A 122,696-nucleotide genomic window follows, 5' to 3' on the forward strand; every position below is an offset into this window, starting at 1 on the left:
ATTGACCAACACCCCCAAGTCTTTCTCCGCAGGGCTGCTCTGATCTCTTCTCTGCCCAACCTGCAGCTGTGCCTGGGATTGCTCTGACCAAGGTGTAGGACCCTGCACTTGTCATGGTTAAACTTCATAAGGCTGGCATCAGCCCACCTCACAAGAGTGTCGAGGTCCCTCTGGATGGCATTCCTTCCCTCCAGCATATCAACCAAACCACATAGCTTGTTGTCATCGTCAAACTAGCTGAGGGCGCGCTCAATCCCACTGTCCATGTCAGCAGCAAAGATGTTGAACAAGACTGGTCCCAAGACTGATCCCTGAGGGACACCACTCATTACTGGCCTCCAGCCAGACATTCAGCCATTGACCACAATTCTCTTTGTGTGTGGCTATCCAGCCAGTTCTTTATCCACCGAGTGGTCCACCTATCAAATCGCTGTCTCTCCAAGACAAGGATGTTGTGCGGGACAGTGTCGAATGCTTTGCACAAGTCCAGGTAGATGACATCAACTGCTCTGCCCCGTCCATCAGTTCTGTAGCCCCATCACAGAACACCACCAAATTGGTCATACATGATTTCCCCTCAGTGAAGCCATGCTGGCTGTCACCAAGCACCTTGCTGTTTTCCATGTACCTTAGCATGCCTTCCAGGAGAATCTGCTGCAAGATTTTGCCAGGCACAGAGGTGAGACTGACTGGTCTGTAGTTCCCTGGGTCATCTATTTTCCCCTTCTTGAAAATGGGGGTTATATTACCTTTTTTCCAGTCATCAGGAACTTAACACGACTGCCATGATTTTTTAAATATGATAGACAGTGGCTTAGGAACTTCATTGTAAAGCTTTAATGAAGAACAGGATCAAACTCTGTCTTTGCAAAAAGAATTCATACTCCGAGTTAAATTTCTACCAATTCAATCTGAAACTCTGAATACATTTGTTTTCGGTCATGTTTCAAGTCCTTAACTTACTGAGAGTGAAAAAAGACCCAACCCAACAAATGAAACAAGCAAAAAAACCCAACAACAACAACAAAAAAAAACCACCCAGCAAACCAAAGCCTTTCTAAATAGCATTCAAAACATTTATGAGTAATTCTGCAGAAATAGCCATTTGACTATTGGGCATTGCAGAAACTTTCCCATGCTATTTGTGAGATTTCAATGGCAAGTTTCATGTTTTGATGTTTCATTACAGAAGTGGCTCTATGAATTTCCTTCAGAGATTTCTGTTTCTGTCCCTGTGAACAACGTATGAACTCTGCACAGCTGGATTCTTCAGAATTTGAAGAACACTATGAATAAACTTATAAACACTTCTTGAGTCAGGGGACAGTCACAATCAACAGCATCCTCTTTCAGTAGTAGATGGTGGATCCCCTCAGTTAGTGATGAAACTGTACTCTGTCACCAAATGGAGACAGATACTAAGCCTGAAAATAGGATGGGTTTAATTTTTTTTTGTTTGGGTTTTTTGTGTTTTTTGTTTTGTTTTGTTTTGTTTTGTTTTGAGGCAGATTTTTGGTACTATTTTTTCTTCAGAGATCCAAGAAAGATTTTTGTAATAATTAATTTCTTGATGCATTTCTATATTTTCTATTTACTTGTAAGAAAAAAGTCAAGCTACAAGCAGCAAATTCATGCCTAACGGCACACTTGACTAACTGTATATTTTTTAGGGTGACAAAACCATCTTGATTCTCCCTTTAGGTATACAAAATTCACTGCAATGGACAAAATACTGTGTTCCATATTAAACTGTCTGGAATAACATCAATTGTTATCCAAATAAATGGCTGTAATATTACTCAGTCTTCTGAAAACACACATCTTTTAGCCACAAAGCAGTAATTTCTGATTGACTCTCAAAGGATGCATGTGTATGTACTTTGCAACAGCATTCTTCAGCAGTGAAATTTCAAGTTAAACAATGGACATGGCTAGGAATTAGTCACTTCTGGATAATTCTAGTTTTCTCTTTCTGAAATGCCTTGTCCTCTGACTGTACACAGAGGCTTAGAAGACTCAACTAAAACTCAAGCCTCCCTTTTTCCAAGACAAAACATTCTGCTATTGCACTGCAGCTCAATAAAGCTAGCTAAGAAATAACTGTTGCAGGTGTCTGTCACATTTTCTCTTAGAAATTGTCACGCCTGTAGCAAAGATGGCAGAGCAAGACGTATGTTTACACTTCAGCAGTTCCCAGGCTTGCACCCCTGCTTAAGGCACTCTTGCAGATGCGTTTGCAGAAGTTTATGGGCACATGTATACATTTCCTTCTTCCATATCAGCTGTGCAATGGAAGCACATTGCAAGGATGTCAGGCAAACCACTGGGGATGGCAGCATCTTAGAACATTGCCACTCGACTGGCCAAGCACATCTGACAGGACTCTTAAAATGGCTGTCTCGTAGGTACCGTTCCACAAGCTACCAGAATAGAACATCCTGTTAGTCAGCCTGGTCTGTATGCAATGGACAAAAAAATTCATATTTAGCTTACTCTTTAAGTAGATAAATGAGAACGACATTTCTCACACTTTCAGTAGGAAGAGTATGAACTTCATTTGTCTTAACAAGGAGGGAACACGATTCTCCACAGCCAGGTTGGTAGGTGTCTGATACTTCAATCTCAGCACTAAATTAGCACAGGCAGTATAATAGCGTTTCTGGAAAAACTCTACATATATCTTTCTGTGCTCTTTTATCTTCTTGTGTACCTGATACAGCTGCTGGGCTCTCTGCTAGACCTGACCTATGCCTCATTCATTGGACAGACCAGCTGTCGGCAGTGGGCATTCCTGCCTTTGGCTCTGATACAAACAGCGCCAAGTTCTGGCTCTGATTAAAGAGGGTCCTGTGATTTTCTCCCCAGCTGCACCCCTGAGGCAGAAATAGGTTGTGGGAAATGGCCATTGCGGTTTGGACCTGCGCCTCACCCAAGCTAAGCCGTGCACCTTAGAGCCACTTAAAGCGCAGCTCATGGTAGCCTTCGGCTTCTTGGCACTCTTCAAATCCAAAGCTGGTTAGTAAAACCCCAAACCTCTGTGTTTTGGCCACATGCAGCCTGTCATGGAGAAAGCTTGAGACTACCCGCACACAGCCCAGAACCTGGATAAGAGAAAAGCTGCAAGAAACTGATAAAGGAGGTTATTTTCTGAGGTATCCAGCAGACCTCGGGCCAGAGACGCTCCAGAGGCACACAGCCCTCAGCTCCTGTGGGGGGAAGCTGAGGAAGGGCAGGGAGAGCAAGAAAGAGAAGGCACGGACGACAAGAAAGGCCGTAAGGAATGCCGCATGGCCGGCTGCCCTAGACCCCTCCACAGCGCCCTCTGGCAGGGACGGCTGCACCTCAGGCCCGACGCGTTATCAGCAATAACCATCCTTCACTGCCCGCCAAGGGGCGGAGCCACCCGGTCATTTAAATAACTCGAAGCTCATTTGCATGCTGCCAAGAAGGCTGGCCCTGCGATTGGCCGGCTCTGAGACGGTCCCCACTACCGGCCCCTGTGCCACAGAGGGGGCGGGGTCAGCGCGGAGAGGGGAGGGGACATGCGGCTTATTTGCATAACGGCCCGGCGCGTGCGACGGGGTTTGGCGGTGTTGGTTCCTGGAGTGGGATCCGATTTGAACCTCCGGCGGCAGCACCGAGGGAGGCGGGAGCGGCGACGGCACCCGCGGAGTGCTGAGGCAGAAGGTGCGGCGGCACACAGGGACGCAGGTACGGCGCGTCCCTTTCGCGGCGTGAGCGGCCGGACAGCAGCAACACTGTGTGGAGCGCTGCCCCGCGCGGCGGCGGCGGCGGCGACATTAGTGCGCATGCTCCGGGGCTGCAGCTTTGCACACGCGCCGCAGCGGGCAGCCACACTGACTCACAAGCGCGGCGCAGCTACGCGGGCGCTGCATGGGAGCACGTGACGCGGCTCCAGTGCAGGCGGCGGCGCGCATGCGCGGTGCGGTTTTCGCGCAGAGGTGGCAGCAGGTGGGACGCTGGGTGTGGGGTGGTGCTTTCCTTAGACTCCCCACGTGTGGAGGGGTCCGGGCGGCGGCGGCAGCCGTTTCAGGTAGGTCTGGCGTGGGGCACGGTATGGCTGGGGCGTGCTGCTGCGTCGTGAAGGTGAAAAGAGCTGGGCAACACTTGGGCAGTTGTTTGATTGCATTCTGTTCTGTGTATAGGTGGCGTGAGTGAGGTGAGGTGGAGGCGCCTCCCATACGTCACTGGGCGGGTGTTGGGGTGGGACAGTGGTGTGGCTGCCTGCCTGGCGCCTCAAGAGTGTTTCGTACTCTCCGAGTTGGGAATGACATGAGCTGAGTGGCACTGCACACAGCCAGTGGGTATCCTCACAAATACAGCACCTGTGGATGCTGAGTGTCACGGTAGGAGCAATGAGGAGAAAATTGGTTTTTTTGTGTTTTTTTTCTTATGGCGATCAATAACACACTGATGAATTTAAAATTAAAGTTTCAGAAGTGTATGGGCATGTTAGTTTACTAGAAATTAGGTTGTTTCAGTGGAAAAAAAAGGGCCTAGTTGTGCCTTATTTACATGGTATCAGTAAACAAGGCCAGAGCGGCAACTCCAGGTTGTCGTGAAGGCCCATGCCAAACAAAATGGCAAAAGTTAACGGATTAAGTAGTATGTTAGTGTAAAGAAGGCCCATTTTCTTTGAATTAATTATTCACAATATGGAGACTGTATTCATGGTTAAGCATTTCACACTTTAATGCTGATGTCACATGGTAACCTGCTAGAAGTGTAGCAGTTTTTCATGTATATGCATATATACGTGGTTTACTGGATTTCCTTATCTCTGGCAGATACCCAGTGGAAATGCCTACATTAGAATATTTTGTTGCATACTAGTAATCTTGAAATACGTCTACATATTGTCATTTTGGTATGACCCTTAACACAGAGGGACTTGCTGGGTGGGAAAACTGGACAGAATTGCTGATGTGGAAAAATATTACCTTAAAATAAAAGGGTGAATAGCTCAACTATTCTAGGCAACGGTCAATGAGCTTAAAACTGCATCCTTCATGCAGTCACAGAAAAGTAACACTTGTGCATCTAGACAGCAAGCAGCAGATACCAGGGTAGGAAATAAGTATGTTTTTCTGATTAGGTACTGGTTTGTGCAGTCTTACAGGAAGGTATGAAGGGGATTATGACCTCAGATATTAAGAATTCTCTGGAAGGGAATAAAACAAACACAAGCCCCTCTGCTATTCGATATGTGATCTTGAGTAGGTAATTTTATCATTTTTCAGATTTCTGAAGTGGGACTAATGGTAGTTGTCAGGTCCATCACAAAATGAATTCACTAATGATTGCATGAGGACTTGTGCAGTTTGTGAATCGTGGCAACTACACCCACTATTTATTCCTCAGATTTGGCAGTTATTTTCTATGCTCCAGAAGTATCAAGTTCTTATCTCTATATAATCCAGAAAGGAACTGTACTAACAATTCTGGAGAGCAATACATTTTTCAATAAATGTCAAATAATTAAAATACAGAAAAACTTGTCACTGTAACTAACTGTTCATTGTGTGTTCTCTTTCAAAGAATCTCAGGAGATCTTTGTGTTCTCACTGTTACATTCTTAGTTTAGTACGCTTATTACACACTGCTTGGAGTAAAAGGCTTTTTATCAGCTGCAACCCTGCTACCAAATGTAGCCGTGCCGAACTGATGCTTCCTGTGATAATGTGGAACAGTGTAGCATTTTTCTGTATGAATTATTTTAACAAGGCCATCTTGAATGTTGTGAAGGCGCTAAACTGATCCTAACAAAATCGATTCATAGAAGGATGCAATAATTATATACATTAATTAAAACAGTCAAATTGATGCTCTTATTGAGGGATCTCTTAGTTTTCATTTCCTATCCATTACAAAGTCAGTTTTCAAGATGCTAATCCTAGTGGATACTCATACATGCTGTCCTCTGCTGTATCTGCTGAAGCTTCCTGCTTTAGCTTGTATTGTTATGCCCATTTTGCGTATTTAGAAGATCAATATTAGCTGTAGTACATTAGTTTCCTGTAAATGCTTCTTTAGTAATGCTTCCATTTGGGACATGAAGACAGGAAATGTGGTATCATATAGTACCATGTAGTATAGTATCATAGACATACACTTTCCCCCCCATCTTGCTTACCAAGAGACTGAACAACCTATGAATAAAAGACAGGTCAGTTTTAGATACTGATTTCACAGAATCTGCAGGAAACAAACAGCTTACAGGCTAAGCAATTTAAAAAAATCGTATTTTAGTAACTCATCCCTAATTAGTTACTAAATCCTCATCTTTGTTGTGTTTGAGATTTTGGGGAGAAGGCACTTTTTCCTATTACATACAGACAGTATTTCCGTAGTGAAGTTGTTGACTAACCAGATACTCCATTTTCCTTCCAAAACAAACAAAAAAAAGGGAATTCCTCCCCATCTAGATGCTTTTAATAGTATAATTGATTAGGCTTATGTGGGCTTACTGTAAGAAATCGTATTTATGCCAAAAATCACAAGGTTATTAATGTAATGCAGATAGTAAGGCTGAAAGATACTTTACCAGTTGCTCTTACTTAAATGGTTTGCAAGTTGAATGTGTATATTTATTTATTTATTTATTTATTTATTCTCTGCATGGTGTTTTTCCTTACTGTGGGCTAATTATATGCTTGTGAGTTTATTTTGGAAATTACTGCAGTGACACAGATGTACATCACAGTTTTCATAAGGGATATTAGCTGAGGAAAGTAAGGTACAAGTTGTAAAACTGTTATGTGAATGTGAGGGGCTGGTTTGGGTTTTTCTTCCTCCCAAATATTTTTATGTAGCATTTCTCTTAAATTCAGTGACATTTATGATAATATTTTTCAGTAAAAGCTAGGGTTGGACTCTTTACTTTTCTTTAGCATGTGACATTACTCTAAGAGGTGTACCTGCACACAAAAAAACATATTGGGAGCTCATGAACTGGCCAACACAAATGATGCTTTCATGATGTATATTTGTGACTCTATTTCAGTTATACTCCTTGTACCACATGCCATACTGTATGAAAAAACACTCTACTGTTTCTACCATATTCTACAAAACTGTTCGTCAAACAGCAGTTACTTACTTAATCAAGTACAGGATGAAGAGTAAGAAGGATTGTTGTGTGGGGCAGTAAAGACCCTGATTTTTGACAAGCAGAGAGAACGTAATTCTTTAAAGTCATCCCTGCGATCAGCTATTCTTGTTAAGTTGGACAGTTGCAGAATGCCTTAATCTTTGAATAAAGTTTAGCTGTGAATTGAGTAATACTTTAATATTCCTCAGTCTTGGTTTAGATATTAAAGCCTGGTGCGTGATCCCAAAGGTGACTGAAGTCTTCTAGATTTGAGATTTTTAGTTGAGAGGATCTGGAGCACAGCCTTTGAGTTCTGGTTATTTTTTCAAAAGCAAAATTTTGCATGATGATGTGGAATCTTCATTTTTATTTACCTGAGAAGACTGTGTATCATTCATAGTGTCTTTAGGGGTCTTGCCTTTTTTGTTTGTCTAGGGTTTTTTAAGTTTTTTTTTTCCCTTCCCTATTTATGTAGCAATGGGGATCAGAAAAATCTTGAGTTCCTATACAGAAAGCTTAAGTCTCTGGAAGCATCTGATCATTAAAGTTCAATATTAGTCTACAGATCAGCCTATAAAAGTGGCTCTGATAAATTATAGAAATACAAAGTACTGATATTATATTAGTTACCCAGAAACGGAATATTTAGAATGCATCAGTGGTTTTGTTGGGGATTTGGGTTGGTTTTTTGTTTTCTTTTTTTTTAGAATGGTAAAGTTTGTATTAAACCAGTGCATAACTCTAGCGTTTTAGGGTGCATACATGAATTGTGATTTAGAAATGGGAGTCTGTTTTGGTTGGGGTTTTTTGTCTTTAGTTTCATATTCTGATTTTGGCTAATGTTGTAGTTCTTATCTCTATCCTGTCTTAACTATTTGTATCCATATATAAAAATCACAAGGTTGAGAACAGAATTTCAACTACACTTGAGTTTTATGTGGCTTAGTGTTTTATCTTTTCATTAGAGGCTATGTTAGTAATAAAAAAATGCTTAGTGAAAAATAAATGCCTGCATGAAACAAAAAATGCATGATCAAAGTTATTAAATGGCACTTAGGAATTCCACTAAGACAAATGTGTTTAACAATTTTTTTTTTCTTAAGCATAAAACTGCAAAACAGTATATGGCAAAAATGTTTAATTGTACCACAACCCCACAAGTTTTAACCAGAATCTGCTCTGTTCTAGAACAGTATTCTATCTGAACATTGTTTGTCAATTGCTCTGTCCATAGTAATTCTTGAAATACTTGTTGGTTTTCAGTAAATGTGACAGTAGGAAGTGTCAAAGATAATTAATTCCTGCAAGTTCTGTGAAAACAAGCATCTGGGGTGACAAGAGGCTACCATTGTCCCCAGTGAGGGAACTTGGCAGTTACACATTGTTTTGGGAGGATAATTTGCTGCAAGTCAGGACATGGGTATTGTCTGTCAAAGCAGTATGGAAGCTGTTTACAGCAACATGTAACATTCAGATTGGACATGTGTGTGCACTCACTTGCCCTGTGTGGTGAAGATTCAATGATAATGTGAGGTGACTGTGATTAAGAAGTAGCAAGACAATAATTCTGCAGGAAATGTGGTTTCATTACTTCCATTGCTCACTCATTACCTTGTTCAGTACCGTTGATGTATACTTTTCTCAATCACCAGTGTATTTAATAGCAGATCTGCCCCCCCTCCCCTCCTTTTTTTGGTTTTTGGTAACAATTCCTTGGTGGTGTAACTGAAAGCATAATGGTAACTATGTGGTATTAAATAAATTCCCGATGCTCAGCTGTATGTCAGCTTCCACCATATCACTGTGAAGGAATTTAGAACACTGTGTGTATGTATATTGTATAAATGCCCTTTATGTTCCTTTGGAATTTATAAGTAACTTTAAAAAAAAAAACAAAACCAAGCAAACTGACAATGTACTGTACACCTTAAGATGTTTTATTTTGAGCTGTGTTATGGGTGACTAAAAATTCTACTCATGAGTTACTAGCTTTTATTTCTTCTAGGAACAAACATCAAATCATAAGAGGTCTTAGTAAATCAAATGTTTGTGTACAAAGTATTTTTTTTAATAATTTCTAAGATATTTAGGTAAGCTAATAAAGCGTGGTTGCTGTGCATAAGTTACATACTTTTAGAACAGGAAGAGTGTTTTTCTCTTTTAGATCCAATCTGTGAAATTGCTCTGAAGTAAATTCAAAGCACATTTTTTTATGAATGGCTGTGGATATGTCAGCTAGCCATTAAAATAACTTGTATATTTGCTCCATCATTTTGTGCTAAGCATTATCCTTCACTTCAGAATAGTGTAAAGAAATTATGGGAGGGGGGGGGAAACACCTCTCCCCCCCCCCCCCGAAAAAAAAACAAAACAAAACCCAAAACAAAACGAAAAATCCCCAACCCCAGACACAGAAACCACATCACAACAAACCCTGACACAAAAGTTCTTTGTCTCCAATTTACTGCAGTTTCCAGAAGTCATTTTAAAAAGATGTTGCATTCTACTTCTTTGTAAGTCTTCTCAAAATGTGTTTAGTAGCCATCTAGCATATGAAAATGTATGCTTGCCGACTTCAGTCCATACACTGAAAACTTTCTTTCATTGGTCCTACCATCAAGTGGCTTTGAATCATGAGAAGTCATCAAATGTTGTGCAGATTTTTACTTTCTGTACTCTAATGTTCCTTATGTCATCATAATGGGCTTTGCTGTTTTCCCCAGTGGTTTAAGTTGTTTTTACCTTTGAAGTCCTTGCAGTCCTAAGTGAAAGTTGAGATGTTTCTTGAAGTCAGCCTTCTGGCCTGTGTAAATATACTAGGAATAAAGAAAGGTTTCAGTATGTGGTCTACTGAGACTTCAGATGCATACAAGGAATAGTAGTCTCTCTCATGAATTTGATCAGTGTAAGAACTGTTTTGTTCACTTACTAACTAACATACACCCCCCCAAAACAAACAAACAAACAAACAAAAAAACCCCACAAACCCAACCCTAAAGCAAAGAAACAAATAAAACAGGGTAAATGAGAAAAGTGGACAAGATGTGGTTTACCAAAAAGTAAATGGGGATGGTATTGTAGCACGCGCGTTTTTGAAGTTCATGATTTGAGTGAAAAATTTATGCTTTGGCTGCTTTTTTTACTGCCGTTATTGTATGAAATGACATAAAAACCTGTCTGAAAGTTCAGAATTTTCTGCCTCCCCATGACTTCCTATATATAGCCCCGGTATGAAGTCTGACTCAAGGTAATATTTAAGAGGGGTGTGGGGGGCGATATTATTTATACAAGACAACAATTAGAGAAATGACAGGGTACCATTCTCTTGATTTTTTTTTTTTTTTTATATTCATGAGAAGGTTGGAAAATGGACTATTTTAAAATTCAACTTACCACTAGAATAACTGAACTTGCTGAGATGCTACTGCAACATGTTGGCATGTCATTAGAAGAGGGTGGAGTTAAGGTTGTTTGGAGTTTTTGTTACATATTTAATAGAAATCTAAACATAGCAGGTTATGCTTAATTTCCATTCTTAGTCTCTCTTTAAAATTACCAATTTTCTTAATTATTTTTGGTGTTCAGAGGACCTGTGCAGGTGCCACTCTGAGTAGAAACAAGAAGTTGTAGCCCCACACTAATATGTATTTCCTAGACCTAAGCGTTCGCAGATGAGTTATTTCAGTCTTAATTTTCTGTTTAATTAAACATCAGGTTTTATTTTAAAATTGGTTTAGTTAGTATTTTTTAACCTATTAAGACTATATATGGAAGTGAACTCTTGAGTGAGTATATATGGTTTCTTACCACTCAGTTACACTTTTTGCAGTTTGGGTTAACATATCAGTACCACTGCATATTCATGAAGCTTTTTGACAAGGTAAGACAACTGACTGCAGCAGCTGGATTGTGACATGGGTTTGTTTTCTTTGGCTTGGTGAAAGTGTTCTCAAAGTATTCTCAATTCAAACCTATTTAAGTCATTGAGTTTCCATATATCAAGCTCAAAGACTGAATGTTAGAGAATGCAGTGTTGTACCTGTGAAGGTCTTGGGTTCCAGATTAGAACCTCCTTAAACTTCTGCAGAACTTCCAGGGCTGCATGTCAGAATTCACTTTTTGATATAAAAATTTTGGAGGTGTGCTAAGCATAGAACTCTCTTCTGTTTAAAACATCACTACAGTGGAAAACAAAGTCTATGTATATTTGTCATACAAATTTAAGTACCAAGTTTGAATTTTTAGATAATGCTAAATTACTGTAAATCCCTGTAAATGGAAGGTGTTCTATGTATGAAAAATTAGAGTAAGCAACATGGAATTATAACTCACAGAAAAAAAACCTGCTTTCAAATTCATTATAAATTTGATTTAGTAATGGGCTTTGGTGAAGAAAAGCTTCAGTGTATTGTGTAATTTTAAACTAATTGTAATAAAGTTGTTTTCCAGTCTTCACAAATTTGTTTTAGAGACTTGTATTTTGGATATCTGAACTTCAAGCATATTTTAATCTTCTGATTCTGTACAGTATTACCAAAGATAGTAATAATCAATGTAGTTGTTTATACATTTGTGGCATGTGCTGCTTGTGTTGCAAATCTTGTCAGTAGAAGGACAAAAGGAAAAAAGCCAGGTGCTGTATAGCAACATTTTTTAAATTTGAAATAGTAACAGTGGTGTTGATGTATGCATCAGACAGCTACTGCTGGCATGATTAATCAGTCCTGAAATAACCAGCTACAGCTGGCAACAGACATGCACAGTTATGTAAGTTTAGCCATCTTTCATAAAAGTATGTGGAGGGCACATTTTCTCCAGTTGTGGGGGGAGGGGAATTTACTGTGTTTTATCTAATTTTGGATCACAAAGACTATTTTTTTGGTAGAGGAGTAGGAATAATTCAACATTTAATTTCCTTCAGGATTGCCCCATATGCTGCTGCAGTTCTTTTGTTTTAAAATTAGCTGGGTTTGGATTTTGTTAAAGATGTGCATGTAATAAAGTGAGGCAGGTTCAGAGGAGCTCCCTCCAGAACTATCTACTGTTTCCTGGACAGGAATGTGTGATTTATGTTAATGAACATACAAGACACTAGAGAGAAACCTGTATCATATTTAGTTCTGAATGCATTAACGTTGTGTATTTGTTTGACAATCCCTCTGTTCCCTTCAGAGATTACCAAACCAGTTCTATGGGAGCAAACTACTATCATTACCAGATTACAGCAAATTACTGACGGGATTCTAGATATGTCTTCGAAAAAAAATTACTCAGCATATTACATCATTCATAAATAATTAGATACTTGATTTTTGCAGACACGTTCTAGAATATTCTTGGGGTTTTTTTGGTAGTTGTCTTAAAAATTGATCTTCCTATTCCCTCCTAAGTAAACTTTTATTGGACAAATATTATTACACAGTGTTTTAAAATAGGTCGTGCTGTAAAAACGGCCAGATCAGTTTCTTACAGGTTTTGGGTTTGGATTTTTTAATTAATTTTTTTTAAGACTGAAATGAGGCTACTCTTGAAAAGTATTCCCTAATGTTTGTCAGTTTTATGCATGATCTGGCTCTGTTTCTGTCGCTGTTAATATATGACATGGATTCTGAACTGCTTGGAGTCGGCAGGGATTTGAAGTATGCAGTACAATTCCTGGATCACAGACCTAGTAGGGCAGCCTCTCAGTGATACGAGATTTTTCTCAGTTCTCTCTTTACCAGTGGTGCTCTGAATAAGTGCAGTGTTGCAGCTGTGTGTTAACCATTTCCTGCCTGTCAAGAAACTATTCCTCTTCCCCCCCACCCCTTCAGCCTGTGCAGTTTGTTGCAGTGTGGCAAAGAGGGAGGTGCTTTGCTATACAAATGTTTTATCCACTGCTGAGTTGTCTGGCTGGTCTTGAGTGCACACTGCAGCCATCTTAATCACATTTTTAGTGCAGCTGAGACAGTGCAGTTTCAAAATGGCTGGCGAAGTGCTCTTCATTGCAGCAGTTTAGCTTGGCTGTATGCAAATGAGTAGAGCTGTTGGTATCACATGCTCCAGACCTTAGAGGTAACAGAGGTAAGCAGCAGCTCTGTTTTGCTGAGGAAGAATTTCAAAATTTGTTATAAGCTGCATAATGTCTTTTTTTTTGTCAATAAGGTTTTTTTTTTTTTTTTGGTGGGGTTTTGTGTTTTGGGGGGGGGTTGGTGGTTTTGGTTTTTTTTGGTTGCTTTGGTTTTTTTTTTGGGGGGGGGGAGTGTTTTTGTTTTCCCTCCCCCCATCACTGAAGTAATTCATAGACCTCTAGCCTTTCTCAGAGAGTACACTGGGTGGCATTGGAGACATCAAAGGTCATGCCACCTGTTTTGCCAATCAAATTATTTCAGTTTGGCTCTTCCCTTACCAGGTCAAAAGAGCTCTCACTTTATGCTGCCCTTTCTCAAAAGCTTGCCACATTCTTTGACTAAAACATAAACAGTTTGTAATCATTGTTACATCTTTGTAATCAAGTGGTTAAATTTACATTTGATCATCATTATTTTCAACATGTAACTTTTTCCAGCCTTAGGTAAGAACTACAAAACCTGCATAAATACACTGGAATAGCGATGGTAATGCAAATGTTAGCTATTCTGCAGGTAACAGTTATTTGCTACTCAGATGTAATACTCATGTATATTCTGCAGAACTACTATATAGAACGAGAAGTTTCAAGGTTGGTTTTTTTTTTTAATAGCTTAATTGACATCTTGAGTTTCAAAACGTGCTAGTGGTTTAAATGTGGCCTGGTCTTTTCTTGCGTATATTCCTGGTTGGCGGCCTAGCCATCTGTCATGTTCAACACTCATTAAAAAGCAGTTAATAGGTGTCGGTCTAGGGACATGAAGGTGGGAGAAAAGTAGTGCTCGGCATTTTTTTCATTGGGGAAGGGGAGAAAGAAGACATTTTTCCTCATGACTCATTTTCTTGGTTTGAGTTTGTCTGAAATGCTAGTTGAAGTCTTTATGGGATCTTAAGATAGATAGGAGTTAATTTGAGAGTAGTTAAATAAGGAGTTATTTCAAGTTCTCCAGAAATGTATAAGGAACAGCAGAACTGGTTAACTCATCAGGATGTAGCTCATAGTATTTTCCTGTCTGAAGCTGAACTTAGTGCTAAGGATGTGAAAATTGGTACTAAACACCTAGAAGTTTTGTCCCTTCTGCAGTATCTTTTCACAATTATTTTGGTGCTTTTAGCATACACTTTAGCCAAGCACTTCACGGTTAAGGTAGTTTTTAAATACCTGTTCCCATAAATGATCTTCTATCGTTAATGATAATACACTACTTTTAAAGAAACAAAGTATTCTAGGCAGATCAGGTTCTCAGGAGATGTGGTTTGCCCGTGTTTATTATGTGCATTTAATATGAAGAACTATAAAGTCAGTAAAATACAGGGTGTTATTAACCCAGGCTGACTTCTGACTTAAGTGAGCTGTGAACTGCAATTAGTCATGGGGTCTTCCCTGCATTAGGATAAAAGATCAGTGACAGGAATAATGAGAATGTGTTGTCCCAGGTTATGATGAAATGCAGGTAGACAAGTAGCACGTTACTTGCTTTCTTGCTAATGAATTTTGGTTCGTGTTGATTTTAATTTATGGTGGGCTTTATTGGGTAGGATAGTTAAGGCCCTGAGAACATTTGGGCACTTTAAAATGTCTGAAAACTTTGACAACAAATTTTACTTGAATGCATTTGTCTTGAAAAAACTGTGAAGTTCTGCCATACGCTCACTTCCATCTAATGAATGCAGATTAAATGTCATATTTCCTTCCCATCCCCCAAACAGTAATCTTTCTGGTCTTCTGCAGGATACTTACTCTTAGGTCATCCTGACACCAGTCTTACAGTGATTACTGAAGGTTTGTGTTGGTGTGGTTTTTTTTTTTGGTCAGTTATTGTTATTAATTATAGGTGTTACTAACTTGTATCGTTCAAAGCAAACAGAAACGATTTTTTACAATGAGATCACTGAATTCCTACTTTGTGATCACTGAAGGGGATGAAATTTTATGTCTAAACCATACTGTACCCAACACGTTCTGTGGTGATTTGTTATTGTTGGTTTAGGGGTTTGTGTTCGTTGAGTTTCGTTTTGGTTTTTTTTGTGTTTTTGGTTGTGGCTTTTGGGGGAGTGGTGGTTTGATTTTTTTTTTTTTTTTGTTTTGTTTGTTTTGCCTTTGCCTTTTTTTTGTTTGTTTCTAAGGATCACATGAGTAGGCTTAAAAATTGTCAAGTTCTGTTGGGTTTTTTAACTCTCTCTTTAATAGGAAGATGAAAACCAAATTGCTTGTTTTTTTGGCATTTACTGTAAAGAGTAGTTCTTCACATATATCATGTTTGAGTAAAATACTGTATATTCACACCATGGCTTTCATACAGCCCTTTTTGGCACCATTTGTTGCCCATGTTTTTTTCTGTGAGCTGGGTAACCTTACTCCCCTATTACAGAAAAGTCACAGGGAGATTGCCAGAGTTCAGAGGAAAGCTCTTGTAGCAGTGTCTTCCCTTCCCTTTGGTTTTGGTTTACTTTCCTCTTTAACAGGCCATTTTGAAAAGATGCTGAACAGAATGGCTGGCCCAGAAGGGAGCTGCAGCATTTTGCTGTATGAGGTGGGTGGTGTGGTTTGTGTTTGTGTTTTTTTGGGGTTGGTTTTCTTTTTTTTTCTTTAAGTGGGTGTTGGAATGCATGAAGTCTAGTAGGTTTTGAAACCTGTGCTGTGTATGGAACACATCTCTGTTTCCAGAAATCCAAGTACGCTCTACAGTAGTACTGGTAGCTGACAGCATGATCTCTTCTGTCTTCCCTCCCATGGGGTTAATAACTTGCTCTTCAGTCAAAATGAAAATTAAAAAGAACAGATTTACCTGCATGGAGACAAGGTGCTTCAGTAGAGGGGATGAAAGGGGGAGTTTTTATTAAATACATTAATTAGATGCTCATGATTTGAATTAGAAATAGTTGTGTATAATGAATTAATGACTTCAACTGAACTGATTGCTATACATTTTTAATGTTGAGATGCATTGTCAGACTCTGCTCAGTGTTCCTGTGTCTGCATTTTCTCCACTTCTGAGAGCTGCTGCATTCTAGAACAATTAGCTTTATACTGCTGGTAAGTGAACTGGAAGGATAAGTTTTCAGAAGTAAATGCATTGCAAATGGGTTAGCAGTCTCACACAGACTTTCAAAGTGAGATACCCAACATTAGTTCGTTTACTCTGAAGGACTGTACAGATTCACAAGATTTACATTTTTTTTTTTTTCCCAAATGGTGTATCCGATCAGAAGAAGATTTTTCTACTTTGATTGCTCCAAGTATTTGGCCAGTTTTTCATTACTAAATCGTATTTGCTTGACACCATTCTAACGTGGCTTGATTATTTTTTATGTTTCCCTTAAAACTCAGAATTTTCTCAATTTGCACAGCTGCATCTTCTCTTTTGGTAGGCATTTTGGGAGCAAACAATCTCAGGCAGGATTCAAAACAGACTGGAATGGACTGCTGAATGAATGCAATCTTGCTCAATGCATGCAAATCACTTTCAAACAGCTGACTTGTTTGGTTCTCTAGGTGGTAGAAATAAATTACTACCAAGCACTTGGAACTGTTTGGAATCTTAAATACTTAATCACGTTATAACTATTATTAAACAGTTAAATTGGATCTTTATTTTTAGCTATAAATTTTCTGTCTTCAGAGGAACTGCATGTAAGGCAAATGGTTGTTCTCTGCATCATCTTGATTTGCAGGTTAAGATCTTTGGGTTTTCAGTGTTTGTTTAGAAAATAACAAAATTATTCAGGTAAGTTTAAGCAAAGTGTGGTTCTTTCTTAAGTTGACAGGGAGTCAAAACTGCCCTTTACCCTTTATAAAGGACAGGCCGGGAGTGCAATGTTAAGACCTACTGCTTGAAGTTTGTTTTACGCTTTCTCTGTCCCTTTCCTACAGTAGAAACGCAGATACAACTAGTGTCAGCCCTTCCCCCCTTCCCTTTCCTGCCTTCCGTGCTCCTTCTGTTGATACATGCCTCTGCTGTGAATTTATCTTGAAATAAACCACACTGGCTACGGTAATGGGCTGGTATGACAATTCTTTACTTCAGAAATGAACGTAATTTTCTGTGACTTTCAAAGACCGATGTGAGAAAAACTGGGGAGCTACAAAGCTCTGACTTTATGTGAACTGCTTGTTCTGTTTCATGCTTTGGAGAAGGGGTGTTTTGAGTTTTGGATGTGTGTTTTGCCTATGGAAGGCCAAGGGCCTTTAATTTTCTTCTGCTCTGGTAGGTGTGGAGTTTTTTTCCTTCTCCCCTTTTTTTCCTTCTTTTTAATCAGGCTACTGGTGACACGTTTAATTATAGTTGGTTTGGTTGGTTTTATTTCATTTTAGTCAAACTTTATCCATTAAATACTTTCCTATCTAGAATTGTGTGTGAATTACGCGAGTCACTGTGGCAGCCTTTTCCATACCTTTTCCGAGATGACTCAACTGACATTTGAGGATATTGTCTTTGTTATGTACAAACTGAAACCCTACAAATAACACCATTGGCCATACTGTCTTTTGACTGTAACATCTGCTTGGGAAAGGCACTTCTGATGAAAAACTAAAAAATTTGGCATGGGTTGGAGCAAGAGTCCTGTTCCCTGGATTGGAGAAAGCAAAGCACTGACACAATGCTCAAATGTGGGGTAGGCAGGCAGACATTTTGTTTCTTTATGTAATGACAGTTAATGGGGAATTTAATCGAGTATAGCTATTGTTTATTCTACCTTGTTAGACTCTAAGTACACCACACCCCCCCCCCCCCCAAAAAAGTCCCCACAAAAACCACCACCACAAAACCACCCCTCCCCCCAACATCCAGATACTCCATAACCGCAGCTGAAGTGGTCCCTGTGCTAGTTCTGAGGGTGAGTTGGGCAGCTGCAGCTGCGTGCGGCTTAGCAAGCCCTCTGGTTACTTCAGCTCGCCTCTAACCCCCGTCCCCTGCTTCACTTAGCTAGTGCGTTTCTGACTGCTAAACCGATAGCTCCTCCTCTGCGTTAGAACAAGTGTTACGCGAGACGCCGGGCGGTGCAGGAAAGAAGGGAGGGCCGAGCAAGTGCGGTGACTCAGCGCGAACGTTCTGGAAGCGGGGTGGTGCCTCCCCCAGACGGCAGATGGAGAGTTCGCTCGGGGGCGTATCTGGAAGCTCTGGCATGGACTTTCCTGAGCGGAAAGGAGCCGAGGATGGAAAATGCTCCACGTACAAGACTCTTATTTTGCAGTATCCGTTTTTCTGTGTTGATAATCATATTGTTATTCTGGTATTTGTGCACAAGGGTGTGGAGGTGGGAAGGAGGTATGCCTCTATGTAGGAAACACAGTGGAGGTTTTTTTAATGGGGTGTTCCCCCCCCTCCCCCCCGCTTCTTTTAAAGCAGCATTGGTGCCCTTTATTTTTTAAGCTCGGAGGCTGTTCATCTGATGATTCATTCAGTAAATGACAACAGCATCGCTGGAAGATGTATTCTGCACAGTGGTTAAATGTGCTAACATACACACATCTGCCTGAAACTAAATAAAAGATATATGTGACATAAAAGTATAGCAATGCCGGAGCAGTTGCATACTTAATGGTTATCATTTTAATGTGACAGACATTCTGGAAAAATAATTATTTTTTCCTTACACATCACTTTAGGCTTTTGGATACAACAGCTGAGGATCAATTTTAACGACCAATGAAGAATAATTAGCATTACTAAATACATTCAGACAAAAAAATCGGTATCTTTCTGACATTACAGACAAGCAAATTCTGTTAAATAACCTAGAACCAGCCTTACAGCAAATCCCACTCACAGTGGGAAAAGGGGAAGTATAATTTGACTATGTATAGACTTGACACTTGGCATTCTGAAAAGCCTAGGGAACCAGAGGCCTGTGGTGAAAAGCAGGCACGCACAGTCCTGAGGCCCTGTCTTTGACTTGAAGGAGCCGACAAGCATCAGTCTCCATCACTTTCTGCTAAATGGTGCCAAGCTGTAACTGCAGCAGTGTTTTGCTATATGTCAGACATTTACTGTGGCTTTAATGCGATTTTATTCAAGGTTTCACAAATTCATGTTTACGGTTAGTATAATAACTAGTATATTTCTTTGCACTTATTTGTTGCATGCCGTAGAAGTTTCTTATAAGGCAGCAAATGAGGTGAAAAAGGTACTGGTGAATGATTCATCCTTTACATATGCACACTTAATAGTAAGCAAAGCCTAGGTTTTGTTTTTTTGAAACTAAGCACTTAAGTAATTTCTATACATATAAGTACATTAACAGATTTATACCATAGGAACATATGTATTGATAACATATATTTGTTAATTTGGACTTTGACTGGAAGGGAAGTGATTATTAGAATGAAGAAATTACCTGTTTTGACATCAGTGAGGCTGAAATCCAAGCTCCTGCCTCTACTTGGTACTGTTCCTTTTACCTAAAAAAGGTAAAAGTCCATGGCTCTGAATTTTTTTTTTTTGCTTTGTTTCATCTAACAAAGCAAAAATGAATGTGAAGTGGAAGCAGCAAATTAAATGGCCATACATATTACCCATCAGCATTAGATTAAAAATGGATCTACTCTACCTGCAGCTGGTATTGGTTATTGGTAGGTTGCAAAATAATGGAAGTATCAGTTGAAGAGAAACTGGTTGCTGAGCATTGCGCATACCCATTTTTTTGTTATTTCCATTACTACAGAGGGCTCACCAAAATTGCTGTGACCAGTGCAGTAACATATCCTACTAGGAATAGGCTTCAAAGTGGAATTTCTTTTGCAGAGACTCTTTAATTTTCGCTTCTATGAACAGTAAGAGCAGCAGTTGACTTCCTGCCCGGATCTGGATTATTAGTAGGCAAGAAACTATACGGTGTATTCTAGAACCCGTAGTAGTCTGGCAGGGAGAGGCTTTGCTTAGCAATATTCTGCTGCAATTGAGCCCTGAAATGAGGCCCCTTTATGTAAATTTTCACTGGCGCCAGCTAGCTGTAACTGCAGTCTGGCTGCGCGTCGGCAGCACCTAACATGTGTCATGGACTTTTGTGTGTGGATTGCAGGAGCACTCTGGTTTCTGGACCATAAGAAGCCATGCTGATGAAAATGAAAAGATGCACAAAATAACCTAGGTGTAATTAGATTGCTAGTAAGTGAAAATCCTGTGAGGAAATTCAGGCTTTCTTTTTGATTTCCTTTACAGCGTGCTGTCTTGTGCTGTGCCGTAATAAATTTATGCTTGTTGGTACTACTGTGTGGTATGTGGGAGGTACTTCACTGCACATAGTTGCTGCAGTGCTAATAGTTGGCAGCACAGAAGGCAGTACAAAGAGTCCGACTGGAGGCACTTGCAGTTGCAGCGTTTCCTTGGAGGCTGTGGCATGCTCAGTGAGCTGCAGGGGCACTCCTGGCACCTTCAGCCACCTGTGTGGAGAAGTGGAAGTTCCAGCAGGCTTTAACAAGCAGATGCAGGCTACTAGCTGAGAGGTACGACAGCATAGTTCAGGCTGGCTAAAAAATAGTATTCATGCAGCTATGTAAACAAAACAAGATCTTAGTATCAAGATGGCCGACCTGGAAGTCTACTTGTAGCTTGTGATGCTTATGCAAATGAGCTACATGTCAGTGGCTTACTCACAGGAGGAAGCTCATTTTGCACGTGACACCTTCAAACCAGGTAAGAGAAGCAATTTGTGTTCTGCATTAATATTTTAGAGGCCTTTGAAGTTGTTTTTCCACTTGTCCATTCCCACTTTGGCATAATGCCATGAAATAAATTTAAATATGTGTTTTCTGGGGGGCCTGGAAGTTGTTTGTTCTTGCTGTAATTGTTTGGGGGTTGCTGTTGTTAAGAGGAACATTAACAGTTATTGTAAAATGTTTACTTCAGTAAAACTGATCACTTTAAAAGTATCAGAAATATGAGTATGTAATTTTTGCTGCTAATGTCACTGTGTTTGTTTGGTTTAAACCCAAACCTCTACTCGTTTGTTACTGTATTACTGTCTCTATAGTGACACCAGTTGATGCACATGGAGGCTTAGCAATACTGTGTACTTATCCCTGATAAGGGTGCACAGTTAAGAAGGCTGAATCCACCACTGGTGTTCTTTTTGGCGTCATGGTGTTATGAAGAAACGTCATCATTTGTAGTTTGAATTCTCTTCTTTCTGAGATGGGAAAGCTGTTAAAGATTATTGGACATTGAACTGTTGGCCATGTGTCTTTTAGTATAAATGCGCATTCTCAAGTGCATTTATGTAAGTTTGAAAAGGTGTATTTGTAAATAGGGAAACGGATCAGAATATGGCTTTTGTCTCATCTCCTCCCTCAGAAGCCGATAAATTTGCCTTAAAGCAGCAAATTTTAAATTACAATATTGCTAATTACATAATATACTGCATTGTGGCTGTGCACATAGTGCATGAAATGACTGCATGGGGCAGATGTGCTAATTCTGCACAAACATAGGTGGGTTTTGTTTTACAAATCAAAATTTTGACAGGATAGAGGACTGGAAAGGGGAGATGGTAAAAGAAAGTGACTGGATCTGGGAAGTCTCTGAGCTAGAGACAAATAATTTGAGATGCATGAACAGTTCAAGGAAATGGTTACTTAAAAGGCAGGCAGCAGCTCAAGGTAGGCATGTGGAACTGGCAGTAGATGGGCCTTGCCTGGTTGAAGGAAAAATTAGATTAATCAAAGAGAATAAAGCTAAAAAGGTAGATGAGCAAAATAAGCAGATTATTTATGTTTAAAATGGCAGTAGTAGAGTATGAAAGTATTGAAGGCATTCTGAAATGGACTTATAATTAAGGCTAACAGAAAAGATGTAAGTAGAGCAGGAAAGAGAACTATTACTGACTGTATTGGGGAGGGGAAATTTAATATTTCATGATAATAAAGGTTTACTTAAGTACTGATACGGCAGAGTAAAATTCTGCATGCCAACAACTTGGGCCAAGTGAGTCTTTTTTGTAAGTATCTATTTTGGTACCTTTGTTAAGTTTGTTTTAGTAGTAACTTAAGATTTGATACAGGACATGATTGCTTTTCATTTAGAAGTCTGGTTTATATACATGTCCAGAGTAAAAAAAACCCCACAAAAATGGTATGTGGGGGAGTGTGTGTGTGAGAAACTATTTTTATATATATATGTGTGTGTGTGTGTGTCTTAGATTTTCCCCAAATAAATGACATTAGAAATCACCATTAAAAACTTAAAAACTATATAAAGCTGGTCTATAAAGGGCAAATTCTGCCTTTATGGATTAAAATCTGTCTTGCTTTCCTTGCAACATGAAGGAAGCAGTTCAGGACCCCTTCTTCCTTTTCTGTGAAGTGTAAGTACAAGGATGGAAGAGTAGAAAAGGCATGGAAATTAGGAAAGTGATGAACAAAATGTTCCTGAGAGAAAACCATGACTAGTCACCTATATTACTCTTAAAAAGAATTTCTCAATTTTTAACAATAACATGATTCAAAATGAAAGATAAGTCAGATTATGTGTTTTGGATTTTTTTTATTTAATAGAAGTGAGGTTATGTTATAATATTTTGCAGGTGATTTAGGTACTTAAAATCTACAAGTTACAAGGAAGATACTAAAGAGTGCATGATAGACCTTACTGAACAAAGGCTATAAACAGGTCTTTGTAATCTGCACCCAAGAGTTCTGAAAGAATTGGCTGAGAATATTTATTTTCTGAGGTGTCTTTCCCTATAACTTAAAATACATTGTGAATTCCAGAAGACCTTGAAGGCTTACTTAAAAAAGGTCAAGTAGGATGACCCAAATAGCTATTTATCTTCACATTAATCTTGGGGAAAAATAATGGAGGGGCAGCTAACGAAGTCAGTAAATGCAAAAGAATATTATTAGAATTAATGCTGATGTGGTTTAACAGAAGTAAGACTCTATTAAATAAAATTGTAATGTTATTTGGTTTCAAACAAGGGCGCTTGGTGTAAATACCTTATATGTGAAATGCAATTATGCCTTGATAAAGTCTTTTTCTTAAATAAAGAGCTCCCCCCTATCCCCAGTCCCTGTATCAATAAAACATTACATTGGTTAAAAATCTTTTTAAAGCTTTTGAAGGGGCGAGGGGTAGGAAGCATGCACCAAGTAAAGTTTCTTTGATTGGTATTGTAAAGCAGTTACATTTGTTAACTTACAGAGGATAGAAGGATTGACTTTTACAGTCATCTGGATAATTTGCTTTGTGGAGCCCACTCAAAGTCTGCTATTGCACAGCAAAATCTGAAGTTATACATTTAGAAACCATCTGTTACAGAATATACCTGCTTAAGAGGAACCCCAACCCTGGAATTAAGTAGGGATGATGGAGACAAAAAAAGGTCCCAAATAAAAAGTTAATGTAGAGGGGCTGAAAATCTTGAATGCAGCGAAAGAGTAATGATATATGCTTTACTCGTACTAACCTGTCTTGGCTATACTGATAATGTGGATTCTGTCTTAGCACAGATTACAGCCCTATTGTCCATAATGTTTTTTTTATGATGTTGAAAAATTAGGAAGGTGTCTGAAAAAAGGCACAAAAATTAGTCTGGCTCAAGAACAAAATGATTTAAAATAATTTAAAATTATTTAAAATAATGTAGACGTTAAACCAGTAATTTAGGTAGGAAGGGACCTACAGAGGTCATCTACTCTGACTTCAAAATTAGACAAGGTTGCTCCAAGGTTTGTCAAGGTGAGGTTCAAAAATTGGCAAGTGTGGAGATTCCACAACCACTCTAGATAAACTTTCTGTGTTTGACCACCCTCATGGTGAAGAACTTCTCTCTGTATCTATCTGGAATTTACCTTGCTGCAAAGCTTGTCAGTGTGCTGTGCATCTCTGAAAATAGTATGGCTTTGTCTTCTCTATGAATGCCAATTAGGTTGTTAAAGAGAGCGATTAGTTCTCCTCACTTAGCAAATTCAGCTCAGTAATCTCACTTCATCTGTCATGCTCTCCAGCCCTCAGCCATCTTGGTGGCTCTTCACTGGACCCGATCCTGGAAGTGGGTGTACCGTATGTCAGCTGTAGCTTCACAGGCGCCAGAGTGGAGTAATCATTTCCATTGATGGACAGGCTGGTTTTGCTTATGCACCCCAGCCTTGAGTTTTAAAAGAAAAAAAAATAATAAGTAAAATAATAAATAAAGAAAGAAAGCAGGAATTCTATTGAAGATGTGTGGAGACCTCATAAAAGCCTTCCAATATCTGAAGGGGGCCTACAAAGATACTGGAGAGGGACTCTTGATCAGGTATTGTAGCAACAGCACCAAGGGATAATGGGCTTACACTTACGCAGGGTATGTTCAGGTTAGATATAAAAAAGAAGTTCTTTACTTCAAGGGTCATGAGGCACCTGAAACAGGTTGTCCAAAGAAGTTGTCGGTGCTCTGTCTCTAGCAGTGTTCAAGGCCACGTTGGAGAGAACCTTGGGCAAAATGGTCTGTCTAGTGTGAGACATCCCTGCGCATGGCAGGGGAGTTGGAACTGGATGATTTTAATGTCTTTTCTAACCCTAACCATTCTATGATTCTGTGTTCCTTTAGAAAGCAGAAATGACTACTCAGATAGGCTCTCCATTCAGGGTGGGGGAAGGTGGAGGCAGACCAGCTAATATTTTTAAAAGCAAGGAGTGAGTTTTCTGTGTGTTTTGTCTACAGAAAGACATCTAATCTTGATTTGAAGACAGGCTTCGAAGTAAAAGAATGGCCAACCTATTGCACTTGGATGGTATATGGATTTGGAACAGCTGATGTATTGCTTGCTCTCTGTCAACTCTGCAGCTGGGTTACATGGAATAATGCTGGAATTAAGTCTTCCATGTAATCTGTATCTCTGATTATGGGATACAGTTACCTAGTGGGGACTGGTAACAGCCTTTATCACCAGTTTGGCTTAGAGCTTCTTGCATATTCAGCCAAACCATGCCCAGCCTTATATTGATGTGGTGAAACCCCACAGAAGTTGTCTAGGTCTTCTGGACCGTCTCATCTTGTGGCTCTTGGCCAGATAAGAGACTTAGATGGTGAGGTCAAGAAAGTTAGCCAAATTTTGTATTAGCCAAGGAAGTGCCTTTCTGGTTTCAGCAGATGGACAGTTAAGGCCGTTTAATGGTGTGATGAGACTAGAAATGGTCCTTTTGTTGTCATGCTTTGCAAAGTCTTCCTTAATTCTAGGCATTTGGTATTATTAACCAGATATATTGCAGTGATTCTGGATACTTTTGCTGTTACCTCCTGTCCCCTCCTTTCTGAGAGGACAGCAGGCAAGGCTTAATCTCCATGCAGCAGAACTTGTAACTGTTAAATGAAAACCCTTAGAGTCAAGAAAAGTAAAATACCTAATAATATTTAGTCATTCTGGGTATAATATTACCTTTGTGTAGGCAGCGATTTTATATTTTTTTCATTTACAATTGTATTTCTCTTCTGTTGTGGATCTATTAATATGTGGTTAGACCTGCCCTGAAATTTCACCTTGTGATGCTTTCCTTTTGCACTTAAATCTTCTTTGTTTGTGGTTTGGGTTGGGTTTGTTTGTTTGTTTGTTTGGGGGTTTCTGTGGGGTTTTTGTTTTGGCTTTTTTGTTTGCTTGGTTTTTAAGGAAAGAGAACAATATTTAAAGCTGAACAATACAACTTCTGTATTGCCTTGTTCTAGATCTTCAGTGGCACTATGATCAGTGACAAGTATAGCTATCAGTGGTATAGGCACCAAATATGTGTGTGTGTGTGTGTTGGGGTGAGAGGGGGAAAAGGTCCTTTGTGTTCTTCATCAGCAACCTCACAGAAAGAAGGGTGAAAGCCTTGTTCAGCTGTTCTGAATAGAACTGAAGTCTACTAAGGAAAGATCTGCTAATTGGTGCTGCAAACAGTGAATACACAGTTATGAAGTTTTCCAGCTTTGATTGAGGTAGAGCATCAGCAATTTCTAGTGCATGCAGTTGATTTCATTATGGGACCAAGAAGGGGAAATTACGAAGATCTGTCACACATGGGTTTGCTGTCATAAGATGTGATGGACAGAGAATTCTGAATGTGTTGCAGCCCATGATTTTGTGCTGATCTGTCTTAATAGCAAATATTACATACTTCACAGCAGCAGGGAGAATGAAACTGATGTCTCATGAGCTAGTTCTCAAAGTGAGAAAACTGTAGGATTGCATCTGCTTTCTTTCATTGGCTGGGATAAATATAGTATCATGCATGCTAGCAGAAGAGCTGCATATGTGTTCCAGGAAGCATTGCTTGACAGCATAAGACAAATTTTGTAAATAACTTGCATTCTTCAGACTAGGAAATGATCAGTGAATTCAATAATGAGAAGAGGCATTGCAAAACCAAACCCAAACCTGCTCACTTGGTATAGAAAATCCAGCTGTCATATCAAAGTAAAAATGCTAAAATGTAGCTTTAGTGCCACTTGAAGTAGATGATGCGGACTATTGGTTTGGACGTGCTGTGTTTATTTGTAACTCAGTGTAGGAGGTGAGCTTCTTTTAGGGGGAAGGCTTTGCTTCCATCCTCTAAAGAGAAGGTACTGATTCTAACAAAGAACAAGCTTTCATTTAACAAGGATATTGGAACAACAGACTACAGAATAAATCATGGACATGGACAGTGGGATTGAGTGCGCCCTCAGCAAATTTGCCAATGACACCAAGCTGTGTGGTTCAGTTGATACGCTGGAGGGAAGGAATGCCATCCAGAGGGACCTTGACATGCTTGTAAGGTGGGCTGATGCCAACCTCATGAAGTTTAACCATGACAAGTGCAAGGTCCTACACCTGGGTCGAAGCAATCCCAGTCACAGCTACAGGTTGGGCAGAGAAGAGATTCAGAGCAGCCCAAGGAGAAGGACTTGGGGGTGCTAGTCAATGAGAAAATGAACATGAGCCGGCTTCAGTGTGCGCTTGCAGCCCAGAAAGCCAACCGTATCCTGGGCTGCATCAAAAGGAGTGTGACCAGCAGGTCAGAGGAGGTGATCCTGCCCCTTTATTCTGCTCTTGTGAGATCTCACTTGGAGTATTGTGTGCAGTTCTGGTGTCCTCAACATAAAAAGGACACGAATCTGTTGGAACAAATCCAGAGGAGGGCCACGAGAATGATCAGGGGACTGAAGCACCTTCCATATGAAGATCGGCTGAGAAAGTTGGGGCTGTTCAGCCTGGAGAAGAGAAGGCTGCGTGGAGGCTTCATAGCAGCCTTCCAGTATCTGAAGGGGGCCTATAGGGATGCTGGGGCGGGACTCTTCATTAGGGACTGTAGTGATAGGACAAGGGGTAATTGATTCAAACTTAAACAGGGGAAGTTTAGATTGGATATAAGGAGGAAATTCTTTCCTGTTAGGGTGGTGAAGCACTGAATAGGTTGCCCAAGGAGGTTGTGAATGCTCCATCCCTGGCAGTGTTCAAGGCCAGGTTGGATGAGGCCTTGGGTGATAATGGTTTAGAGCAAGATGTCCCTGCCCTTGGCAGGGGGGTTGGAACTTGATGATCTTAAGGTCCTTTCCAACCCTAACTATTATATGATTCTGTGATTCTATAATGCACTTTAATGAATGCAAACTTGATAAAAATACTGGCTGATACTTGATCTGGGAAAAGTTAACATTATTTACCCCTTAGTAGCTACAGTGTTCTTTTGCTTGTGTGCAAAATCTGACTAGCTTTTGTTCTCTCAGCACAGTTTACTTTTTGGTTTAGGTGTTGTTTTAGTGTTTTGTATTCGGTGCTTTGCTTTTTGATTTTTAAGTCTCAAGTCTGTTAATGAAAGCAGCATGTATCACTCACTTGCTAGTCCCTGGTTGTGGCTGATCTTCTGTAGAGGAAGGTGGAAGCACTTTGGTGATCAGTACTTAAAATGGTTCGGGTTTTGAGAAGAAATCATTTGCGTGTCCAACGCCATTGTCACGATCATTGAGAAGGCTGATCCAGACAGAGTGTCTGCACAAGTACTGAAATCTGTGGGCACTGTGAACCTGAACTCACAATAGTAGTATATCAAGATGTGGAGCACATTGCTTTGAAAATTTAGCATAAGTGGACTAAGTTTACCCAAAACCCCAGCAACCACGTGCAGTTCTTAAATTACAGGGTATCTCTAACCATGAAAGGCCAAACGCATAAAATGGCAGCATCTATTTCCCAGGAGACTTCTGCATTATACTGTGCCATATGACTAGTCAGACACTTACATGCAAGCATACTGTGGTCTGGATATTATGTCAAGAGATTTCATTAAGCTTTTGTATCTGGGTATCATTTGTGGGAGTGAGAATGGTTTTTTTGACACCAAATTAAACAGATACATTCTAAGCTTTATAGATTTCTCAAAGAATTGCTTCTTGATTTGCAGTACAGTTGAGTTCCATGGTATAGAGAGGTTTTGATAATAAAGCGTTTTCAGACTGAGGATAACTTATAGCTGGGTTTCAGTCTTCCTATTTAAGACTCCTGTGTTCTGGGAGAACATGACAATGTCATGTATTTTACAAAAGATTAAAAGATGTAGCTTATTTTGTGCTGCCTGTCAAGCAGGTGTTTTATTTCATAAATCATCTTCAGTACTGTGTGTCAAATCACTTACTTGTTTGGGAGAACAATGATCAGGTTAAACATGTTTTCTATAATTGAATATACATAGTTGGGAGTACAGTATTCTAGATAAGTGGGTGCTCAAGGTCAGTAAGGAGGTGAAATTACTAGATCTCTTAATGTCCATTAGAAACATACTGAAATTTTTCTAATTCTGTTTTGGAAAGGTGGGGGACCTTGATACTTTCAAAATTGTAATACAGAATCTTTCTCTAAGCTCTTTTGAATTTTCCTCTAAGCTCTTCTGAGTATCAGCATTTTAAATTAGATGGAACAAAACTGTAATGGTGAGCTTTGGATACGAGAATCCATGTTCATTATTAGTTGCTTCTCTGCGAAACTTGGCCAGGCTTCTTATTTGAGTGAAGAAAAACAACAAATCTAGAAAAGATACTGATTCACTCAAAGAGCTCTTTACCCCAGCCCTTTTCAGAGGTCAAATAAGCCTTCTTTTATGTACAGTGTGGAATTTTCATTAATTTGTAACTGTGACAGAGCTAGTTACAGACCATGGACTCTGTGCCCTTTTGTGAAGCGCAAGGATCACTTTAAATTGGTCTTTGCTTTTGATGTATTAAACATGAAGAAAATGACATTTTAGGAGTTTGATTCCCTTAAAAGTGTACTACAAAATACTAGTTTTGTTATATGCCTTAGGTGGTACCTAAGAGACCTCCTCTGCAGCAGCCAGACCATTTGTTAGTAGCTTGGAGACACAAAGGAGGTGTTTGCTGTGAGCTTCCTACACTTCTGGAGTTCATCATGAGTTAGCTTTCGAGGATAGGATCCACTTCACAGGCATAGTCATGTAGTGGCATTTTAGATGCTCTAGGATGTGACTTGCATCGCAGCTGTGTTTCCAGAAGGGCACTGGTCTTCTCTGTGTCTTGTGTGCTAGCTTTATGCAGATTCCAGAGCATCAAAACTAGCACTAGTTGCTTGTGCTTGGGCTACTGAATCTTAATCCTGTGTGCTCCAAAGTTCCTTGAACTTTCATATTTACCACAGTTTATTGTAACCTCTGTATCCTGTTGCCCTTAAAGTTGGAAGGTCTGAGCACTTCAGAACTCTTCAGGTAAAGCATGGCATTGTACTTTCCTTAAACTAAGATGCACATGTCTGGATAATGGAGCACAAGTCGATCTGTTTTTCCCCATCAAGATACACCATTTTCTGTTCTGTGCTCTCATAAATTTGAATGATTTGATACAACAGATGAATTCGAGAAGCAGTGTCTGAATTTTTTTTTATTTATCTTTTTTGAAACTTTTCATAGGAGAAGCATTCTAATCCTCAGCAAAGATGCTGAAGCACTGAAATAGTTATTTTTGCTTTGGTTATTTGGGGCTTTTTGTCATGTTTATTTCAATATCCTTTTGAAAAAAGATGACACAAACAGTGGCATTTAGAATGAACTTGTAACTTGTGGAATATTCTTAGAAGCACTGAATTTATTAATCAAAACTTTAACTCTTCAAAATTAATTCAATATCAGAATAACATTCTGAATAGGCAAGTCACTTACTTGGTAAAATATGTCCTACGCTGTGTTAAAATGGATCAAGCATTGATCCGAAGATACTCAGATTCAGTGTTAAGCCTCACAGAAAATGATGCCAGCTCATAGGAATTCATAATTTGTCATTCATCTAATCTTACCTTTTCTCTCTTACAAGAGAAGCGTTGTAGGTGTGTTTGTTCCAAAATTATATCTGTATTTTCAGATCTAAAAATCTTTCTCCCATTCTTTATTTTACTTAAAAAGCAATGATTTTGTGTGGTACAGATTTTAAGGTTATGAAACGTGTTCCATATCCATTGTGAACTTGAAATGTATTCTTAAAGCATAAACTAGATAAAAGTTGTCTTTTAAAATAAATGTATTTACCTTTGTATTTGCTTACATGTGTTACTGAGTCTCCTCTCAGTACCTGCTGACGGGCTGAAGCTTTTTTCCTAAGAAAATGCAAGAGGCAAGACTCTTGGTGATGGTTTTATCACAATTCCTGACTTTTGACAGTAGAGTTTACAGAGAAAGACTCATCCCTGAATCTCACTTTTCAGTCAAGAAAAGGGCAGGTGATAATGCTGATTTGACAGGGCAAAGTTGTTGCTCGGTAGTGGAACTGAAATAGAAACAAGATCATATTCAGCACCAGTCTTGCCTTTATTCTCCAGGTCACAGTATGTTGTCCTAAAGATAATGCCACAACCTCATGATTTGTCATTGTGCATATGCATACGCACATACACAAGCACACAGGTATTGTGGCTAGAAAATGATCATTAGAGTAATCCCAAAGTTTTATTTGGGGGTTGTCCCCATGTAGGCTTAAACTACAGGTTTAAACTAACAGTAGTGTGTGTGGCTTTAAAGTTACGTAGTAAAATAGAGCAAATTGTTCTAACTTGCAAACCCATAGAGAGAAAGGAATGTTTGGCTGATGGGAGAAGGAACATCGTGGGACTGATAACTAAGGTGACAGTAAATAAGACCAAGGATGCTAGCCTTCAAGATAACTAGCAGAGTGGTGCCCAATGTGGAGCGAGACTGGAACAGAACAAAAGCAAGGACATACCAACTGCCAACTCAGCATTAGGACCTTGGGAGCATGTACAAGCACTGAGTTCATTCAGTAAACATAGTGAGGAAGACGATCGATGGGCAGCACAGACACCCACTCAGCAAGAAAGCGTATACGTAATTAGAATGCAGATATTATAATTAGCTAGTGGAAATCTCATTACTATGTAAGTTGTTTACTCGAAAAGCTGTGAATACGCATGGGTGTGCTGAACATACAGCCACTGTTGGCAAGTAATGGGTGCATTCACCTTTGCAAAACTGACTTGTGGTAACACCCACACCCCCTGCAATTCCGTGTGATTGTGAGGAGGAGTAATTTGGTGACTCTTTTTGCTAAAGTAATATTTATCCATAGGGATACATGTGTGTTGTCCTGCCAGCAAACAGGCAGATGTTGCACTGAAACTCCAGTTGTCCCGGAAGGCATAGAGAATTTGTTTCTATTAGATTCTTGTCATGAAGACCTCTGTTTTGTTCTTTTTTTTTTTTCTTTTTTACATTTAGTGCTTCTCTGCTTTTACAGACTGGTGTATCTTTGCTAGTAAGTTCTGCTCTTGCAGTATGGAGACTTTAGAATCTCCAGGCCTGAGGCCTTCACTGTACCTGGATCTAGTGTAAATTTTCACACACCCCTTCTGACTGACAGATACTGGTAGAACATATCAGAAACTACTCAGACCTGAATTCGATGTGTATACTGTCTGTTTCATCTCCCCTTCACTGCCTGGATAACCTGAAAGATTGAACTTTGCAGGTCTTTGTGAGAAATTAAAGCCCCTCCTATGGAACCTCACATTTGAAGAACAGAGCAGCTGAAAAGCCACACCTTCAAAAGCAGCAGTGACCAGAACAGCATATAGTGGAAGAACAGGCTGCCCAGGGGGGTTGTGGAGTCTCCTTCTTTGGAGACATTCAAGACCCGCCTGGACACGTTCCTGTGTAGCCTTATCTAGGTGTTCCTGCTCCGGCAGGGGGATTGGACTAGATGATCTTTTGAGGTCCCTTCCAATCTCTAACATACTGTGATACTGTGACTTTGGCCTTTTCAGGAACTTGCTTAATAAGGTTCCATGGTGTCCTGGGTTCAGCAGTAGCAGTCATTTTTCTCAGTCTTAGTAGCTGGTGCAGTGCTGTGGTTTTGACTTTCAGCCTGGGAACAACTGTGCTAACACTGATGGTTTTAGTTGTTGCTAAGTAATGTTTAGTCTGACCAAGGACTTTGTGAGTCTCATGCTCTGCCAGGGAGTAGGGGAAGCTGGGAGGAAGCAGAGACAGGACACCTGACCCAAACTAGCCAAAGAGGTATTCCATACAACAGCACGTCGTGCCCAGTATATAAACTGGGGGCAGTTAGCCAGAAGGGCTACATCACTGCTGGGGTTGGGCTGGGTATCGGTTGTTGGGTGGTGAGCGATTGTATTCTCTTCCCTTGTTATTGCCCTTATTACTGGTGGTAGCAATAGTGGTTTGTGTTATACCTTAGTTACTGGACTGTTCTTACCTCAGCCTATGGGAGTTACATTCTTTTGATTCTCCTCCCCATCCCTCCAGAAGCGAGGGGAGGAAGAGAGGGAGTGAGCGAGTGGCTCTGTGGTTCTCGGTTGCTGACTGGGCTTAATCCACAACAGTTCTTTGTGGCACCCAACATGGGGCACCAAGGGTTGAGATGAAGACAGATCTGACTTCTTGTGGGAAGCATTCTTTGTTTCAGATAAATATTCACTCGTCACAATGCTGGTTTATTAGCTCTCAGAGTTGTTGCTGCTGATCTCGGAGTTTCAGCATGTTGTACCTTACTTACATCCGATATTTGCTGTGTTAGTGTTTATCAGCTGGGGGGGCTTGGGCTAAGGTTCTCGTTTCACTGTACTTTATGGTAATGACTTGTAATACAGTAGACTCATTGATCATTAAACTGGCCTGGCTTGCGTTCCCAGTGTGGTCATCAACTCTATACCTTGGGATGTATGTAATAGAAGTGTTTAGCAATTACACATCTTTTTTCCCATCCTCAGGTGGTCAGCCTGTGAAAGAGACATTCCCTTACCTTTCCAGCCCCCACCCCCCCCGACTATTTACAGCATCATTTGAGAGTTCTGAAGGTTTCAAATGGCCTTTGGGTACCCTTGAGACCTACTGATTGTGATGGGGATAACCATATTGGCACATATACAGGGTGTGTTTTACCCACGACCATTTTGTCTGATCTCAAAAGTGAAGCAGAGTTGGGTTTGGGCCTTGTCTAGAGTTAGATGACGGTATAGGAGGACCAAGAGATTTTCCCTGAGGCTGGACAGTCATGAGTGCCAGGGTGCATGGGATAGTATGGGCAAGTATCTAGGCCAGCAGGCCCCTCCAGTGCTTTGGAACTTCAGCACTGAACATGTGCAAAATCCAGAAAAATTAGTAGAATACTTAAATGAGGGGTGTTGTCATTCTGGTCATACCAGAGAGGGACAAATTATTGGCAATGTGCTGGGGCTTGGCCTGTCCTTACAGAGCCCTGTTCAACACTGTCCAGCACCTTCAAAGGCAAAAAATTGTCTCTGGATCTGATGGCAATGCAACAGACAACACAGCTACTCCAACTCCACCAGCACCACCATCCCTAGTGACAAGTACAGCTGCTACTCACACTGACTACAACAGGTAATGCAGCTACTCCAACTCCAGCAACTACACCAAACCCAGCGACAAGTACAGCAGCTACTCAAACTCTGACTGCGACAGCACAGCTACACCAGCTACACCAGCCCCAGTGACAAGTACAGCAGCTACTCAGATTCTGAGTACAGCAGACACCACCGCTAATCCAATTCCAAGGACAGCAGCTACACCAACCCCAGTGACAAGTACAGCAGCTACCCAGACCCTGACAGCAAGACTGCGCAGCTGCTGGTGCTACTCAAACCCCAGGCACAGTGGCTCCACCAACCCTGACAACAGATACTGCAGCCACTCCAACCACAGTGGTAATCAGTGCAGCTAAATCAGATGAGCCATTCGTGCCAGTACCAGTTGCCCCTATACACAAGGGGGAAAGCAAAAAAGAGGCACAAAAAGTAACCTGTATAGTGAAGAAAAATGAAGAAACAGTGCACTTACTACACGGGACAGCATCTGATCAAGGGTTACTATTACATGAATAAGAGGAAGAAGAAGAGGATCCTTCTGTTGTGGGATTGCTGAAGATCAAAGAACAATTGCCAGCTGTGACCACAGCAGTGCAATGGCGGCAGTATCGCACCAGCCGAGACTCTCTGATTCCCATCCATAAGGTCATCCATAGACTGGAGAGCCAAGGAGCAGTCAGTAGGACCTGCTTACCCTTTAATAACCCCGTATAGCCAGTGTGAAAATCTAGTGAAGAGTGGAGACTAACAGTAGACTGTTGTGGCCTGAATGAAGTCAGACCATCATTGAGTGCTGCCATACCAGACATGCTAGAACTTCAGTATGAACTGGAGTCAAAGGCAGCCAAGTGGTATGCCACGATTGATATTGCCAGTGCATTTTTCTGAATTCCTTTGGCAGCAGAGTGCAGGCCACAGTTTGCTTTTACTTGGAGGGGCATCCAGTACACTTGGAACCGACTGCCCCCGGGGGTGGAAACATAGCCCTACCATGTGCCATGGACTGATCCAGACTGCACTGGAACAGGGGCAAGCACCAGAACACTTGCAATACATTGATGACAGTATTGTGTGGGGTGATACACTGGAAGAAGTTTTTGAGAAAGGGAGGAAAACAATCCAAATCCTGCTAAAAAATGGTTTTGCCATAAAACGAAATAAGGTCAAGGGACCTGCACAGGAGATTCAATTTTTGGGGCATAAAATGGCAAGATGGACATGGCAAGATCCCCACAGATGTGATCAACAAGATAACAGAAATGTCTCCACCAACTAATAAGAAAGAAACACAAGCTTTCTTGGGTGTTGTGGGGTTCCGGAGAATGCACATCCCAAATTACAGTTTGATTGTAAGCCCTCTCTATCATGTGACCCAGAAGAAGAATGATTTTAAATGGGGCCCTGAGCAACAACAAGCCTTTCAGCAAATTAAATGTGAGATAGTTCATGCAGTAGCCCTTGGACCAGCCCGGATTGGGACAGATGTAAAAAATGTACTCTACACCGCAGCCGGGGAGAGTGGTCCTACCTGGAGCCTCTGGCAGAAAGCTCCAGGGGAGACTTGAGGTCAACCCTTCAGCTTCTGGACTCGAGGATACAGAGGATCTGAAACCAGTTACACCCCAACTGAAAAAGAGATACTGGCAGCCTATGAAGGGGTTTGAGCTGCTTCAGAAAGACTGGCACTGAAGAACAGCTCCTCCTGGCACCCTGGTTGCCGGTGCTGGGCTGGATGTCCAAAGGCAGGGTCTCCTCTACACATCATGCAAACAATGCTACATGGAATAAGTGGGCTGCACTAATTACACAGCAAGCTTGAATAGGAAATCCCAGTTGTCCAGGAATTCTAGAAGTTATCATGGACTGGCCAGAAGGCAAAGGTTTTTGAATGTCACCAGAGGAGGAGGTGATGAGTGCTGAAGAGGCCCCAGCATATAATAAACTGTCGGAAAGGGAAAAGCAATATGCCTTGTTTACTGATGGGTTCTGCCGTGTTGTGGGAAGGCATCAGTGACAGAAGGCAGCTGTATGGAATCCCCTACAACAAGTTGCAGAAACTGCTGAAGGAGAGAGTGAACTGAGTTGGTTTGCCGAGGTGAAAGCCATCCAGCTGACCTTGGAATTTGAATGAGAAAATGCCAGTATTTTACTGATCATGGATGGTGGCAAAGCCCTGTGGGGGGTTGCAGCAATGGAAGCAGAGAACTGGAACGAGAGGTAAACCCATTGCTGTGCACTGTGGCAAGATACCTGCCCGGTGCAGAACTGGTGGTGAAGGTGCCTGTAGAGCCATGTACCAAGAGTGGGCCAGAGGAACACCAGAACAACCAACAAGTGATAAACTGCTAAGATTGAAGTGGCTCAGATGGCTTAGATTGGCACATAAGGGTGAATTATTTTTGGCCTGGGGCCCATGACACTTCAGGCCATCAGGGCAGAGATGCAACATATAGATGGGCCTGATATGACTTAACAATGACTTTGCCCAGTTATTCATGATGGAAACAGGTGCTGCAATTAAGCAAGCCAAGCATTTAAAGTTGTATGGAGGACATGGCTGAAGTACAAATATGGGGAGGCCTGGCAGATTGATTCACACTCCCACCGACCCACCAAGGCAAGCATTATGTGCTTACCATGGTGGAAGCAACCACCGGATGCTGAAACATACACTGTGCCCCACGCCAGTGCCCGGAACACTATCCTGGGCCTTGAAAAACAGATTTTGTGGTGACATGGCACCCCAGAGAGAATTGAGTCAGACAATGGGACTCATTTCTGGAATAACCTTATAGACACTTGGGCCAAAGAGCATGGCATTCAGTGGGTATATCACATCCCCTACCATGCACCAGCCTCTGGGAAAATCGAACGGTACAATGGGCTGTTAAAAACTATACTGAGAGCAATGGGTGGTGGGACTTTCAAACATTGGGATACACATTTAGCAAAAGCCACCTGGTTGGTCAACACCAGAGGATCTGCCAACAGGGCTGGGCCAGCCCAGTCAGAACTTTTACGTACTGTAGAAGGGGATAAAGCTCCTGTGGTGCACATAAAGAATTTGCTGGGGAAGACAGTCTGGGTTATTCCTGCTTCAGATAAAGTCAAACCCACTCTTGGGATTGTTTTTGCTCAGGGACCCGAATATACTTGGTGCATAATGCGGGAAGATGGGGAAGTCCCATGTGTACCTCAAGGGGATTTGATTTTAGGGGAAAACAGCCAATGAACTCAATTGTATGCTGTTGTCTGCTATGTAGCACTTTTATAACCCACCACCTAGATGTCTTCAGGTCACCAGCGGCTGGCCCTGACTTCCCTCTGGCCATCATCCCAACAAAGAATGAACTTTGGTGAAACCAGAGGACCTCAGCAGTGACCAGACAAGTTCCGTGTGCCATCAGCAGGCAACAGTCCAACACTGCACACCGTCTGTCCTGCTCTGAAAGACTGTTATAAGAGATGGAGCCCGACATCATGGACCAGATGAACTCATCAGCTCCATAGGGATTGGTCCACGCACTAAGGAATGATGTCTCTCTCTTTATGTGTGTGTGTGGATGTGTGTACATATATATATATATATATGAGACGAGAGTGATGGTATAGTGAAAAATGGGGGATCTGAGCATTACGTGAATGGTATGGAACAACAAGGGGTGGATACTGTCCTGGGTTCAGCAGTAGCAGTCATTTTTCTCCTTCTTAGTAGCTGATGCAGTGCTGTGTTTTTGACTTTCAGCCTGGGAACAATGCTGATAACACCAGTGTTTTTAGTTGTTGCTAAGTAATGTTTACTCTGACCTTGGACTTTGTGTGTCCCATGCTCTGCCAGGGAGTAGGGGAAGCTGGGAGGAAGCAGAGACAGGACCCCTGACCCAAACTAACCAAAGGGGTATTCATTTAGAATTAGAATCATAGAATCATAGAATAGTTGGGGTTGGAAAGGACCTTAAGATCATCTAATTCCAACCCCCCTCCCATGGGCAGGGACACCTCACACTAAACCATGCCACCCAAGGCTCTGTCCAACCTGGCCTTGAACACCGCCACGGATGGGGCATTCACAACTTCCCTGGGCAACCCATTCCAGTGCCTTACCACCCTAACAGTAAAGAACTTTCTCCTTGTATCCAATCTGAACTTCCCCTGTTTAAGGTTTAACCCGTTATCCCTTGTCCTATCACTACAGTCTCTAATGAATAGTCCCTCCCCAGCATCCCTATAGCCCCCCTTCATACACATACCATAGCATGTCATGCCCAGTATATAAACTGGGGGCTGTTACCCAGAAAGGCTGCATCACAGCTTGGGTCGGGCTGGGTATCGGTCACCGGGTGGTGAGCGGTTGTATTCTCTTCCTTTGTTATTTCCCTTATCATTATTATTACTGGTGATAGCAGTAGTGGTTTGTCTTATACCTTAGGTACTGGACTGTTCTTATCTCAGGCTGTGGGAGTTACATTCTTTCAGTTCTCCTCCCCATCCTTCTGGGAGCGAGAGGAGTAAGATGGGGAGTGAGCGAGCGGCTGCGTGGTTCTGGGTTGCTGGCTGAGCTTAAAGCGCAACACATGGGATATAGCCCTAGAGGGCAGGGGGACCTAAGGCTGTTTGTTGATATTCAAGCATCACGTGCTACAAGCTCAGGAGTGTTGCATCCTGACTAGATGGAAGTATGGCAGGACAGCCAGGAGACCTCCATGGATGGATAAGGAGCTGCTGAGAAACTTAGAGGGGAAAAAAAAGAGACTTATAAAAAGTGGAAGCAAGGACAGGCAGCCTGGGAAGAGTACAGAGATGTTGTCCGAGAAACTAGGGGACCAGTGTAGGAAAGCTAAGGCCCAGTTAGAATTAAACTTGGCTAGGGATATGAACTATAACAGGAAGGGATTCTATGGGTACATTGCTAATAAAAGACTAGGGGCAACTTGGCCCCTTTCCGGAAGCTATCAGGAGAACTCCCTAGCCGGGATTTAGAGAAGGCTGAGGTTCTTAATGACTTCTTTGCCTTAGTCTTCACTGGCAAATTCTCCAACCACACCACCCAAGCCTTGGAAGGCAGATGAAGGGACTGTGAGAATGAAGACCTTAGGCCCGCTGCACGAGAGGATCAGGTTTGACACAGTCTTAAGAACCTGAATCTGCACAAGTGAATGGGACCTGGTGAAATCCATCTGTGGGTCCTGAAGAAGCTGGCGAATTAAGCTGCTAAGCCACTGTCCATCATATTTGAAAAATCATGGCAGTCGGGTGAAGTTCCCAACAACTGGATAAAGTGAAATATAACCCCCATTTTCAAGAAGGGTAAAATGGATGACGCTGGGAGTTACAGATCAGTCAGTCTCACTTCTGTGCCTGGCAAAATCTTGGAGCAGATTCTCCTGGAAAGCATGCTAAGGCACATAAAAACAACCAGGTGGTTGGTGACAGCCAGCATGGCTTCACTAAGGGGGAATCATGCGTGACCAATTTGAGGGCCTTGAATGATGGGGGTAGAGAACTCATGGACAGGAGCAAAGCAGTTGATGTCATCTACCTGGACCTGTGCAAAGTGCTTGTGCCACTGTTCACACAACATCCTTGTCTCTAAATTGGAGAGACATCAATTTGACAGATGGACCACTCGGCGGATAAAGAACTGGCTGGATAGCTGCACGCAAAGAATTGTGGTCAATGGCTCAATATCCGGCTGGAGACCAGTAATGAGTGGTGTCCCTCAGGGATCGGTGTTGGGACCGGTCTTGTTCAGCATCTTTGTTGGTGACATGGACAGTGGGATTGAGTGCACCCTCAGCAAGTTTGCTGATGACACCAAGCTATGTGGTTCAGTTGATACGCTGGAGGGAAGGAATGCCATCCAGAGGGACCTTGACACGCTTGTGAGGTGGGCTGATGCCAACCTCATGAAGTTTAACCATGCCAAGTGCAAGGTCCTACACTTGGGTCGGAGCAATCCCAGGGAGACCTACAGGTTGGGCTGAGAATAGATTCAGAGCAGTCCTGTGGAGGAGGACTTGGGGGTGTTGGTCGATGAGAAAATGAACATGAGCCAGCTGTGTGCACTCACAGCCCAGAAAGCCAACTGTATCCTGGGCTGCATCAAAAGGAGTGTTACCAGTAGGTCAGAGGAGGTGATCCTGCCCATCTACTCTGCTTTCGTGAGACCTCACTTGGAGTATTGTGTGCAGTTCTGGTGTCCTTAACATAAAAAGGACACGGAACTGTTGGAACAAGTCCAGAGGAGGGCTACGAGGGTGATCAGGGGAATGGAGCACCTTCCATATGAAGATAGGCTGAGAAAGTTGGGGCTGTTCAGCCTGGAGAAGAGACAGCTGTGTGGAGACCTCATAGCAGACTTCCAGGATCTGAAAGGGGCCTATAAGGATGCTGGGGCGGAACTCTTCTTTAGGGACTGTAGTGATAGGACAAGGGGTAATGGGTTAAAACTTAAACAGGGGAAGTTCTTTACTGTGAGGGTGGTGAGGCACTGGAATGGGTTGCCCAGGGAAGTTGTGAATGCTGCATCCCTGGCGGTGTTCAAGGCCAGGTTGGACAGAACCTTGGGTGACATGGTTTAGTGTGAAGTATTCTTGCTCATGGCAGGGGGTTTGGAACTAGATGATCTCAAGGTCCTTTCCAGCCTGAACTATTCTATGATTCTGAATCAGTGTTTCACGCACAGTTTGCATAAGCCTTCAGATTAAAAAGGCTGCCAGAAATAACAAACCCAGCGTCCTACAATCAGAGGACTCCTGTCTGAAATTCTGCTCTATATGATAAAAAGAATCAGGAAGAACTAAATTTGGATCTTGCTGTAAAGCAAAAAATATGCAGCCCCAGCAAAAAGGATGCAGAAAGAATTGTCCCTGTTTTCAGCTACTCTGTTACGGAAAGTGAGAAAGTTAACTGAATTCTGAATGAGAAAAACAGGCAACAGTGTGTCATGAGGATTTTGCTAAAACATGCTAAGCAGAATCTGTTTCTTTCTATTACTGGCATTTTGTAGAGAATATCCTAATACTATGCATCAGAAAGTGTGGGTCTACCTCCAGTTCTGATGTAGTACAGAAAGATATTTTGCGGGATAGGGTGGTGTTGTCCCTATCAAACTATACAGTACAAAAAAACACCAAGAAAACAACTTTGATAAGGAAATCCATACAAAAGTGGAAAAGCCTGCTACTTATCTTATATGAGCAGAGTCCTTACTCAGTATTATTATTCTTAGAAAAAAAAAATAAATCTTTAGGATGAAGGCTTCTTCCAGGCAAAAATGAAAGACTGTTAGGTATTGTAATTAACACTCTTCATTCAAGATCTTTGATGGCATCTAACTCTGGGTGGCATTTGGGAAGCGTTCACAACAGGAAAAGAAAAAGGTTATTGTAGGTGATCATTCTGTCTGAGTAACTCTGTGCAGATGCACTTTTCTCTGTAGAACTTCATATGGAGTTCAGGAAGGCAAGAAGTCCAAAATAGCCATATAAATTCTTCATCTACTTTTGTGTTTGCAATGATGATGCTCCTGGACTGTTGCTTCACAACTGATTTTTTGCCCTACCACAATGGCAGAATTGAGGATGCTTTTTGTAAAGCTATTTTGAGCTCTTCAGAAAGCAGTTTGGAGAAGTCTTTTACAGACCACGCATTAACTGCTACTGAAAGTGCTGTCTGTCTCACTGGCCATTATTTTTTGGGTGCAGGCTTAAAAGTACTTGTCAACTGTTTGGGCAAAATCCTTGTCAAATGCTCTATTGGTTCAACTAAACTTGCAGCTCCTTTTTTTGGTATTGTATGCTACAGTGAATGTTAGTATGATGTTTTATGCAGACTATCAATGCTTCATGAATTTGTAATATTTTGTTTTCTTATTTTTAAAGATTGGCAGTAGCAAGCAAAACACCTCATTACTGCAAGAGATATGTTTTGATTTTACTTCCATCCTTTCCACTTGAGAATGCAAACACTGGCATTGGAGGTGGCTCTAGATCCACTCTTTCTGAGCAGGAAGAGGCATGGGTCATAAGATGATCATATCTTAGGCTTATTAATCATACTCATATCGTAGGCTATTACCTACGATTTTACCAGTTGGCATCAAGAGAATGTTCTTGGCTGACTTCTATCCACAAGTTAACTGTCAGCTACCATGCTGTCATGGGTAACACTTATCCCAGATGAAACCAGGACACATGCACAGTTGATGATGTTGAGTGTCCGCAAACTGGGGCTCATCATAACTGTCTTTAAAAAGAAAAAAGAAAAAAAAATTATCCTAGATGTGAAGTTTAAAGCCAGGAATGCCTTGTGCATCCTGTGTAATCTCAAGCCTCATCAAGGTCATTAGCGAAGAGCCTCTTAAGACATAAGAAGTACTTCTGGAAGTGTACGTTGATCTCGCTAGAGGTCTGTAGCTTCTTTTTCTAAAAGACAAAGGTCTTCATTTATCAAGTCAAACATCTCTGTCTTCTTTTTTATTTTGTATTCCTGTCCTCTGAAACCTGGCCTGAGAAGACCTGCAGTCTGCTGTGTTCAACAAGACTGTCAAGAGGACATTTTACAAATAACTTTTTTCTACATTCTTCTTAAAGGACCTTTCTCTAAGAAATTGAGAAAACACAAAAAATGGGCTCTTTCTTGCCATGCAGAAGAAATACCTTCACAGTACATATTTTATTCCATTTTCTTATGTTCAGAAGTCTGCATTCCTTTGTAATATTAACAAGAAGCTGTAATTCACAGAAAGTATTTCAAATTCCTAGTATTAGGGTTTTGCTACAGTTGATGTTTCGTCACCCTGCAACACAGAAGATACTCTAGCTGCTAAGTAGCTTGTGTTTATCTTGTTCATAGAGACCGGTGATTGAAAGGTTAATCCAAGTGGTATCACCTTTTTAACTAACCAGATTTCTTTAAATTATTTCTATGATCTTTATGGTTTACTGATCACAGAAACCCAGTCTTCAAAGGGACTTGTGTCAATATGAATTTGCCAGAAAAAATGACTATTGGAAAGCTTTTTAATAGAAAGTTTGCCAAAAGCATACTTAAGATTTGTTGGACTCGTGCAACTCGATGAAGCTGTATGCCAGGCTTCAGAAGTCCTCTGAAAAAGTACCGTCATGCAAAAATTTTTTCGAGTGGATTGTATCTTGACCAGAGACAGTGTTAGAATAGTTGCAAACGTCCCATCAAAACTTCTCATCAGATCAGTGAAGAAAATTATAGTGCATGCAACACATCCATCTTTTACCCTTGTCAAGGCATTTGGGAAATAAACGTCCAGCTGGAGATGGGCAATCTAGCTGTATCATCTTTTAGAATTATGGAATTTCTTTTTCCCTGGAGATGCTTAAGAATATTTTGGGAAATAAGGCCATGGAATTGGTCTGCCAGATGACACTGTCTTCTGTGACAGAGTTCAGGAGCTGAGAGTGTAACAGCAGTGGGTTTTATATACTCACAGAAGGGGAAAAACTTAAGTCCTTGCTCTTTCAGAGAGCCATTATGTCTGATTTTGAAGCGATGTGTAGTGTTCTCAGACTGGTATTTTCAGAGGGTTATCTAGAATTGTCTCTTAAACATCTCTTTCCTTGAAGACTACAGTTGATGTGTGCCTCACAATACAGAATCCCAGGAAAAAGAAAGGCCATAATAGACATAAAATTGGTCGTGCAGTTTCTGTACACAAACTTATCGGTTCATTCTTGGTGTCTGTTTTGTTGATGTAGTATGACAGGAGAGATTTTTTTTTTTTGATGGCTTCATGTGCACAGTTGGGCGAAAAAGTCTTTACAGGAGAGGATCGTCAAACCAGAATTGTATGGGCACTTTCCTATATGTAAAGAAAAAGCACTCACCGGTCTCTGAAAAATCTACTTGACGGCATTTCATAAAATAGTTGAGAATAGCTCAATTCTTTGTTTGGTGTCTGATGTTATGCAATCAGTGCATTTTAGATCTTTGGAAAAGGAGTGAGTAGGGTTATTAAAAGAGCATTCCAATGAATATTCCCAAATGTCAAATGTTAAAATGAGATGAAACTAAGAGATGTTGCTTAGCAACTGTGGTGGTCTCTGCTGGCAACAGTTGAACAGTGAGTCTGTCTGAAGAAAGGTGCCTAAAGAAGGTCATGAAATTCAATTATTATTTCTTCCTCATTCTGGTAAATCTTCAAACTACCATTGTCAGGGATGGGAAACAACAACCTGGCAATAAAACTGACTTTGCAAACTGACGTTCTTTCAGTGGTAAAAAAACACTTTCTAGCAATTATTTTGGTATTTTATTTTTTATTATATTAGCGATAAGCTCTTCTATTTCTGTTCCTTGACTTGTCTTCAGAATTTGAGACAGGATTATACTGGATTAGTTCTACCATAGCCTATAGTAGCAAAACAGGGAGGGAAAATTATTCCATTATATCTGACAATAAATTTCATTTAATGTTTTGTTGGATTTTTTTCTTTTGCATCAGCCCTAATATCCTGTGTGACCTTTGCAATGCTCCCTGCTGTACGTTTATGCAACTGTTGTGTGTATTATTGGAGAAATTCTACAAACCCCACTGGCAACAGCTTCGTTTCTTCTCACCTTCACTTAAAGATTTCCTAATGCAAACATATTTTGAAGTGTGTAGTGTGTGAACTCTTTTGATATTCTTCTGAAATGAAATTTTGCAAATGGAAGACAAAGATGAGTAAATGGGATATGAAGGTTAAAACCTGTGAAAGCAGAGTCAGAACTTGTGGAAATTTTAACAGTGCTCCTTTTAACAGTTTTTGTAGGTATGAGGAAATGAATCTAAAACTCATTGCATTGTGTTGCACTTCAAGTTTATCCTGATGTTTTCACTTAAATTCTTTTAAGTAAAAAGCAACACCAAAAAAAAACCCAAAACACCACCACCAAAGAAGTGCTATGTTTTTGTCAGGGACTTTGAAGTCTTGGGTCTCTCAGTGTCTAGACTTCTGAAAATTACCACCCCCTTCTAGAATGTGGTCTTCCAGCCTTGCAGTCTACCTTACCCATAAAACAAAGACACGGATCTTGTTTATTTGACATGCTGTTTGTTTACTTTGTTATGTCGGTGTTCCTAAATAAAAACAAATTGACACGTATCCTCTTTTTTCATTACTTCTTGCTTTGCCATTAGGTATTACACCCACTGTCTTTATCTGTTTGTATCCAAGTATACTGAAGAATTTGTAAGATCCTGTTAAGCTTGGTATTCCTTGCACTATCAGTGATCATACTAGAATATTTATTAAAATTATTTCAGTGTTATCAATATGACAGAATTCCTGCATGCCTTGTTCAAGATCAGTATTTGATACCTGGGTTGAAGATAGGTGTGATTGCAGGCAACCCGCAAAAGGAGAGAGTCATCTAATCCAGACTACTTCCTAGTAGGTATCTTTGGAATGCTGTGCTCAAAATTTACCTACTTTTATGTTTTATTGTTAAAGGCATGTGTCCCCAGATGTTCAGATTGGGCATTGGATATTAGTTTTCCTGAGGCAGGAAAGATGCATCAAATTTAAATTACTGTATTTATAGGTGACTCTTGGCAACTTAGTACAGCTACATTATAACTTGCTTAGGTTAGCTTCTTTGTTCTGTGCATTTTCAAATTATCTTGGAAGTAATAAAATCTAGAAGTAATCTTAATCCCTAGATACTAAATACTGATAAGCTGCATAGGAAGGCACATTTAGTGTTTGTTTGACACTTTGTGTTTGATTGGGATACCTGAATATTAAGTAGACCCATACAAACTAGCTGTGGGTTATAAATAGACTCTTCCTGAATTAGTTTTCCTGGTATGTTTAAAATAGATACCAAGTCACTAAATTAATGGACAACCCAAATAGATAAGTGAGTACACAATTTCCGCAGAAAAGTTCTACAGCTTAAATGCATGTAACCCTGGCTTCATATGACCAGGAAAGCTTGAGGATGTTATGGAATTGAGTTTGTCATCCAATCTAAACAAGGTAATGTTATTACAAAACATACGTGATTACCATCAGGTTAGTTGGCAAAAAGCTTAGTATGAGCAACCTAGTCTAGTGGAAGGCATCCCTGCGTATGGTAGGGGACTGGGAACTGGATGAACTTCAAGGTCGCTTCCAATCCAAACCAGTCTGGGATTATATATATATATATATATATATGAACTCCCACAATTTTTTTTATTTTTCTTAACAGAGAACAAAATGTTAGCACATACTGCAGGATGTTTCCTGAAAGGTTTTTAAAGGATGGGATACTATGTTTTTTCGTATTTTCTGTACTAATACTCATGGTATTGAATTCATAATACTGAGTACAATCAACATATTTTATCTGTAATTGAGTACATAAGTCTGGAAATATGTAAATGAAAGATTGCATTAGGAGCGTGATACTATCCATAGAGCAGGGGCAAATTTTGTCTCCTTTTCTTGTTAATACTCTGTCCAAAAAACCGCTGTGCCTCACGGTCCTTCCACCACTGTATAATTTCATACAGTCCAAACCCAGGAGTTAAGTAAGATGCTTATTCTGCTACTTTACAGTATTTTTGAAGGTTTCAAGAAATAACTACATATATACTATGTAATTAATATTCTTGCACCTAGTTGTTTTGTGTCAGAGTAATAGGAGGACGTACACTTGTAGATAACAGATATATTTGTGGGAACAGCCTGCTTGCCCTGTGCCTAAAAAAGTCTGAATAACCACATGATGATAACTTTATGGGATACCTGTAGTGCTTTGTCAACCTCTGAAAGGGCTGTCTGTTCATTACAGCAAGTCATTGACTCGTATGTTACAGCAAGTCATTGACGCATACGCTTACCCCAAGAAAACCCAGGGCTCTTGTATTGCATGTTCTGGTGCTGGAGCCCTGATGTTCCTCTAATTGTTTTGTCAGCCAGTTCAAGTAGCTGAGTTCAACAAAGCACTGATGCTACTAAATACGTATGTATCTGGAGGTTAAGCTGTAGCTGTACAGGTAATGTAAGCTGGTATTGAAAGGCTGCTATGCAATACACTAGTCTGAAGCTGTTCTCTTGTTCCCTCTTCTGTCCTCTGTCTTCTCCTGAGCTAAGTGTTAAAAGCAGCTGCACAATTAATAACATCAGCCAACTGATCTTGGCTGAGACTTCGTTTACTTGCTTGGTTGTTTGGTATTTGCTGGGTTAATTGAAAAGGTTTATCTGAATTCACATGCAACCTCATCAGTGCTTGTATCATGTTCACACTTTATTTCATCCTTCATATGCAAACATGACTATGTCCTGTGTAATCCAATATCAGCATGCTTTATGTAGAGTGGGTGCAATTCTGTTATTAATGTTCATTCAAAAACATTGATAGGAGGAATAAACTTTTTTTTTTAATAACATGAGTTGACACGAGCATGTTAGCATTATGTGGAAATCAGCACCTCAGAAATTACTAACAGTGTATCGGGCTTTGTGGCTAATGCAGATAAATACAACTGTGCCACTTAGAATTAGTGTGACATTATTTCAAAATTTATTCCTACTTTCATTGAATTTTAAAAGTGCAACAAGAGGATACTAGTGAGAAAAGAGTATTTTATACAGTGCCAGTTGAATATAAGATGTTGCATTTGGTCTCAAAGCAGCTTGTGCAAATGGACTATAGCAAGATTGCAAATCCAGTGACTAATGCAGCAAGTATAATGAGAAAAGGGTGGATACATGGAAGGTTCTAGAAAGGAAGAATACAGCAAGAGTCGATACTATTTCAGTACTATTTTGCTTTTTTTCATCAAAACCTCTTTCAAAACTAGTTCTATTGTTCTTAATGTTTATTTCCATGATTGAAACTACATAAAGAAACCATCTTGTGTTAGCCCACTGTCTGCTTCCAGTTCATTGGTCAGTTTAGCCAAGAATTAATTTACATCTGGCAGTCTGTGTCTGCAGCCTGTTCTAAGCGTGCTTAAGTAGAAGAACGATCTATGCTATCTAGTTGCTTACGTGTTTGATTATGAAACGTTTAAAGTGCAGTTTCAGTAATACCTCAGGTAATTTTTCTTAAAACAAGCCTTTATGAGTTTGCAGCATATGAAAAATCTTTGCTTAGCAGCAAATCAAGAAAAATAATTGTCTGTCCATTGACCCAAGATTATTTAATCTGCCACTGTACACTTTTGTTAGGGTAAATAAATCTTACTTGAGTGTTTGCTTGGTGTGGTAAGAAACTGACTGCCATAGAAATTTACTAGAAAGTGAATGCTTATCATTGTGAAAACATGCATTACCTGCATTATCTATGGGTCTTAGCATATTAATACAGTGAGTTACCGGCACTGGAAACTCATTTCTTTTTTTCTCTCGTATCTTGTAATGGATAGAATGTTAGGTTGTTACATTTGTTTTTCAGTTCACATCCTTCCCCAACACTTTTGTGTTTTTTGGAAAATATTTAGTCTCTGATTAATGAATAACTTGCAAGCAGGGCTGCACAGTTGCTAGTAAAATGTATTACAGGTAGCTAACTAATGACTGTGGAGTAAGTTACCTTTCCTAAAGAAGCAGTTTGTAACTGATAGTTATAATAGAAGGTTCAGTACATTGTAGCTTTTACAATAAGCTGTTTGTGGGTTTTTATTTTGCTTGCTTGTTTTTTTTCTGATGTTATTTTGAAAATTTCTTACATTCAGATTTTTGTTTTCCTTCACTTTAACCTTCCTGTCAGGATTTCTGGTTAGTTTTTGTGATTGTTTTGTGTCATTCAAAAGCTATCAATTGTTGTCCATGGCCACACTTTTCTTCCTTGTCTCCTTATTTAATTGCAACAATAAATTGTCACGTACCAGAAGTGCTTATTTATACCTTACATTTCAGAGGGTGCTTTTCAGGTTGCTGAAGCTCTGAAATAGGCAACTGTAGGTGCTCCATATGCATTGGGTGCCGTTCCCATACATCTCATTAAATTGGCTTTACTTTACCTGCCTTTAACCAGTTCCTTGAAACAGAAACCAGGTGGCAGATTTGGATAGAAAGGTGTGGAAATCTCTTGCTTCTGCTGCAGTCGGAATAGTTTATGCCATCAGTTCAGTAGATACTGCAAATCAAAGTTGCATAGGTGATACTCGGTTTTGTAGGTTGAAAATGGTAAATGCTGTACATGCAGATCACTGCTTAAGTTGTTTGTAACAGAACATGTATTTACATAATCATTTTTAAATTGTGTGCTTTACGTACCCCATTTTGTAAGTTAATTTTTATTCTAAAGATGCTTTACTTATGCACAGTTTCTTTTCTTGGTTCATCTTGCTCACCTTTCTAAATACCGCACTGGTTTTAGTTTGACTTAACAAATTGTATGGGTGCATCTCTAGTGAGATGTGACTTAGTAACAGGTAACTTGGGAGCCAAAGATAAGCCTGTAACTTCGGGTATAGAGTCAACATTTAATGAGGATTCTGTTGCAGATGTTGTGGATGACTCATTTTTCATATCACCAAACTAAATGGGATATGAAACAGAGTAAGAAGGATGGTTTCTGTTCCTGCTTGCTTAGAAATAAAGGCAGGAAAGATGTGCAGATTATCATACTCTGTTCTAAAAAGAGAATTAAGATATTATTTTTTTCCATTAAAGAAAAAAAACAACCGCAAAACATATGAAAACCTTACTTAGTGTGCCATACCTCCACGTGACACTTCTGCTGTTGGCACAGAACTTGACAACTGGCTGTCCCTTCATTCCTTGTGTTTTGGAGTGGAGAACCCGAGTGCTGTGTCTCATTGGTGCTTATGTCATCACGGGAGGAGCTCCATCGCAGCCCGCCTCGGTGACACACAGAGCACCCGCTCTATTTGTAGGCCGTTGCCGGGCGGGTTTGCTCTGCCCCGCAGTTGCGTATTGATTTGTGGAAAGGGGATCTCCCGTAGCCAATCCTGAGCGCCTAATTTCCCGCCGTGCCCTGAGGTTCGGCTCTGCCGGACCTCTGGTAAGGGGGGCAGGATGGCGGCAAAGATTCTCTTCTTCACCTTGCCAGCACTCACAGAAAGAAAATTCATTGCTCCATGTGGAAAATAGGCTTCTTGCCCACAAAATCTAAAAAGATACTTAAAAGTCATTACGAGGCTTCGGTTGGATTAAATTATGAAATAGCTGGTTCCTCCGCATGTTGAAGACCTGCCTCCTTCAACCCGAGGTGGTGCGCGTGGTGGGAGTGCAGCAGTTTCGAAATTCTGTATGTGGAAGGTACTGGTATCCGCAAGGAGCAAGTAAGCAAGGCAGCGGGGACACTGCTATTCCTGAGAAAGGTTATCTTCTCAGAGGAAACACTTACAGTACTTTGTAACAGCTGGTTCTCACAGCCAACTAATCAACTGCTATTTTAGTTCTATTTTTAATTGTTGCTTTTTTATTACTGGGGAAATGTAATCTTTGGAGAAAAAAAAACAGCAACAAAACAACAAAAAAACCCCAGCAACCTTCTAAAAGGCACTTGTGTGCATGACAAACACTTCATGACTTTTTATTCCATCATCACCTTGTTTGTTGCAAGTTTTCACTTTTGTTTCTTCTGGTATTTGAGAAGTGACCTCGGGGGATCACTGTTACCATCAGACACCTCCAGAGTCTCTTGCTGCCAAGCTGTAAGTACCTGAAGGCTAAAGTGACATCACTACAGTTAGTTGCATTTGTAATATGTATGAATTAGTTTAGAACATACTTTACAGAATATTAAGGGTAAATATATCAGTGATATTCTGTATTTTATCGAACAGACTTGTAAAGATATCTTTACATTAGTAATAGGTTCTTACAGATGTAGCCTGTTGAATTTTCACTTGAACTTTTATCTGTAAAAATTACTGTATTTTCTAATGCATGGAAAAGCCTAAGCATGAACAGTATATCTTGCCTTTTTTGGTTGTCCGTCCCCATTCCTCCCCCCCCCAAGTTTCATATTTTGTGGTTTGCACGTACATGAACAGTTTGTTCGGGTTATTCAGGTTTTAAATTTGGAATATTAGAAGTTGGAGAAGTTTTTAATTGTAGATGTTGAGGCAGTTAGTGTCCACTTCTGTGAAATTATTAACACCACCTCATATTTAAGGATAATGGTAACTGTTAATTTGTGCCAAAGGTGGAACTGCAGTATAGCATTTCAACCGTCTATAATAAAAATATTCCACAAATGTATCTTAAAATGCACAAATTCAGCTTTACGTAAAATTTCACTGATTTTTTTTTCCTATATATCAGAAACAGACATGCTTAGTGCTTTAACTTGTGCAAAAAAATAATCAACTTTTAACAGCAAAATTCAGCTTTTTACAGCTATTTCAAAAATCAGTACACTTGTTTAGTGTTTGGAGCTCTTGCAGCTGAATTGAAAGCTTATATTTTGAGTTGTTGATAAAAGTTGAAATCTCTACTTGTGGGAAGTAAGGAAACAGCATCTACCACTATTGTTGTGGCTGAGTTCTACTCTAGCAGTTTCACTACTTTAATGACCTAAATAGCTGTTAAAATCTAGCTTACAGAAAGAGGCAAAACTCATTCTTGGAGAATGAGCTGAAGCTTCAGGTTTTTAGCGACAAGGGGATGTTTGTAAGGCTCTTCAGTTGTTTGTGTAGGGCTAATGAGTATGTATTTTAATAGTTGTCTCTTGCTTGTTTTCTGGTCTCCCATCTTCAAAAGTATCTACTTTATATGTAGTAGTTACCAGGCATAAACTGATGAACCATCTAAGGACAATTCTGCAAAACCACCAGCAGCAGAAAGATCTTAGTTGTGTAAATGGGCCTGACAAGGGTCTTTCTTTCCCCACAAGGAATCAATTTATCCCACAAGGCATGGCAGCCTCCTAAGAAAAGAACTCTAAAATCCAAAATTTAGTATGAGAAACAGGTTCATGAGCTAAAATCAAAGGCAGTATATTCCTCTGATTTTAGAGAAGACACAGGACAACTGTTTAATTCGCTGTGATGCCAGAGTGAAAGATGAGAGCATAGTTCAAGTTTGTACATGAAGTTGTCGATCAAGTACAGTATGCAAGACCATGCAGACTATTTGAAACTGTACTGTGAATTTCCCCAAGGTTTACCAAGCCTGTAACAATACATTTGGGTGTTTTTTGTAGGTGTAGGTCCACATGTGGACTTAATGTTTTATCAAAATGGTTGTTCAGAAGACAGCTTGCAAAGGTGTAGGAGAATGGCCTCTACTTTCATGGCAGAAGTCATACTGCACTCATGGAAAAGCACTGATTTTGGTGCTTCTCTTGGGTCACCAGAAGTGTATGGGCACTTCATGGTGTTTAAAGAGAGCATACAAGCTGCCATACTTGAACCCATGTTGGATATCAGCAGTTTCTTCAATAGAACATAACAGAAATTCAGTAGTCGAAATTGCTTTTGCAGGTTGAACACTAAATCCATACTGTGGCTGTGCACCGCCTGTGCACTGCACTAGCGGGTTAGTGCTTTTGTGCAGCTTCAGGCCTCAGACTGAAAACCCTTACCGTTTTCTTACATAATTTACCAGCTCTTTGGAAAATCTTTAGTTTTAACCCAAACCCCGCTCGCCTGTGCTCTACAGTCCATGCTCGTGTTCATGCCCTGACTGCCAATGGTCTCCTGGGGGTTTGTTGCTGGGTAGGATTTAGGGAGCTGTTGTCTGACTGGCTGCCGTGTACTGCTCTTTCCAGCCAGTCGAGTACGGGGCTGGAGCCTGTTCTCCCGCTGTGCAGTGATCTCATGGTGACGTTAATTTTTTCTTTGAAAATGGCACATTTTTTCACTTTGTTCAGCTAACACTAACATCATTTTAGCCTAAAAGGAAGGGGAATTCAAATCATCTGTGGTAGTGTGCTAGAAGAAATACTGTTTGCACTTACGAGACTTTCTCTCCTTAATACATTCTAAAATAAAGGCATAGTTGTATGTGATTTTCAGTAGGCTGGTGGTATCTTGCATTAGTGGCAGAAAAACAAATTACTGGCACATTATTTCAACAGAAGACTGCTTTATACGTAAGGTAGCTTCTGTTTGCTACTTTAATTTCCTGGGACTCTCCATCTAGACCAAAATACTCTTGCCCATTTGCTGCCTTTCTTTCCTTGATTTGGCTATACTACACTTGCATGTTGGAACACTGCTTTTCATAATCAAAGGCTTTAACTTCCCCATGTAGTTCTTGTGCTTTGGCAGATGTTGTATGGTTGTGGCGCTTTTGGCTAGCACTCCATGCATTCCAGGAACCCTTTGCCAATGCTCTTCTAGACCGGTGATATTCTGCAAACTCCATCGTGCACCATTGTTTAGATTGCAGTTCCCCTGACACCGCCCTCCCCCCCCCCCATGTTTCCGTGACCTTCTAATTGGCTGCTGCCTGTTACCAGGCAGGATTCAGGCTGCTTGCTGATTGGCTAACGTTTTGATCAGCTCCTGGCCTGCTCATATGAGCACATGATTATAGGCTAATCCATAGCAGCTAAACTAATACCTTCCTTTGTTGCTTTACAGCTGTAATCTCTCTACAGAGTAATAGTAATTAAAAACAATTAAAAAAGAAAATCAGGAAATAGAGGGAAGGCTTTTTAACTGGCTGAAAGAGGAGTCCTTTGCATATTCCTGGATGCGGTGGCACAGTTTGAATTTGCCGTCTAGCACACATCTAGTTATGAGAATGAAATCTACAAATGTTAAACGGAGGGAAGTGCCTAATGGTGTATTTGTATCTCATGGTGAAGTATATACAACTTTCATGCTAAAAATGAAACAGAATTTTCATAAATGATGTCTAAAGAACTGTATACAATGTTCATGTGTGGTGGTAGTTCAAAATTTATAATTGTGTTTTTTAAAAAAATAAACCAAAAAAGGCAACCTAAAACCTACCACCTTATTTACAGTATTTAACCCGTACACACTTAGCTCTACATGCAGGAGGCACTATACATATCCTTTTCTTTGAAATAAAAGATGCCCATCCATTGGTTTGCTGCTTCAGCCACTCATTTCCTTCTGTGTGACTCAGTCATACACTGGGTAAAAACTGAAAATACCCAAGCACCAGATGAGGGAAGTACAGAGCAAACACAGCTAAACTGTGTGGCAAAGTGTAAAGAGAGGCTACCAATGTTTCTTTATTTAAAACACTACTACTTTTAAATTATTTATTTGTGCAATAGTGAATTCACATAACCTCTGTAGTTGCTTTTTGAAGGGCAACCTTCTCACCCATTTGAAAGACTGGGAGGCAGTATTTGTCAGATGCCTGCTGATTGTCTTGCGTGGGTATGACCAAACCTGACTGGACTGGTTACCGATTTAGTTGTTTCTTCTTCCAGGTCTGTTACTTGGCTGCGGTGTGCTCCCTTGTGGGTATGGCTGGAAACACTAAGGCTGCTCTCCAGTGATACGTGCTTAGCTGTTAACCAGTGTTTAGCATTCATCTTTTAATCGCATCTATGCTTGTATTTTTTGGAACTTTTATTGGATATTCTTTGGCTGCAGATGGTGTGGAATTGAGCTGAAAATATGTACAAGTTACTCAAATAACCATCTAACAATGGAATTTTACAAGAGACCTTTTTTTCTTGTAAAGGTTAACTGTTGAACCATGTTAGAGCTTGTTTTTTTAACTACATTTTGGGTAATATCCTACCATACTAAGTAAATATAATTTTGAAACATTGAAATTCAAGCTTCACCATTTAGTATATTTTTAAGAAAAAAGTACGCATCATTATAAAAGTATTCTGATGTTTGTTTTTTTAAGACTACTGTTCCTAGCAAATTTAAAAAAGAAGTGCCATTCCTTTTACTCTGTATTTTATGTTAAAAATATAAATGAAAGACTGGTTGGATGATTAAGGAAACTAGAGCAGAAAATATGAATTTTTTTTAAAGTTATATTTTATGATTACTCAGGTGATGCACGTAACGAATTATTTTAAGTTGTCTGAACATTTTATTAATCTGTGAGTATAACTTTCAGACATAGGAAAATTAGGATTGGGAATTTTGTAATAGAAGAACATTTAAATTCTGGGTAATGCTTATAAAAGAAAGCACTGTAGTCCAGGAGAGCAAAATATTTGTCTGTCTAATTTTGATATAGAGGCCTTGTATCCTCGTACTGCATTAACAGAGGACTCTCACTAGCTGCTCATCTCTTAGGAGCTTTTGGAATTTTTCAAGGTTAGCAAAGACTTAATTTTTTCTTCCCCCCCACCACCACCACCACCCCCCCCCCCCAACTGTCCAACTGTACAATATCATGGCTTGACTTGGCGAACGAAGATTTGGGAAGGGCTTTACCCACGCTTACTACAAGCGCACTGATGACTAAAAAGTCCAATGTCAGATAGGCAAATCTGGCTGCAAAAAGCACAGCGAAAGGTCTCCTTGGGTGGTATAGGCGGAGCATGATTCTTTCTATGTTGTCTTTTCTCCTCGAGACTAGTTCTGCGTGAGTTCTCAAAGGAATCAATGGCGTTACGTATGGTTTGTCTCCAAGTCTCCTGATTGGAGGCCAAGGTGGACACCTGGTGGTAGCCAGTATGGCCGAGGCTAAGGTATTGTTTCAGGGAGTCCTTATATCTCTTCTTCGGGGCACTTCTCTTGCGGCAACCGGTGGCAAGTTCACCGTAAAACACAATCTTAGGGAGGCGGTGATCCTTCATTCTAGAGACGTGCCCTGCCCAGTGCAGCTGCGGTTTCAGCAATATGGCCTTGATACTGCTGACCCCTGCCTGTTCGAGGACAGTAACATTTGACATATAGTCAGTCCAATGGTTGTTTAGAATTGTACGGAGGCAGCGCTGATGAAAGCGTTCCAGGAGTCGCAGGTGATGACAGTAGATGATCCACAATTCTGACCCATATAAAAGAGTAGACAGTACAATGGCTCTGTAGACACTAATCTTTGTACTTTTCTTCAGGTGTTTATTGCACCAGACTCTTTTATGGAGTTTTCCGAAGGCTCTATGTGCCTTTGCTATTCTGTTGTCTGTCTCTTTGTCGATCGTGGCATCCGAAGAAATAATGCTTCCCAGATAGCTGAACTGCTGAACTGACTTAAGCTCTAACTTGCCAATGGTATTGTGGAGATGATGGTAATCTTCTTGTGGTGCAGGTTGGTAGAGAACTACTGTCTTATTCAAGCTGACTTCCAGCCCAAAAAGCTCGGTCGCCTCCGCAAAGCAAGATGTTAAATGCTCCAGATCTGCTTCCGTGTGGGCAACAAGGGCGGCTTCGTCAGCAAAAAGCAGTTCACGGGCAAGATGATTTATGGTCTTAGTGTGGGCCTTCAGTTGCCTTAGATTGAATAGGCTACCATCAGTATGATATTGAATATAAATGCTGTTTTGTTTGTCGAGATCTACCGTAGCCCTTTGGAGCATCATGCTGAAGAAGACTGAGAATAAAGTTGGTGTGAGAATGCAACCTTGTTTCACACCACTGGTTATTGGGAAGGGCTCAGAGAGTGCATTGCCATATCTGACTTGCCCTTCCTGATCCTCATGTAACAGAATAATCATTTTGAGGAACTTGAGGGGGACAACCTGATTGTTCCAAGATCAGCCACAGGCCTTTTCTGCTCACAGTGTCAAAAGCTTTGGTGAGGTCAATGAAAGCTACATAGAGCCCCTTATTCTGTTCCCTACACTTTTCTTGCAGTCGTCTGAGAACAAATACCATGTCTGTGGTACTTCTGTTAGCCCTGAAACCACGCTGACTTTCAGGTAGAAGTTCTTCTGTGATAGCAGGTACTAGTCTGTTCAATAGTAATCTTGCATGAATTTTTCCAGCAATGGAGAGCAGAGTTATACCTCGGTAGCTTGAGCAGTCTGACTTTACACCTTTTTTCTTATACAGAGTGATGATGATTGCATCATGAAAATCTGATGGTAATTTACCTTGTTCCCAACAGTGCACAACTGGCTCGTGAAATTTAGTGTGAAGTGTTTGGCCTCCGTGTTTCCAGATTTCAGGTGGGATTCCGTCAACCCCATATGCCTTGCTAGTTTTCACCTTCTGTATAGCCTTAAGAGTCTTTCTCATGGTAGGGGCTAAATCCAATTCATTTTTCACCGGATGTTGTAAAATGTGCTGGATTCCTTCGCCTTGGACTACATGGTTAGCACTAAAGAGTGTTTGAAAATGTTCAGACCAACGATTTAGGATGGAGATTTTATCTGTAAGAAGCATTTTGCCGTCTGCACTAAGTAAGGGGCTTTGAACCTGAACTGTTGGTCCATACAGTGCTTTCAGAGCCTCATAGAATCCTCTGTGGTCACCTAAATCTGCACATAATTTAGTCTTTTCTGCTAGGCTGAGCCACCACTTGCTCTGGATGTCTCGAAGTTTCTGTTGGAGTTTGCTACATGCAAGACAAAAGGCTGCTTTTCTTACATGGCAGAGTGGCTGAGCGAGGTGTGCTTGATGAGCAGATCTCTTCTTTGTCAGCAGTTCCTGGACCTCCTTGTTGCTATCGTCAAACCAGTTTTTTTTTGTTGTTTGTTTTTGTTTTTTTTTTTAAGGAGAACCCAATGGAATCTACAGAGGACTGCAGGATGCTATTTTTAATGTTGCCAAAGTGCTTCAGGAGAAGGATCTATGAGCTGGTCTTCAAGCCTAGTTTGAACGTTAGCCTGAAAGTTGTCCCTCACTGCAGCTATTTAGAGACTGTTAACATTGAGCCGCCTCCTCGGAATGCCACCACTCTTAGGTTTGCCTTGAAGTGGAAGTTAAGTTTGCAATGCACAAGACAGTGGTCTGTTTGACATTCTAGGCATCACTCGGGTGTGACAGACGTCACAAATATTACTCTGGCGCACTAAGACAATCAGTAAGGTGCCAATGTTTAGATTGAGGATACATCCAGGTTGTCTTCCAGCAGTCTTTGTGCTGGAAAATAGTGTTGGTGACGGTAAGCTGCTGCTCTGCACAAAACTCTATTAAGAGGTGACCGTTATTGTTGCAGCTGCCAACATCTTGCTTGCCTAGTACTCCTTTCCAGGCTTCAACGTTCTTACCTACTCGGGCGTTGAAGTCACCAAGGATTATGAACTTATCTTCTATAGGAACCTTTCGAGTGAGGTGACGCAGGTCTGAGTAGAATTTTCTTTTTCTGCAGTGTCAGCTTGCAGAGTTAGAGCATATATGCTGAAAAGGACAAAATGTTGCTTATTGTGTAGTGGAAGATGTAAGGAGATAATACGATCAGAATGACTTATTGGCAAATTTTCAAGTTTGGAGACGATGGGGATTTTAATTATGAAGGCAACTCCAGAAAGATGACTTTCAGTTTTGGATTTGCCTGACCAGTAGAGTATATAGCCGGCACCATGTTCTTTAAGGCTACCTTCTTCATGAAGGCGAACTTCACTGAGAGCAGCAAAATCGATGTTAAGTCATAGAATCATAGAATAGTTAGGGTTGGAAAGGACCTCAAGATCATCAAGTTCCAACCCCCCTGCCATGGGCAGGGACACATCACACTAAACCGTATCACCCAAGGCCTTGTCCAACCTGGCCTTGAATACTGCCAGGGATGGAGCATTCACAGCCTCCCTGGGCAACCTATTCCAGTGCCTCACCACCCTCACAGTAAGTTTTAACCCATTACCCCTTGTCCTGTCACTGCAGTCCCTAATGAAGAGTCCCTCCCCAGCATCCTTGTAGGCCCCCTTCAGATACTGGAAGGCTTCTATGAAGTCTCCACGCAGCCTTCTCTTCTCCAGGCTGAACAGCCCCAACTTTCTCAGCCTATCTTCATATGGGAGGTGCTCCAGTCCCCTGATCATCCTTGTGGCCCTCCTCTGGACCTGTTCCAACGGCTTCATGTCCTTTTTTGTGTTGAGGACACCAGAACTGCACACAGTACTCCAAGTGAGGTCTCACGAGAGCAGAATAAAGGGGCAGGATCACCTCCTTCAACCTGCTGGTCACACTCCTTTTGATGCAGCGTGACAATTCATGGGCAATTGGCGCAAAACAGTGCTCAGGATGCCCACTGTTCACTGTATCAAGCATGGTCCTGATGTTCCAACATGCGAGTGTCAGTCTGGACACACCTTTATAGGCAGGTGTATGCTTTCGTGCATAGATGCCCATTGGCCGCGGCTAGCCAACCAGGTGGAAGGGGAGATGAGCTTTGGTTAGGCCACCTTTTCTAGGCCTCTCTCCATATGGAGCAAGCAGTGCTGTCCTTGAAAAAAAGGCTGCTTGGTTCTTCAGGATGTTGCCGAACAAGACTCTCATCTCCTGGGTCAGCCTCGAGCGACTAATGTCCTGAACTGCCTGCATGCAGGGTTGCGTCTGCGACTTCCAGTGCACCTTATCACCTGCCATTTCATCCCTCACCTGTTGATACAGGGCTTTGCAAGTGTGGGTAAACCCTTTGGGCCTGCGCAGTGGATTTTTTAGGTGAGGCTCAGCGTGCGCAGAGCTGGCCCCACCCTTTACACCTTGGACGGTTGACAGCAGAGTCCTCAGGTCGTAGGTTTGATTAGAGTGTCCTTCCCTTAGCTGAATGGCCTTACATGTCTATACGAGCTCCATCTGCCCAGGTTTGAAGTTAGTTTTTTCTTCCCCCCCCCGGCTGTACAATATATATGTCAGTAACAGCATTGCACATTGGTTGTAGGGCATTATATGCATGGGGTATGAGTATGATGATCAGTATTCTATCACATGACAGTTTAATACATGCTTTTATACTAATGTGAAGAAACATGCCTGAGTTCTTGGGAAAAAGGAAGAGATACGATTTCAAAAGCTGCATGTACGTTATTAGAGGTTTTCATACGCTTCTCCTAACCTCAGGGCTTAGAATTATTATGTGAAACTTATTCTCTTCTGGACAAATATGAAGATACTGTATTTAGCATGAAGAGAACTCTGGAGAGATGCGAAGAGCTCACTTGGAGCTCATCTTTCATCTGACTGGAAATGGTTATGTGATGTGAATATTTTCAAAAATCAAGCAAAGTGATGTTTCAGATGAGTGTTTCTATAGGTGTTATATTTTGCTCCCAATGGAGGCAATGCAGTAATAGACAATCCTGTTCAAAAAATCCAGTTCAGACTGGCAGAAATACGTGTTTAAATGGTATTATTGAGAGTCTGTAAATAGAGCCATTTGTAAAGATTTGTTTGTTCGTCTGTTCCTGTGTTGAGAAGGTAGTCATTTAAGCACCGTCAGTTACTTAAATATGAGGATTCTAAATTGTTGTGCAGAAGAGAACTGAGATAAAGTAGAAGGGACTCTCGTGTTAATAGGAAATTGGAATAAGGAAAAAAAATTTTTTTTTTACTACATTGCTTTCTGTATTGTCCATATTTTTGTCAGGCTGTGCTAAGAAGCCTTATAATTGTAAAATACAGTCTGTCATAACTGTATGGTTTAGAGTTGGTCTTGATAATCACATTCTTATTGTCCCTTAGAGTATATATTCAAGTCTTATCCTAGAATACTGTGGGTGTGCAGTGCATGAATATTAAATAATTTCCTTTATGAACAAACTATCCAAAGTAAACTAGGAAGTGATAGGAAAGTAAAGCACATGACCTGCAGTGGGGTGCTGAGGGAGCTCAACAACTGTCAGCTGATGAAGAGAAGGCTAAAGGCTAGTGTTACGGCTGCCTAAATGAAACTTGTAGGCAAGTATGGTTACATAGAGGGTCTAAGTACTCTGAGGCTGCGGAATGGCTGTTTTGTGAATTTGGCGAGTTGGTTGCATAAAAGCATTGCTGATTTGACCTAGTGTTGGCAATAGTCTTGTGTGTGTGTGTGTGTGTGTGTGTGTGTGTGTGTGTGTGTATGTATACACATACACACCCCCTTCCTGAAAAGACAAAATGCAGTTTATTAATGAATTTCTCAGCTTTGTGAGTAGAAATAGATCAGGGGAAGATGCAAAAAGAACTGTAGCAAATATTTGAAATGTGTCCTTTGTGTAATAATTCTCCTGTGTCAGTGGTAGAGCCATTTGCTTATCTAATGCTTCTGGAAAAAATAAAACTCCTAATTTATTTTCTTTTTTCTACACTGTAGTATTTTTTAACTACTGTTACCCAAGTAAACTTCCGAAAGTTTTGAGAAACTTAAGAAAAGCCATATCTTAGAGGGGAATAACATATGACGATGGTGTAGCTTTATCAGAGCTAAGCTGATTAGCATCAGCTCATTCAAGGTCTTGGTTGATGAGTTTCATTTAGGATATACCAAGTTCCTTAACTGCTTTCTGCTTTTGAACAATATTATCATCTCTAAAACAAGACCACATGGTAGGGAGTAGAATTTAAAAATCCCTATGGGTTTGTTTGGTTAATTAATTAATTTAATATAAATAAATGAGATTATGTTGTATTTCAACAAAATTATTTAGCTCAATTTATTGATTTGATGAAGTAAATTTTCAAACACTGTTTTCCTTAAATTTTTTAATATATTAATGTTCTCATTTTTCTTAATATTTGCATGGGTGAGTAGAACGAATAAAATTATATGGAGGGCAGTAGTACCAGATTTCTTTGAAAAAGGAAGTTTTTTGGAAAGGAGCTACAACACCTCTTTTTCAGGAGCGCAGATGGCCTTGAATTAAAGTGCTATAAAAACCCAAATTCAGTTAACCTTTGTATAAATACGAAGGATGAAGGTCTGTTTTATCTATAGAGAAGAAAAAAAAAGTACCTTAACGCATTCAAAAATTCGTTCAATATATTGAAATTTTCTTAAAAGTTACTTAATAGAAAAATCTTGTCTTTTATCTAAGTTATTAAATATATTTGAATCTTACGAAATTACACAGTTTTAGAAAGAGAAAATAAATGTAAACTGATGGACCAAGAATTTTTCTTACTTTATTACAAGAAGAGGGGCTGCTGGCTCTTACATTAGCACAATCTATTTTTAGCTAGAAAACCTCATTACCTGGTTTTGCTGTAATACTACTGTAATAGACAACTGGTCTAAGACATGTAGTCAGAATATTACTGTAATATTGTAGTGTGATCTGAGTAATCTTCACATATGCATGTGTGTGTAGCATACTGCCCTGGTTTCAGCTGGGATACAGTTTAATTCTTTCCTTAGTAGCTGGTGCAGTGCTGTGTTTTAGTTTTAGTCTAGAATAAAGTTGATAACACACTGGTGCTTTAGTTGTTGCTAAGTAATGCTTACTGTTAAGTCAAAGACTTTGCAGTTTCCTATGCTCTGCCACTGAGGAGGAGCACACGAAGATGGGTTGGAGCACAGCCAGGACAGCTGACCCAAACTAGCCAAAGGGGTATTTCATACCACAGGACATTATACACAGTGTATAAACTGGGGAGAGCTGGCTGGGAGGGGCTGATTGTGGTCAATTGCTGTTCCAGGACAGGCTGGGCATCTGTCAGCGAGGGGTGAGCAAATGTATCGCTTGTCTGACTTGAGTTTTATTTCTCTATCTCTTTTTCCTATTGTTACTGTTGATAAAATATTTTACTTTTTATTTCAATTATTGAACTGTTTTTATCTCAACACATAAATTTTACCTTTCCCAGTCCTCCCTCATCCCATGTAGGGGTGGGGGGGTGGGGCAGCGGTGTAGAGGTGAGAGTGAGCAAGCAGCTGCATGGTTGTAGAAACATGTATTCACATCTTCTGAGGACAAATAAACAAAATTTAATTGTGGTGGTAGGTGTTTCTTTGGTTTTGTAGATACAGTTTGCTGTAGATACTGGCTTTCTTTAAAATATGCCAAATGCTGCAGTCTTTCTTAGGAATGCTAATATGGTGATAATCTGTTACCTTCACAGTTCTTTCTGAATTTTTTTTAAGGGTCAAGATGGATAACACAGATGAGCCTCAGAAAAAAGTCTTTAAAGCACGAAAAACAATGAGAGTAAGTGATCGACAACAACTTGAAGCTGTCTATAAGGTTAAAGAGGAGCTGTTGAAGACAACTGAAGTTAAATTGTTAAATGGAAAGCATGAGAATGGAGATTCTGATTTAAATTCCCCTTTAAGCAATACAGACTGTATGGAGAACAAAAGGGAAGTTAATGGCATAGTGGACTTATGTGTTAATTCTGAAGAAGGAAGAACAGCTTCTGATGAAACTAGTGAAGCCAAAAGCCCTGAAAGTAGGGCAGATAACGTAGTCAGTGACACACAACCCAAACCTCTAGCACTGTCTCCAGAGAATGTTACTCCTGAGCAAGGTAAAGATACTGACACTGCTTTAGCTTGCGAGGCTGAAAATGGAGTTCTTGGTAGCAATAAGGATGACTTCCGTGAAAAAAATAATACAAAAGATCATTTGGACCAAAGAGAGAGTGATATCCCATTGGAAGGTGAAAGTAAATCAGTCTGTGGTATTAGTGACTCTTTGGAAAAGAAGGTAGAAACACATGACTTAAGTATTACTTCCAATTCATATAGTGAGGAAAAGAGCACTGAAGAAGTAACTGTTGGAGATGCTGTTGGAGAAGAAGCCATCTCTAGTAGTATGGAAGCTGACCAGGAAGCAAAGGACGTACAAGATGGCTCTACAGGTCTTCCAGAAACGACTGTTCAGAAAACAGCAGATGAGCCAAGTGATCGTATCTTGGACAATACTGACTCTATGGAAACAGATGAAATTATTCCAATTTTGGAAAAACTAGCACCTGCTGAAGACGAATTGGGCTGTTTTTCTAAAAGTCCTCTGCTTCCAGTGGATGACACAGTCACAGATTTAGAAGAAAAAATAGACAGCTGTTTAGGTTCACCATCCAAGCAGGAAAGCAATGAAAGTCTGCCAAAAGAGGCTTTCTTAGTATTGTCTGATGAAGAGGATCCCTGTGATGAGAAGGAGGAATGTGCTGAAGCGATAGTACCAAACAAGTCAAGTCTTCCAGGTAAGAATTTTCTAAATTGGTAGTTTTAATCCAAGTCTGGGATTTTGTCCATTTCTTAGGATGGCACATTTCTGATACATTTCTCAGTCAAAAAAAGCAGTCTTACCCTCCAGTTGTGTGTGACAGTCTCACAGGTTTCAAGGATAAAATTTGAGGCCCAGAAAAAAAACGTACATAACACAAAAACACTGTCATCATTGAGATCTGGTTTGTTTGGTTGGTTGTTGGGTTTTTAGGTTTTTTTTCTCATATTCTGCAAACTGGGGTGAGGTGGTGGGTGAAACAAGAGGAAAGATGAGTAGTTGCCAGATAAGGAACAGAGAAATTTCTGGGAAGTTCATGAGCTGTTGTTGAGGGTAAGAAAGGATCTGAACTTTCTTTGATGTGTAAGGAAATAGTATCAGTGAAAACATGTTGATAATCCAGAAATGTCACAAGTGCCATTTGTTTAAAATTTCTTTTTTTCCACCCAAGAGAGCATTGGAAAGATTTCATTAGAAACACAGTCATGTATGAGTTTTATGCCATGTAGCTTTTATTCATTTAACTCACATGGAATTTCATCTAACTTATTTGATGGCTATGCTAACTCATTAACATTTGAAATCATTAAGTGTAGGAACATGGTACATCAGTCTTTTCATGTAGTTAGTCAAAAGATTTTTATCCCTTTTTTTGGTGTTAAACTGAATAATGTCCTTTACAGTCTGTTGCCTCCTGTCCTATAGCTGTGCACCTTTAATGGCTTCATCTTCTCTGAATTCCTATTATGTAACAGAAGGCAGCAGTGCAATCTGCAGTTAGTCTTCACCTGTTAAGGCTGAGCAAAGCCAGTTCTGTCATCTGCTCCTTATATAGCATGTACTTCACTTCCTTGACCTTACTGGGGACCATTTGCTTTACCTGCTTTGGTTTTGTCAGTGCCTTTCTTGTATTTGGGACCTAATCACAGTATCACAGTATGTTAGAGATTGGAAGGGACCTCAAAAGATCATCTAGTCCAATCCCCCTGCCGGAGCAGGAACACCTAGATAAGGTTACACAGGAACGTGTCCAGGCGGGTTTTGAATGTCTCCAAACAAGGAGATTCCACAACCTCCCTGGGCAGCCTGTTCCAGTGTTCCGTCACCCTCAGTGAGAAGAAGTTTCTTCTCAAGTTTAAGTGGAACCTCTTGTGTTCCAGTTTGTACCCATTTCCCCTTGTCCTATCATTGTTTGCCACTGAGAAGAGCCTGGCTCCATCCTCGTGACACTCCCCCTTTATATATTTATATACACTAATAAGGTCACCGCTCAATCTCCTCTTCTCCAAACTATAGAGACCCAGCTACCTCAGTCTTTCCTCGTAAGGGAGATGCTCCACTCCCTTAATCATCTTAGTTGCCCTGCGCTGGACTCTCTCCAGCAGGTCCCTGTCCTTCTTAAACTGAAGGGCCCAGAACTGGACACAATATTCCAGATGAGGTCTCACCAGGGCTGAGTAGAGGGGAAGGAGAACCTCTCTCGACCTACTAACCACCCCCCTTCTAATACACCCCAGGATGCCATTGGCCTTCTTGGCCACAAGGGCACAGTGTCGGCTCATGGTCACCCTGTCGTCCACCAGGACCCCCAGGTCCCTCTCCCCTACACAGCTCTCTAACAGGTCGTTCCCCAATCTATACTGGAACCTGGGGTTGTTCCTGCCCAGATGCAGGACTCTACACTTTCCCTTGTTATATTTCATCAAGTTATTCCCCGCCCAACTCTCCAGCCTGTCCAGGTCTCGCTGGATGGCAGCACAGCCTTCTGGCGTGTCGGCCACCCCTCCCAGCTTAGTGTCATCAGCAAACTTGCTGATAGTACACTCAATTCCCTCATCTAAATCATTGATGAATATATTAAATAATACTGGTCCCAGTACCGACCCTTGAGGCACTCCACTAGATACAGGCCTCCAACTAGACTCCGCCCCATAGACTACAACTCTCTGGCTTCTCTCCTTCAGCCATAGTGCTGGACATAGTGCTTCAGATGGGGGTTTCTCAAGTGGTGAACAAGAGAATCACTTCCCTTGTCCTGCTGGGCACATTTCTTACACCCTAAAATGCTGTTGAACTTAATTCACATTTCTGAATGATGTTCAGATTGTTTTCCACCAGGAATTAAGGCCTTTTCTCCAGAGTATCGTTCTAGCCAGTCAACCCTCAGTCTGTCCTGTTGCACAGGATTATGCTATCCCAGATGCAGAACTTGGAATTTCTAATTGCTGCACTCTGTGTTAGCCCAATTTCCCAGCCTGCCACTGTGCCTCTGAACAGCAGCTATGCCTCACAGTATTTACTGCTCCCCTCAGTTTTTGTCTGCAAACCTGCTAAGTGTGACTTCCTGCCCCTAGTAAATACAATAAATAGCATCAGTCCAGCATGGATCCCTGTGAACTGCCTCTAGTGCTAAGCCAGCAGTTGGACTATATACCAGTGATGCCACTTCTTTGAGCCAGTCATAAGAAGCTACCACTGATAGGCAGACAAACTCCACAACTCGTTGAAGTTGTAAAGTAGGTATGCATTTATGCAGCGCTGAGGTGCATGGGGATAGCTCCTCCAAAGCATACGTGCCTCAGCATCGTTTTTCTCTGCATGTATCCTCTAAAGCTATACGTATGCATTAGGTTGCTCAATACACCTATACATATTCATGACCTATCCCCCGCTTCATATTATAATGTATTATGAGCCAGAATGTCCTTGACACGTGCACAGTATCTCCTGGTGGTCGTTGGGTGAGGGTCTCACGATGAAGTAAGTGAGTCTTCCTCAGCTTGAACTTTTTACTTTTTGCCATTACGCATGCTCTCTAGGGGTCTGCTTAGTGTTCAAACCTGTTCTGTCTGGACCTAAGTCGTATTCTCCTTACCAGTTACTCACATCCTGTTGTTGCACAGTAAGTGATTGATGACCCTTTGCTGTGCGTGCATGAACAGGCAGTACTTTTCGACTTGTGTGAGATTCCAACAGACCAGACAACCAGGCTACCAAACCCCCTTGTACACAATGGGTCTCCAACCCCCCTGTACAGATCCCCTTGTGCACAACGGACTGTACGCTATTTAAACCTCTGTATTACCATGTCTGTCAGATGTGATTTGTCCTTACTAAATCCAGCCTGTTTCCAGTCGCCTTCCTCTCCTTTGTGTGCCTGGCAGTGGCTTCCTATGAGGAGTTTTTCCAAACTTACCCAAGATGTCAGTTGAGGCCAACCAGCCTTAGTTCCTTCTAATCATCCTTAGAATCACAGAATAATTAGGGTTGGAAAGGACCTTAAGATCATCAAGTTCCAATCCCCCTGCCATGGCCAGGGACACCTCGTGCTAAACCATTATCACCCAAGGCCACGTCCAATCTGGCCTTGAACACTGCCAGGGATGGAGCATTCACAACCTCCTTGGGCAACCTATTCCAGTGCCTCACCACCCTAACAGGAAAGAATTTCCTCCTTATATCCAATCTAAACTTCCCCTGTTTTAAGTTTTAACCCATTACCCCTTGTCCTGTCACTACAGTCCCTAATGAAGAGTCCATCCCCAGCATCCCTATATACCCCCTTCAGATACTGGAAGGCTGCTATGAGGTCTCCACGCAGCCTTCTCTTCTCCAGGCTGAACAGCCCCAACTTTCTTAGCCTATCTTCATATGGAAGGTGCTTCAGTCCCCTGATCATTCTCATGGCCCTCCTCTGGATTTGTTCCAACAGGTCCATGTCCTTTTTTATGTTGAGGACACCAGAACTGCACACAATACTCCAAGTGAGGTCTCATGAGAGCAGAGTAAAGGGCAGGATCACCTCCTTCGACCTGCTGGTCACACTCCTTTTGATGCAGCCCCGGATATGGTTAGCTTTCTGGGCTGCAAGTGCACACTGCAGCCAGCTCATGTTCATTTTCTCATCGACCAGCACCCCCAAGTCCTTCTCCTTGGGCTGCTCTGAATCTCTTCTCTGCCCAACCTGTAGCTGTGTCTGGGATTGCTCCGATCCAAGTGTAGGACCTTGCACTTGGCATGGTTAAACTTCATGAGGTTGGCATCAGCCGATCTCACAAGCATGTCAAGGTCCCTCTGGATGGCATTCCTTCCCTCCAGAGTATCAACCGAGCCACACAGCTTGGTGTCATCGGCAAACTTTCTGAGGGCGCACTCAATCCCACTGTCCATGTCAGCGACGAAGATGTTAAACAAGACCAGTCCCAACACCGATCCCTGAGGGACACCACTTGTTACAGGTCTCCATCTGGACATTGAGCCATTGACCACAACTGTTTGTCTGCAGCCCTCCAACCAGTTCTTTATCCACCGAGTGGCCCATTCATCATCCTTCTTGACTGTCTTGACAATTGCTGTTGTGTTTCCTTTTTTATAGTCATTGGGAGCTTCCCTTGGTTGCCATGAAGGTGGAAGAGGGGCTTCACAATACTAGCAGTGCCTATCTCCCTTAGCACTCTCGGGTACATCTAATCTGTACCTGTGTACTTCTCTGGATCCACCTGGTTTAAGTGTGCCCTAGCTGTATCTTGTTGATGGTGGATAGCACTTCCTTTCTGCAAACTCTGCCGGTCTTTCCCTCTGCTCTCAGAAACCAACGGAAACTTGACAGTGAAAAATGGAGTCAGAAAAGTTGAGTATCACAGCATTTTCCATGTCCTCACTCATTAGGTTGCCTGTTCCAAAGAGCAGGAGCCCCACAATTTTTGTTACCTTTATTCTGCTGTCATTGTAGTTACAGAAGCCCTACTTGCCCTTCACATTCCTCACTGGTTTCAATTCCAGTTAAGCTTCAGCTTTTCTTATTCCATTACTACACAACTGGACTGTGTCCCTGCAGTCCTCTTTGTTCTTTCTGCTGTGTATTTCTTTTTTACACTGGAACTGTCAGGAGGTCCCTCTTTCCCCATGCTGGCTTTTTTTCATGCTGCCTCTACATTCTGCACAACAAAATGAACAGTACTCTTGGCCTTGAGGAAGCTGTCCTTAAAGAACAACCAACTCTTCTGGGTCATTTTGCTTTTCAGGGGAGCCCTCTTTGAGAAACTACCAGGTAGGCCCTGAACTAGGTCAGTAGGTAGTATCTGCTGCCATGAGAGGGAGGACTATTAACGATATTTGTCCTGCTGACTTCTTGCAGGATTTTTAATTCCACAGTCATGGTTGCTGCAGGTGAACCTTGGTGACCTCTTGACCTTCACGTTCCAGATGAATTCTTCCTTATTTATGAATAATAAATCCAAAGCATCTTGACGCATCAGTTGCCTGTGTCAAGAAAACATCTTCAGTACACTCCAGAAACCACCTGGATTGTTCAAATCACACGGCACTTCCAGTTAAAGTACACACAAGTCAGTCCTAAGGCCTGCAGCATTGTGAGATGACTCTTGACTTCTTGATCAAGTTGAGTGACTTGCACAGCATTGCCTGTGTTGCTTTACCTCCTTCTCCTTGCCCACAAGCACTTGGCTGGCTCATCACCTGTCCCCAGGCAAAGCTCAGGGTGCCCATCTGCATAAAGCACAAATGCTCCTCACCCTTTCCTGTCTTTCCTAAAGAGTGTGTTCATTGTCTGGAATGCTGTAGTCATTTCAGCTATCCCACCATGTCTCTAATCCAAACAAAATCCTAATTTTGCAGTTGTGTGTGGACTAGTAATTCCTCTTTTGCATTCGTTTACCAATACTTGAGATGATGAGCACTGAGCCATGATGCGCAGTTCTGTACCTGTTCAGTAACTGCAGATATGTGGGTAGAGAGGGAATCTTCATTCTGTTCCTGGAAGTCACAGGCTGCTTCTTAATCTCCATTTTGAAAATTTCTATTTGTTGCTATTTTGAATACAGCCTCTAGATGGCCCTATTTCCTTGCACTGTGGGGCTTGGGTTTTTTGTCTGCAGGATTGAAGTTTATCCCGTCTTTGTCCATTCTACAGTCAGCTCATCTGCTCCTACAGCTTCTTTACTTTCTGACTCGTACCATATCAAAGAGAGATCTTCTAGGCAAAGATGGGACTGTATTTTAGAATAGGATCTTTCAGCCGGAAAGAAGAGATGGAGGGAGAGTTGTGGCAAAGATCTGTATATGGTAAGTGGTAGGGGAAATGGATATTTGCTGTCTTTTCTTCTACAAGAGCCTTACATACCAAATGGAGGAAAGGGAAAAAGTGAGAGTCAGGATCAAAGCATGGAAAAGATGATTTTCCATCTGGAGAATTATGGAACTCCTTGCTAGCAACAGTGACGGCTAAAAGTTCACTTACATTTGTGTTTTGTGGAAGAGGAATTTTTGGGGGCTGTCACTCACAGAAACCCTATGGCTCTGGAGGTCTTCCACCAGCAATTTTTCAGAAAGTGGAGGAATTTTTCTGGGACTGTATAAATATGTTTTTTCTCATTCTGTTCTTCCTTACTTGATCATCTACAGTTGACATGAAAGTGTTGGCAATAGAATCCTGGATTAAATGAACTGTTGGTTTTACCTGGTGTAGCTGTTGCTATGTTCTGTCTCTTAATCTGTATGCTCTCAAATTTGACCAGGTGAGTGTGTCTGCCAAAAGCAAATCTGAAGTCTCTCTCTCTCAGAATTGCTAGCACTTTGAGTGCATTCTGGACACCTTGATTCTAGGCTTCTCCACAGCAATGGCTTTTCATGCCCTCCAGGGATAGTTTGAAAGAGAGCTTACTTGTTACTGCTCTTTATTAATGGAGTCTGAAGTCAAGCAACACACCCAACTACAACGTTCTAAGAATAAATAATGTAATTAACATTTTAAAAACTACAGCTTGTCTTCTAGAAAGTAGTATTTGAAGAGATCTTCAGAGCATGTGAATGGCAGATGAACAGCTAAGCATGAACCTTTGTTCCTGTGTTGTGACAAAATTAGTGGTCAAAGTTATTGAATTCATAAACAGAAAAATGTTAGGCTTAAATGGCACCAATGAAACCAGTTTTCTGCAGTCATATGCTTATTTCTGGTTTTTGCTTCAAAAAGGGAAAATTGAGGGCTTCAAGAGAGTTGCTGCAAAAAAAATTTTCAGCATTTGGGAAACAAGCCTTATACTGGAAAGCCTAAAAGAATTTAAGTTTTCTTCATCCAATAGAAGATTTAAGGAGGTCTCTAATATCTGCAAATGGGAGTTGAATATATGGTGGAAAGATGTTTCTTTAAAGTGGCAAAGACACAACTGCTGCATTTTGGATCCACTGGATTTTGCAAACTAGAAATCTGGCACACTTCTGTTCTAGCCAAGGTATAAGGAGAACCTTGCAGTTATAGGATTATGGAATAGTGAGAGCATGACTGTGCAGTTCAGAGTAACTTGCAGATACTGTTCAGAAGCTCTTAGGCTTACTCATCGTTTTTATTTCCATTTACGTGTATATTTTGGCAGAACTGGCATCTAAATGTGCATCCAGTCAATCACTTAATAGGTATCAATGCTTGCAGCTGTAGAAATTATTAAAAGGTATTTTCAACTGTTCAGTGACAGGCAAACACCAAGTAAAAAAACTCGGATCCACAACAAATTGTGTGACTTAAAATAACTGAATTATAAATACAGTGGTAACTTAATTGCTTAATTATATCATCAAATTATTATTTTATTTTTTTTTAAGGATTGCATTCATTCCTTCTTCCTGTCTAGCATCAGTATAACAAGATCATAGAATGGTTTGGAAAGGACCTTGAGTTCTAACCCCCTTGCCGTGGGCAAGGACGCCTCACACTAGACCATGTTGCCCAAGGCTCTGTCCAACCTGGCCTTGAAAACTGGCAGGGTTGGAGCGTTTACCACTTCTTTGGGCAGCCTGTTCCAGTGTCAGCACTCTCACAGTAAAGAACTTATTCCTTGTATCTAACCTGAACTTCCCCTGTTTTAGTTTGAACTCATCACCCCTTGTGCTATCACTACGGTCCCTGATAAACAGTCCTTCTCCAGCATCCCCGTAGACCCCCTCAGATACTGGAAGACTGCTATGAGGTCTCCATGCAGCCTTCTCTTCTCCAGGCTGAACAGCCCCAACTTTCTCAGCCTGGCTTTATATGGGAGGTGTTCCCAGTCCCCTTATCATCCTTGCAGCCCTCCTCTGGACTTGCTCCAACAGACCCATGTCCTTCTTACGTTGTGCACTGCTTATTAGTGAAAAATCTGTGAAATTATCTCCAAATTGTGGTTCAAACTGTCTTGACTAGAGAGGTGTAGCTGTGTATCATGTATAAGCTACTTCTAGTTAAATGAGCTAAATTTGGTCAGAATGATGAAAGCGTGCAAGGAAGGGACTTCTTCCTCCCTGAAATTACTATGTATTACTACCTAGAAGTCAAAAAACTCAGCTTCAAAACTTGTAACATGGTATTTTAGTATCTTTACATGGAATATTTGTATCCTTCAGTTGAATATTAAAATCTGTGAATTGTGAAAAAAAGTGGTCTTGAACTTACTGGCTCTCCTTTAGATGATTAGGTAACTCCTGTTTTATTGATAGCAATTAAATAGAGGGAGCTTGTTTATAAGTTTTAAAAAGCAGGTTATATAGGTACTACGCCACTTTTATTAGCTTAAAACTAAATCAGATCGCTTTTGAAGTATGTACATGGTATGACGGTCAAAGGAGGTGATCCTGCCTTACTCTGCTCTTGTGAGACCCCACTTGGAGTGGTGTACAGTTCTGGTCTCCTCAACGTAAGAAGGACATGGATCTGTTGGAGCAAGTCCAGAGGATGGCCACGAGGATGGTAAGGGGTCTGGAACACCTCCCTTATGAAGACAGGCTGAGCAAGTTGGAGCTGTTCAGCCTGAGGAGGAGATGGCTGCATGGAGACCTTCCACTATCTAAAAGGCGGCCTGCAAGGATGCTGGAGAGGGACTCTTCATGAGCTGTAGTAGTAGTGATAGGACAAGGGGTGATGGGTTCAAACTTAAACAGGGGACATTCAGGTTAGATATAAGGAGGGCGTTCTTTACTATGAAGGTGGTGAGGCACTGGAACAGGTTGCCCAAGGAAGTTGTGAATGCTCCATCCCTGCCAGTGTTTAAGGCCAGGCTGGAGAGAGTCCTGGGTGGCATGGTTTAGTGTGAGGTGTCCCTGCCCATAGCAGGGGGACTTGGAGCTAGATAATCTTAAGGTCCTTTCCAGCTGTTCTGTGATTATTGCTTGCATTAGTTAACAAATGAAAAATACCATCATTTCAGTTTAGGGGTTTCTGACTCCTTTTTTCTGATTTCTTAGGTGACTTATGTAAATGTAAAAAAAAAAAAAAAAAAGTTTATTATAGAAACAAAATGCAGTGTTAAGAGAATATCAAGCATATCTTTGTGAATAACAAAATGAAAACAGGAAGACTGTACACATCAAGATGTGCATAACAAAGCTGTCTTGTTATATTCTGGATAGATTTTAATGTCATCTTAAAAGTTCTAGTTTTATTTGTATCTAGCAAGCACAGAAGGTAACAAATACTGCATGTATGAAACACATAATGGAAATTCATGGAACATATAGTAAAGTTTTCATGAAGCGTTGGCAATTTTCATTTCAGCCTGTGTGGTCTTGGGGGTGATACTTCTGATATTTCTTCCTCTCAAAATTTCCTAAACTGTATGTTTTTAAATGACTAGTCTTAAATTGTGACACTTTGTATTAGGAAAACCACTTTAAATAAAAATTCCAATTTATTAAGAAACGAAGAATCTCAGCCTGTTCTACCATAAGGTTAATCGGTAAAATTGCCAATTATAAATAGAGCATATTGGTATTTTGTTACTGAATTTTTAATGCTTTTTTCCTAGGCAAAAAAATAAACTGAAACAGTTTACTGAGTACTTTAACTGCATTAAAAATGGACTGTTTCATTGTGTGGTAGTTCAAATTTTTGCCCTGAAGAGCAATATTCTGTTTTTTTTTTTTATTTCTGCATTCCCTGTGTCATACTTATTTCACCTTTCCCAGCATGATTTTTCAGAAGTATTTTACATTCACTAGTCAAAATAGGGCTCTATGAGACTTTTATAAGTCAGCATAATTAATACATGTGGTTTTGTCTTCTATTTGTAGAAGAGGTGGAAAAGGAGATGGGAAAAGAAAGTAAGGAAGCTAAAGAAGAGGAGGCCCACAAAGAAGAGGAGAAACACACTGAGAGAAGTATGCAGTGTAAAAGCTATTATTCTTTGCTGCTGGCTCATGTTAAAAGCACAGAATCATTGAGGTTTGTAAGTGACCTTTAATCTGCTCCAGACCCTCTACTCAAAACCAGGTCAAGTAGAGCAGTTTGCTCAGAACCATGTCCAGACAGGTTTTGAGTATCTCTACATATGGTAACTCCAGAACTTTCTAGAGTTCCCCTTCCAGTGTTTGACCACTCGCACAGTAAAAATATTTTCACATGTTCCAATGGAATTTCCTGTATTTCAGTTTGCATCCATTTCTCTCATCCTTTCACAGGTACTCACTAAGAGTCTTGCTCTGTCTTTTTTCACTCTCCACCCATCAGGTAATTTACACACATATAAAATCTCCCCTAGCTGCCTTCTCCAGTTGAGCAATGCCAGCTATCATTTCCTCATGGGCATGTCCATAAACCATCTTGGTGGCCCTACGCTAAGCTCCAGTATGCTCACATCTTTCTTGTATCTAGAAGCCTGGAATTGCACACAGGACTTTATTTAGTCTCATAATACTGCTTAGAGTGGAATAATTACCTCCCTTGACCTGCTGACAATAACTTTTCCTTACTCAGCCAAGGATCTTACTGGCTTTTTTTGCCAACAGTGTGCGTTGCTGGCTGACGTTCAACTTGATATGCATGGAGACCCTAAGGGCCTTTTCTGCCAAGCAGTTTTCCAGGCAGTCAGTTCCCAGCCTGTACTAGTACATGGGATATTCCTACCCAGCTCTAGGACTTTGCATTTCCTTTTGTTGAACTTATCAAGGTTCCTGTTTGCCTATTCTTCCAGCTTGTCAAGGTGACACTGAATGGCAGCATAACTATCTAGCATAGCAATCACTCCTTCCAGTTTTGTATCATCTGCAAATTGTTGAGGATGCCTTCTATCCCATTATCTAAGTCATTTATGAGATGTTAGTATTGTTACCAGTATAATCTGCTGGTGTACATTACTAGCAATGAGCTCCAACTGGACTTTGTGCCACTAATCACAGCTGCAGTTGAGCCAGTCCATTTATCTAGGCCATGCATTGTAAGGTTGTCTCTGAGGATGTTTTGGGTGTCAGAAGCATTGCTAAAGACAAGAGAAACAGCATCCACTGCTGTCACCTCATCCACCAAGCCAGTTGTCTCATTTTAAAAGGCTGTCAGGCTGTTGAAGCATGATTTCCTCTTGATAAACCCATTCTGACTATTCCCCAGCACCATTACCTTAAATGTGTTTAGAGGTGGTTTCTAGAATTACTTGCTTCCATCATGTTCCCAGGGATTGAGGTGAGGCTGACCTTCCTCTAGTTCCCTGGGTCCTTCTTGCCTTTCTTGAAGATTAGAAGAAAGTAAATGTCACTTCTGCCCTCAAGAACCTTATGCTATTGCCATGGCCTTCCAGAGGTTGAGAACGGCTTTGTAGTCACCTCAGGCAGGTCTCTTGGCACTTGTGAGTGCATCCCTCTGGCTTGGGTGGACTTGTGTGCGTCCAGTTTGTTGCCTGCCTTCGCTCCAGCCAGTCCCACTGGTCTCAGGGAGCTGGCATTGCTGAAGGCAGACATTACTGAAGTCTGAGGCAAAGAAGTCATTGAGCACCTGGGCTTTATCTGTGTCCTTTGTCACTTGCTCCCGTGCTTCATCCATCAGGGGACATATTTTCCCTGGTTTTTCTTTTGCTCCTGGTGTACTGGTAGAAACCCTCTTGTTGCCCTTCACATCCCTTACCAGATTCATCTTAAAGTGAGCTTTGGCTTTTCTAATGCCATTCCTTACCCACATAGTTACTTTACCTTTCTCACTGGTCACCTGTCTCTCGCAGATGGGGGCCTCCATCCCCTGCAGGCAGGGAATCACTTGCACTACTTGCAACGTCTGTAAGCCAAGAAGCTCATCTTCCTCTGTCATAATTTCAAGCCAGACTGGGAGGCCCTAGATAAGCTCTGCAGCCCAAGACTTGCAAAGTCTAATCTTCCCCCAAAATAGCTCAGTCTAGGTGGAGGCTCTGATTTTACTGTGGGAGTTGTTCCAGTGGCTGCTGGAGACCACACTGTGTGGCACATAACCACCAGTACTGAATGCAGGGACCATCCTCTTTCTGTACACCCTGCTATACGAAGTCCTGTGTTAGCTGCTCACTGGGAGCTGCACTCAAGGCTGAGCAGTAATACAGGTATGTGTCTCAAACCTGCTGAAAGGGTGTTTGAGTCTCCATAAGGAATCAGCTGGGACACAAGCACAAAGCACCCTTTGACCAAGAAGAGCTGACACAGCTCATTAGAATTTGCTGGGATTTCCTAGAAGTCACAACCTCCTTTAGATATCCTTTCCTCTAGTAGCAAAAACCCTGAAGCTCTCTAAAGAGAATCTTAACTGCAGTAAGATCAGATAGAGTATCTGCTTCAGAACAAGTTACCTGAATATTAAACATGTTCCCTTAAGTATGCAAGTAGCTCTTTGATGTTGCAAATTACTTGTACCATTCAGAATTAAGACTTTTCTAGAGAGACTGACTGGGAGTAGGAAAGAGCCTAATAAACTTGTCTTCAGTAGTCTGGGCATAGTGTTCTAACTATTTAGTTTTTCTTTTCCATTTCTACAAGTTTTTCTGATGGATGAAAGAAAGATGTAGGTGTAGCTCTTTTTTTCCATAATGACATGGAATAGTGGAAAATGAAGGAAAAAAATATTAAAGACTCAGACATTTATAGTGCTTGCAAGTACTCATCATTCTGCAAATATTTATGAAGTGCCGCCCTGTGGCACTACAAAACTTACCTAAACTTTGGGGCCCGATGCTTTCACAAACTTTAAAAAATAACCTAGGTTGACATGCAGATTTTTTAATCATTTTCAGCACATTAATGCTTTTCTAGTGCAGTTAAACGAAAATATCAAAAAATCAGATCAGACTGGAACTAATAAAATTTAACCATCAAAAAATCTAGACTAAAAGAAAAAGTCAGAAATATGACTCAGAGTATATGTAATGCAAGTAAAGAAAAAAATTATGGCAGTGGAAAGTAACTATTTGTTATGCTCTTTCAATCTCCGGTGAATCTTCATTGATGTACTACTCATTCTGTCTTTATCATCCTCAGGTTTGGGGTGGACATGTTGGGAGCTGTGGTCTTTGGTGTTTTGATAAGAGTCATGTACCCACAGTGTGCTCTGTAACTTCCCTTCCTTGTAATTTCCATAGGCTTAATACAGTGTCAGGAGGTGGAGGAGTTAATGAGGTCTCTTTTGTGCTTCATTGCTGTGATGGAAATTACTTCTATAATATAGCTCTGATATGAGCCTTTTCTTTTGTTAGATTTTTACTTTCCTTCTCACCAAAGAAGTAAGAAAAAGGATTGAATGTTATTTTCAGTCAGGGACTGGACATGCAGGGTAAACTTTTATGGCAGGTGAGGAAAAACATGTATTGCTGACACAGGCAGGATCAAATGTAGGGTTTTTTAGCTGGAATCCTGAGGAGAGGATTCTTTTTGCAGAAGAGGGTTTTGTTTTGTTTCTGGGAAGCCATGTTTCATTACAGAATGGTCATGATAGGAGCAGGAAGAACTGGAGGCAAGTTCTGAAGAAGGGAATGGTGGCATTAGAGCCATTTTGCATTTGGGGCAGTAGTTTGGTGGTGAGTCACAAAGTGGAACTCACAGGGAAGCCAGCATACAAAGACCAAAAGGACAGCTGTAATGCTTTGATTTCATCAAACATCTTGGTTTTCTAGAAGCGTTCTTACAGGTTTTGGACGAAAAAGCTTGAACTGGGGACAAATAAGCTTCCTAATAATCACAGCATTCTGCAGATACCTGTTTTTTGAAAGGTTCATCACAAGTGGTTGTATCTCATTGTTCCAGGTGAAGTGTCAAGGAGAAAGCGTTCCAGATCGGAGGACATGGACAGCATTCATTCTAAACGTCGTCGGTATATGACAGAAGATTATGAAGCAGAACTCCAAGTAAAAATTACAGCCAGACAGGATGTTGACCAAAAATTACAAAAGGTAAATGGAGGTGTAGAGATGGCAAACACATCTGCTTCCCATGCCCTCTCCCCTCCAACACTTTTTCTGAAGTTGAAAATTTGACATAATTCAAGTAACAGGTGTCTTCATACATATGGAGTCCTATATAGCCCTACTTGTAAGAGACTAAATTTTATTTGAAAACTGTGCTGCAAGAATTACATTTGAAATGTGCGAAATATTTAAACTCTTAAACTTCATCTTAGAAAAAGAGAGATTTGAGTGTGGTAAAGGTTTCTATGTGCTGCACTTTATTGTGTACCTAGCTTTAAAACCACTCTGTTTCCAGAGTGCAGTCAACATTGTGTCTTGACGATTTTTATAGAGGTGTTAATTGCCTGTTCTCAGCATTAATATGCAAAAAAGCCTATGGTCTTGAAGAAAAAACTCTGTGTCCTTACTTTGTGTCCTTCTTCAATTAGTTAGCTAATGCATGTTGTAACTTCATTAATGTAGGATGCAGAAAACCGAACCATGTTTATTTTGTTTCCTAAGGAATTTTTTTGCACTGCAGTAGGTATGGGAGGGAGAAAAAAAAGAAGTAAGTGCATCAGGTAAACTTTATGGAAATCAGTCTCTCTGTTTTTAGCTCCTGATAAAAACCCAACACAACATTTCTGCTAAGGAAAATGCATCTCAGAAATGAAGTTTTGTTGCATGGCATTAGTTTCTGTTTGTTGAGTGCCAGTGTCCCTTTCAAAACAGAAGAGTAATAAGAAAAATCAGTCTTGTTTAAACACAGCAGTTTATGAAAATACCTTCTCTTGTTAAGGTTTTTTTTTTATATGTATAAGGTTTTATACACATCGTACTGCAGTTAATTTATTGAATTGATGGCAAAGAAAGACCAGTTGTATTTGCCAAAATATATGTAGAAACCTTTCTTAGCTGTAGAAGCGTATGCTTACTAGTGACTACAGATTTATTTGATTTGCAGGGCACAACTGTTGTCATTGTTCTGTTTGTAACAGGGTACTTGTTAGGAATTAAAAGGATTTTATAGATCGTCTCCCAAATTCTGGGGTTCCATTGTTATTTTTCTTCTTTCTTTATATAATAATTTTGCAGGTTATCCAGAGGCTATTAGATGAAAAATTTACCGCTTTACAGTGTGCTGTGTTTGACAAGACTCTAGCGGACTTGAAAACCCGAATAGAGAAAGTAGAATGTAGCAAAAGGCATAAAACGGTGCTTACCGAGCTACAGGTGAGTGTGTGTGTGTTGGACTGTATACTATAGATAGTCAAATTTAAAACTAAGTTCCTCAGCATTTTGTAGTAAGTCTCCTGTAGTTGTCAATAGGGAAGTCATTTTGATCCCACAGAGAGAAAGGGGTGGGGGGAAGCAGCAAATACTAATGTTGCTTTTGAATTGTAAAATCCTGTTTTCCTACTCAGAAAGAAGAAAGCAACCAATTAATCATTAAAAGAAAAATCCAAAGCAAACATTCTTTCTGGCAAACTGTTACTAAACTGCTTTTCCACTCTTCTGTTCCATTTAGGCATTCTTCAAAGAAGTGTTAAATACCGTATACCTCTATGAAACTGTATACCTCTATAAAACCAGAAATTTGCTTAAAACCAGAAAAGCTGCAGAAAGGAGAGGACAGTAGCGCTGGATTTTGTACAGTGTTCAAACAAAGAAACATCTCATGCTACTTGTCCATGTTATTTCCCCAGAAACTAAATAATTTCGTTCTAGCAAGGAGGCAAATAGCTAGTGTTGACTGCAGTATGCTTTCTAACATTCTTTATAGAAATTATGTAGATAGTGGTGGCCTGAGGACCATCACAAACATAAAAGAATTTTGAAGTGACAGTTAAAAACTTACGTCATAACAAATTAAAGCAATAAGGCCATTTTACCTTGAATATACAAAAAAGTATGGAGTTTGCCAGACCAGTTCGTACTACATAACTCTTCCTACTCACCACCCCAGACATTTTTTAAGTGATGCTTTCAGTGTAGTTGTGTATCAGTGTCTTTAGCCATTAACTGCAGTGCCAAATTAATAACATTGTATAAGGCTGTGGATGTGTTGATGTTACTGTACTTGCAGTCTAAGCTTACATGGTTTTATTACACAAGGTGTTCCAAAACACCTCTGTGTTGTAGAAAAACAGAAACAGGCAGACTGTAATTGTAGCTTGTGATGTTCCTTTGTAAAATTGTGAAAGAGGTGAGGTTTCTAAATGGACCGGCTCTTTTTAGGTAAGAAGTTCTGAAATTATAGTATGTTAAAGTCGCTCTTTTTAAGGAGAAAACAACTTAAATTCTTCTAGTGTTAACCTAGTGTTTTCAGGAGTTTGTAAAAAGAATTTAACTCTTCTGTGCAAACAAAAAAAAACCCCATAAACAAGTACATGCTCAGAGCAAAGGCACAACTACTGCTTCTAGGGTAAGTCGGCCATCAGAGCTGCAGTGTAGACAGGGTAAATTATGGAAAACATGGTCTCAAAATGGTATATTAAGGGAAGCACAAGAAGTAAGTGCAAGCTGTAAGAATGGTGCATATGAAGATAATGAACCTGAGTCCTGAGCATCAAATAAAGTAGAACAAACCTGAGAGTAGGGTGTGTGATATACCATATGTCAGTGAGAGGGAGGAATAGGATAAGTGGGGGAAGAATAGATAATATGAAAGATTAAACGGGGTACATTTTTCAATACAGTTGGAACATAAGATGTTGAAACAGTCAGATGCTTTCAGTTGCTTTCATTCATGCAGAATATCATATGAACCTTTGCCGGATGGGTTCTGTTTGTGCAGTTGTGAATAGGAAGGACAGTAACTTGTCTTTATCTTGACTGGTACACGTGTGTCTTTTTGCTGCTCTTAGGTAATATAGTTGTACAATGTTTCAGTGGAGGAATAATTTCCCCTGGTATGAATATAGCCTTCGACTTCATGTTTTAATTATGTATCTTATAGTTCGTATAACTGCTTTGATGGTTCTTGGGGAGGATACTTACGGTTTTGTTTGCTTGTTTTCATCTTTTTCCCATTTAGGCTAAAATTGCTAGATTGACAAAGCGGTTTGGAGCAGCCAAGGAGAACTTGAAGAAAAGACAGGAAGTAAGAACTAGATTTGTTTGTTTGTTTCTGACTTTGCTTTAACCTTGTGTTGAAAAATAAAGAAACTTTGTATGGAGAAAGATGTGTCCTCACAAAGTAGGTTTGTCTTGTTTGGTTAAAAACAGTGATACGAAAGAGTATCCTTTTAGTAGCTGTAATGTAATTCTGATTTGTGCAGAAGGTTCTTTAGGCATTAGTAGTGTGAAAGCACCTTAAACTGTATGTAATTAATTTACTTCAGTAAACAAGCAAATAAGTAAATAAACATGAATCCCAGTACCCTGATTTTGGGGATAGAAGGATACAGTTTGTCACCCCATACAATCAATAGCATTTGTCTGTGTTTGGAATAAATATTTTAGGTTAATTACTGTGAAGAAGTGGAAACTTATAAGTCCATTAACTTTCTGGCAGAAGTTCTTATTCTCATCATATAAATACCTGAAGGAAGAGACTTGCAAAAGGGAAGGATGTAGGAGAGGACCAAGGATGGTTAGGGAGGTTTAAAACATGTCAGCTTCTCCTGCAGTGTTGGTTCTAGAAAATATCTGTCTCACACAAATATGAATGAATTATAATGAAATGTAGTGAAAGCATAAGTTTACAGACTGACTTACGATTATTTTGTTCTGGCTTTCCCTTCCTTCCCCCATCACCTTTCTCCTCCTTCCCCCTTCCCTCCTCCCCCCCACCCTTGTTTTTTTTGGTAGACTTCACCAAATACACCTCTATCTTCAGCAAAAACAGCAAGTGACACTGCAAACACAACCAATGTGATATATCGGTAAGCAAAACACATCATTGTGCCCATGTAAAAATTACAGTAGAACACGTGAAATACCTAATGTAATGAATAATCCTTGTATTTTCCGTTTGCTTTTTTGCTGGGTTTTTCTTTCGGTATTTTTTAGTTAGTGTTCTTCCATTTCTTTCATTGTTCCTCAGTTGTAAAATTTGGTTTTCTTTCATAGAAATCATAAATGGACAATTTTGAATCTGTTCTTAGGTGAACAGAGATGAGTGATGTTTCAGCAGCTAAAATATAATGGGTAAAGTGGAAGTTTAATTTCAAGGATAGATCATGAGGATGATAAGGGGGCTGGTCATCTACCATATGAGTGCAGGCTGAGAAAGTTGGGGCTGTTCAGCCTGGAGAAGAGATGGCTGTGTGGAGACCTCATAGCAGCCTTCCAGTAAGGGGGCCTACAGAGATACTGGAGAGAGGGACTCTTGATCAGGGACTGTAGTGACAGGACAAGGGGTGATGGGTTCAAACTAAAACAGGGGAAGTTCAAGTTAGATATAAGGAACAAGTTATTTACTGTGGGATTTCTGAGGCTCTGCTACAGGTTGCCTAAGGAAGTTGTGAATGCTCCATCCCTGGCAGTGTTCAAGGCCAAGCTGGACAGCTGTGGGCATCCCTGCCCATTGCAGGAGGGTTGGAACTAGATGATCTTAAAGTCCATTTCAATCCAAAACCATTCTGTGATTCTATGAAGGGAAAATTCTCACGGTGAAAGGCAAATGTAGTGCAAGCACTTGAAAATTTACAAATAATTCTGCATATTTTTTTTTAGTAGGGGAATATTCAAAGCTAATTTGCATGGAAGCATAAAATAAATGGGTTTAGAAAATCTTAGTGGAAAAAATAGCAGTAAAGTAAGGATTTTACGCTGTATGTTCATAATTATACCCACTGGCTTATTGAGAAATGCTAACTGAAACTTTGTTCCATAGAAATGCCAGCACAGTGAGACAGATGCTGGAGACAAAGAGGAATACAGGAGAGAGCACACCAGCAACTTTTCAAGCCCCTGTAAATGCAGGTGAGAAACTGTCTATGGACTACAGACACAGTTCTCTAGTTTTCTAGCTTTCCATTAAATAACTAACTGAACACAGCAAAATTGGTATTTATGACTTCTTATACAAAAAATCATTATTTTAAGCTTCTTATCACATTCCGAGTTTACGTTCACATAGTCTGCTTACCAAGTAATGGGAAAAGTGTATTGATTTGGCCAGCCAGAACATGTGGGTAAATTACATGCTTCAGCAAACGGCAGTCTGGGTATGGCAGCAAAACTTGCACTCTCTCAGCTGCTGAGAAGTGAAACGTGTGGCTCACGGGCCAGTATTTTGTACTTGATCGTAAGATACTGATCTTAACCCTCTGCCTAATTTCTACAGAAGTTGAATGGGGAGCTAAAGGAAACCATAAACCCCATTTCTTAAGGGAGTAAAGTTAATTTTAGTTTCTAATTAAAATTTTATAGGGAATGTAGAATCAAATCCACTATTGTTCATATTCATTGTAATCCTTGGTTTGAAAAACAGTTTAGCTAATACTGAATACTGAATCTTTTCCACTAAATCTTTTCATAGTAGGCATATACTGGCTTTCTGTATTGCATTGTTCTTATATTGTACTGTTCTTGTGATTTAATCCTGAAATCTTGGTTTCTCAAAAGTGAGTGTCTTCTCTGCCACATTCTTGGTTTCAGTAGAATTTTCTGGATACAAGGTCCTTCCTATGCAAAGTCATAACTAACATGAGTGTTTAAAACGCTGTATTTTATGTGTTTTCAACAGTTCATTTTTTGAGCTTTCTTTGAACCTGTTTGTGTCATAGTTCTTTGTAGATCCTTTTTTTTTTTTTTTTGTTATTATATATAGTTTATCAAACAGGAGCACAATATTAATTGTGTCTTTAACTAGACCATTGAGTGTCAGAGTGTACATCAGAAAAGAGTATCTGTAGCTTTTTTTTGGCAAAAAAGAAGTTTATACCACATTTTTTATAGAATCGTTTGGGTTGGAAGTGACCATTAATTAAAGATCATCTATTCCAACCCTTCTGCCATGGCCCAGGACATCTTTTTTGTAGCCCGGGTTGCTCAAAGCCCTGCCCAGCCTTACTTTAACACTTGCAATGATAGGGCATTCACAACTTCTCTGGAAAACCTGTCCAAGTGACTCACCACACTGATCATAAGTCATTTCCATTTGCTGTGTTGGAGCGAAACTTCCCACTTGATTCAGAGACTTACATTTTGTTGGTTTTGTTTTTGTTTTGTTTTCTTTGTGTAGTGCCAGCTTCCACTCTTGCTGCTCCTCCAGCACTTGTCAGTGGACATCCTAAGCCTCCAGTGACCTCTACCAGCAATTTGACAACAACAGTTCTTCCCACAGCTAACACAGCTACTGTTGTAGGCACCAACCAAGTGCCCAGTGGCAGCACTCAGTCAGTGTCTGTCTCCTTGCAGTCTTTGCCTGTAATCTTGCATGTACCTGTGGCAGTGTCATCCCAGCCTCAGCTCCTGCAAGGCCACACAGGAACTTTGGTCACTAACCAGCAGTCAGGCAACGTTGAGTTTATATCCGTACAAAGCTCTTCTACGGTTGGTAGCCTTACCAAAACTACAGTGTCTTTGGCATCAACTAACTCAACTAAACCAAATAACAGCCCATCTGTACCCAGTCCTAGTATTCAAAAGAACTCTACAGCCAGTTCTGGGTCAATAGGCACAACGTTGGCAGTACAGGCTGTTTCTACTGCACATCCTGTTGCCCAGGCCCCAAGGACTTTGCCCACAGTGGGTACTTCAGGACTTCATAATGCTGCCAGCAGTCGAGCTCCCCTACAGATGAAGATTCCCCTTTCTGCATTTAGTAGTACAGCCCCTGCTGAAACACCTGCTGTTACAGCACCCAGAGTTGGTAAGTTATGTTTGAATGTTGACACTGGGAAGACAAAAAGGGAAACACCAAACTGCACCCTGGTGGAAATTTATTAGTGTATTTTACTGAGATGCTGCTTCTGGATTGCCTTTCTGTTGAAACTGTCACGATCAAAATCATATCTGTCATAAATGTGTTTCCAGCCGTTTTTTAAAACAATCTCTCCTTAGAAGGAATCAGCAGTGTAGCTCTGTAAGCTTTGTTTTATTTAGAGCTTTGTTTATATAATTTCTAGCATGAAGTCTGAAATTCCTACCATACAAAAACTCAATACTTGTTTTTAATACAGTCTCTCAAAATAATGTAAACAAAGACATACAGAAATGGAAGTATAATTTTCACAACACTTAAAAGTGCACAAAATCTGGGGGGGAGAAAAACTCAACTGAATACTAACCTAGTCCCAGAGTATTACATTTCTTGAATTTAAAGTAAAGTCTCTGAACACAGTGTTCAAAATGTGTTAATATATATACTGTTCAAATAACAGTATATAGATTAACTATTTTAAAATACTTTGTCTTCATCTTCAGGCATGCCGTGATGATTCTCTGCTCTTCTAATTTTACATGCTATGAGGTTTTTTTTCTAAGGGGTCCTCAAGATTTGAGTTAGAATTATAGCAAGTTTCTCATTTGCAGAATAGAATGTTAAAATTAACTCAAGTAGAGCTTGACATCAGAAATAGTGTCATTTGATTTTCCCATCTCTAAATTACCTGTATTAAAACATGCCTTCCATAGAGTTGGATAGTTACAGGCCTTGCATTGATTTTTAGCTCTAAAGCTAATACAGTGATATAGCACAATGTAAAAAAGATTGTGACAGATGAAGCACAGTGACCAAAGGGCCTTATGAGTCAAAAAAAGGTGTCTCATTTTATGCAGTTCAAGTAGCCTTAGTGTATACCCTAGTAGTTTTCTCAACAGAATTGAAACACTGCTTTGGGCTAGCACTGTTGCTGATAAGCTCTGGTTAAAATTAAAAGGAATAAGAACAGAGAATTTGGATTTAAATGTTTACATAAAATATTTAAGCAACTTCTGTTTAAGTTGTTAGTTTAGATGTACGTTTGACTCAGCTAATAAAGACACTTGGTCTCCCTGCACAAGTTGTCTCAGTTATGTAGTTTGCTGTCTAACCATCCGTTGTTCAGTCAATTTTCTGTACAAAAAATGTTGAAAAATTGTAGCACTTTTCAGTTTAGTATCTTGTCAGTTTACATACAGAGAGAGGAGAGCTTGTAGTTATGCTTTGTCCTCAATAGGCAAGGGAATTGTTCACAAAATGTTTTGAATACATTGTCAGACTTCCAAGGAGGGGAACATACACTGCTTTTAGGCTGGAAAGTACCATTTTGCTTTTCCGTATCTTCTATTCCTTTTGAAAAATGGCAGTAATCAAGCTTGAATACTTAAAATTGAAAATTAGAGCTGTAAAATAAGCCATGTACTAGATGTTCAGTATCAGTTTTGAATATTGCCTCCAAATTTGTATAGTGGATAGCAGTATTTAGTTCTGATTAGATACTGCAAATGAACAATTTCTTGACCCCTCAGAAAACCAGACAAGCAGGCCACCAACAGATACTTCGGCAAACAAGCGAACTGCTGAGGGAACACCACAGGTAGGTTGTTGATTGTTTCTATATAAAATTCTAAAGTTACAATCCACAGGAGAAAAGTTCTTTACCTTTATTGTTCATAAGGAAACAATTTTCGTTTCTTTTTTTGTGACATCATTTCTAGTTTCTGTCCATTTGTAATTTTCTTCTTCTGATCCAGAGTATTACTTGGAGCATCTGCTTCTGATAATCTTCTCAAAAGTTTTTTGATGGAGTTTGGTAAATAGATGAGTTAGTAATTCAGGAGCACATTAAAAATTGTCCGATGAAACAGAGCTAACATACAAAAGAAAACCCTACCCACTTTTTGTCTTGAGTAACTTGAGCTTAAAGCTACAAATATTTTTTAAATTACTTTAGCTCTCTCATTTCCATTCTAATCCAGAAGCTAATAAGAATCGGAGTTCTAATATTTCAATCCTGTATGTAAAAAAAAAAAATCCAAGGAAACTTTCTTCAAGAATAACTATTTCATGACAAAGGAGAACTTGCAGTATTTCTGGTTTCCTCATGTAAAATTTGTTGAACTTGCTTTGAAATTTAAAGGTTAAAGTTAAGATATTTTAAATTATTCATAATTAATTTTCTTTTCATGTACAGATACTTTACAAAGTACCTCATACTTACATTGTTGTTAACTTGAAGTCATTTTGTTTAAGGGGAATAAAATTAATTTATTCTAGCGAAAATTTCCACATTTAATTCTGTTTCAAGGTACAGGTAAATCTGAATTGTATTTCAAAGCAAGAAGAAAATATACTAGACAAGACTGTTCAGCTGTTGCAGAAATAATCTGGCAAAGATACTGTGCCTCATTCTACCTTTTTATTAAGGTATTTCATAATGAATGATTGTTTGGAACTTCAGTTTTTCAAAGGTACCTGTGGATTATAGCTATTAAAACATTTGTCAGTACTTGAGATGTAGGAAATTCAATACCAGAATGGACAACAGATATATGGTTTTAAGACTAAGATTTAATTTTCAGTATATTTTGGAAATTTTCTTCTTTGCTACAGCCTGAAACCTAGAAAAAATTCTGGAAAAACAGATTGTGAGAGTGGTATTTAGCAATGCAAAGTGAGCAAGGAGGAGGGAAAAAAAGACACTTGATGCTTTCCGGTTTTCAGTATTCTGAAAATGTTTCTAGGCTTGCTTTCAGCCAAATCAGTTAAAGCATGTGTAATGCCGTGGTTAATAAAGAAGGGCCTGATGCTTTTTAATAGGCTAGCAGGGTATGGACTTGATATGCCATATCATTTGAAAAATTCAGTTAATGCCACCTGCTTTTTGTTATGTAAAATGCAAAATATTATGTATTACTCCGCACTTCACAGCTCTCAAATCAAAAAGTAGTTCGCTGTATGCCGTATACTTGTGGCATATTTGATGGTACAACTTTGATCAATTGTTTCGAAAAGCAGTTGAAACAGGAGGAGACTTCATCAGAAAATAAAGAAGCACAGACGAATTTTAACTTCCCCGAGGATGTCCTCTTTGGCTTGGAGGAAGAGGAAGAGGATGCTAAGAGCATAAAAAACACCCACAAGCAGACTGGCTGGGCAGCTAACCTATTAAAACAATGGCTGACCAAAAATGGCAAGGATCCTAGCTTTGAATTGGTCCCAGTAAGTGAACTCAATGATATCTTAAGAGAGTTTTATTACACAATAAGAAATCATGATGGAAATACCTACAGTGTGGCAAGCTACAAGTCAATGCGTGCCGGTTTAAACCGGCATCTCAAAATGCCACCTTACAATCGTCAGATTTGCTTAATGAAGGACAAAGAGTTTGCTAGTGCAAACATGGTATTTGTGAGTGTGCTGAAGATGCTGCGCATGCAGGGAAAGGATGAGACTCACCACCATCCTCCTATAGCTGCTGAGGACTTGCGTAAGATTAAAGAATCTGGTGTGCTGGGATTGCACAGTCCACTGGCACTTGTCAACAAGGTGTGGTTTGATTTGCAGTTGCATTTTGCCAAACGAGGGAGGGAAATTTTAAGAGATCTGGCTCCAGATGCTTTTGTTGTTGAGAAGGACAAGAATGGGCGTCGATACGCTATGTTTAGGTATCCTGGCAAAGGAAAAAATGGAGAAGATCGTCATAAAATGGGTAAAATGTATGATATGCCAGGGAACCCAAACTGTCCTGTTTTTTCATTGGAGCTTTATTTGTCTAAGTTGCCTCCAGAGCCCCCTGCCTTTTACCTGCATCCTTTAAAGTTAACATCAGAGCAAATGCAAGAACAGCCTGTCTGGTACAAAAGAGAACCAATGGGTGTGAACTACTTAGGTACCATGATGCCCAGGATAAGTGTGGCAGCCAGGCTCTCTCAGCGATACACCAATCATTCTCTCCGAACTACCACCATCCAGCTGCTGTGTGAAGCAGGACTGGGGCCTAGAGAAATAATGGCAGTGACAGGCCATCGCTCTGAATCTGCTATTAGACACTACTGGGGAGCTGCGGAAGTTCGCTACAGGGCTTGGTCAGATGTAATGGAGAATAATGCCCCCAATTACCTTTATAGTAAGATCCCAAATGAAGTGATAAACGAATCACTATCTGATGCATCCACCTCTTCTATAAACCATGTTCTAGAACAAAGCAAAATTTTATTTCCTAAGAAGTCTGTGGTGCCACCTGCCGCTACCTCTGTGACTTTAGTCCCAGAGGGCTACTCGGCTCTGAATTCCAAAAGCCCCATACTGTTGAACCACAGTTCTTCCAAAGTGTTTCTCTCCAAGAACACGGCCAGTGTGAACCTAACTGCCAGTCCCCTTCAAGGCTGTTGTAACAAACCTGTCTTTATAAAGGGTGTGATAAAACAAGAACCAATGACTTGATGCTTCTGTAATGGAACTGATTTCAAGTGAATTGCTGAAATTGAAGAATTACTGGATATGTTTTTTCACTTGATCTACGAAGGAAATTTCTTATGGTCTAGTTCAGCAAGAAGTATCCTCTTTGCACTCCTGAAGTGAGCTATGTATGGCACAGAAACTTAAACAGAGCAGGGCTTGGCGTTTGTATGACTTTGTGGCAGCTGGGATTCTTTAAGTGGCTAGGCAAAGCTATTTAAAAAGAAAAAAAAAAATGAAAGGAAGATACTCATTTCCACTTAGCTGAAGAGCAGTGCTTTCTTCACTAAGTGAATGGCTTTTATATTTTGTGAAGAGTGTATTTATTACACAATTTTGTGTCTGCTGGCACTAATGTAGCGTCTTACAAATCAAATACTTGATTACTGAAGAACACAGAGACAGTAGAAGCTGAATGAAATAGAGATACACTACAAATACATACATATGCATGAAATCACCTCAAATTGCTTGGCCACTGTCAATCTTTGTTCAAATTGTTATTGGACCTACCAAAGGATTGTGCTGCTTTTTATTTTTTTTTTTATTTATTTATTCTTCTGAATTGTTGGGTGTTTTTTTTTCTGTGAGCTATGTATTTGTATTGCAGGTCTTCTCCTATTTAATATTTCTGGCTAAGATTGTGGTTATTCTGTCCTCCAAAGGCAGTACTTGATACAAATTGTATTAAAATTGGGATCACTTCAGTTGTGCATGAACTAGGGAAAATGCTCTCAAAAGAGCTGAGAACAGGTTTGTTGCTTAAATGGCAAGTAATGAGAGTTGAAATGTTGTCTCTGTATGTGCTTATCTTGTGAGAGGCTTTTTTGTATTTCCTCTCACCCCTTGCATTACATTTCACATTGCCTTTGCAGTATAGTCAGTATCATTTTTGTCGGTATAGTATATAATTAACAAAAAGCACATCCTATTCTTCTCCACCAAACCGTACCCAAATATTGTTGTTTTAACCTCTTTAGATTAGATCACTATAATAAACTGATACCATCAATACATTTTTCATAGGTGATTTTTACAGGTTAGAAATTCTCAGGATAGTGGATATGAATTTTGTCAGAGAAGTGAAATTGTACTTTTAAAGGCTCTTTCATGAAAGATGAAAATTAAAAACTAGGAGGGCTGGTCATTGTTCATTCTTAGTGAACCACACTTGAGAATCTAATTCATTGTCTCTACTATTCTGTGACCCTGTCTTTGCAGGGAGATTGGACTAGATGACCTTTGAAGGTCCCTTCCAACCCAAACTATTCCATGATTCTGTGTCATTATTTTTGTTAGAGATTCTGACAAATTAAGAGATCCTTGAAATGGAAAACTGGTTATCGAATCACAAATTATATTAGGCCCACTTTGGAAGAAGACACAGTGTAGCATTTAAAACTGTTTTCTATTAACTAAATGAAATAATAATGGTTTTATTCTTCTGAAATTCTGTATATGTGCGTGTACACAAACGCACCCACACACGTATCTTGTAACACTAAAGACTTTACTGGAAGTGTTTTCATTGCTCAGCAGTGGACAAAATAGAGAAAAATCCCAGCTAAAGTAAAAAAAATAATCATGATGAATTCTTAATTCTTTGGAGAACTTCCTTGCTGGAAGGGCTTTCAAATATTGAACAAGATTTATCACTGTGTTATAGCCTGAACAGAGGACTTGATGCCTGACCTTTGGAGTTTTTGTCTTGGCTGATGATGTTTACCTTTGTGGCCTTGAGTAGGTTATTCATACTTACTGCATCAATTTTCTGAATTGTAAGACCAGCACAGAGTGTTCCATTTTCTGATGGATTGTGTTAAAGATTAAAAGGTTTTGAAAGTGCCATATATTCGTCTCACATACTGTGTTCACAATCACTTTATTTGGTGGTGTTAGAGTGATTGAGCTAATTGATGGGATGTAATTGTTAATATGAAAAATAATTCTGCACAGTCCTACACATCCTTAGTTGCAGCATTAACTTATGACATCAATGATGAGAGGAAGGAAATGGTGGATCCAGGATTATCATTTTGTTAAGTCTGGAGTAAATCAAATTGAAATAATAAAGTAATCATTTCTAATGGCTAGGAAGAAGAAAAAGAGGAACTAGTTCTCAAACTACAGGAGAACTGTGCAAACTTTATTCTTACTAGAGCAACACAGATTTTCAAATCTTAGGGATTCATAGAATTTGTAATTTAGCCAGACTGGCAAATTTAGTTTATTGTTTGAAGAGATCTACTCTAAACTTTCACCATGATGGGTGTGTCTTATTTAAGAAAAAAATAATCCTGTTTTTGACTGGGTAGTTGCTTGTTCGAGCCTACTGTGGTGAAAATTTATCCAGAAAAACAAGAAAAGTATGTTGTAAGGAGATGAATTATTTTTTTTTGTTCCCTCTTGCTGCATACTGTGGTCGTACTGACCACATGCCCTGCTCTGGTCCTAACTGCATCTAGGTAACTTACTGTAACAGCATATTGTTTCATATCTTCACAAAAATCTAGTTGGTAATTTAAATTGAAAAAGGGAATCTTTTGGCCAATCTAGGCATGTCTCTGATTCTTTTCAATTATCATTTGGCTTCTAATGTTAACTTCACTCTGTAGCTCATAATTGGGTATTTCTGGTTTCTTACTGTTAAACTGTAATTCTGTTGGCACCAACTGTAAAATGTCCTCTCAGTACCTTCAGTTTGAACCTGATACTTCAAAGCTACTAGATGCAGTATTACTAGCTTTTTTATTTTTGTATGGGAGAGCATTCCTGGTTTGGCCTGAAAGTATTGCTTCACAAGAGCTGGGGTCAGTATTAACTAAATTTTCTGTTAATATTTGAATTAATTCTAACCTTCCAGAACTGAATTTTTTTTTCTCCTGTTCCCCTTCCTACCTAGAGTGTTAAATGAATCTTTCCTACATGTTTTTGCTTTCTAGAAAAGCTGAAGCAGGCAAATAAGGTGGTGTTTTCTTGCTTTTGCAACTTTGGCTGTGTGTACAGTAATATGGGAGCACAGTGTCTTCTTCCCCCACCCCCTTTTTTTTTTTTTTTATTGTGAGATAACATTTCAGTTTAATCCTGTTCATTGCAGTACAGCTTATGTTGTGCGGACATCATGGATGTGAATTAGACTCCTCAGTGCAGTATCAGCAGTGAACCTCAAACAGCAAGATTTCTGTTTTTAAAAAACAGATTAAGAAAAGTTTGTCTAAACTTAAATTTAGACTTTGGCTGTAAACTTAATACAAAATTGTTAATAATTTAAAATTAACTTTAAAAATCTGAGTATAACAAATACAATGTAAGGAAATTTATCAGCTGTCACTCTTGAATTTTATAATTCAATCTTTTTATAAAAGTAGGAGTATTTCAATTGGAGAAAAAAAAAACAACTCTTAGTCTTAACTAAGCCAACTAAACTAATTTTTTAAATACTGGCTGCCATGTTGTTGACTAAGTTCCATTTCCATTGATGGAGATGACTATGAAAACAGTAGAGAATGACTGGAAGTTTATATAATATATCCATATATTTAGGTTTGCATCTCCTTTTCATAATGAAGCTTTGGTCCTGGTTCTGTGAATCTAGAACTTGTTTTTTCTGTGTTTTTTCGTCTTAAATTTGAAATCTCTGCTGGTACATCAAGGAGTACCCTAATTACTTTCTATTTTTATGAAGTTGGCACAGTACCTTACATTACATCTTACAGTATGTTAATTTTTGTATTGTTTTACTGCTATTTAAGTAATTAATCCCCACTGTAAGGTACTGTGATCTGCAGCATGGGAGATCTAGAAGGTAAATGTTACTCACTATATGCACCTTCTCTGTGTCCCCGGAAGAGCTCTGTTGTGTCAAGTACCTGGCGGTATTGGAAGGATGCTTTGAAATTGAACATGTTCTTGGCTTTGTTGTGGTTTTAATCTGGTGCATCTCTTTGGTTATCCTGAACTATATAGCTTCTCAGTAGTTGCATACTGTTTAGGTCAGAAAGTTTTCAGTAAGCAGCTTGGGCATATGATTTTGCTGTATGACTGCTTCTCCTTTTTCAGCTTTCCTCTCTTTCTTGTTTCAGAAGGAATGCCCACAGGGATGTGGGAGGGGGCATCTTACTGTGTTTGTGTTAGTCTCTCGACTGAAACTTTTTCTCGCATACACAGAAACTGAAGGGTTGTTACTCAGTTCTGGTAATTTTACCAGTGGCCATTCCAGTGCCTCGGATCCTAGAATTGCATTTCTGAAGACATGACAAGCACTTTTAATGTTTTGGCGTGAATATTATTATTACAGAGGCAAAGGCATTTTTAATTATATACCAAATCTTTAGACTGGTTTCAAATTATTTTATTATGAATCCCAGTTATAGATACAGGATTTCTATATATTATATATAATATATAAATATAGATATGGTATACCGAGAGAATTTATGAAAGCCGCTTTTATTATGTTGTGACATAAAATAACAGTGAACAAATTTGAATGTGGTTGGATGTGTTAAAAATGGCTGGCATAAAGTCAGCCTGTTCAAGATTGATTATATTTATTAAAATACTAGGTCAGGTGAATAGTCATTTCTTCCCTCTTCCCTGCCCCAGGTGCACCTTATCCTCTTACGGAGCAAATCTTTCAGTGTAAATTTCATCTTTTCAGTTTATATCCGTTTAACAAAACATATCAGTGTCCTATCCATTTCCCATTGTTTCTGAGATACCTTGATTTGTTTGATTGAACTACAGTCTAATTTAAGCTTTTCCACTGACTATTGGAAACTCATCTGGTAAATGTTAATAAAGTACATTTATAACTCCCATCCCTTTACTTTGCAATGTGTAACAAACTTCGTGAATGTCAGTTGGGAAGAAATGTGAACAAAGTGGGTATGTCAGCTTACAATTTATAAGCAGCTATTTATTCTATATTGTTGAAGCATTACTGATTAATATGTTTCTTGCATTTCATGGTTTTGTCACTGAAAATAAACATACATAATTATATATGTAAAATGGGCTACTTGATTTTTGTCTCTGGAGTTACGTTTGTGCTGTTTAAAATCAACTACCTTTCATTCATGAGGTGTAACCTTTACCTGAGGCTAATCAGAACTCTAAATTATAAAGATATTAGCAGGAGGACAGTTTAAAAAATGAATTTAAAAAAATCATCTGAAAAATTCCCAACAGGACTTGACATAGCTGAATTGAGTGGCTGTTGTAAAGAACAAAATTCAAGTAAATCCATTCTTATATGACTTTTAAAGTAATTTGTCTTTCCCTGAGACTGTATCTGTGCTACCTAGACCACCTGCAGTTATTGAGAGCAGCTTTCAATAAGGAAATGTACTTGTGTTTTGTAGGGTCCAGTTTGTCATTTGGGGCCAAAAATTTGAGACAGTCTAGCTGATTATGACATTGTAGCAGGAGTAGATTATAGCTTTTAAAAGCTGCATTATACTAATCTGAAAAGTATTATAAATATATTTACTGATCATCCAAGATGGCCATCCTACATAGTACTGTTGGGAAACTGTCAGTAGGCTTTGGGGAAACAAGGCAGATGTTTCACCTTAAAAGCATAAGAACCAGTAAAGAGACGTTACATGTGTGCACACATGCATGTATGTGTTTATTATATACCCTTTTACCCTTTTAACTGTTTGATTAAAGAAAAAATCACAGAAGTAGACAAATGTTTTAACCATTGTGTTAAGTGTTCATTTATAGCTTTTAGTTGGAATTATGATTGCTAGTGCCCGAAAACAGCATTTCTGGCAGCCAGTCTCTCAGCCTTCTTGATTTATGATTCTGACTTAACAACACAGAGTCATAGAATGGTTGAGTTGGAAAGGGCCTTAGAGGTTGTCTAGTTTCACCACCCTGCCATGGGCATGGACACTTTCCACTAAGTGAGGTTGCTCTAAGCCCTGTCCAACCTGGACTTGAACACTGGCAGGGATGGGGCAGCCACAGCTTCTGTGGGCAGTCTGTTCCAGTGCCTCACCACTTACAGTGAAGAACAGGGGTATCAGAGCCAATGTCTACTCTTAGCAGCAAAGAAATGAGAGGGTATATAATAGTTAGGGGTTACTAAGACTGGTTATTCATTTTTTCCATGCTTGCATTGTTCTTGTTCTGTAGAAGGTGTTGCACAGTATCAGTTAAGGGTAAGGGGAACACAGGAGTCTCATAAGTGCAATATGTAAAATGACAGTGAATAATATTTGAGTATTGTATGTAACCATACACTATCAAAGCATGTATTGCAACCCTGTGAAATTTTGTTTGTTCAAACTGTGAACTTGGTAAACTGCTAACTTTACACCATTATCATTTCCATTTTTATCTTGGTAAGAGATGACAAATATATTTGGTACCTGGTCAAATAAATTTTCATTACAGTTTGCAAGGCTGGAATAATTACTCCAGTTTTGTGGGAGTTATTGCATTGGGAAAAATAGCTGTTTGAGGAGTGATGTCAGGTACTGAAGCAGTTAGTGACTGAAATAGGCTCAAAAATGTATTAAATAATTTCCACAGCTGTTTAGACTGTGCTTGCAATCTGTAGTTTGTATATGGGTGACTAAAACCATTATATAGGCATTATAATTATGCATACAAACACTGTGTCACCACCCTCCCCACTGCTCCCCGAACATATTTTGAACTCCCCGTACTTTACGATTGATTTTGCTATTATATAACGCCTTGGAGTGTAATGTATGATTGTGGTAATGTGATGCTTCATGGATTGTCTTGTTTTACAGTCCCCCAGATTTTTTTCTGTTTTGTTACTGTAGAAACTGTGAATAATAAAGTTGTCTGCACTGTGTCAGTGTGCCACACATAATCTTCAGAATTTAGATGTTTACTACCCTGGAATTAATTTTTTTTTGTATTGTATTTTTTTCTTGTTGCATTTTTTCCCTTAATTTTCCACTTTCATGTACTGAATCGTTCTTTTATGAAAAGCAGGTGGCATTACAATGAATAGCATTGTTATCTCTGTGATGAACTGAACCGTGGCGTTATATAATATCAAAACTTTTTTTTTTCTTATTGTATGTATCATATATGAATCACAACCTCCTTCAAAATACCAACATCTACCTTTTGTTTTTTCATGTGGTACAATACTTGTGGCATGTTGATGTGTGTATGCATGCTGTTATACAAAATGGTGTGACAGGTAGCATTGGTTGCTCACTTTGAGTTCTAGAAATTGCTTTCCAATCTTCTTTGCTAGTTTGCCATTGGCATATGTATGTTGTGAGGTTGTAAGCCACTTCTTTGTGTTAAATTTCACAATTATACTGGGAGATACCCCCTTTTCTCAACTTTGTGTCTACCATGCATGCTTTGGCCTCTAAATTCAGTCTCCTTTGTTGTATTTGTTGTCCTCATGGAATTGGAATGGCTTTTTCCCCTCCACCCCCATCCCTTTTTTTCTTTTGCTCTCTCTTTTCAAAACTATGAATTGATGAATCAACCTAATTTGCATCAGTGCTGGTCTGAAAAAGTTGCTGGATAGCAAAGTTAAAGTGGTACTCTTCCACTACAGTGTATTTTACATCTCTGTGAAATGGTCTCAGCATGTGGAAAAACATGAAAATATAATAGCCTGTCTCAATGCCCGTTTTTCCAGAAGCAGATGAGGAAACTGTTTCTGAATTATTTCAACACCAGAGCTCTTCAATCCTTCATTTTATTGCAAGGCTGATTCTTTTCTGATTTCTCCCAATAAATTTACTATTGACTTGCATAGGTTAATTATTAGATATTGTGGTCAATGACATCTGGGATATAACAGCAGTCTTCCAAAAGAAGTTCTTAATTACAAAGCATTTACATTGGTTTTATTGCATGTTTTAAATGTGATTCCAAATTTGGGTGACCCTGTTCACTGCATTTGTTCATTTTTAAGAAGTTCCAGGAATTTTATTGCTTTTAAGAACATTATTTGTTTTCAAAATTTCTATAATATCCATATGGCATTGGTTCTAGAAAGTCACTGTGTAATTCTTTTCCTCCTCAAGGAAATGTGTACTATCGCTGCCTTTTCCTAGCACTTTTCCCCATAAGTTTATCTTTTTCGTCAGTACATCTGTTTGTCAGTACTTTGTTAAAAATACTTTAGTGGATGGGTTTGGAAGAAAGCAGATGTTATACTGTCATAGTATATACAGTGGAAAATGCATGAAATTCTGAGTATAGGTCATTTTTACCAACCTTTAGTTGAAATCCCTGAAGTGTAATTACTGTAATATGAGTATGTAAGAAGTGAAAGCAAAATCTGTTTCTAGTAGTTGTCAAGATAGGAAAAAAAGGATTTTAAACTGTTACTCAGAAAGATCAGTACTTCTCAGATCACTTTTCAGCAAACATTTTGTAGCTAGTAGACTTAGAAATACCGATTTCCAATGCAAATTTAAGTGAGAGGAAATGCAAAAATTTTAATAATTGCATTCATTTTATGCATACTTTTCAGTATTTTATCTTTCGTATGCACTATAAAGCACTTTATGTTTAACTGATTAAGTGGAGTGTAGAAGAGGTTGTGACTTAGGCTGTGTTTCAGGACTTAGCAGGTTTCACTCAGATGTTTGAAGGAGATAAAGATTTAATGTTTTGGTTTTGCCCCTCTTATAGGGTCTTTCAGGTGCTGCATTCACAAATTATGCGCTTGGCATTAGAATTCTTTTCCTTCATGTTTGCCTGAGGCATTTGGCATGCAAGCACAGCCCGGGGGGAGTTATTTATTGGTAAATGCAGGCATGACTTTGCAGACTGAAAAAGTTATAGCAAAGTGCCTGCTATTTGCCAAGATTTCTTTAATGAGCACACTTTTCAAAATAGAACAAGATTGTAAACGTGAAGTGCCTTCTGCTTGGCTGGATATTTGGGGAGAAATGCGCAACACTGAGAACAGCAGGGTAGCATTGCAGTACACGCGCACCATACATCTGTATTTGTGGTGATGCGTGCTCAGCTGATGCTTGGCTTGTAGTTCTCTTTTTCCCCTGCTCCCTTTTTCCCCTCCTGCTCCCTTTTTCACCTTTTTTTTTTTTGCTCTTAATCATATCTTAAGAGTCCTCTTCGCCCCATCACCTTGTGTTTCACCTTTAAACTTCGAATTGCATGCATCTTCTTTGGCTGGATCTACGTTATACTTCAGTAGGAAATGTTCAGATATGGCACATTGTTTTTATGCAAAATATCTTAATTGCAAATGGAAGTTCACTGACCAGATGAAGAATAAAGATGTGGGTGTATTAAAATCATCAGGAAAAGATGAAGTCTTGGGGGTTTTTCCTTGCTTTCTTCCTGTTTTTTTTTCATGTTTATCCTTAAAACTATGACATTTCTTAGTAGAATTTGTTAGGTTTAATTTTTAATTTTTTGTTGCATTATTTTGTGCTAAGATTGTTGCACTCCTGGCTGCTATGTGACAGCAGAGAAATATTTAAAATAAGGCAATTTAGCTGCAGTTGTGGTTACCAGAATAGTTCAGTTCATGATATTGCTACTTCCAAGTTGTAGAAAGTTAGCTCATCAGCTATGGATGAAACAGGTCCAAAATGGCATCATGCATGATAGCATCTTGGAGGATTTCTATTTACTTGGAGCTAAAGGCATATATGTTGATACGTGGGCTGTTAAGAAGGATGAAAAAAAGAGTTTGGCGGTTTACATTTCTTTTAAATCTCAATGTAAACTTTTTTCTGTTTGATTACTAGGAACTACCAAAATGCTGTTGTAAACGATCATATTTAAGTGCTGCTTCTGGTCTGTTTGCAGACTGCTGCTCTAGTTCTGCCAAATGAAACTGGTTTGGGTGGTTGTGGTTTTGTTTGGTTTGAGGGTTTTCTGTAACTATGATCTTTAGAGATCACTCTGTGTTACTGTGGTTATTTTGTTTCTGTTCCATCTTTTTTGATATTCTAAGGTGTCTGAATCTTCTGTTCAGACTTGCTAGGCAATTTGTAGACTAAAGCACCTGGCATACGTTTTGCATTCTCATTAAATGGTTTTAATTATTTCACTAGTGTGACTATGCTGATGAAAAGGTGTTATGATTGCATCATCTTGCTCTTTTGCAGAGGTCAGCTGTAACAGATTCAGGTTCTTGGCTTCCTGTGTTTTGAGAAAGCTGAAAACTGACAGCAGAGCAAAATGGCTTGACTTTGCTTTTCTGCATTAATTTTTCTGTCTAAATGCTTGCTGAAATCTAGTATTAGGAGCTGAGTTGCTATCTTTTTTCAGTTTTTGACATAAATATTAATGTTGTTCATACATGACTGAAAGTCCAATATCAGGCTTCCATTTGCCTTCATTAGTGCTGCAAGCCTTCTTAAGGTGGATTCTAATTTTGCTTAAAGCAGCACATCTGAATCTCCTCTTCTGGTGTGTGACATGGCTGTCTCCTCAGAATCCCATTCCTTTCTTTTTACAGAAGTAGTAGCAGTTGTTTCTCTGTAGCCTTTCCTCAGACATACCTCTGTTGTAAACTGGAGTTTTCACAAGTCCTTGTAACAACAGAAATTTCCCCAAGAGAATTCCTCAGTAAAATAGTCATACGCAAAAAGGGTTGATTTTATTTTCTTGACGGGTTGAGTGCGGGGTGTTACTTGGTTTTGGCATGACTGATTCCAAATGGTTCCATTCCTAGGTCCTTCTAAGTCTCCCTCCATTTTTCAATCTGTGCTCTCCTGGCAGAGGGGCATAGTTCAAAATACACACCACTGACTGGGAAGATGATCAAGTTGGAATGAAATTCCTCTTGACTTTACACTAATCAAGTAATCATTGATTATTTGACTGTGCCTTTTATCTTAAGCTTCAAGTGGGTAAATCAGCTCATCCTACTAAGAAAATTGAAGCTCTATTTTAAATAGCAGTCACTTGACAGAAGAGTTCCATGGTTAATAAATCTGAAAGCTGTTTAGGTATAGTAGAGTTCCTATAGAGGGATTATTGCCTGTGAACATGAAAAGTTAGGTATTTCTTATTCAATTGTGTATCCTGTAGGTTGTTAGCAGAATTTTATCAGTGGCAGCGTCAGAACTTAAGAAGAAATGGGGTTTCAATAATGCATAATGAAGAGTTATGTCAGGCACTCCAAATTCAGTGACTGATAATTTGGACACAGATTTTGTTTGCATTTAGCTATCATACAGTAGCTCTATTCCCTCTTCTCAAAGCCTTGCTTGTGTGAGAATTGTCTCTAGGGCCTCCTTAAAGGCTTTAGTTTTACCCAAATGAAAGGTCATAGAGCAGATAATCTCAATGCTTAGGGGTTTTGCATCTGTCCCTCTCTGACTGCACAGAAAAATCTCTAATCTTCCTAGTATTTATCATGTTGGCATTTGTACTGGCCATGCGGGGCATGCTTTTTTCCATGTTAATTGTTCAGAGATTTTGATAATTATGTTGCTTTCCAAACCCTTTGCCTGTCCTAAGGAATCTGGTTTACTCCAATACATAAATTGGGAGCAGTTCAGTCCAACAATGGTCATCTCTTCTGCAAAACAAACCAACAGAAAAATCCCTAAGTTTTGCAGCAAGTTTAGGGAACTCGAAATTGACATAATTCAAGTTTTTTTTCTCTAGAAAGCATATTTAAAAACCTGGACTCCAGTCTGAACAGCCAGGGGACAACAATTATTCAGAAGATAAATCTTGTTTGGTGATCCGGGGTGGGTGGGGTGGGGTGGTATAACAGCCTTCACAATAGCTTAAAAAGGTCCCTTTATCCTCTGAAGAGAAGATTATAAATGGCTTCATGGGTAGATTAATAGAACGTTAAAATTTGTGACAATGGATGAAAATACAATAACAAAATAAAAAGCTGAATACACTTAGAGTTGTCTGATGTCATTTGATGACATTTTATAAGCATACAGGTGCCAATGAGGCTTTCCTTTTTTCTTACTGTGAAGTCAGTTTCCTTATAGGCACATCGGCTGAAGCTGTCTCAAAATAAATAAGGTATTGTCCTGGTGACTCCTCTGTCAAAAGGTTGTACTGCTGTACAGGAAAGCATAGATAAAAACCAGATTAAAATGTTAAGAGTCATAATTGAAAGACACTTTGTAACACCAAATTGGTATTTATTTACCTGTAAGGTAACAATGTGCTACTAGTAGTCATCAGGGTTTTTTACTTCTTACAAAGCTAAAGATACTTCACTATTTGATATCACAGTACAGTCATTTGGTAATTGTCTGTTTTTCAAGTCATGGAAAATTTGTCTGAAATTTCCTCCTTCTGCTTATTTCATCAGTTTCTAATTGAGTGTAAAATTCTGAGCTCTCTCCTTCTAAATGTTCAATTCATACCCCTTTTCCACCTGTGTTCCCTGGATTTGCTTTTGCAAAATGAAGGAGTTCTGTCTTTCAGAGCGGGAAGGTCACAGGAAGTGATTCAGGAGCTGTCATTGATCTTACACTGGATGAAGAGGACGATAGCTCTTCTCAAGGTAGGTGAAAAATATTTTGCTAGATGCAGAGGTGATCGAGCTACAAGTATTATTTCATCCCATGAATGACAGAAAGTGATAGACCTCTGTTTCTGCATTGTGTATTTTATTCATTGGTGTTTCAGTTAAACAGGACTGTTGTTAAAGAATTCTGATAGGCATTAAATAAAAGGAATTTACTTACTGTAGAACAGTTTAAAATTTTTACCTTAATTTAAGCATTGTTGCTGTCTATGCTTAAATCCATTAGGTTTGGGGAATAATTTGAGACATTCGAATTCTTTATCATATTTTAGTGAATTCTTATAGATATATTTCATTTTTATGTTTACTGATTCATTAAAGACCTCTTAATTCTACAGTTGGTATTTAGGCATTAGATTATTACAGTTTCTTATCTTTCATTTAACCAAAAAACTTTATGTGCAAGAGTTCAAATACCAAACGCAGATCTTTGCTTTGGGACTGTATGTCAAGATTAGACTAAATATAGTTGTGTTTTTACAACCTTTGGCAGTTTGGATGCATTTCATCTTTGAAAAGAACACTTTTTTTCTTTTTTTTTTTTTTTTGGTAAGTCTTGCAGAACTGGAGGCAGGTGTACTTATAATTAGCACTGGATTGGTGAAGAATTATAGTATATCAGAGAAGTAATACGAGTCTGTATTTAAGACCATTTATGGCACTGTCAACTGAAAAAAAATGTTATTTCTGCTGTTAAAGTTTTAGTTCTGAATGGTCTCTAAATACATGCCCCTGAACTTTTGTCTGAAGTCCAGTCACCAATAATTTTGATTCCTCTAGACAACTTTGGTAGCTATCTCTTTAGCTGATGTGATCAACTTCTGTATGCGCTTCCTTAATAGCATAATGTGCTCTGTATTTGTATTATACAAGTGTAGAAAATCATATTAGCACATAGTAGCATTTCTTTCATTGAGAAGAAGTGTAGTGTAAACATCAGAAGGGGGTGTATGTGGTATACAAGTGTTAGAGAAGCATGATGCAGTTCAGATAGCTGACATTCTAGTTCTTAATTCATTGTCCACTGCTGGGAAAAGTATGAGCCAACAGTGTGTTCTCATTTAAATCTGAGTTAGTATTTTCCCCTCACTGACACTAGTGGGATCACAGCTGAAATACAGGGTCCAGTTTTGGCTCCCTCTTCCTTGTACAGAATAGTTGTGGTAGCCCTGGGTAGGGTTGAGTAGACGGTGTCAGGACGGTGGTGGCCTAGAGAAGAGATCAACAGAGCATAGCATGTCTGGCAGAGAACAATCTGAGAAACAGTGTTAATAGTAGCCTACAGCTACTTGGAGGATAGTCACAAAGATGATGGACCATGGCCACCAGAGGTCCTTTCCAGCCAGGATTTTGATGGTTCTGTGAATTGCTTAGCTGAGTGTCAGAAAAACAGAGAACCAAGTTTTCACCACTGTCATCTCTTCTGAGTGTCCTTTCATTAGGGAGAAAGGTTAGTGAGGTAATTTCAGGACGGTATATCTCCTCTGTCTCTTCACTGCAAAGCAGAAGCCAGTCTCTCACTGTAGTCTGCAGCCTTGTAGATTAGTTTGTGTTTAGACTTTGTGAAGAGTCAGTTGAAATGTATGGACTAAAACCCCAATAAAAGCTTGTGTTTTGCCATGCAGTGAAAACACATCTGTAGGGTTTTGAGCAAGTTTTTCAGGAAATAATTCATGTTTTGGTAACATTCAGGTTGCAAAGAGGAAGAGTACACTTCTGACAGCTTTTGCACAATCACATGCATGTATATACCTTTGGCTAAATATTTTTTCCACTGCACTTTGTTTACAGCAAATGGGGAGCAAGTTTTATTTTGTTCTAGGTTCATTGGGACAACACCTCAGGATGGAAAGTACCACAAGCGTTATGATGTTTGCTACAGTATGCTGGGATATCAGTTCAATGCTAATTCACATAGAAGAGCAACATGTACAGTGTTCTGGGGAGCACTCAGTTCCTGATTATTTTGTTTAGAGCACTGTCATCCACATACTAAGTAAACTGAATTCTGTTACTTACAAAAGGTATTTAAATAGATGTTAATACCTGGAGAGATAGCTGTTATGTGCTTCCCTTTAAATCTCTCTAGGCGCAACCAGGGAATAAAGTTACACTATTCTGGTAGTATACAACTATGATGTATGTCCTTGCTGGCTGAAATTGCTGAAGATTTGGGTTGAGAATAAATTCTAACACTGTGGTAGATTTCTAAACTTGTTGATGTAATCTACTTTCCATCCTTTCCTTCTTCCACTGAAGCTTCCAATAGGATCAGCAATTAATATCTTCATATTTTATACCAAAGTGTGCATATAGAGTAAATTAGACTTAAACTTTAGTTTAATAACTATGGAATTTTTAGCTGTTTTGTGAGATTATTAAACTGAAATGAAAGTTTCTGTGTTGGGGCACAGAAGACCAGACCTATATAGACTGTCATCAGGTCCAGTTTCCAGTCATGTTTTATAGCCAAAACCCTGTGTATTATTTTTAAGGGCTAATCATCTTTTTGTGGTGGAGGATTTTTGGTTGGTTGATTTTTGGGGTGGGTTGGGGTGGGTTTTAATGTCATAGTGACAAGACCTTTAATCGTGTGCTTGAGCCCACCAGGTTTTGACTCTTAGAAAACACAGTGACTGTTATCAGCTATTAGTTTGGCATTTTGAAACCCCACTCTATTAACACAGAAACCTCCATCCAAATTCCAGCCTCTTTTTAACATGCAGCAGCTTGCATTCAAATAGTGGTTTGTGTAAGGGGAAAGAACAGTATTCCCATCACACTGATGTAGCCAATACCGCATTTCCTCTTTATATTTGCATTTCCTTTCTCTTAGACTTTATCAGAGAAGCACACACAAGCACTCTGTAATTATCATATGCAGGTTTTCCTGATCATCATCACTGCCCCACACATGGTTTCTCACATGAATAGATGTTCTTATCAGTTCCTGAATGGCTAATATTGTTCTATCATCCTTTATTTTCTAGTTGTCAAGTCTTAGCTTTGTTCTGACTAATGTTTTGGTCCACGTCCATAATGGTGGCATCTTCCAGTTTAATACACTGCAACTAAATTTAGTACATACCTTCTGATGTGTGCAGAAGCTATTCATGAAAAATGTGTAACATTTGAGAAACTAATTTCTGTTCAGAACAATTGTTGTCATCTTTTTTGTCCAAGAGCAATCTCAATACTTTTCTGTCTGCAAGTATCTTGCAATACTTCTACAGTCCTCTTGCTGTTTTTATCAAATACTTGTGTAGTGCAGTACATCCGATTACATAAAAACTAAAACAGCAAGTAGATTTGTAATTTAAGATGCACAAACAACTGTCTCAAACCCAGCCATGTTCCACTTTTTATTTTTTTAGGAAAAACTATTAAATACAGTATCATTATAGCTTTTTTATCTAATTAAAAAAAAAAAATCTGTAGTTCTCTGGATCACTTTTTGTCTGAATTCTTGAACATGCATGTGTTATGTTTGCTGTTCTGTAACCACCACTTCTGAATTAGTAGGCTGATTAAAACTCCTTCCTGCTCTAACTGTAGTGTGTAGGCCTATTTTCTGGCATGGAAATTAGGCCCTCTTCTTTTCCAGTTTGTGTATTAGAGTTTTGTTTACATCTCTCGTAATAATGATTTCTATTTTATGCTCATTTCCATAAATCAGATTGCCCTGTCTCCTCCAGGTCCACATTTTTAATGAATATGATGCTGTGTTCATTTAGGTTTGGAACTATTTCTGTATTGCTTTTAACCTTAGTCCTGTGCTTACTATGCATCCAGTCCTCCTGTTTTCCTTGCTGATTTTTATTTTTCACAACTACATCAGCCTTTATTAAGTGTTTCCATTTATTTAGTGAAGTCTGGTTGGTTATCTTTTATCACTTCCCATGACTGGTGCAATCCTGACCTACTTTCCAGCAGCTGGAATCTCAGCAGGGCTCTTGATTTGTCAGGGACAAATGAATTTGCTTTTGTGTGAGATTAAAAACAAAAGCAAAACCAAAAAGCCCTCACATTTGTCCTGTCATTTTTACTTGATCTACATTTTTACAGCAGTAGTGTTAAAGAGTTTTTACTAGTTGAGTCATGAGCATATCTTCCCTAGGTCATGACTAAGAATGCACTTGCAACACTTAAATTACCCAGTGGCAGTTGAAATGTGCATGAGTTTGTGAATATTCAAAGTAAACAGCATCTCAGTAGGAGCCTCTTTAGAGTCAAGTAATATGCTGAACACTGGGTTATCTTTCATAGTCATGGAAAATAAAAGAAGCTTGATCTAATCACAACACATGTTACTTGATGGAAGAGCAGGAAATATCTCACCTTCTGTTTTCAAAATGAGCATCCCTTTACTGCTCCTTTTATAGACTTTGAAAAAAAGAAAATAAGATATTTTCATCAAATAGCTTTAGTGAAGTAGCTCAGCTATTCAGTCTACAGAAAGAGAGTATGGTCTGCAATTTATATTACATTTTATTTTTGAGGTCTTGAATTGCATTTATCATACAGCAGTTTCTGAAGGGTACTTCTACTTCAAGCTTTTAGTAGCTGGTTTTAAAGACAGCTTCATGAGACCGTAAATATGATCTCCAACTGATACAAGAACCCCAACATTTTGAGCTACATTGCCATTAACTCTGTTCCTAATGCTTTGAAATCAGATACTTAATTGATAATTTCTAGATGTGTTCTTCAATATACTGTTGATATGTTTTCTCAAGCATAAAATACATATTAATGAATTCTTTGCTTTCAAATCGTGCAGATTTTTACTAAAATAGTGGCTGCTGCATGTACAGTATTATTAGGGCAAATCTAGTTTTGAATTATGACCTTAAAAGCTACTTTCTTATATTGTGATTTTTCTTTTTCATGCTATTTTCACTTCCCTCTACTACTCTATCTGAAATATGCAGGCAAAAGCTTGTTAATTCTCCTTTATTCAACTTGTACACAGGCGTGATTACATACTGACTTGCACTTGAAAATGTTTATGTTGCCACAAGTAAACTAGAGCAGGAAAAAATATTGCTGTAGTAAACTACAGGTAGAGATGCTATTTGTCACTTCTCATAAGTCACTGTCATGTTGAGGAGGAGTGTCAGTGTGAGAAAACTAGTTAAATTCTCTTTTAAAAGTTTTCATAAATAATAGTGATTCCCCTATATTAAGAAAAGAGCATGAAAATTCAAAACAGCAACAAAAAAGCTTGAACAAAGGAAAAAGTGAGCAAATACAAAAGGATATAAGCATCAAAGGTAGATAAGCCTTATTTAGGGAGTTGTTTTGTTTTGTTTTTGTTGAAACAGAGTACAGCAGTGTTTAGGCCTTTTAAAGGTTTTAAGCTATTCTGTTTTTTAAACAGAAACTTCTAAAGACTTTGCCATTGAATTCAGTTTCCATTATGCTGAAATACACAGGTTTCATGAAGATAGAATGAAACATTATAGAGTGTGGGGGGAGGGGAGATTGAGATGATAGAAGTGAGAGGAATTGAATGAATTTTGTCATTTGTTTGCGTAACAAAATGATCAAAGCAGTGTCATTCTAGGAAGTATCCTTGCTAAACTGTGAATGAGGGGGGAGGAGAAATTTTAAATCTCCGTGATGTTCTCTAACTTCTGTTTGCTATCATCTATAATTTTTTTTTTCTTTTCAAAGCAGATGGCAAGAAGCAGAAGCAGACACCTGTTACAGGATTGAGCATATCCACCCAGCCTGTGGCTCGACCCTTGCAGCCTTTACAGCCTTCACAGCCAAACCCTGTGCAGCAGACAGGAGTACCAACAAGCGGACCTTCCCAGACCACCATACATGTGTTACCTACAGGTAACTTTATTTTACACCATTATATGAATGCAGTGACACTTTTCTTCTTAAACTAGACTGTTGTGTGTTCTACTTCCTGCTTATGTTTTCAGGTGAATATTCAGAATGTTTAAATCATGTTTTAGTCTTCCATTCTAGTCAGTTTACCATAACTTTTGGTTTTTTTTAAACTGATGGAGTAAAAGAGATAGTCCTGTTGGTTTGGAAAGCTTTCAGGATCAAATTAATTGCATGGAGAGGAAGAAGTCTTGCTAAGGGCGGTTACAGAAACTATTAAATGTACTGTTGTTTGTAAAAGTGAAGGAGAAGAACAGTTGAATTATTATAGTAATGGGAGGGAAAATACCACTAACAACATCCCTCCTAGATCTTCCAGCTGCATCTTTCGGCAGAGTGAATGGCAAGACTAACACTGAAGTTCCATCCATAGTTAAATGTAATTTTGTCTGCAGTGTAATTCCCCCCACGCCTTACCCACCTCCCCTTGTTTTTCCTAACATAAAGTAACATAGATCCTCTTTTTTTTTTTTTTTTTTTTTTCCTGTAGATGGTTGTTGAAGATCAGTTGGCATTGGAATTGTCTTACATTCAGGACCCTTTGGTGGTTTTTTTTTGGGGGGTGGGGGAGGGAAGGGTGGGTGTTATTTTTCTGTCTGGAATTTGTATATATGTATTGACATTATTATTTCAGATGAAAATTGCTGTTTATTTAGGCTGTTTTCTCTCTTCTTGCATTATCAAAAGCGGATAAAATTCCACAGAGTTTTTATTTTGCGTAGCTCAGATGAGTCAGTTTTCCAAAGGAGGTATGTGCCCTGGAAAAGGTGTATCACCTTAATTTCATGGAATTCCATTGTAGGTTGTGTCTTTCTGTCTTTTTCCAGTTCCGACAACAGTGAACATAACTCACCGGTCACTGACTCAAACTGCTGCAAAGCTTCCTATACCAAGAACCCCTGCAAACCATCAGGTGGTCTATACCACTCTTCCTGCACCACCAGCTCAGAATCCTGTAAGAGGAGCTATCATGTCAAGCCCAAGTTTAAGGCCAGTCAACCCACAGACTGGAGGTAGGGATGCCTTCTTCCATACACATTTTTGCACAACACAGCTTTATATGTTCGACCTGATGGATGTGGGATTTGGTTTTTTGTTGTTGGGTTTGGGTTGGGGTTTTTTTGGTGGGTTGTTGGTTTGGTTTTTTTACAATACTAGCCCAAGTTATAGAGGTTAGGGTTTTTTCCCAGTTTACAGGCTTGACAAAATCTCAGGCTATGAAGAAATCATTCCCCCTGCAGCTATGTGAATGAGGAAAAATAAGATTTAAGTAATCTTGGGGCACTGGGGCACTACCTTTGCCAATTAAGTATCTCTGAATGACATGCCTAATGCTTTACAAGGTAGCAGAAGGTAATGTGATGAGCACCACTATAAGATCAAAACATGTAAGTATGTAGTAAATCATGCCCATTTTCCTGTCTAAAAGTTACAGTTGTATCAAGCATTCTGATGTAGTTCTTTAGAAATCTGTCTTGTGCCCAGCAAATTTTCTTATTTTCTCTAGGCCTGGACAGATCAAATTCCTCACCAAATGTATCAGAAATTGATCCTTGCTTGAGTTTCCTTGACCAGAGATGTCAGCAAGTTCATCTTGACTTTGCAAACATGTAATTGGTATCTTCCCATAGCAGGAAACTGATTTTCTGAACTGCGTAGGATGTCAGAAATAAAGACCTTAAAGTTGAATGATAGTCTCTACTACGTTACAAAGTGATAGATCTTAACTGCCTTTTTCTGAGCTCCCCACAGCTTCTAGACTATGATTATTTTAACACGTTTATGTTAAACATAAGTTTCCCTGTTTTAGTACACTGAGTATGAGCCTACTTTTGTGACATCCGGGTAGTAATTTTTCAGGCATACTTTGTATAAGCCAGAATCAGAACACTATGTGCTTGAGTGATGTAAGACTGTACCTATGTAGACTTGTGCAGAAATAGTCAATTAATTGTTCTGAAACTATAGTTTCTGGAAAGGAGAATATCCATTATGTTTGTAGCAATTTAATTCTAAGTGTCTTTTATGATTGGGCTCAGCTGCATTGCCGTAGACTGAAAAATCAGGTGTGCTCAACAGAAGTTGAGCTAACAGTTGTTAAGCTGTGAAATATAAGGGTGTAAGGAAATTGCTCTTCTTGTCAGAGTACTTGTTGATATTTTTTAAACTTGCGCTCTTACGCCAGGTGCATTTGAGTTCAGGTTCTTCTGACCAGCCCCGTCTTCTGAGGGGCATGTCTGCATCTTCTGTTAAAAGGCAAGGTAGCCTCAGCCCACGCTTCGTTTTCTTTATCATTACCCTTAGTTGCAAGTTAGACACATGTGATCTACTTGTTAGGAAGGAGTTTTGAGTCCCTAACTGTGCATTCGCGTACATTAATTAACTTTAATAGTATTTTCTTCTTCTGTGCCAAAATACATGGTGTTGTCAGAATCTGCTGCTAATTAATGTGCTATTTTAAGGCCTTTTCTAGGAAAATTCAATGAGGTAGGAATTCATGTTTTTCAGTCACGGTCATCCAACAAGATTCTTGTGTAATATGCTTCGGACCCGATGGTCCAGTGATACAATGAATGCTTGTCGTGCAGTTGTCTGCTTAGAAATCTCAGAAATCAAGGCAGGTTTGAGTGAACAAAATTAAGATTCACCTTGACCAGACCCTGAATTACCTAACCTAAAATCATTCTTTCAACAGAAGGTTGGGCATGGTCATCTCCAGAGGTTCCTACAAACCTGGACTTTTCATTGAAGGGTATGTCTGTGTCTTACACAGTGCTATTGTCTGACAAGCCACAGAAGACACAAGAATATGGCTGTTCTTACATAGCACTGTGTGTTCTCTAAACCTCAGGACAAGTAAGCCAGGTGGTTAATCTGAGTAGGTGAGAGACTAGTTTAGTTAGTATACAGATTATTTCAAGGCTTCATACTGGCATGCCAGTTAGAGAGTTTTCACATACTGGTAACAAGACAATCATATGTCTTGAACCCTTTTAGCTGTGCTAAGTTTTCATCTTTTAGTCCATTCTACATTTTTCACTCTCTTTATTATACAGCTTTCAGAAATGCTGCTACTGGTGTGTATTGGTTTATATTATCTTTGAAACAGTCTTTTTTTTTGTCAGCAGATGTTTCAGGAGTTAAGAGCTCTGCGCTTTGTCTTTGACAGAATAACTGTGAAAACTCATCCAAAGTGTTTGGCAATTCATAGTTTTGTTTTTCTACATCAATTAATGTAGAATTGACTACAGCTATCTAGAAATAATGCTAAAATTTGTACTTTATATCTTAAGGCATTTCTGGCCACCTTTCTTCAGATAATTGTAATTTCCTGAGATAGAACAGCAGTCATGCTAAAACAGTGTATCTGTCTGATTGAATTCTCATAGATGAGAAATAGGTGGTTGATTATCCTACAGAAGTTTGCACAACTGCATTCTGTCCCCTCTGCAGACATAGCACTTGCTCTCTTTCATTTACAGCTTCAGGGGATGGAAGCTGATTTTGTTGTTGGGCAGTAAGTACTTCATCAGTCTGCTGGCAGTTTGAGGAGAGTGTGTCAGTTGGAAATTTGGTGTCATCCAACCAAGGAGTTGGTCTCCCGTTGTTTTGTTTAGCTGATTTTAAGTGTTGAATACTCAAGATATTCACTGTGCTTATAGGTATGACAGTACGAATGCCTCAAACAACTGCATATGTTGTGAACAATGGACTAACTCTTGGATCTGGAACACCTCAGCTTACAGTGCATCATCGACCCCCACAAGTGCATGCTGTGAGTAGTCCTTTTGAAATTGCTTAATGCAATTTATAGGCTTTTTTCTGCATTAATGTCTTCCAGATTGCTTCTTAGTATGAACTGCAGGATAGTGAAATGCCTTGTAGACACATTGCAAGCAGCTCATGTGCATAGCACAATCCTATCACCTGCAGTAACTGCTGCCAAGACTGGTAAAAGATGTGCAGTCTGTTAGCTTACCCCAGTGTTCTCCAGATTACCAATAGCGTGGATTGTTTGCTGTGGAGTTAAGGTGCAGGAGAACTGCCACTAAAAAGTTTTGTCATGGTTTGGATACAAATTGGATGACCAGATTCTCAGTGCAGCTGTTTGCAAAACTGAGGTAGGAGAACGAGGTACAGACAAGATCTCAAAGTTGCCAACTCTCAAATTTCAGTTTTATCACTGTTGGGAGTGATTACTTCTGCATCACCTCAAACCCTTTTCGTAAGTATTTGAGAATTTACTCTGGTTTATTTCATAATGTTTCGTTGTTGAGACTAAAACAAATATATTGCCTGCAATACTTACTGTTGGGCAGTCACATCACTTGTGATGTCATGAAATTTTAAATATATTGCCAGCAATGCAGTTACTTATTCTTTCAATCTAAACATCATTCAACTTAATGTATTCTCTAGGTATAAATAATGAGAATAAATCAAGCCAATATCACACAGAACACTTAAGATGACAAAAACCCAACCTGAAAGGCCCCTGGTTTGAAAAATAACAAAACTGTGTACCTAATGTAACCACATTCCTTAACTAACATAAATGAGAGACCTAGAGCTGTTTCTGTGGTACTGGGGACCAGAGGGGGAAACAAAATCAAAAAACAGTGGAAAGCCACCTTTGTGTCCTTACTTCAGAATAATATGGAAACTGAGGCTGAGCTCTTATGATCACTTTAAAGGATAAAATCCACGTGGCACCACTACCCATCCTGCCTTTTGTAACTGAAAGCCTGCCTTGGTTGCCTGATGAGTTGTCAGCTTAATTTACTGCCTGAGGTGTTTTGGGTGATGTGGGAACAGCAGCTAAAACGTAGATTAGCTCAAAATTGTTGTGAACTTGCCTGCTCATCCTTGATAGAAGAGCACAGTGCTCAGACCATCACCTCTTGGATGGGAAGCAGAGGATATTGGGAAATAACTGTGGCAGTGATCATCTGTACAGCTAGGGTTTTATACGTGCATATTAAGAACTTATGGCATCCTTGGTCCCATCCCTTCTCAACATTTGCTGCTGCTTTCTTGCCTCCCCACACAGGACTGAGAGTTCTGGTTGGGTGACTGCAGGCTCATTTGCTTCCAGCTGCCTGGGGAATGATGAATCAGTCCCTTTCCACCACTGCAGACTTTAACCCTTTCCTTATTGCTCTTATGTTTCTCAGGAGCCACCACGCCCTGTACATCCTGCCCCACTCCCAGAGGCACCACAGCCACCGCGTCTGCCCCCAGAAGCTGCCAATACTTCTCCACCTCAAAAGCCCCAGCTGAAGCTGGCACGGGTACAGAGCCAGAATGGTATTGTGCTGTCATGGAGTGTCATGGAGGTGGACCGGAGCTGTGCCACTGTGGACAGTTACCATCTCTACGCCTACCACGAGGATCCAAGCGCCACTATGCCTTCCCAGTGGAAGAAGATTGGGGAAGTGAAAGCCCTCCCGCTACCTATGGCATGCACTCTTACACAATTTGTGTCTGGCAGCAAATACTACTTTGCGGTCCGGGCTAAGGACATCTATGGACGTTTTGGACCCTTCTGTGACCCCCAGTCCACAGATGTGATCTCTTCCCAGAGCAGTTAAACTAGAGGTCTTTGGAGCCTTTAAACCTGTCCTACTACCAAGAATTACCCCAGTTTTGGGGGGTTGATCCTCTGCATGAAATTCACTTTTAAGTCCTCTCTCTGCAGGATTATTTAGACAGTTGTGTGGTACACTACATGCATTCGGAACCAAAACAAAAATAAAAGTATCACCTGCAGCAAGAGAGCCTGTGTTTTTCTGGATAGCTCAAGTCATGGGCCATTTGAAAATTTTATTTTCCCTTCCATGACAGCTGTTCCACCTAAATATCTACCTTTTACCCAAGGACACCCTGCATGCCTGGGATTCTGCTTCAGAGTGGGAACAAAATAATGAATTACAGTTTGTCTGAAGCAAAACACACACATCTGTAATACCTACCAAGGAGTTAACATGAGGGCAAGAAGAGATTTGCCTCTTGTCCCCCACCACTCTGAGCAGGCTGTAATGCAAAGGGTGGTTCAAGGTGTCACCTTTTCTACCGGAAGACTGAGTGGTCTGGTCTTATTTTACAAACTGTAAAGAGTTCTCTGAGGGGAAGGAAGGGAATTTGAGTCTGGCCAGGGAACCAATACGTGTGTAAATGTGGAGGTGGTGGAAAAAGAAACAATCAACCCACTACCTCCTACCTCTCCTAAATATGAATGTTCCTCTGCTTTCGCAATCTTTCCCGCTCACACTGGGAGCATTCCCAGGTCAGATCTGAAACTGGATTTGTAGAGACTGCATTTACACCTCTCCAGCTCAGATAATTTCTCTACTTCTCCCCTCATTCATCCAGCCCTATTTTTTAGATTTATTTTGTGCCTTAAAGAATAATTTCAGAAATAAAATGTAGCCAGATACCTTGTGGTGTTCTTTTTTTTTTTTTTTTTTTGCTTGGAGTTATTTTTTCCTTTACATTTCTAGCCTTTCATTACTGCTTCTCATTTCCCTGGCCTGCAGTAATTATTATTTCTGTAAAGACCAGAAAGTGTAACATCTGCTGATGCTGGATTTGTTTTTATCTGCAGTATCATTCAACCCTTTCCTCACTGTAATTCTTGAGTAGTTGTTTTTGTCCTGTCAAGAATATTAGAGTATACAGACAGGATTTTCCACCAGAGCCTTTCCCTGTTCTTTCGGGAAAGCTGTATGCTGCAGTTCAGCCAAAGAAGAAACCTCTGTGGTGCAGCACCATAAAAGCTTCTAGGAGCTTGCACTCAGTTTGGAAAAAGTACAGAAAGTTAAGAAATCGGCTTCCCAGTCATCTTCTCTGTCCCATCACCTGCCAGCCTCTGCAGAAAGCTGACAAACCAAAAGCAGTTCAGAAATTATTGTGGGCACTGACCTAAAGCTAGTGAGCAATTGCAAATGTTAATAGATGCTTTCATGATGCTTCTAAGAAAAGAAATTGGTGTATCTGTCCCACTGTCACAGACATGTAAAACTTGCTTTTCAGAGAACCAAACTGTAATGCACCTGGACAAAAGAGTATATGTAAGAGTTCTATTTTGGCACTTTTCAGTCTCGTTCCTACCTAGCAGAGCTAAACAGTGGATTTAGAAGGGAAACAGTCTGGTTTTTTTAATACAGCAAAGCTGTAGAAAGTGGCATTTTTTCATTTCAGTGCTGTCTTTCTTAAACCCAACATTTTTACATGTAAAGCAAGGTTGAATAAAGGGCAGGAAAAATGAAATCCCAAAACATGGCTGGTGGAATATCCTGTGAGATTATAGGTTGCGTTCTGTTCCCTTCAAGAGCTTTTACAGTAAAAGAAACAGCACTGTGGGGTTTTGTGCTATTTTACTGCACTCCTTCATGTAGCTGGGATTGTCAGTTCTGTCAGGTGAGTTCCAAATATTCTCTGTATGGAATGTTGCATTTAAAGTATCACAGTTTTACTGATTTGGGCAAGCAAAAATCCTGTCTGAATCCAAGTGTCATGGGAGAAGTTTCACGCTGAATCTCATGTATGAAGGATGTGTAACCTTGCCTTTGAGTAAGAGTTGTCCCTGTTATACTGGTGCCAATAAGCAACAATGCCTTGAATTTTTCTGGTTGTTTTGTCTGCATATTTCAAGGATGGATTACTTAATAATGCAGTTAGTCTGCTTACGGAGAGTTGGGTCATTATAAAGCCAGTTCTGTAGTAGAGGCTAGAGCAGTTCCTTCCAGTTGATGGCTGTCAAGTCCTCCTTGGACAATTTTTTAATATGCTTTTGAGGTGGTACCAAAGGGCCGTTGGCCATATCAATACCATGAGGTTTTTATAGTTTGAAAATCAAAATAAACATTAGAATAAAACCTAGAATTTACACTGCTTATTTATTTGTGATTCCAGCCCAAACTGTTCTTGGCTTTGTCTTGCTTGGGATAGGTGGGGGGTGAGTCCTGTGTTAGAATTTTTCTCTTTCCTCCAATGGAGGTGGTCTGGTATTGTGTTTGAAGGTTTTATGAGATGTATCTCTAGAGAAAAAAGACTCGTCTTTATTTACTAAAGATGTAGTTCACAACTGAACTGATGGTAAAAACCAGATTCTGGCTTAGTAGATCCATTTCTGGTTTATATGGCAGAGTGCAGTTGATTTTTTTTTGTTGAGAGATTAAATAAGCAACATGCGGTTGACTTCTTTTTTGTTTTATCCCAGCAGTGGCCAAATTTATGAGGTTCAACAAGGCAAAGTGCTGGGTCCTGCATTTGGGTCACAACAACCCCATGCAACGCTCCAGGCTTGGGGAAGAGTGACTGGAAAGCTGCTCATGGAAAAGGACCTGGGGTGCTGGTTGATGGAGCTGAACATGTGCAGCTTGAGCCCAAGCAGCCAAGAAGGGCAACAGCATCCTCGCCTGTATCAGCAATAGTGTAGCCAGCAGGGCCAGGGCAGTGATCATCCCCTGTACTCAGCATTGGTGAGGCTGCACCTCAAATACTGTGTTCAGTTCTGGGCCCCTCACCTGAAGTGAGATACTGAGTTGCTGGAGCAGGTCCAGAGAAGGGCAGTGAAGCTGTTGAGGAGTCTAGAGCACAAGTCTGGTGAGATCAGCTGGAGAAGAGAAGGCTCAGGGGGACCTTGTCGCTCTCTACAACTGCCTGAAAGGAGGATGGAGCGCAGAGGTGGCTGGTCTCTTCTCCCAAGTAACAAGCGATAGGACAAGAGAAAATGGCCTCAAGCTCCACCAGGGTGGGGGTTAGACTGGGTATTAGGAAAAAAATCTTCCTCAAAACAGTAGTCAGGCATTGGAACAGGCTGCCCAGGGCAGTGGTAGAATCACTGTCACTGGATGTGTTCAAAAACCTTGTATCTGAGACCCTTGTGACATGGTTTCGTGGTGGACTTAGCAGTCCTGGAATAATGAACTTGATGATTTTAAAGGTCTTTTCCAACCTAGTTGATTCTATGATTGTATGAACTGAGCCACTTCTGCAAAATCTTTGTCATGGTGGAGCACATTGGTGCAGTATTTGCCCTTACACTGGCAAACAGGAGTACTGCCTAATTCCTTAACTCATGACACTTTTCCCTGTGTTGTGGGTTGGCCAGTCATTTTATTATTCTTTACCTCCCAGAAACAATGAAACCATTGAGAAACTGAATTTCTGCTAACAACAAACATCCAGAAATAATTTATTTCAGTTAACAGACTTTAGTTGAAAGTATTACTAAAGTATCCAGGAACATTCCATACAGGTCTTTTAACACCGTGCTTGTACACTGGGCCGTTCATTGCTAGAGGTTTCCAAAATAAATATGCCTAAAAATTTCTCTGTGGCTTTTAAGTGGAAGGGTTGGGTTTAGTTACTTTGCACTTCATGCAAATTTTTCCATCTTATTTTCAGCAGCCTGATACAAACTTGCTCCTGATCTTGGGTTTTGCTGCTGCCACTGGGCACATGACATTGCAGCAGTACCACCTTGGATGTAGTACCCTTTGTTTTAGCAAACACAGCACTGATTCTACAGCTGTGTTTCCATCCTCATTTAGTTTAGGTTTGCTTGGTTTCCTCTGTGTGATACAAGGCCATCTAGATGTCCAGGTTGAAAGTAATTTTGAGTCAGTTTAGTTCTTGGTTGGTAAGAAACCCTTCTGTAGAGTGCGGATGGCAAAATGTCATTCATTTCCACTGCATTCTTCCTAGTTAGAGCTTCTCCGGCCTCCTTTACTCCAATGTATGTCTAAAAAAAAAGCTTTCTTGGGTTCAAATAACTGCATCTTAGGAAGGGGGCAGGCTGTAGATACTTCATCTGTACTGCATGTGCAGCGGCAGCTTTGGAAAACATAGGTGCAAAAGCAGGTACCCCTCAGCCTGCATTTAGTTCCAGCTTCCCTTAAAACAGCAGGTGGTCTGAAACTTTGCTCCTTCGAATTATTTGTGCCACCACTGGCTCTATTGGATCACTTGAGCACAAGGACCAGACACCCATCCCAAGGTTTTTAGCACAAGGCTGGAAATGCCCATGGTGTCTTCCCTGTAAAGATAAGGGGTCTTACCCTGCTTCCTTTGAAAATGACAGCAAAACCCCTTGTGCCTTCAGTGGGAGCACAACTGGGCCCAGTACTAGGATCCGAGCAGCATTTTGTACTGTAACAAAGAGCTGAAGTGACTTTTTATGCTATTTGTCTTTAAATGTCCAAGAAATTAGAATCTGTATTGTATGTAGGGACGGGTCAAATCTGTTCCTGCTCCCCAAGCAGCTATTCCCCAGTTCGAGTATTGCTACACCACTATACAAAATCAAGCTGTGATTCTGCTGCGTTATAAACACCTAATCATCAAATATATCTATCCACATCTTTTTTAACTAGACCTTGATATAATAAATATACATATTGGGGTTATTTTCTGATTTGTTGGCTTGGGTAGGGGTGGGCATTGTATGAAAACACTGGAGGGAGAGGAGTTTGAATGCCACTGAGCCAGCCCTGCAACAGAATCCGTATTTCCTTCCAAACACCTTTTGAGGGGAGAAAGAAAAAAATAAGGATAGCTGAAAGCAAGCAAATGAATGAATTTTCAGCCTAAGTACTTGTTAAAATGCATCTTTATTTCTCATTGTCATTATGCAGGCTGAGCATTCTCTTTTTTTATATATAGATATACATGCACACATTTTTATTTATATTTGAAGTGCTGTATCAATTTAATGGGTTATATCTGTAAATAAGATAACTGGGTAATAGCTGTCTGGGGAGTCCTGTTCAGCTTTAGCAATTTATTGGCTATTGGGAGTCAAATGTGCGAAATCCTTTGTTAGGACCTGATTTCTTTTGTTTTGCAGCTGGACTTACAAAAAGAAGGACTGATTTCATGTCCAAATTCAACTGGGCAGTTGCAAGCTCTCCCCATTTTTGTATGCACTGTAGGTGAGTGTGTGTCTGTGTTAACTGTAGTGGGGTTCTGTCTGACAAGCCTGAAATTTATACTTTGAAATAAACTCCTGGGTTTTTAACCTTTTGAGTCATCTGTGCTTAGTTCCAGACACCTCCGGAGACAGCTCTGAAAAAGAGCCCAATGTGTGCTCTTTGTCATCAGACACACTGCCACCTTGCTCAAGTAACGTTAGGCAGCAATGGTTTGGCTCTGGGTCATTCCCAGAAAGGCAACTGCATGACCTCGCTCTCTCTGCCTTCTCAGAGAAGCAGGAAATTAAAGCAATGCTATAATTTCTGGAAAGTCACTTTCTAGGCCATTCTGCAAAGCAAAGGGGCTATGGAAGTGCTCAAGGCCAGGTTGGACAGGGCTTTGAGCAACCTGCTCTAGTGGAAGGTGTCCCTGCCCATGGCAGGGGGTTGGAACTGGATGAGCTTTGAGGTCCCTTCCAACCCAAACCAGTCTGGGATTCTATGTACCCTGGACAGATGATGAAGATGGGCTGGCAGGGGGAGAGGAATGGAAGCCAAATTGCTGGTGCTGCTGTTCTCTCGCCTCAAGGTGCTGTGGTTTGCCCTCTATAAAAACGCTCATTCCTTTAGCAAGAGGCTGCAGACAAAGTAGCGATGATGACTTTAGTTTTTCACAGCACCCTGAACGATTCGAGCTGTGAGCCTGCAGCAATGGCCTCAGCACACCCAACTGGCCCATGCTTCTCAAGCCAGGGGCTGACTGTTGTGCACAGAACTAATTGCATCAGTCAAGGGTAATGAAATTGGGGTAATAAAAAGGGTGGTTTAGTGCAGGGATCAAGAAAGCCTCTGCCGTCCAAGCTGTTGCTTTTCAAGGGTAGAAGCCAGGTACAGCACTATGAAATAAGTTGTGGAACTTAGTTGAGCCCCCGTAAACAATTTTACCAGAAGGCACTACGGGAAAAGCCGCCCCTTGGCCCCAGCTCTGCTGCCACATTCTGAAGGACTCAAAGTACTTGAAGCTTAGTTTTGTCATGCCATCCCCGAGTTAGTGCTGAGCCCGTACTTCATGGACATATAATTAATATATGCTGGTAATAATTAGTTTCTTGCACTTACTGAAACGTGCTTCAAGCCACTGACCCAAAGATGATGTACTCTTGTGAAGCCTGCACACACTCACACTTGAAAGTCCCAAGTTTCTCAAACTGCCTATTTAAAATGAGAGTATACATACTGCACAGAGCTTAGACCATTAGTTTTATCACAAAATACAGTGTAGTCGCTGTGCTCAAGCACTGTTGCAGTTTGGGCTGGTATAAAGTGAAGTGAGTAACTGGTGGTTGTGCTGGGAGGCGTCATTTTTGCTGTAGGCAGGTTCTAGTGACTGAACAGCAGGTCTCTATTATTGTAAGACAGGTTCATCATAATCACCTCCCAAGTCCATCCTCCCACTATGTAAGGCCCTCTCCAGCCAAGCCTGAATGCCTGAAGTTTAAATGCTTAAGACACAGGCTTACAGCCAAGTGCAGTAAGATGCTGAAAGAGACATCTTAACTTTATACAGCTGCATGAAAATAAAGTCAGTTCTCTGGCCCTCCCTGTAGGTCCATGCATCCATACATAAAACCTTCTTCTCTAGTCCTTGATGCTGGGGAGAGGAGCTAGAACCTGCTGCTGTGCTTGTGGTTGGCAGATCAGCTCAGGCTGGCCTGCTGACAAAGGAGACACATAGGACAGCACAGGAAGAGGAATGCAGTGACCTTTAACAGCACACTTACTTAAACACAAGAAAAAAAATAGCCACAGTCACATGGATGAGAGCCCTAAGGCTCCATTGATGTAAATAGTTACTCACAGAAAAGAGCTCTTAAAAGCAGAGCTCTGTTTTTCCAAAGCTTCATCTTTCAGCACAAAAGAGCTCCTGCCCCAGGGTAGGAAGCTGAAGGTGCGAGAAAGGCAGAGCTCCCATTTCAATGTCCCATAACAAATGGGCATGTCACATCTGCTGCATGCCTCTGCTCCCTGCAGGGGGGAGCATCCAGGTGCGCCCTGGATCATTGTCCAAAACCATGCCCATCATCAATTTCCTGCTCCCTGGACACCAACTTTTAAACAAACACCACTTTTCCATTAGTATTTTCACATAAGACTGAGTGAAGAGGCCGGCACTGGTCCTGTGTTGCCTGGGGCTGACAGCCATCCTCCAGCCACTCTGTTTCCAGTCTCAAACAAGCAGCTGATTCCTGCTTCTCTGCTTGCTGCCAGCCCTCCTGACCCAGCTCCACTCCTCCATTTAAGCGTGCTCTTTAACATGGTACAGCACGCTCTGCTCATTGGCTCTGTGGCTGCCAGTCCTCAGTAGAGGGGTTTAAGAAATCTCAAGGCAGTGATCTGCTGCAAACACCTGAGGGCTCCACAAAAAGTCCTTACCTCATATTTGGTGCTTAGCCAAAAACCATCAAGGCTGCTGCCCTCGGGTGCTGGGGCTGCAGAGTCCCCAGTGAGAGCTCATAAAACTAACACCCAGACAGAGAGTGAGCGCCCCTTGGTGGCAGACCAGCAGGAACAAGAGCCTGCCCTCCGCAGGCTCCGAGCAAACATCACAAGTGACACATGACAGCCCCTGGAGCTTAACCCAGAGGTAGGGGCTGCTTGGTTGAGTGCTGCTGCTCTTGCTCAGGGAGACATCACTCGTCCCCAGAGCTCCACTGCCCTTCCTTCCACACAACTGGAACAGGGCAGGGTGGGGTGGCTGGGATTGCGAAATACATGGAGGCGGTCTGTGCACAGAGCCTGTGGCAAAGACAAGCCACACGGGCAAAGGCTCACATAGAAGCCAAGGTCGCTGTGGTCGCAGCTGTGGGAGAGCAAGACAACTTCACTGACAGAGAACCTCAGGGTAGCAGTAAAGTGAGCGCAGTTTTAAATCCTGTGGCTAGGGCTGCCTCCTCCCCCGTCACCTCCAGCGGAAAGCACTGGCACAGCACTGCCACCTCTTGTGGCTCACAAGAGGCACATAGCGAACACCAGCCTCATCCATCTCTTTCTAGCAGAGGCACAGCTGCAACTGGCACCGGTGCATATGCATGCAGTGTGTCTGGATACCACAACTGAGTAATTTTGTTGAGCAAGTTTTACACAACAAAGAGCTGTACTGCAGAGGAAAAAGCAGCTCTATGGCGAGTACTTCAGCAATTGGTCATTTCCCACAGTGCTCTCCTACCCCTGCACATGACACAGATGCTCCCTCCAGCCTCTCACGCTTACCTCCTGCTCCAGCAAGCAAATCACTTCAGTCCCTGCATGGATTTTTCATCCTCAGCAAAAGCTTTTCTGTAACTTCTGGTCTCCCTCTTCCCTCAGCCCTACTGTGACAGCCAAACATTCAGGCTGGAACCTCACCTGTACTGCAGTAACTAACTCAGTCCCCCATCACACAAGCTAAACTCCAGGGGTTTGATCAAAACCTCACACTGCTCATTCTTCCCCTTCGTAACACAGGGCAGTGCTGTGCCCAGTTTAGCTTGGACCAACTAGGCCATGAGGAAAGAGCTGTTTATTTTGTTTTACTTAATTACTTATATGACATCTAGCACAAAACACTCCTCAGTGTAAACACAGGTAGTTAGCAATATGTACAGCCCTGGCCATTTGTTAGGGCTAGCATCACATTCCACTTCCACAGCTGATGGAGCAGGCAGAGAGGTCACTGAGCAAGCACCTGGATCCATCAGTGAGAGATCCATCTCATCAACACACATAGTTCTTTCCCTGCTGCCACACTGCAGCCAGGGGTGGGGAGAGTGTGTGTGTGTGTATTTCCAAAAGATTTGTCTGCTTTCAGACATCACCAGCCAGATCCCTTCACTGCCTTCTGCAGCCTGACCCTTGCACGCTGCTTCAGCAAGACAAAGGGAATCTTGCAAATGCCACTGATCACCATGCCCTGTAGGCAAGAGG

At 40.2% G+C, this 122,696-nt stretch overlaps 1 protein-coding gene and 1 long non-coding RNA gene across 11 annotated transcripts; both read left to right on the plus strand.

The window, feature by feature from the left end:
• The first annotated feature begins 3,536 nt into the window (after positions 1-3,536).
• ATF7IP (activating transcription factor 7 interacting protein) lies at positions 3,537-115,701 on the plus strand. Of its 10 annotated transcripts, none has more exons than XM_061361857.1 (14): positions 62,840-63,900; positions 73,980-74,066; positions 77,937-78,082; positions 79,172-79,309; positions 81,114-81,179; positions 81,890-81,963; positions 82,917-83,005; positions 84,270-84,899; positions 86,480-86,547; positions 101,814-101,892; positions 107,593-107,760; positions 108,645-108,830; positions 111,480-111,592; positions 112,992-115,701. In XM_061361857.1, the coding sequence occupies exons 1-14, from the start codon at positions 62,847-62,849 to the stop codon at positions 113,406-113,408; spliced, it is 3,315 nt and encodes a 1,104-aa protein (XP_061217841.1). In that variant the 5' UTR covers positions 62,840-62,846; the 3' UTR covers positions 113,409-115,701. The 10 variants fall into 10 exon arrangements, with proteins under 10 accessions (XP_061217775.1, XP_061217783.1, XP_061217801.1 ...); XM_061361867.1 differs by having other exon boundaries at positions 107,596-107,760; XM_061361791.1 differs by lacking the exons at positions 101,814-101,892; positions 107,593-107,760; positions 108,645-108,830; positions 111,480-111,592; positions 112,992-115,701 and adding exons at positions 3,537-3,711; positions 87,882-89,936.
• On the plus strand, positions 90,620-91,706 carry LOC133216735 (uncharacterized). Its single transcript, XR_009726714.1, has 2 exons — positions 90,620-91,110; positions 91,195-91,706. It is a non-coding gene; the product is annotated as an uncharacterized LOC133216735 (long non-coding RNA).
• Positions 115,702-122,696: the final 6,995 nt, after the last annotated feature.

This window comes from Neopsephotus bourkii, unplaced genomic scaffold, assembly GCF_033783945.1.
Source record: "Neopsephotus bourkii isolate Nb327-2 ecotype Australia unplaced genomic scaffold, CSIRO-AGI_Nbou_v1 NB_107, whole genome shotgun sequence".
Taxonomy (NCBI): Eukaryota; Metazoa; Chordata; class Aves; order Psittaciformes; family Psittacidae; genus Neopsephotus; species Neopsephotus bourkii.

Coding starts and splice junctions, on each gene's coding strand:
- ATF7IP (XM_061361791.1), top strand. CDS start 62,847: ATGGATAACACAGATGAGCCTCAGAAAAAAGTCTTTAAAGCACGAAAA. Junction 79,310..81,113: donor CGGTGCTTACCGAGCTACAG/GTGAGTGTGTGT, acceptor TTTCCCATTTAG/GCTAAAATTGCTAGATTGAC. Junction 84,900..86,479: donor TGTTACAGCACCCAGAGTTG/GTAAGTTATGTT, acceptor TTGACCCCTCAG/AAAACCAGACAAGCAGGCCA.